The following is a 144,179-nucleotide window of genomic DNA, read 5'->3' on the forward strand; positions in this document are numbered from 1 at the left end:
TTTTGTGCTGTATCTACGTAGTTCCATTGATTTGGGTCTGTAATCTCTCTTATCAATTGAACACGGTTTGCCACGAACACATGGAACCTTCGTGCCTCATTGTTGATGTAAGCCAGCACTACTTGTGAGTCTGTCCAGAAGAGTTCTTGTTCAATTTTCATCTCGAGTTCTGCCTTCAGCATAATACTCATCCTGGCTGCGGTGACTGCGGCAGAGAGTTCCAATCTTGGGATGCTCGTGATCTTCGTAGGTGCAACTCTCGCTTTGGCCATTACAAGACTGCAATGAACCTCGTCCTTGTCGTTTTTGTATCTCAGATAGGAACATGAACCATATCCTGTGTTACTGGCATCTGAGAAATGGTGCAGTTCCACCCTAACAATTTTACCAAAGTTCTGAGGATGGTAACATCTGGGTATGGCAACTTCCCTTAACCTCTGTAAACCATTCTTCCACTCCTCCCACCGTGAACGCAAGTTCTCAGGAATAGGATCGTCCCATCCAATACCTCTACGACATAGCTCCTGCAGGATGCACTTGCCACTCAAGGTGAAGGGAGCTACAAACCCGAGCGGGTCATACAGAGATGCGACGACTGACAATAGACCACGGCGAGTTGGGGGGTGGTCCTTTGCGTCAATGTTGAAGCTGAATGTGTCATTTTCTGATGACCACTGAATGCCCAGTATGTGTCCTTCTGGTGTTGCGTCTGGATTAAGGTTGAGAGGATCAGTGGCTACTGCCCTTTCTGAGGGTGCCACACAGGAGAGGACCTCTTTTTGATTTGAGTTAAACTTGTGCAGACGTAGACCTGCAGTTTTGCACAGTTTTTGTGCTTCGACAATTAGTTCCTTAGCTTCCTTGATTGTTGGAACACTGGTTAGCCCATCGTCCACGTAGAAGTTCTTCTCCACAAATACTGAAGCTGTCGGGTGGTCAACTTTGTGTTGCTGTGCCAGATACTTGAGACCAAAATTGGCACATCCAGGGGAGGACGCAGCACCGAAAATGTGGACTGTCATTCTATACTCCTGCGGTTCTGTTTCTAACACTCCACCCTCCCACCAAAGGAACCTTAGGTAGTTGCGAACTTCTGGTGAGACGCTGAACTGGTAGAACATCCTCTCGATGTCACAGATCACAGCAACTGCTTCTCTTCTAAAGCGACAAAGGACTCCTACTAAAGAGTTAATTAGGTCGGGGCCTGTGAGTAAAGTGTCATTTAGGGAAATCCCCCGGAACTTTGCCGAGCAATCAAACACGACTCTTAATTTGCCTGGCTTCCTGGGGTTGTACACTCCGTGATGTGGAATATACCACACAGTTTCTCCATCCAATAATGGAGGAGCTGGCTCTGCATCACCTTTCTTGATAGTTTCTTCCATGAAGGCGGTGTAATGGTCGAAATACTGTTTGTTGGCCTTTAACTTCTTCTTTAGATGTTGCAGCCGAACAGTAGCCAGCTTCTTATTGTTAGGGAGAGCCGGCGGACAACTGCCCTTGAATGGAAGGGGAATCTCAAAATGTCCATCTCTTTTCTGCTTAATGTTATCACTAAGGAGCTGAATAAAATGAACGTCATCCTGTGAAACGTACTTGTCTTCATAGCTCCTCTCGTTGAAGTCCGATTCCAGAATTTTCAGCACATCGGTGGCCACTGGCACCTCTTTCACTGCAACACGATGCACAAAGCTCTCGTTTCCTTGTCTATCCAAGTGGGGATTGGCGGACCCTATAATGCTCCAGCCAAGCATTGTCCTTTGCGCGAAAGGTTCATTTTCACCACCTGTGATGACCTCCAAGGGAGCTAGTGCTGACGGGCAATCATAACCAATTAGCAGTCCAACCTCACAATCTTGGAGTGGATGTAACTTGTTTATAAGATGTTTCAGATGAGGCCACTGAAGCGCTGTACCTTTTGTAGGAATGTGAGCCTTGTCGATTGGAATGAAGTCTCGTGTGTAGGTCTGCTGTAGTTGGATGTAAGTGTCAGAGTTAAGTCCCCGAACTTGTAGACCATATGCACTCTTGCTTGCTATGACTGTGTTGACAGCTGTCATTGTGCTGAGTTTAAGTTGAACTGGCTGAGTGTTCACATTTAGTTCGGTGACCAAATCTTCCAAGATGAACGTTGAGTCGCTCTGTGTGTCGAGTAGAGCATAAGTGAGAATTTCTTTCTGGGGCTCTGTTGTTGATGACACAAGAACTGGAACAATGCTAGAGGTGGCAGAAACGTGCTGTGTCAATGCATGGGCCATTACCTTGTGAATTTCCTTGCTTCCATGGTCTCCTGTAGCTACAGGATCATTGCTTGCAGATCCGCCAGGGTTTGTGTTTCTTTCTAGGTGCAAGCAGGTTGGATGACGTCTACCACATGTACTGCAGGTGTGTCGCCTTTTACAGTCTTTGGTTGTGTGACCCTTTCTTAAGCACCCAAAACACAGGTGGTTTTCATGGATAAAGGCCTTCTTTTCATCTGTAGTCTTTGCTGCAAAGGTTGGACACTTAACAACACCATGTGTTTCGTCTTTACAAACTAAGCAAGGTGGCCTTGGTTTCACGTTTTCCAGAGTTCCTGAGTTGGAGTTTTTCAGAGTACCTGAGGTGGAGTTTTTCATTTGAGTGCTTGTGTTGAGCACCTTGGCTCTCTTTGAAAGCCTCTCGTCCGTGCCTTTAACGTTCATCAAAAGGGGGGAGGCAATAGGGTTACAAGCTATACGAGCTTCGGTCTGCATAAACTCTGTGAAATGCACAAAACTTGGATAGTCTCCAGATCTGTCTAGCTCTTCCACAACAATACGACTCCATCTGCGCACCATCCACTCAGGCAGCTTTTTAAGGAGCTTGTGATTTTCCTCGCAATCGTTTAGAATACCCAGGCCCTTAACATGAGGAATGGCCTCAACACAACCTTGAAGGAAATCTGCAAACTCTCTTAATGCAACGGGGTCATTTGCAGCTATCTTTGGCCACTTCATGAGCTTGTCTCTGAAGGCCCTTTGGACAATAAATGGGCTTCCGTACCTATCTTGTAAGACTGCCCAGGCACCTTGATATGCCTTCTCTGAATTTCGGTAGAAAAATCCTTCAACGGCTTTGCGTGCTTCACCAGCAAGATAACTCTTTAGATAGAGCATTTTTTCGCTAGCTGGGAGCGGCTTCTGGTCGATAAGAGCCATAAAGGATATCTTCCAGTCTATGAACCTCAAGGGATCACCAGTAAACGTGGTTGGTTCCGGGACAGGTAGACGGCTTAGGGTAAGTGAGCTTGCAATTGCCTGGGCTAGGCTGACCTCCTGAGCTACTGGCACCTCTGAGTGTGCAGGATGAGGCTGGAATGGCATTGCTTGTGGATTTAGTGGGGTTCTGAGTCCAGCATTGTGCCCACTATACTGAGTTTTTTGGTCAGTCTCCTCCTCAAAGCTTTCAGCACCCTCAAAATTGTTGTACGCTCTCACCCGAGCTGCTGCTACCTTCACTTCATTGTCCGCTTGTAGCTGTTGTAACCTTGTTTTTTCCTCTTCTAGCTTTAGTTTCATTTCAACCTCCTTTTGTTTGATTTCTGCTAGCATCTGTGTTTCCTTGAGTTTCCATTCACTCTCCAGTTTGTCGAGTCTTGCCTGTTGAAGGTGTATTTTTTGCATGGCTTTTGCCTGTTCTACCTTGGCGGCCAGTTCGGCTTCTGCATCTGCACGTTTGCTAGAGGACCTGGAGGTGGCGCTTGAGTGGTTGCCGGATCCTTGTGATGACTCTGAAATTACTGTTTCTGTTTTCGTATTTCCAAAGACTGACTCATACTCATCCTTATTTAGCGCCATTCTCACCCTCTCTTTCTCTAGTTGGTCATTGAAAGCCTCATCTATGTTCTCAAGTCGTTTACTGACAAGGTCACAAATCTCCGCTGTAAGAGTGTCACATGCATCCATTCTTTTGACAATATCAGGAGTAGTGGTATGGTTGCGTCGAATGGGCTCATAATTTTGATGCACTATAGCTTGTTTGGACTTAATGTTAGTTTGAATTTTATCAAGGTCCTCAGACAAGCAGAAAGCCTTCAATTTAACTCTGAATTCCTTTGCCGAATTTTTCCAAGAATCATACGCTTTGTTGAATGCCTTTTCATTCCTCTTTGCTTCCTGATCATGTAATTCTTGACCCTTTGTTGTTAAAATACGGTCACGGGAGCTTGACCTGACTTGTTGTGCTTCTGGGGTCTTGTCTATTTCCTCAGCAGGTAATGACATCTTGTAGGTCTGTTTGTACTTTAAGGCCTTAGAGTGTTTTATGTCTAGACTCAAATTTGGATGAGTGGTGGCTTTAACTTATCCTTAAAACTATATATTACCACTCACATCAGACATTTACACTTTGTGGACACATCAAAGGGGTTAAACAGAAACAGCTACTGAACGTCATAAACAACAATACTGCTGATAGTCTTGTGACAGACAATTTTGCTCCTCAGATATTGTTAGTTCAGGAATTAAATCTTATCAGATAACGTTGACCTTAGCCACACTCTTAGACTTTGTACTGGTCAACCTTATGGGTCTAGCATTTAGCGTATTTTGTGTTACACATCCAAAACCCTTCTTGGAATTATTTAGAATATGGCAGTTCTTGATTTCTCTAGAGGTCCAATGTCCCATGTAATGAATTAGCTGAGCACATAGTCCTTTAAAACCCGTTGACTTTAATGTAGTGCTCCTGTATGTGTATCTGTGATTGGATTTACCCACTTAGACAAAATCTCTCACTGCAGCTGTGGCATCCATATATTGGCGTGCAAACATCGGATGATCTTGTGTCCACTGGCTGATGAAGACGTCTGCATTGGTGGATGACTCCGCGATAAGTTTTCACTGTTGCAGCCCTTGGCTCCTTAATAAATGGCAGAGAGTCTCAAACGGGTGCAGTAATTTTTATTCGTCCAAATCAGCGTGAGCACCGTGAAAACTTACTCCGCTCACCAAGGGTGCAAATTTTAGATTTGCTGCTTTTCGGAATTAGCCGCTAGCTTGAAGGTCTCTGAAATGTCCCTGATCTTCGGAGATGAGAGAAGTCAGGCAAGTGCAAATCGAATTATTAGTTATACAGGTTCCTGGGTGCACAGCCTCCAACCCAGTCACATGAATTACCTCACTAAGAATATACTACCTCTAGCGGCCTCCAGTGGCCACTTACACAGGCAGTGGTCAGTAAAGGCTAGAACCAGGGTGATATTATGAAATGTACTAGTCGTTAGTCTACACTATAAACTGTGAGAGTGGGTAACAAACATTAGGCAGGTTATTTCAGCAAAGATCCACAGAGGTTGTGCAACCGTAATGAGTGTGCCAGATTATGGCGTGATAGAAGACCAAACCAGTGAGACCAGTGAGAAACTAGACTTACTCATTTAAATTTAAAGCATTTTTATTCATTTAAAGCAGCATTATGTTACTTTTGAAATTTTGCTCTCGGGGTCCCCCTACAGTTGGGAAACAGTATTGTCTTCTACTGTCGTAAAATCTGTCATGGTTACAGTAGGGAATACACACGTGCATTTGTTGACAAGCGATACCCCTGAACTCTGCCGAAGGAAGGAGTTCTCACATCTTGGGCAGACTGCCATCGTTGCGTGTGAAATGTCTTCATCCCAAGTACATTGGCATATATTTCAGCATGTCACATATGAATATAGTTTCATGGGCTTTATTTTTTTCAAACGTCAAAAGATCGCGTAGCTCATGTTAGCCTATTGGCTACTGTTTTACATAATGGATATGCTAATTCAATTCAATGTTTGTTGGTATAGATAATAGCCATTTCGTCAATATTATAAAGCTACGATAGATGAATCTGCACATTTTAAAAATCGATTTGCATTATAGCCTGAGGCAAGACACTTTCACCAGAAAAATAAAGAACAAACATGACTATCAGCCTGCAGACATAGGATAGTTAAAGGAGTAGTTAACTTAAAAAAAAAAAAAAACTTTGCTGATAATTTACTCACCCCCATGTCATCCAAGATGTCCATGTCTTTCTTTCTTCAGACAAAAAGAAATTAAGGTTTTTGATGAAAACATTCCAGGATTTTTCTCCATATAATGGACTTCAATGGGAACCAAAGTCTAAATGAGAGTTTCAAGACGATGATGAAAAATTTATCTTTCACGCTCTATGGCAGGCAGAGTGTACATACAGTATAATTACTTCAAGGTCTAAATGAGAGTTTCAGTGCAAACTGTTCAAAGGGCATCACAGAACAGAGCAAGGCGAGCATTTGAGCTTATAAAACTTAAACTTTTTTTTTTTTTTTTAAAATGACAGATCGTTTCGCTTGATAAGACCCTTATTCATCGTCTGGAATCGTTTAAAGTCCTTTGAACAGTTTGCACTGAAAGTGTCTTTTGGACCTTGAACCGTTTGGTTCCCATTGATGGTATGTAGGGCTTGGTTAGTGACCATCGGTTGTACACTTTAATGTATCATTATTAATTAAGGGAGGTGAGGAGGAGGAGTACAGGAGAACAAATAAAGATTTTATGGTCTGGAGCGACACACAACCATCACCTTAACATCTCAAACACGGTTGGAGATGGTTGTGGGTTTTAGGTGGAAGAGGACACAATCAATTCCATGGAGACGCTTTACAAGAAGGGTCAAAGCCGACCTTATATCTTAAAGGGTTAGTTCACCCAAAAATGAATGACTCTCCCTCATGTCGTTCCAAGCCCGTAAGAGCTCGTTCATCTTCAGAACACAGTTTAAGATATTTTAGATTTAGTCCAAGACCTTTCTGACAATGCAATGCTGAATAAAGTCGCAGTTTTTGTTATTTTTGGACCAAAATGTATTTTCGATGCTTCAAAACATTGTAACTAACCCACGGATGTCACATGGACTACTTTGATGATGTCTTTATTTCCTTTCTGGACAAGGACAGTATACCGTACATACATTTTCAATGGAGGGACAGAAAGCTCTCGGACTAAATCTAAAATATCTTAAACTGTGTTGCGAGTACTCAGGTTTCTTTAGACCTATCAAAGATCGAAATGAGAAATCGACACAATAAAACCCATCTCTAATGTCTACCAGACAGTGGTGGCCAGTGCTGTGTGGTGTGCTGGGGAGAGTGTGCCCGTACATGGAGACAGAGACCGAATCAACAAACTGATTAAGAAGGCTGTCTCTGTTGTACAGACTGAGATCAACACGATCCGGCAGGTGGCGGAGCGAAGAATACTCTCTAAGTGAAGATCAATAACGAACGATTCCTCACATCCACTCCAGTCCCTCGGGGTGATTACCAACAGCACCTTCAGTCACACACTGATCGCACCAAAGAGCAAATCTGAGCGCGGCAACAAGTCCTTTCCATCGGCGGCTATAAGATAGTTTAAAGTGCTATGAAAACATCATTTGCACATTCTTATCTTCATTTCTTAATTCTTCTTAATTTTTATATCACAAACTATCTTGTAACCAATCAGATCAACGTGCGGACGGGCTTCGCATATCATTAACAGCGAACTAGCAGGCGAGTCACAAGAGATGCCAAGCTATCTCGCTATATTTTTTTTTTTTGATACGAAAAATTGGTTAGATTTAGCAATATAGCGGGTGTATGATATATGATGTATATTATGATGTTATGACGAACTAAATGCCTTTCTCCACTGTTGTTTTGATTTGTTCGAATCGTTTCTAATGATTGTTAGAAGGCAGATGGAGATAGTGAAAGGGAACATAGTTTGTATAACATTAGCAACACATTGGCTGTGTCCGAAATCTCCACTCAAACCACTACCCCTATCCCCTATGTAGGGGGTAGGGAGTAGAGCACTATATAGTGAGCTCATCAGAATAATAGAAACACCACTTTCGGACACTACTCAATCGTCTCTCGGCGCCGTTGATTACGTCATCCCATGCTGTCACCCGTCTGTCTTTTTTACGATCAGCGCAATGCATGATGGTATGTAGGGCTTGGGTTAGTGACCATCGGTTGTACACTATTTTCAAAATGCATTCTGGGATACATTAAGTGGACTATATAGGGTATAATAATCATCACTATACATTCGGACATCACTACAAAATGGTGAGCTCACAATATAGCCCACTATATAGTGTATAGTGAGTAGTTTCGGACGCAGCCATTATTAGCTGTTTGATAAGCAAAAGGCTAATGAAATGAATTACTGTTATGTGCCCGATGTTGTAAAGATCGAAACCATTTTGCAGCGTTTGCCTCAGTAAATTGGCCGAGTGGATCTCTGAGCTGGTGTGAGTGAGTGGAGGCGGGGCTAAGGGCTTGGAGGTGGAGCTTCACAGAAAAAAAAATTTAAATATGTAATTTTGGTAATCAAAGATGTGTTTTAAGTAGCGCAGTTCCGTCCCAAGACGTCATATAGCTGACGTCTTGGGACGTCTTTTGACCATACGTCAACATCCGCCTTTTTAGGGTTCCCCTTAAACGTCGATTAGATGACATTATCGCACGTCATTATAGGCACGTCATCTTATACGGTAGGTGGCGGTAATACTCCTAAGCGGTGAGCAGCCGGTAACAAGAAGTAGTCGAAGAAGAACGTCGTCATCTCAGTTCTCGCGCATGCGCCCATAAGGGAGTAATGGAATAGTCGAATAAAGTCGTTATTTATGTTTTTTTCGCACAAAAAGTAGTCTCGTCGCTTGATAAACTTATAATTGAGCCACTGTAGGCACATGGAATATTTAAACATTTTCTTTAATGACTTTATGGGCCGTCAAGAGCCAGTCCCTTAGGCAGTCTATGGAGGAGAGATCCAGCTCTCAGATTTAATCAAAAATATCTTTATTTGTGTTCTGAAGATGAACGAAGGTCTTACGGGGTTGGTACAGCATGGGGGTAAGTAATTAATGACTTCATTTTCATTTTTGGGTGAACTAACCCTTTAAGTGTACCGCTAAGTGTTTGGCATTTTTCAAAGCTGGGTCACGTGAACTCAAGTGGCCAAGCCCGCAAGTGTGGGTATTTGGACAGGCCCAGACTTTCCCTATGAGTCAGATGACGTCCTCTTCCAGTGGGCATGAATAGGTTGCACTTTGGGCCAGACTCTGAGCCATGTCCCTGCTTTGCGAGCCTAGGCAAGCCCTAGAAAGAAATAATAAAAGGGAATGTGAACCACGTGCTATAGTCTATGTATTCCTTGTTAAACATTCAAACTAAACGGTCAGCGATTGGAAAACAGATGACAACACAGTGAGGACAAAAGCAGCTGGGAGTGATGGGAAGAGAAGCAGATTCTACTTCGACTTTGAGAAACAATAAGCATTGTCAAAAGTAGGGGGGGAAAACGCTGAAATGTGCAATGCTACTTTCATCTATCTGGAGTCTAGGTTTACTACAGTATGCACAAGGGGTTATTAAGAGGATACCAAAGTGAAAGCACCCCACACCCCCTCCTTTAAAGGTTCTCTTGTACACCAGCTTTTATTATATTATCCATCCAAATTACTCCTGCTCTACCAAGCATGTCTGAGCTACGTAACTCAAACTCGTTATTAAAAGTCTGCCGAGAGTCACCTGCCGCACAGAGAGTGCATAAGTTCGAGATTGTCACCGTGGAAACGTGAGATAGCAAGCACCTGTTCCTTCCCTGGAGAGGGGCGACCAAGCCCTATCCTCCAGGGAGAGAGAGACGAATCCTTGGAGTGTCATCGGCTGCCAGATTAAACTGAACACAAAGAGCCACATTTGATGCAGCCTTCAAGCTCTCGCTCAGCTCTGAAGAAAACAATGTCAACAATCCGTCAAACAGTTGGAAAGTTGTATGGTGTTGTTATTAATGCAAACATGCTATGCAAGTACACATATGTGGATTCTTTAACACATTGGAAGCACATGTTGCTGTTTGGTGGTAATATACTTTCAGGTGGAGTTATTTTTAAATGTGACTGAAAGAGATGAACTTTACCTTACTCTGGAAGGTGTTTGCCTGCATAGATCAAATGGCAATTGCAATGCCAAGGTCAATGGAGCAATTGCCATGTAACACACATACTGATACACTGCATTCCTTGAATGCAAAATGTGTAATGGACGGTTAACTTCATGGACCTGATCAGAGTTCACGTCACGACATCCAAACCAGGAATATGGTTAAAATTCAAATTACTGTAAAACTACAGACAAAAGCAAGGACTCAATAAATATTTCATGTTATTGAATACAAAATCTTTTTTTTTTTTGTGACAAGCTACATCCCAATGACATAATTCAAAGATAAATGAGAACAGAGAATTGTTCAAGTAAAATGATGAATGGGACTAAAATGTATATTTTTGTTGTTTGTGTGGGTCAGACATGTAGCTCGTATTACACTCTGCTACCAGTGTTATCAACTGAATTCACACTATCTGTAACACTAGGACGGTTTACATCGTTTCAGCTGTATTTCAAACATTAATGCGTCACATACTTTAACATATTAGGCTATCTTATTGTTTAATAACACCACCGCCTGCATGTTATGGACAGAAAAGCCAATGATTCCAACATATGAGAGCACAGCTTGTGTCTCAAGTCAATGTGCAATGGTGTTTTTAGTTCTGTAGTCCAACATATTAGGAAATGCAACATAATTGAATTTTTTTTTCCCATCAGAAATTCATTGAACCATGACAAGTGAGTGTTGTGTTAAAGACTGGAATGAGGTGGTTTCGAGGGGAGGGACATGGTGACGGTAAAAAAAAAATGAGATGAAAAATGTAATTAAATTTCAATGCCTTTGGGTTCTTTTGCTATAGAAGAGGATTAGGGCAAACCAATAATAAAAAAATAAAACCATCTCGAGATTAAAGTCATTAGGCCGTGTGTCCACCATTTTTAGCCAGCAAAACGCTAGACGCTCTGCTGAAGACGCCGTGCTTTGGGCGCTTGAGAGCATTTTGGGAACACAGCGTTTTTTCCGTTGAGACGTTTCGTTGCTATGACGCAGCAGTTGAATGTTGCGACATTTGGTCGGTGTGGTATTAGTCCCGCCCCTCCTCCACTGTGATTGGACGGCTGGGTAAAAAGTGACAGTGATGAGCGCTGCGTTTTATCCAAAGTTGAACATTTTTCAACTCCCAGCGACCAGTAAAAAACGCTGGGCGCTCGGCGCTTCAGCGTGAAAAAAACGCTCAGCGCTCATGGCATAAAACGCGGCGCTCCCATTGAAAACAATTGAAAACATACGCCAGGCGCGTGGAAAAACGCTTTGGTGGACACACGGCCTAAATAATGCGAGATTAAACTCGTTAAATTTCGAGAAAAAAAGTTAAAAATACAATTTTGAGAATAAACTCATTAAATATCTAGATTAAAGTCATTATAATGCAAGAAACTCGTTATATTTCGAGAAAAAAGTCGTAATACAATCTTGACAATAAACTCATTAAATATCCAGAACAAAGTCGCTGTGTTTCGATGAAAATCTCGTTAAATTTTAAGAAAAAAAGTCGAAATACAATTTTGAGAATAAACTCATTACATTTCGAGAATAAAGTCGTGTTTTGGATCGCTTGTTCAAGCTATATTTTAGACTTTCTTTCAGTAACAAAGAAATACTATCGACTTTATATGACAGAATAATAATTAGCATACGAACTTTAAAGAGAATTTGCAAGCGGCTAGGTCTTTTTAGAAGGAAAAATCAGTCTAATTTGCGATGTACTCGCAACATGAAATGGCAACCAGTAGACAAATGCAGGGTTATCGCTGGCTTCACCTACGCGCGATTCATCGTGGTTTTGAGAGGATACAATAAGATGCATAATTAAACTTGTTGATCCTCAAGGTGTGGAATTTCGACGAAGGAGACGCTTGAGAAGACGCCAGTACACTTGCACTTTGCAAAACTTTTGTGTTCTGAGAAAAATTTGCTCGCTAAATGTTCCCGTTCTGTGAAAACTATTTTACTGCTTTTGCGAGAGAACGCAAATATTCTCGGGGAACCCAAAAAGCATTGAAGTATATATATCTTTTTCTTTTTTTTTACATCAATAATTAATACATTAATAATTATTCAATTCTAATTTGTTCAATTTAATTAATAAACTTACTTGTAATCTGTTGACACAATTTTATTGCTTAGATATAGCATATTCATTTTTACAGTGTAGTTCTGTTTACATTTCAAACATTAATGCGTCACATACTTTAACATATTAGGCTATCTTATTGTTTACAAACCACCGCCTGCATGTTATGGACAGAAAAGGCAATGATTCCAACATATGAGAGCACAGCTTGTGTCTCAAGTCAATGTGCAATGGTGTTTTTGGTTCTATAGTCCAACACATTAGCAAATGCAACATAATTGAAATTTTTTCCCATCAAAAATTCATTGAACCATGACGAGTGTTTTGTTAAAGACTGGAATGAGGTGGTTTCGAGGGGCGGGACATTGTGACAGTAAAAAAAATGAGATAGTTTCAATGCAAAACTTTTGTGTTCTGAGAAAAATTTGCTCATTAAATGTTCCCCTTCTGTGAAAACCATTTCAGTGCTTTTGCGAGAGAACGCAAAGATTCACAGGGAACCCAAAAAGCATTGATGTATATATCTTTTTTTTTTTTTTTTTTTTACATCACCATGGCCAAGGGGTTTCATAGTTTTGTTATGTTGGCTGAATAAAAATTAGTTTCAGGGATGGCAAAATAATTACACTGATAAAAATGAAGAAAAGTTATGCAAACCTTTTTTTAATAACATGCCCAACAAGACCAGGGTATGTGCATTAAGAAGTCCATTTTAATTTCATGCTAACTAATGTGCAATTGCACATGTGCAATGTGCAACAAGCATAAACATCATAAATAACAAGCTAATAAATGCTGGCTATTAGTTCTGTTGCTGGAAATGATCAGGCATGATTACCGTTGCATGATGATGTTTGTCATTTCAATATTATGCGAGGATCCGCAGGCCTCTCAGAAACAGATGTTTTTGATTGTTATGCAAATCTTCAGCTTCAGCGCCTTGAGTAGATGTAAGGTCTTGATTTACATCCTCACAGCCTGAATATAGGATAATAAACCGTTTTGCAAATACTTTAAAACAGCCTTCAATGTGAGACTGGGTATATGTGATAGACCTATAATCAGTTTACCAGATAATGTAATCAAGTAGCTTTACGCACCTCTCTAAACTTAAAAAAATCACTGGACTGGAGAAAAAAAGATCAGTGCAAGACCTTTAATTCAACAGGGCATCCCGAGAAAAAAGTTGATCCATGTCCAGTCAACAAATGTAAATATAAAACCAAATAACTCATCATAAAAAAGTGGATATTGCCATAATTTTACATCAATGAAAAAAATACTTAAATACATGCATGGCAGTATTTTTTTACAGAAGAAATGAAGCTATAAAAATAACATTAAACAATTACAAGTTTGTTCAGACATTTCGCCGGTTACTCTGTAATCAGAATTTCAGATTTCATCAGAAAAAGACAAACCCATCCACACAGTCCCATCCATTGAATAAAAAAGGGAAATATGAATTGTAAATGTTCTGATTCATGCATCACTGGACAACATTGTAGCAACACACCAGCATATATGATTGAGCTGAAGGCGAGCAGGACAGGGTTGATCCTTGCAGAATCCAGTTACTGTCCTATCTGACAGAAACGAATGCATGTCACAGCAAACCTCTATGTATTCATGCAAAGCTAGAGTCAGATCATTGCGTGCCAGTGGCGCAAGCCAGTTTTCCAAGAATGTATCATCACACGTCGGAGTTGAGGCTGAGGTTGGCTAGCCGTGGGTCGGAGTTGATCTCGTATCGGTAATGGTATCCCTCCATGTGATCTCTGCACGCGTCTCGGATATTATAAATCCACTTCTTGATCCCTTTCCTGTTAAGGTAAAGGACCAGGAGGAAAATGACCCCAATGAGGGCAAGAACCATCCCCAAAAACACATATGAGGGCTCCAGAGCTCGATCCATATTTCCATTGTTTCTCCAGCATGGGAGATGCGGTTGTGCTAGGTGTGAAAGTGGTGTATTTTTCAGTTCTTTTGGGTAAGAACAGGACAAGTTTAATTTGTCCACCACAAAGTCATGTCTCTCTAACCAAATCAACATGTCCTCGATGTCGCAATCACAGCGCCAGGGGTTTCCTGAGAGACTGACTCGCAAATCAGGGATCAAACTGAGCTCCGTCAGGGTCACGTTTGACAGGAATTTTAACGCGTTGTCTCTTAAGTCCAACTCTTTAAGCGCAGGATTCACAAATGTATCATTCCCGAATGAGACGAGGGTGTTGTTCCTCAAATCCAAAACCGTTAAGTCCGACAAATCTGTGAATATGCCCTCTGGAAGGAACACCAGGTCATTATTGGACAAATCAAGATGGGAAACTTTAGATAGGCTGCGTTTGAAAAGATTTGCAAACACACCCACGTAGGAGTGATTGTATAAGGATTTGCTGAGGTTTAAAACCTCAATCTTGTTGTCTTGAGGTAAAGCCTCAACGTTAAACTCTAAAATCCTGCTGTCGCTGAGGTCAAGTAAACGCAGACTTGGCAAGTTTTTAAACACCATAGAGTCCAATTGCTCCATTTGGTTTCCAGACACATAAAGGTGTGTTAAATGTTCCAAAGGCTTGGGGAAAGATTCATTGTTCAGAATCCTTATATTGTTTCCACTGAGGTTCAGTGTGGTGATGTTTCCTGGAAGGGGTTGTGGGATGGAGCTCAAGTTTTGGCTAACACAGTTCACCACTGTGCTTTCGCACGAGCAATGGGCAGGACATGAAGATAAAGATGAGCAGGAACACGTCAGGACGAGTAAAACACAAAGAGTCAGGTTACACATATTCTTTTGTTTCCTCTGAAGTTGAAGCAAACGCAATAATCCAACATTGGTCATTTTGAAGTGATATAAATCAAACTGCGTGAAAGCAATTCTCTCCACAGAGATGAAAGGAAAGCGCTTCTCAAAATCTCACATTTTTCTTTGTTCTCTAATTCAGGATGAGCTTCCTTACTAGAAAGCAAAAGAGATGAGATGGGTTTAGTTCATGTGCGTCAAAGCCGCACGTTTCTTCAAGTTCCAAATGTGTTCCTCTTCTTTTCATGAGTTCCACCAAAAGTATAGTCCCCAATCCTACTTGCGATTCCTGTGCAAAACAATTCCGCTTTGTTATTAAATGTCTTGATGTGTTAAAAAGGGCACTGTAGATCCACAAACCTATAAACGTGTTTTCACCGCGTTTGTTGGGTTATTCTCGGGGCTCGTCATCTCAGCGTCCCGCAACGCTCGCGCTGCTCGCGGTAAATGATTCTCCCCCGCCGCTCCCTGAGTCCACACCGAACGCTATTCACCGGACTGTACCATTACACGCGTACGGGGGGCGTCGAGGACCACACACGTTACCAGCAGCAGAGTTGTGAAGTTTTCCAGCCAGGTGGTACATTCTTTTAGGGGGAATGTAGGCTACAAGTAAATAAAAACGTTCTTGGCATAAAACAATATAAACACGCCTCGAGCACATTCATTTAAAAACTAAATATAGTTATGATATAACAAAGACACTGCAGATACAAGTAATCATAACAGGCAAGGTGCTATGTATTTAAAGTCCCCATGAAATACAAGTTCCTGGTTAACCATTTTTGGTTCCCAGAACGTACATAAATTATTTTTTGCTATTGAGATGACTTCTGAGATGAATAAAGTTCCCCAATCAACCTAAATTCACCCAAATGACGTTTTGATATAATCAATAAAGACTGTAGCCACTATATTAAATAAGTCAGTATGACATCATAAACTCTTCAGTTTCAATGTTAGCCTAATAAAAAAATAAAATAAAAAAATAATGGTAGTCTAAAAGAAAAAAATATATAAGGATGTTTCATTTGAATAATTTTCCATTCTAATCACAATTATTAATACACATTAGTGCAAGAAAGAATTAAAGGGTTAGTTCACCACAAAATGAAAATTCTGTCAGTAATTACTCTCCCTCACGTTGTTTGATATCACAAATTAAGACATTTTTGATTAAATCTGAGAGCTGGATCACTCCTCCATAAGGGATCGAAACTGGCCAGCCCAGAAGTTATGAAATACATAGTTAAAATAGTCTGAGTGACTACAGTGGCTCAATCTTAAATTTATCAAGTGACGAGAATACATTTTGTGCACAAAAAACAAACAAAAATAATGACTTTATTCAACTATTCATTTCCTTCTCTGTTGGCCTCGAGATTTCACATAGCCTACACAAAGCTTAGGATGTACGCCACACGCATCACACACACGACCAGCTTAATTTGTGTTCCGAAAATGAGTGGGTTGGAACAACGTGAGGGTGAGTAATTAATTACTTACAGAATTTTAATTTTGGAGTGAACTAACCCTTTAAAGCAATTGAAAGATGTCATTCTTTTAAAAAAAAAAAAAAAAAAAATATATATATATATATATATATATATATATATATATATATATACCAATTATCTGGTTGACGCGATAGTCATGTGACTCGTGTGGAAGGTATGGCCCGTAAGCCTCGCCCACAGCGCCTACTACGCAAGAGAGGGGACTCCCTTTCCGACTCGCTGTCTAACCTAACAAGCAATGGATGCATACCATAAATGACTTGAGTGGCACCCATAGACTGTAAGGTGGCACCATTAAAATTTGTGTCACAAGCGCAAGACTGGTTTTATACTGGTAGTTTACATGTCGAACTGTCCAATCACAAATAACAATACAAGGCTGCAAGCTGAATTGCCCAATGGAATGTAAGGATACATATCGAACGGGCCAATCAGAATTCGTTTTACTCTAGCGTGCCTCCGCCTCTAGATCTTACTTAATCGACTAGTATCTTCTGCTGCAACATATTTACCGCTAAACACCAATCTTTCCTTTAAAGATGTTTCTCTGGATCTGTCGCATAGGGAAAAACACTAACATGGCCTTTTCTTTCATCTAGCGACAGGTGAGTGAGAGATATCAGCGCGTTGTGTTTTAATCTGGCAGTCTTTTAGCACATAGTTCAGCCCAATATGGTTCATAAAAATTATGATGATGTGTCAGAGACTCAGAACAGAGACACATCTCATATGTCCTGTCATTGATATTCTCGAACTGTCCGTGCTGTTAATTCTTTTCACCACATTATTAAAGCTGGATGAGTGTGTATGTTGACTGTCTCTGACTGACATTAACGTTGACAGTTAACTTACACGAGAGGTTGACAGTCTTCAAATGTAAACAAACGCTTTCAACGGACTTATTTTCTCAAATATGTGATTTTAATAGTTTAAAGTATTGGGTTTTGGATTTAGGGTCACAAAGTTATTAAATATGCAGAAACTGATGCAAGACTGAGGCCATATTTAGGTATTCGAAGGGTGTCAAACTACTTCTCTGCCAAGTGAAGCACTTCATAATGCTGGCCTGTTTCTTCAACTAGGTGCACTTTTTATTATTTTCATTAATTAGTTCACAGATTTAATTTATTTATTTTACTACCATTCTAATGCATATTTTGTATAGATTTTTATCTTTTTAATATAAGACCAGACCTAATCTTAAAGCATGACCAATATAATTAATAATAATTAGATAATCGCAACAGGGTCCACTGTTATATTTTAAGGTTTTTGTCTACATGGTCCAAAGTGTTCATTCATAATTGAAGAAAATCGCACATGTAACAATTTTACATAAATAAATCAGATAAATCAATATTTTTAAAATAATTTTCAAAGGGTGTTGTTTAGTCACAAATAAAGGCACAACAGAGGTGCTTTAGTGTGATGTAGGGGTTGCACAGACTTTTTTAGACTAGACTTTTAAAGACTGCTTTAAAGGTGGCGTAAGCGATTTCTGAGAAACTGTTGATATTTGAAAACACCAAAACAAACACACCCCTACCCAACGGGATCACACCCTGTTCTTGTTCGCTCCGCCCCCCAATTTACCTATGGCTAAGCCACACCCCCTCCACTCGGACACACAGTCAACATTCAGGGACAGGTGCTATGGCAGCTGTCACAGTAGGAGACATTTCACCGGAGGCAATTGGTGATTTTTGGAGACAGAAAGATTATATATCATCTCAAAGTCCCCTAAAGGGCCTTAACTATGCATTGGAGTGTTATATTAATAATTTCATTGTTGAGAAGGTCGATGAAAATCTTCAGCTCCAGGCAACGTTGTTGACTTAACTTAGTACAGATGTAGACATCCTTGTTTAATTTATCCAAGTTTAGTTGGTGTTGTGGTCTACCGCATAACTTAATCCAGAGCAGACACTTATCTCGGTTGAGATGTGGCTTGGGAAAGGGTAAAAAAAAATACACACCGTTGCCCAGCCTCTCGGGAACCTAGTGTCGAAATTGCATGTACCCCATACACATTGTTTGACCATTTTAGACTTAAAATGACAAAAAAATGAATGAAAACTGTTTAACTGCAAAGCATTTAAATGGACGTGAAAGCAGAGAATGTCCAAATGGATTGGGTTAGCTGCGCACTGTGATTGGTTCGTCGCGTTTAAGGGCGTGGCTTAGCAATAGGTCAATTCTCAAGTATGCATCCGAAATCGCAAACTCTCTTGAGTAGGTATTTATTTTGAATAAATTACTTCCCGAGTCATGACTATTAAACAGTATGTTATATTTAGAATGAGTGTGAGTAGTAGGAATGTAATCTGGACATACTACATTCACTATGTTGTCATCATTATCATGTGACTTATGAGCAGCAGTTACTTCGCTTGCCCAAAAATCCCATAGATGTGCGTTGGATAAGAAATATTTTAAGTCCATTTTTACGCTCCATTTCCATAAGTAGAAATCCGAAAGATAATAGAAAGGAAAACACTATAATACTCTCTCATTTACCGTCATCCTTCAGCAAATACGTATTTTTATTATTTTAACAAATCTTTAAGTATATCTTATAAAAAATGTAATCTTAGACACCTTGCAGTCACACATGATCAACAAACTTTAAACTAGGGCTGTCAAGCGATTAATCGCATCCAAAATAAAAGTTTGAATTTACATAATATATGTGGGTGCACTGTGTATAATTATTTTATCTATATAAATACACACACATGCTTGTATATATTTAAGAAATATTTTCATGTATATACTACTGTATATAGATTTATATTATATATAAATATAAATATTTTATGTATAAATCATATTTCATAATTTTTCTTAAATATACATGCATGTATTTGTATTAATATATATATGTATGTATATATATATATATACAAAATAAATATACACAGTGCACCCAGATATATTATGTAAACACAAACTTTTATTTTGGATGCGATTAATCGTTTGACAGCCCTACTTTAAACCCTTGGTGCGCTATATCCAGTCGCCCTCTGTGTCATATTCATTAATTTTTTTTTTACCATATGCTAAATTAGAACTGTAAACTTTGGCTTAGTTATATGAAAAAAAATAAAATTCTCTCTATATATATATATATATATATGTATGATTCCCACCCAGTGCGCTTAAACTTACTGAGTGCCCTTTTGGTTACAGTGTTCACTTCATTTTTTTTTTAAACAATTTCTTTATTTGTGGAAATTTACATAATCAAGAAGTTGCCGTCTAAAATGTAAGTCTGTTTATTTTACAGATTTGTTCTTTTTTTAAATCTTTTTTCTTTTTAAATTTTATTTCAATATAAATATCAATATTCAATATAAAATAGCCATATTTATCAGCCTGCTCTTTATGATATTCGCTTTAGCCATCAAACCTGTCCAAATCAGTCCAACTCTAGTTAAAATTACAAATAAATGCATACTCTCCGCAAGTTATGTTTGTTTACCATCTCAATATACTCAATATCGGGTGAATGCATGTTTTAAACAGTTAATTATTCAAGTAAGTTAATCTAAATTAGTGTGCATTGTAACACACACACACACACACACACAGACAGTAGCTCTCACATCATGTATAGATCATTCGTGCGAAACTGAAACATTCAGTAACGTAGAAACTTACTATCAATGTTGTCCTGTTATTTATCAAAAAATAGCTTAAAAATCTTAAAGTTCTGTCATATTTCTTTCTTTTTTTAAAGTACATAAAAGCCACAGTTTTACTATTAGTTAGAGAGACACTGCACAGACTTTTGGTTCTAGGATTAAAATACGCACACAATTGTTCTCAACTTCTCTTACTATTGCATTCAAATGAATGTAATCTTACTAGGTGCTACGTTGTATGCGTCTCATTTAGGACGAGCAGCAATCTGTAAGAAATATAACGACCCATATACAAAGTAACTGTTAAAAATAAGCTGTTATGTAAGAGCAATAGCACTGTGGGCATCGTTCTGAATGTGTCTCAGCTCGAGGTTCATGCTTCTCAAGCCAACATCAAACTTTAGCCTCTAGTTGTGGCAAAGCTTGTGAATTTTTAATTAAAAAGGTCATCAGCGATAAGTCAACGTCAACTTGTCTTTGATCACATCATGCCCATCAACCGAGGTCATTCAAACCCCGAGGATGATGTGCTGCTGACTTTGAGTTTTGGTTGTGGATATTAATCTGAAAGACGTTCTCTCTTTTCAGGCACCTTTTGCAATTATGGAGGCTTAAATGGTGAAGAGTTTTGGGGGGAAGGAGTCTTTCCCCTCAAAGTTGGTGGACTTTTTGGCTGGACAGTACGAAGAACTGAAGGATTTGCCTTTTGTAAAATACGACACACATTACAGGTTAACTTATTTTTGAGTCAACTGGAATATACAGTATTTGTATGGTTTTGTACAGATTTTTTTTAATTTATTTTCTTTGATGCAAATGATTGTTCCGGAGGTTTTGTCGAATGTGTTGCTGAGATGGTGGACTGAGATGAGGTAGATCTCTTCTCTCTGGGGCCGCTAGGGTGCCGTGGAACCTCAACACGCGCACAATTCTAGCGCCCTGAAATTCACAGCGAGGCTAAACGTATTCCCTGTTTTTTTTTCATTCTGTTTTCCTTAATTTATTGCTAGAAAGTGTGAGAAATCTAAGCTCAAGCTTGTGGGTGTTTTGGATAACTCTGGTGTTGTAACTCAGCTAAAATGAGTCAGCGAAGCCCGGACTGCACACCGAAGTGCCGTTCTGAAAGGCACGCTGATGAAGTGATCGCCGCTTTGACCAGCGGTTCGGAGGGTTGTCTGCGGGGCTTTCTCTCTGTCCACTGTCACAACGCAGCCACCCTGCGGGATGAGTTTGGGCGCACGGCTCTGCACCTCGCCGCCTCTCTGGGGAAACGGGACCTGCTTCAGTGGCTCCTGGACAGTAAACATGCCGACCTGCTGGCGAAGGACAAGGAGTCTGGGTGGACCGCATTACACCGCAGCGCCTTCTATGGGCAAATTCACTGCCTGATGACACTCATCAAGGTGAGAACTGGTTCATTAATATGAGTTTGTCATTAACCTATGCCAATATTAGAGAGATGGGTGACCAGTGGCCAGTATAATGTCAATATACAGGGGTTGGACAATGAAACTGAAACACTGGCCAATGTTGGAGGTTTCACATCTATATGCCTGGCGGCCAATCTTCAGAGTGAAGCATGGGTGGATCAGTGATGGTTTGAGCTCCAATATCATGACAATCCTGATTGTATTTGATGGACACGACACTGCCGAGGACTACCAAACCCTTCTGGAGGATCATGAGCACCTGATGCTCAAACCGTGTATCAGCATGATCATGATCATGATCATGCCAACACACACAGCAAGACTTGTGACAGAAGGGTTTGATGAAGATGAAAGTGACGTTGAACATCTCCCATGGTCTGACAGTCACCAGATCTGAATATTATTGAGGTGTTTTGGAGGAGCGAGTCCACCAGCATCATATAGTGACCTGGACACTGTTCTGGAAGAGGAACGGCTCATAAGCCCTCTGGTCACTGTGAAGGACTTCTATCTGTCAATTGGTGCTGTATTTGGATGCAAAATGAGGCCCTCACCATTCTAACAAATTATTGTGTTGTAAAACCAGGTAAACCAGGTTTCAGTTTCATTGTCCAACCCCTGTAGGCCTACATTTTAAAGGAATTGAATCAAATCAAGTCCAGTATATTTATATAGCGCTTTTCACAATATAGATTGCATCAAAGCAGCTTCACAGTATCAATCAAAACATAATAACAATGTTCGTTTCTTAGTGGAAAAACATCCATGTTTGGTAGAGCTGATCAAGGGTATTACTGATTAGTTCATTAATTTGAATATCCCCAACTGCATCAAGTGACCCAATGGTGTCCTAAAACTTCATCAGGTGACCCAATGGTGTCCTAAAACTCCATCAGGTGACCCAATGGTGTCCTAAAACTCCATCAGATGACCCAAAGGTGTCCTAAAACTCCATCAGGTGACCCAGTGGTGTCCTAAAACTCCATCAGGTGACCCAGTGGTGTCCTAAAACTCCATCAGGTTAGCCAATGGTATCCTAAAACTGCATCAGGGGACCCAACGGTGTCTGAAAAACCATCGGGTGACCCAATGGAGAAAAAAAAAACCTTGGGAGAACCCAGGCTCAGTCGGGGGCCAGTTCTCCTCTGGAGTTTAGGAACTAGAGGCCGGATTTACTGTAACTGTGAGGTAAAACTGTATATGAATGTCTCTAAACAGACTTTAAGCACGAACCTGTGATAAATGCTGATGGCGTTCACATGCGCATTAAGAATTGATTCTATAGTTATGTGCGTTTGAATATATGTGCGCAGGTTTGTAATTCCCCAAAGTTAAAGGTATATTGGTGAATAATGAAGTTAAAGGGATAGTTCACCCAGAAATGAGAATTCTGTCACCATTTGCTCACCCTCGTGTTGTTCCAAACCTGTATGATTTTCTTCTTCTGTTCAGCACAAAAGAAGATATTTAAAGGATGTTGGTAATCAAACATTTTCCTACTCTGTAAGTCAATGGGTGACACCATTGTTGGTAATCAAAAGTGATTACCACCATTCTTTAAAATTTCTTCTTTTTTGTTGAACAGAAGAAAGAAACTTGGAACAATATGAGGGTGTTAATGATGAAACAAAATGTACAAAAACCAAAAATGTACATTTTCATCCAAAGCTGCAATTGTGTTACACCAATAATCTCAAAAATGAGCAAACGATGCCTGATTAATTACCCTGGATGATAATAGTCAATCACAGTTGAAAACTTTGAAACAGATTTTGAAACCCATTGGACTGAGAGTCACCGGATCTGCTTTATCTTTTCCTCCCAATTCTATTGGTTTATTGGTTTGCATTGTTGTCTTTCATTGGTCTATGTACTGTATCTTTGTGTCCCAGCATGGTGGAGGACTGTCCATCCAGGATAAGGAGGGTCTTTCTGTCCTAGACCTCACCATGAAGGACCGCCCGGCTCATGTTGTGTTCCGAAACAGTGGTAATTAAAATGGGCGTCTTAATATGTACGATTGTACCATTGTTAATGTAGTACTTATAACAATAAAACCTTGAAATTAAAATAACATCCTCATATATATCCTCATATTGTTCTAAACTTGCATGATTCTTACTTAAAATCAAAGTTAGAATTTTTGAGAAATATGCATTTTTATATTTTTATGAAGTAAAAGCACACAGTAAACAGTGGTTGTCATGCTACAAAAATGATGACAAAACACCAGCACAGTATGCTGACGCATGACATCCTGTTATGAGACCTGGCAGAACCAATGGTGTTTGGTTTCATTGATGTCAAAACTGAATTGATGTGTTTCGCGTCATTTAAACTTGCATCTTCAAAAGTGGAAGTGTAAAGGATATTTGACAATCTCGTTTTACTCCCTAGTGGTCACTGACTACTTTCATTCAGTGGGGAAAAAACAGCAAGAATATTATTAAAATTGAAATATAGGGAATAATTTCAAATGCTGGTTTGGAATGACATGAGGAGAGAGATTTAAATCAATAAATCAAAACTTGTCACATGTCACATTTCCGGGTCCAGCACTCTATAAGATCCCAAAAGCAAATAACAAATAGTGCTAATATACACTGTGTGTAATACTACGGAAATAGCATGATGCTAACCTTTATCTCTATACAGAAATCATTGAATCATTAAAATATTGGTGTCTGGGATGCCGTGAGCATAAAGATGGTAGATTTAAAAAGCTAAGCTTAATGTGTGATTTGAAATGGATTGGAGGCTTGGACCTGGAAACAGTATTCAAGGCATTAAAACAAGTGGATAACTTGTGTCCTTGTTCTGATCTCATTTCAGACCCTACTGAAGTGTACACTTGGGGAAACAACACAAATTTTAGTCTCGGACATGGAAACCAGGAGAGCAGACACCATCCTGAGATCGTGGACCTGTTTTCACGGTCTGGGGTCTATGTGAAGCAGGTAAATGTCTTTTAGGGTTTTTTTTAGTTTATACTTTATTTGGATGGTCCACTAGAGTCCGTAAACATAGCGATAAATAAAACGAGATTATCGCTAATAGAAATCGATAAATAAACCATTAACACACCTCAGACTGCAGGAGAATCTGTTAAAGGTGCATTATGCAACATTTCATATTAAAAATAGCTGTTTTTCTAACCCATACATGGTTAAACAATCGCCCAATGGGCTGAACGAGCCCTTCTCTGATCACTGCGATTGCCTCTATAATCCTGTACAGTCAAATAAATAAGAGGGATTCGGGACGGACTTTGAGACTAGACGTGACGTCATTCGCATTCACGCTCACCTGGCTATGTGTGGTAGGATTGTGTATTCGCCGCCATTCTCCGTATCAGCGAAGTGATAACACAACTTTAGTCAACTTTCCACAAAAGTAGGAGATGGATTCAAAGATTCCACTTTTTTTGGAAATAGGCTCATTTTACCACTCCCCCAGAGTTAAACCGTTGGTCTCATTAACTGTCTGGTTACTGATATTCTTCTAAATATCAGAAAATCGGCTGAATACATTAGAAAACGGCAAAACCCAACGGTTTACCTCTGGGGGAGTGGTAAAATGAGCCTATTTCCAAAAAAGTGGAGTATCCCTTTAAGATAATTCGTAGAACCATCAAGATAATGGTTGACATGTCGTTGCAAAGTTTCTTCTAATTAGTAGAATGTCTAAAGTGAATCATCTAAATAAAGTGGTTTTTTTTTCATTTACTTTTTTCAATTTATTTTGCTGGTTTTCTTCTCCAAAAATTTTCATTAAAGTTGGATAAAAGTTAGATAAAAGTTAGATAAAAGTTAAATTAAAGTTATATTAAAGATAGACCTTTCTTCCCTACTGTGACGTATATACGAGTGAACCGCTTCTGTAAAAAGACACAATGTATGCTTGAAACTTCTTTTTGTCCATTGGCAAGTGATTTGATGATTTGATGATTTGATGATTGTGGTTTTCTATTGGTTGATCTCATGTGAGTGACAGGTTGCCCCGCCTTCACACCAAAAACGCATCATCAGAGAAGAGATGTCACTGCAAGAGGGAGAAGTTATTTTGATCAAAGATTTGAGGAGAGTGAGCTTTAAAAAATATTTAATGTGGACTGATGTATAATTAATTCTAAATACTGCAAAAAAACAACAACAACAAGATTATGATACGATGTGATCACTCTCAAACTTCTCTTATTACTTCTATTTAGATACATTTTTGCTGATGAGGCACATAATGCTGTGAAATCCTCATCTGCAATGCTATTCCTCAGGGTTTATTTATGCAAACTGGGTCTAAAGCTCCCCAGGGTTATGTGTAAAAACAGAGGACCTGCTAGTGTTGTCTTGATAACGGGCTTCTCAACAGGGAAAACAAAGATCTCCAAGAGTCCTTTCAAACCGTCTGAGGAGACTTAAACCTCTTTGCGTCTCTTTAAATTGTTCTCGAAAATGCCCTCGAGGATGAACACTATGTTCCTGCTGATGGAGAGAAGCTGTTTGTGTTGGAACTAGGGCATTTAGCAGATGTGTGTGAGCACTTAGGTGATGATTGTCACCGCTTTGGCATACTTGACCCTGACAGCTCAAGTCATGCCAACATCATGCTTTGAACGGTGTATAATCTTCCCTTTTTTCCGTGGTCATAGCGGGGACTCATTTGCATTTTTGATGGATAACCAACATGTGCTCATATGTGGATGGGAAATGTGATCCAGTAGTGTTGCATGATCCCATTGTCAGCCTTTCATTTGGTATTTTGGCATTTTTGAAAGGAGAAGAACAAGAAGGTTAAGGGTGCGATCAAAACGAATTTAGTTGGCCGAATCTGTCAACCATTTAGGATGATATGAAATGCTTCTGACCGATGTAAAGACACTTCAGCAACTCCTTTCATTTTTCATTGTTTAGTCGGTTGTGTGTGATTAATTTCCGAAGTGCAGGGCAGTCCTTTAATTTTACAGTGCTCATTGTGATGGAGGATCTTGTTTCCCGACCCTTTCATCAGCTCTCCAATGCCCCCCTAAGCACATTGTGACCTGCCACGCCGTTCTGCAGATGCTTTCAGTTAAATATTAAAATATTCAGTCCGGGATAACGGCAGCAGATTAAATAAGCGCTGTGTATGCGTGCGTACGGCAGCGAGGGAGAGCGGGTGCCAGTCAGTTCTTTAGGCGCAGAGTTTGGACACTTTACAGAACATCTCTTGCTTCAGTTTTGGCCTTGAGGAGTGTGTTAAATTAGTGATGATGTTGACCCTCGAAACCCCTGCCCCGCTCTAGTCGACTCCAACCAATCCAGAGCTGGCACGCTCTGTAGAGAAAGGGCAGAGCTGTCATGGCTAAAAGTCAAGCCCTTGTGATGAGCACAACACAGCAGGTTCATAGTCTTCCTTTCGCAGTTCTTAATCGACCCATAATCTCATCACTATTAATTTGTGTGTCATATTTACAGTGGCATCAAAAGTGTTTGGTACACTTGGCTAAAAAGATACCTTCAATTTTAGAGTTAATTTTAGTGTTTTTTACAATAATTTAAAATCTATTAATTTAATAATCTAATTGTCATTGTATGAAATGGTTCTGAGAAAAAAAAGCCTTGATATTTTATTTTTGCAGTGACATTTAACCAGCTTGTCTCAGTGGTTGTCTAAAACCGAAGATAGCAAATTAGTCAGTGACTTACTTTGCAGAAAGTGTGTTTGTGTGAATGAATTTACCTCGCAAGTAAAATGATTTCTGACTGACTATCTTGTCTAAGGATCTTGAGCAAATGTTTAATGACAACAATACTCAGTCATTCCACATACGTAACATTCAGAAGTTTGGGGTCAGTACTTTTTCCCCTCTAGAAATGAATACTTTTATTAAGTAGTGATACATTAAATTGATCAAAAGGGACTGTAAAAACATTTATAATGTTAGACAAGATTTTTATTTCAAACAACGTTCTTTTGAACTTTCTATTCATCAAAAATCCTGAAAAAAAGTATATCACGGTGAAAATATGAAGCAGCGCAATTGTTTTCAACACTGACAGTAATAAGAAATGTTTCTTGAGCATCAAATCACATTAGAGTGATTTCTGAAGGATCATGTGACACTGAAGACTAATGATGCTGAAAATACAGCTTTGATCACAGGAATAAATTCTATTTTTTTATTATATTACAATAGAAAGTATGTTTTTTTTTAAAACTAATAATTTCACTGTATTATTATTTGTACTGTATTTTTTTTTATTTAATATGATCATATGATCAGATGAAGGCATATTAGTGTACAGGATGTTGCATGCATGTTACTCATTCCTTGATGCCTTTTACATTCTTACTAAAAATCGACCAAGGTAATAAAATGAAAATAACTGAAGTGAAAGTTATTGGCCAAAACCCAAATTTCTGGAATTAATAGGCCAACAATGGCAATTGTCAAGTTGTTTGTTAATTCAAATCACATTTATTAGTATAGCGCTTTTCACATATTATTGCATATTATTTCAAAGCTACTTAAAGTCTACTTAAAGGAGTAGTTCACTTTTAAAAAGACATTTGCTGATAATTTATTCACCCCCATGTCATCCAAGATGTCCATGTCTTTCTGTCTTCAGTCGAAAAGGGGTTGAAAAAATGGAGAAAATAGAAAATTGAGATTTTTGATGAAAACATTCCAGAATTTTTCTCCATATAATGGACTTTATTGGGTAACAAACGGTTCAAGGTCCAAAAGACAGTTTCAGTGCAAACTGTTCAAAAACGATTCCAGATGATGACGATGAGTAAGGGTCTTATCAAGCGAAATCATCGCTCATTTAAAAAAAAATAATAATAACAAAGTTTAAGTTTTATAAGCTCAAATGGTCGCCTTGCTCTGTTACTGTGATGCACGTTCGTGACTCTCCTATTCGAACTCGTTTATCAAAATGAACAAATCTTTTTTCGTGTCATTTGGTTCATTCAGCGAATGAAATGAACTAGTTGACTTGGGAAAAGATTCGTTCATTTTGATGAACAAGGTCGAACAGGAGAGTCACGAACGTGCATCACGCACACAAGCACGTTATTTTCAGCAAAGGTTAGTGTAGAGTGTACAAAATGAATAAACTTCATTTGTTAATAAAAATGTATTCATTACTTCAATGAGCTCATAGTTTCTACCTTAAATGAATACATTGTTTAAATTAATACATTATTAATTATTATTTCTGAAATAGCCATAACTTAGACAGTTACCTCTGATAACAGATCACTCTAAATTGTTAAAGGAGTAGTTCACTTTTAAAAAAAATTTTTTGCTGATAATTTACTCACCCCCGTGTCATCCAAGATATCCATGTCATTTTTTTATCAGTTGAAAAGAAATTAAGGTTTTTGATGAAAACATTCCAGGATTTTCTCCATATAATGCACTTCAATGGGAACCAAACGGTTCAAGGTCCAAAAGACAGTTTCAGTGCAAACTGTTCAAAGGGTTTTAAACGATTTCAAACGATGAATAAGGGTCTTATCAAGCGAAATGATCACTCATTTAAAAAAAAAGTTTAAGTTTTATAAGCTCAAATAGTCGCCTTGCTCTGCTTGTGCTACACAAGTGTGGTTTTTGAGTTATATCAGAAAGAGGACCATGCCTGCCTGTGCAAACATGATCTTGGATGATGATGGCGGCAACATTGTTGTGTTTCTGTGTCTTTTGAGGTGGTGTTGTGCAAGTTCCACTCGGTCTTCCTGTCCCAGAAGGGTCAGGTGTACACATGCGGACACGGACAGGGCGGACGACTTGGACATGGCGATGAACAGACATATCTGGTAAGATGTTTTGGTGTGGGGTAATGCATGTACTCTGCACATCTGCTCTCTAACACTTGTGTCTATGTTCACATCAAAGGTTCCCCGAATGGTGGAGGGTCTTTTGTCCCATCACTGCTCACTGATTGCAGCGGCCCGAGATCACACCGTCGTTCTGACAGAGGAGGGGTACGTCTACACTTTTGGGCTCAACACCCATCATCAGCTGGGTCTGGCACCTCCTCCTGCTTCCAGCCAAGTTCCCAAACAGGTCGGTCAGCCTGAGGCCACATTTGCTAAGCATACTTGAGAATAAAAATCTTCTTACACAAGAACACACAAGAATATTTTGTATCCCGGCCAAAACTTAAGATTGTTCTTATCGTTTATTCCTAACACTGTTCTTAAGACAAAACTTAAGAAGAATTAACTTTCTTGAAAATTATTTGTATTGGTGTACTCACTCATTATATAAATTGTACATTTTAAACCAAAAAAAGTTACATAGTGTACCTTTAAGAAGATCTTTGTGAATCCGAACCCTTGTCTTTCACAAATTTAAAAAACTATAGCTAATTACATAAATGTAATTTTTTAATGTTATTTTCTATTGACCACAGGTCACATCCAAGTCCCTGAAAGGGAGGTCCGTGATTGGTGTTGCAGCCGGCAGGTTCCACACTGTTCTTTGGACCCGAGATGCGGTTTATACCATAGGATTAAATGGTGGCCAACTTGGTAAGAGGCTCAACTACCCAGATATATTTATCACAGAAAACAATCAGGCCTGCGTTTCTCAAGTTGATCGTGGCAATCTGCTAACGATGCTTTTAGGAAATGCATCCCAGATTGTTTAACTGATCTAAAATCTCTCAGGTGTATAGCAAATCCTCTCCATGCAATTTCACCAGAGCATCTGCATCATTTGCCTCTTCCCATATGAAAAGTTGTGGTCCGACCATTGTGATACTTTCAGGTTACCTGCTGGAGCCCAACGGAGAGAAGTGCGTGACTGTTCCTCGACAGGTGTCCGCTCTGCACCACAAGGATTTGACCATCACTATGGCGGCTGCGAGCAATGGGGCCACTGTGTGTGTGACGGAAAAGGGAGATGTGTACCTACTGGCAGATTACCAGTGCAAGAAACTGGCCTCCAAGTGAGTGGAGTTCAGAGACTAGATTTTGGCAATTATGTTGTCTTAGCGATCCAGATTTTGTACAGTTTTTAGAGCTTGAAATGTATTTCAATATTGAATTGAATTGTAGATCAATATATAGTTTGCAACAGGCACTTAACACAAGCTTTCCATCCACATATTTTTATGCAAATGATGAGGTACTACATGAAGAATAGTGCAGATGCATTAAAAATGTTGTATTTCAATTCAAATTCAAAATTCAGTTTGGTGGAAGTCCAACGCTGTCCTTGTTTTGTTCTCCAGACAGATGAACCTGAAAAAAGTGCTAGTGAGCGGTGGTAGTTTAGATCATCGTATTGATCCGCAGCTTCTGCATGATGGTGGAGGAGAGAAGCTGGTGATTCTGGCTCTCGATGAAACTGGAAGGGTGAGTGATGTATGACGCTGAACTGAACTTCAATATGCACATCAGAGATTCTAACAGGATAGAAATATTACCCAATAGTTAGGTTGGGTTAAAACTTCGGGTATTGGGTTAAAGCCTAAAAAAACCTGTTCTGATAATCAGCTGATGTGTTATCATTAGTGCTGTCAAACGATTAAAATGTAATCACGATTAATCGCATTGATGTCATATGGCTCGTTTCCACTGAGTGGTTCGGTATGGTACAGTTCGGTTCGGTACGCAATTATTTGCGTTTCCACTGTCAAAAGTTGTGCATGGTACCAAAAAGCCAAACCGTACCGTACCACTTTTTGGGTACCCTTCCGTTGGGGTACCTAGCACAGTGAAAGGGTACTAAAAGGTGGAGCTAGACTCACTGCAGAACGGTGAGTATCGTCACTCGCGCGTGCTACAAGGGCATTAGAAGCATACAGTTGAAATATAATTCTACTGTTATTCTGTCACGAAATGTAGTTTTAAGAGTTTTAAAGGCGAGAAAGTAGTTTTTTAAAGCTCAAATCTTTGGTTTATTTATAGATTTATGATAATTTGACTGAGATTCATTCCAATCGATCACTAGATGCTCGCGCTCGTGTCCACGCCTGGAACAGCCTTTCCTCGGCTAGTCGTTCTGATGTTTGCCGCTGACTCAGACGTCTCTGTTGTGGTTAAACATGAGATATAGTTCGTCTTGTATAAACCTAACAGGTGATCTTTGGTCTAGTGAATCTATAATTCGTTCCCTGGCCAATAGTTTTGGCAGAAGGCTACGTGAAGTTTCATATCTTTGAGTGCTGAATTTGTATATTCGACTGACTGAATTGTTTCTTGATGTTATTTAAGCTTTACTGTATATCTTTTTGTACCTTTTACTTATACTTTTATAATGGCTATTATTGATAAAACTGAAATAGTTTTAGATAGTTTTGTCTTTCTTTATTTTATTACAAGATCATCTGTAATGTTGTTTATTGCAACATTTGTACCAATGCCATATGCAATACATTAGCCTACATATTGCCTGAAATAAGTTTAATATTTTTAAATTTAAACGAAAAGTGGCAGGGTTGTGTTTTATATTTAGTTTAGTTATAAATATATAACGTTACATACATGCAGTGAATATAATCAGTAGGATGCGTTGCCTGAACCACATTTGTGTGCTTTAGAATGTTTAAAATGTAATGAAATGAAATCGAAAAGAAGCAGAGTGGTGTTTTATCACATATTTCGTTTTATTGTTGCCTAAAATGAACATACAGAGATAACAAGATCTGCTGTCTGTCATCCATTGTTGTTTACTTTGTCGCTTTCTTCGCGCGAAAATGACGTCGATCGCTTCTTTCCAGCAAACACCACGCCTATCAAGTAAGGGTACTGTTGGCGGTGGAAACGCAAGCCGGATCATGGTGTACCCGACCCGACCCGTACTGTACTGTACCGTACCCCTCAGTGGAAACGAGCCAATAGTTAACTTGCGATTAATCACACATTTATATCTATTGTAAATGTCTCTTGATTTATTTTATTTACATATAGCTACTGTGTTCAATTTCTAACTAACTCACTTGCCGCAAATAATCTCTCACACAATGTAACACTGTCTATCAATAAAAGGGTGAAAGAAATACTGACGAGGTCCTGATATTGACGGAGAATTCGCATCATCTGTGTGTGTGTGTGTTTGCTTGGCCATCATCAAGTGGTATTTCAGACTGGACGTGCTGCGATGATGATAGCTCAGTTCACAACGACAAAACACACAGATCACTTGGTCTTGTCAATGGGACAATTTGGCAACTTTTTAAAAGTAAACTTTCCATTCAGAATCTTATTGGCATCCATTTCGGCGTCTCGCGCTCATCATCCACTCAAAACGTAACTTTAACCTACTATTTGGCCGGCTAACACACCGAAACAAATGTGTGCGGCATTGTGCCTTTTTGTTTCGTTTCCGATCTAACTAGATCCACTTGCGCTTTGGTCGACGTAACAACAAAACGTCCTCGTGCGTCGCAAGCCATTGAAATAAATGGGTTTCATAGCGCCGCGCATGCCGCATCCTGTTGCAAAAGCATGTGAAAAAACTACAACGTTTGCTAGGCCAAAAAGACCGTTAATCGCGCGATAAAAAATTTGACGCCGTTAAATCGGGTTTGCGTCAACGCCGTTAATAATAACGCGTTTAACTGACAGCCCTAGTTATCATCATAAAAATATTTCTGCCTAAAAATGCTCAAGAGGGAGTTGTCACAGTGCCTGTTGCGATATTAGTTATTTTACTGAGGGAGAGAATCTATCATTCAAGACTCCGATGAAGATGCTGTTTGTATTCTCGGGGGGAACAACAAAAACAATGCTGATGTAAACACACCGTCAGTCTGAAAAAGTCTCACTCTCAATACAGCAACTAAAAGCAACTTTCCTAGATTTCTTCTGTAGCTGTTAAAGCTTGTTTCTAGAATTTGTTTTTGTACAAAGTATTTCTGTTAATTAGAATTTGACACATTTTTTGACATTCAATCTTTGGAAAAATCGTGTCTGATCTGGATGAAGAATAGATGTTTGTGTTCTACACAACAGCTAATGCCCTGTTTCCTAAAATAATCACCTAAAGTGCAAGAACAACAAAGGTCCTAAGACCAAGCCTTGTGGCACACCATATTTTGCAATAGTTCATTTACACAAATCGGTGGCAACAGTCGGACAGGGAAGACCTAAACCAAGCTAGTGGCTGTGCAGGCCAACACGATTCACTAGCCTGTGTAAAATATTTTTTTGATCTATAGTATCAAAATCAGCACTTTGTTCCAAGGTACTAGCATCAGATGAGATACGTTATTAGTTTGTCTCTCTGTCAAGTTCTTTGTAAAATGCTGTGAGCAATATTTGGCTACTAGAATGGTTGTTGAACCACTAAACCATTCCAGCTACTTATTAAGTGTCCAAATGTCCCCCCCCCCATATAATGTCTGCTTAACCAAGATGTTCAGTCTTGTGGGCCAATAAGTGCCTGATAAAAGATTATCAACTGCACCAGGCCAGTTAGTGGAATTGGATCCAAGTTTTTAGTAGTTTAATTCATTTTTCACCAGTTTCTTATCTATATATTTTTATTACAACAAAGTTCTATAATGAAAGCTTAATCTTGTTCCACCAGTTGGTTTGCCTAGCATGTACAGTGTTTAGCACAAGTGAACTCACCCATGCTAAAGTTGACTAAAAAGATGAATTAAAAAAATTATATTCATATTCATCTTAATGCCTGAATTAAAAAAAAAAAATGTTCAATTTAAAAAATTAGGAAAAATCCAACCTTTAAGGACACCAATTTTCTTTGTGAATGACTAATGTATCGTAAATAAATACATTTTCTTCAGAGATTGTCTTATTATTGGGAGATGAGAGGGTCTGTGGCTCTCTTACCATTGGAAAAAGTGTAATGGCTAACTTGTGGCCAACATATTATGGCATTGATGTCAGTGGTGTTCAGTAACAGTCAGTTACTGTTTACGTTACACACAGTTTCCTGTGGACTAGCCCATTCGTAATGTGAATAAGTGTCCCGGATAACCTTTTTGATTATTAAAGTTGTATTAAACCATTAAAACGGGGACAAAATTTTAAATGGAAAATGTAATGGTTGAACTTTTATGAAATTGTTGTTAAAACTGTAAAGTTAAAACTGCTTTTTGATTACTAAAGTTTTATTTAACCTGTAAAATGTCAAATTAAGATGGGGTGGGGAGAATCCAGAAAAATGAAAATGGGAAAAAAAGTAGACTGATTTCATAAGGACCTAGATATTTCCTTGGACTCGTTTGACTTGAGCCAGTAAGACACCTTTCGGTCACTTTATCAATCGCTTAAACAACCAATTCGCTTGTATTGTATTCATTTCATACATTTTCACAGTTTATTCTCTGATGTTCTTGCAGGTGTTTTGCTGGCGCTCCACGGGCACGTCAGTGAGGCAGTGTCGCTGGGCTTACGGACGACAGGTCTTCATGTCAGACATCGCCCTGAGTAAGAACAGCATGATGTTTGTTACTCAGGACGGAGAGGGATTCAGTGGACAGTGGCTGGGACAGTACAAGAAAGCCGTAGACAAAAAAGGTACTGGGGCCATCAGTTTAAAGGGATACCCCACTTTTTTTGGAAATAGGCTCATTTTACCACTCCCCCAGAGTTAAACAGTTGAGTTTTACCGTTTTCAAATCCATTCAGCCGATTTTCTGATATTTAGAAGAATATCTGTAACCAGACAGTTTCTGGTCTCATTGACTTCCATAGTAGGAAAAAAATATACTATGGAAGTCAATGAGACCAGAAACTGTCTGGTTACTGATATTCTTCTAAATATCATAAAACCGGCTGAATACATTGGAAAACTGTAAAACAAAACTGTTTAACTCTGAGGGAGTGGTCAAATGAGCCTATTTCCAAAAAAAAGAAAAAAAAAGAAAAGTGGAGTATCCATCTAGTAAAATAGAATTGAACTAGATATGCTCTGTTGTGTCAGATAACATGGAGGTGTCCGGCAACTCAGACGGAGGAGGGGTTTATGAACGAATCCGTCTGGAGAAGCTTCATTACGTCCACAGAGCCGTCAGCATCACCATGGATTCTAACGGACGAAACTTTGGAGTATTGCAAGCCGATCCCAAAACCAGGTGCAGATAATTATGACTACGGCCACAGATGTGTGTGACTAAGACATGTTTGGAATTTTTGATGTCACTAAATGGTTCCAGTTCCTCCTGACATCAAAGTTGTTTATCGTACAAAGTTGTTTGTACCAAATTTACAGTTTTTCAAGACAAACAACAACAGAACTATAAAACATTACACCAGTATCAATCATTTTACCGATAAATCTTGGCCGAAACACTGTATGGTTTTATTGGACACACACTTTCACTGCCAACAAAAGATAGGAGAGGCATTCTCTCCTCCCTTTTAAAAGTTGATAAACCTGTTTATTATGTTATCTTAAAGGAGTATTTCACTTAAAAAAAGCTTTTGCTGATTTAGGGCCGGTTCACATATCGCGTCTTTTGCGCGCTCAAGTTCGTTATTTCAAATGTAGGCGCGCGGTATGCGCGCTCATAATGGAAGCGACGCGGTCGCTGTGTGACGCGCTCGTTTTTTCCAGGCGCGTCCGCGCCGCATCGAGATAAAAACATCTCGACTTTTCAGAATGCCGCAAGCGCACCGTAGGTCACGTGACACGAACCAACCAATCAGCTTCCTCGCCATTTTTGTTACCTCTTCTTAAAATATAATCAAACTGGTCCTTGTCCACTCTGAAATAGGCTTTGAACCTCCCATTGTCCAGACGGAGTTCCTGAATCAGCTGGTGAAATTCCCCATGGTTCTTGCGTTTTTGTAGTATGGGTTGCACCCAAACACTGCGGCGTTTTTTTACTTTTCTGAGTAAATAAATCTTGTAACAGAGTTACAGCAAGGGTTTTTTCGAAATCCATTGCTGAAATTTCCTTCATGTAATGGAGAGCGCAGCTGATGGTTGCTTAGCAACGACAGACGCCTCCGGAGTGCAACCGCCCTAGCGCTTCTTTGGAAAAAGGAGAACGCGTGCGCCTAGCGTTTTCTACGCGTTTTTAGGCGCGATATGTGAACGGCCCCTTACTCACCCCCATGTCATCCAAGATGTCCATGTCTTTCTTTCTTCAGTCGAAGAGAAATGGTTTTTGATGAAAACATTCCAGGATTTTTCTCCATATAATGGACTTCAATGGGGACCAAACGGTTCAAGGTCCAAATGAGAGTTTCTGTGCAAACTGCCAACTGTTGAAAGGGCTTTAAATGATTCCAGACGATGAATAAGGATCTTATCAAGCGAAACGATCACTCATTTAAAAAACTAAAATTTTAAGTTTAAGTTTTATAAGCTCAAATGGTCGCTCTGTTCTGTTCTGTGATGCGCGTTTGTGACTCTCCTGTTCGAACTCGTTTATCAAAATGAACTAATCTTTTTTCGTGTCATCTGGTTCATTCAACGAACGAAATGAACGAGTTGACTCGGGCAAAGATTTGTTAATTTTAATGAATGAGTTTGAACAGGAGAGTCATGAATGCTAGATAAGACCCTTATTCATCGTCTGCAATCGTTTAAAGCCCTTTGAACAGTTTGCAGTTTGCACTGAAAGTCTTTTGGACCTTGAACTGTTTGGTTCCCATTGAAGTCCATTATATGGAGAACATCCTGGAATGTTTTCATCAAAAACCTTAATTTCTTTTCGACTGAAGAAAGAATGACATGGATATCTTGGGGGTGAGTAAATTATCAGCAAACTTTTTTTTTTAAAGTGAACTCCTTTAACTATGTGGTAATTCTATGGTTAGAAGAAAAAAAAAATCATAAACACTTTTTGTCATTCTGGTTGAAACACATCCTGATAGCAATCAGATAATGCAAGTGTTCTTCATATTTAAAAAATAAAAAATGCCAGAGGTGGAAAGTAACTAATTACAAATAATTAATTACCGTACTTGAGTACATTTTTTCTTTTTCTTGAGTATAATTAAATTGTGGTACTTTTAATTGAGTTGAATTAAAATAAATCACACCCTTTGGGATTTAATAACTGCACATGGCCATATTTTGATATTGCTTTTATCTAGTTTAATCATGCAGCCCTACATTCACTCTTCGTCTCCTTTCTTCAGCTTGTATGAAATTCCCACCACGTCTGGGTCCACATTCTCCCAGCACTTCCAGCGCCTCCTGTCCGAAGCCGACGAGACCGACAGCATCCATGACGTGACCCTGCAGGCGGGTGATCGCACCTTTGCAGCGCACAAATACATTCTGTCCATGCGCTCAGACTTCTTCCGGAAATGTCTGCTCCCCGAGGGCTGCAAAGAGGGGGATGGAGAGGTGAAGAAAGGGGAAGATGCGGTGGGCTGTGACCTGCTGGTTCTGGAGAAGATTCCTCCTGAGATGCTGGAGCACGCGCTTCACTTCATCTACACCGACTCCTGTGAGATGCTGGTGCATGGGAGCCGGCCCATCATGCCCCGCTCCAACCCGAGCTCTGATCCCGAACCGCAGCAGCAGCAGCTCATCCACAGTCTCCAGGCTTTGGGTCTGGAGAACCGTTCTGCTCTGGAGGTGTACCGCTCTCTGCCTGCGAAGACTGGTGAGGAAGCAGACAAGCCCAAGGGTAAAAGCACTAAGTCTGGGAAAAAAGCCAAGAACGGAAATATTGGTCAACCTGGACAAAACCCTGTGAAGATGCTGCAGGGAGTCGCCAAAAAACTGGGCTTGGGGAGTCTCTCCGCACGGTGAGACACTTCTTATCGCGTATTTTTAGCTTAAAGTTGTCAATCAAGGTGTCTCGCTCCAAAAATAGTCATTATTTTAACAAGCAGATAGTCAGCATATATGCAATCTTTATGAAGGATTGGTCAAAACAAGGTATCTTAAGTGAAAACATGTTGAAAAAAAAAATTTCACTGCTATATATATATAAATCTCGGGGCTGTCAACGTCAATTCAAAATTCTTAACGCATTAAAATAATCTGACGCAAAAACATTACTGAAACGTGAAATTGAATCAGCCTTCATAAAACAGTGTGGGCAAAGCGTAGAGTATGATAACTGTGCGAAATTACTTTTGTCTCTGAACAAGGATTTTTATTCAATTATATTAAAACTGACAGTAAAATCAAGTTGAGTTCCATATAACTCAGAAACTCATAATGAAATTACTTAACGGTGTTGCCTTGAATTGCTGATCATACCATTTTTTTACAGTGCATGAACCAATACAATGGCGCTTCCTTTTTCTATCAAGTTTGTCAGTATAAACGTTTTATGAATTCATGTGTAGAATTTTTTTAACTATACACATTGAGAAAATGTTAAAAATGGATAAAAACAGAGATAAACACATCATAATCAAGTTTAGGCTTTTAAAGTATCCACAAATTAATATTTGTGTCCATTTTCAAATTCAACTGCACAAATCACTAAATATTACAACCTTGTGTCATAAAGATAACATTGTGGATAGGAGCAATGTCGAATGTTCAATCGTTTTCAAGCACATTCAGGATAATGATTTGTTGATTTGTCGTGTTTGTATATGAAGAGTTCAGATGCAAAGTGCCATTTGAAATTTTCTTCTAGAATGATCATTTTTATCAAGCTTGTATATTTAAGTTCAGTGATTTCACTTAAATGGCAATGATAATTACCTATTAATTGTTATTTAAGTGAAATTACTGAACTTAAATATACAAGTTTGATAAAAATCATCATTAAAGAAGAACATTTCAAATGGCATTTAGAGGCTTTTGCATCTGAACTCTTCATATATATAAATATATATATATATATATAAATGAGGGGATATATTGGCTATTGCTGTAATCAATAAGTCATCAGTAACTGTATTTTATGTTTGACTAGGCTTGACGGAGTGAAGTTTGAAAATGGGAAGATCAATGTGGCGCAGAAGAAGACGGGCAACAAGCTACGACTCAACCAAAAAAAATGGTGTGTGTGTTGTTCCTTTGAGAAACATCAGTCGATGTCATACACTCTCTGATTGGCTGTGAATACAGATCGTCTCTTTGTGTGTCCTCAGCTTGTATCTCTGTGATGTCACACTGCGCTCTGAAGATGGGAAAGAGTTTCCCTGTCACAAATGCGTTTTGTGCGCTCGGCTGGGTGAGATCAAATGTTTTATCTCACACTCGTGTCTCAAAATGTTTCAATCCTATTCAGAAGTAGCATGGGAAGTTTGGCAGATTTTGATATGAATTGAACCTCTAAGAAACACATACAAAGAACACGCATGTAAGTCATAGCTAGCTGCCACGTCACAAATGGTGAATTTATTATTTTTTTCTTGATATTTCAAACTTTTCAGACCTTTTTTTTCCAAAATAATTTAATGGATTCTATCTTTTGAACTTTTGGCATGAAAACAAACTGAGGTATCTACCATTTTTTCATGATTTTTCATGTTTACTGCTATTTTAAAATAAAGGTCTGAACACGCCTTATGAGTATGAAAATATTCTTGTTTTATATTGATAAATTATGGCTCCTCTGTAATATATTTTGAAAATCAGTCACCAAATATGGAAACTAGAGATTGTAAGCTTTCAAATGATGTATAGTTTGTCAATATTATTTAAGGTATTTACTAAGATATTATTGTTTTAAAAATATAGTGGCAAACGTCCCACCTGTGGGACGGTGACAGTTAAATAATGTCTTTCATTAGACAGGAAAATCATAAACTAACCTCAGTATATGTCTGGCCTACACAGACTCGTTTTTGTCAAATAAATACACTACCGTTTATAAACTAAAGTTTTGAAATTAATACTTCAGCAAGGATGCATTAAATTTATCATTTGTAATAATACAAAATAATTATATTTCAAATAATCTTTGCTATTCATCAAAGAATCTTAAAAAAAGTAGCATTGTTTCTACAGAAATATGTTTTCAACATTGATAATAATAGTTATTGTTAATAATAAGTTTCTTGAGCAGCAAATCATCATATTAGAATGATTTCTGAAGGATCATGTGACACTGAAGACTGGAGTAATGATGACAGGATTAAATTACATTTTACAATATTCACATAGAAAACTGTTATTTTAAATTGTAATATTTTACAATTGTTCTTTATTTTTGGTTAAATAAATGCAGCCTTGGTGAGCAGAAGAGACTTCTTTTAACATTTTTTTAAAAATTTTTTTTAAATACAGTTTTAATGGTAGTGTATTTCTGTTTGCTCTGTCTAAACTCAAGTGACTTGTGTATGATTTCTGACTCGCAGTGATTTGATTCTTTCGTGGACGTTTCACATTAAAATTCTGTCATCATTAACACAGGTTTAATGACTCTTATGGAAGCAAAGAGATAGTGATAGTGGAGCGTCACTACTATCAAAGCTGATAAAAATGACTAGAAAACAGAAAACTACCTCGTAACCCGTTTATTTTTTTGTGAGAAACAGACTGGAATTGAAGTTCCTTAATTTTATTGTTGAAACTTGAAAGTCATTCAGCTTAGACAAAGTTTCTACACGTTTGAAACAACATGAACATAACTAAATGCTTCATATTTATTTATCATATTAATATAGATGCACTATTTAATTTTCAGAGTACTTCAACAGTATGTTGGGCAGCCCCTGGATAGAGGTACGATTGAGCAACATGAGGCGTCTTTAGTCTCTCTGAACTGGAGCTGTTTTTTTTTTTTAATGAAATCCCGTCTGCCCCCTTCAGGCCACCAGCTGCAGTGCGCTCGACATGGCCACCACCTCTGATGTCCTGCAGGTCATTCTGGAGTACATCTACACGGACGAGTCTCCCACTGTCAGAGGTTTCAGCCCAGATGCTGTGCTTTGCTGCCATATCCTGCTGTTTCCTCCTCTCTGCTGTTTAAGCCACATATCTCGTCTGTCTGTGTGTCTCAGAGTCTGTGAATGTGGAGTTCGTGTGCAACGTGCTTGTGGTGGCTGATCAGCTGTTGATCACTCGGCTGAAGGAGATCTGCGAGGTCGTCATCACTGAGAACCGTGAGTCTCTCTTTTAGTGTTAGGGAAAATTGTTCATGTCCAGAAATTTAGTTGTAAACGTAATAATGCATTACTGTTGTAGGCATTTAAGTACATTTATTTGGTTTCTGATATTATGGATTCAATGCAATATGTCGGGTGATATTCATCTGCGCTCACGTAACTCACGTAAAGTTGATAACTCCGCGAATGACTGCAATTGCAGATTTCAAACAGAGATGGCGACAAAGAGGGAAAACTCCGGACTGCAGCTTTAATTTCGATCGATGTTTTGTTAATCAAGTATCTGGATTTAAATAAATAAGAAGAAAACAAACAACGCTTGGTGTAATGAAGTGCGTAGCAAAACACAAGCCCACTCTCATGGTTTACTAGTTACTTGAAAAAAGTAATCGGATTACTTTTTTCAAGTAACTAGTAAAGCGTGAGAGTTGTGAGAGGCTTGTGTCATGTAGATAAAAAGTTCCATGAAAATACAAGACCGTGGATGGAGAGAAAACACAATTCTGGGAAAGTTTACAGATTAAACAATAGCTTCCAAGAACGACTGCCCCTTTAATTTTGAAGGGGCAGTTAACTATAACTATTAAGCTTTTTTTCTTTCATCTTTGGAAATTAACTATAACTATTAAAGGGATACTCCACTTTTTTTTGGAAATAGGCTCATTTTACAACTCCCTCAGAGTTAAACAGTTGAGTTTTACCGTTTTTTCGAATCCATTCAGCCGATTTTCTGATATTTAGAAGAATATCAGTAACCAGACAGTTTCTGGTCTCATTGACTTCCATATAGGGCTGTGAATCTTTGGGTAGACAGCGAATCGATTCGATTCACGATTCATAGGTTTTCGATTCGATTCATGAACGATTTGTGCAAATTTAGAACGATTCGATTCGATGCGATTCACATCCAAATTCGATGCGATTTGATTAATTCGATTCGATTCTTAATTTTTTGTATGCATTATAGTATTATTTCAATGCTTCACCCAATGGGTCTTTGTCTGGGTTTGAATTAGCCTACACAGCGGCCTTCGGGGGTCAGATAGTGGGGATTTTGTCCATTGTTAATGTTAGTTCATGTTTGTTTTTAATTTTAATGAATATATTATTATTAAAAAAAATTCAATGGCCTACAAATTAGCATTTGCAAGTAGCAAATATTTTGAAAAAGGCTTTTAAAGTATTGCATTAAATGACTACATGCACAAATTAATGGAGACGTTTTCATTAGTTTCATTTTGCGTCCTCTCAGTGCACTCGTTATCATCTTTTCACTGGATTTTGCTCGCGCTCGGTCCCATAGCTCTCATGCTTTCATAACGTTAACTACAGATTTTTGAGCAGTCCATGTTTGAGCTCGATCTCCAGCTGAGCTCTCTGTCGAGAAAGCAATAGTTTTGAGGCAAACCGCTCAAGCCTTTGATAAAGCTGCCATGCCATTGCGTGGGCACTATGAAATAAAACGCTTTTATTCATTTATTACATGGACTCTCCGTACACGCAAGGTGGTCTCTCGCTCGCTTTCCCTCTCTGCCGAGTGCGTGCAGCCGTGTGTGAACGCGCGATACGCGGTTTGGAGCACAACCTCTGTCTCGTATGCACGCTCGCTCTAGATTCCGGGAGATTTTAACTAATTTGCGGTAATACAAGCTGATCACGACATGAGTAGCTCAACAGGTAGAAAGATAAACTCATCTTTCAGGCATTTGACCGACCGGGCTTCAGCGTGAGAAATCAGGGGTGTGTGAGCGCCTGAAACCAATCAAATGCGGATGTCGTATGACGGCCAATGCGTGAGGGAGCTTGTACCAGGAACACTTTAAGGTTGTTTATATATTTTAAACCACTGAATCGCTATAAAATCGTGATTAATTCGATTCTTAGCCTTTTAAATCGATTATTCACGTAAATAAACGATTCACGATTCAAAATACATGTTTCAGGATCGATGCATATGCATCGCCAGGATTTATAATCGATGCATCGAGAAAACGAGTGAATCGTTACACCCCTACTTCCATAGTATATTTTTTTCCTACTATGGAAGTCAATGAGACTAAAAACTGTCTGGTTACTGATATTCTTCTAAATATCAGAAAATCGGCCGAATGGATTTGAAAACGGTAAAACTCAACTGTTTAACTCTGAGGGAGTGATAAATGAGCCTATTTTCAAAAAAATAGTGGAGTATCCCTTTAAGCTTTTATCTTTCACTTGACTTGATTATTGTTATTATTAAATCGCGTATAACATACTATACATAGTCCTGTCAAAGGACATCGAAATGAGGTGCTTTCGTCCAGTAAGCTTCTTCATTCCTGGGCACGTCCTGAAAATATCTAGTGTAATCTGTGAGTGTTGTATTGTGCGCAGTGACGCTGAAGAACGCAGCGGAGTTGCTGGAGTTCGCCACCGTGTTCAACGCTGATCAACTCAAACTCTCTTGTCTGCAGTTCATCGTCCTCAACATGGCGGCGCTGCTGGAGTCCAAGTAAGATCGAGAGTCTTAAAGCCCCAGAGATCTTTAACTACGGTTTAGATTTATCATGGTCGTGGCATAACTTGTGGGAGTGTGAGAATATTTTTCGTGGCCACAAGATCATTTTGTCGAGGTAATGACATCTTTACCGTACGTGAACTGAAGATGTCCCCACCTGGTATCCGTACTTTACAGCTTACATTTGTCAAGGTATCTTAAAGGGATAGTTCACTTTGAAATGAATTTTTGATATGTTTTAGCTTACCATGTTTTAGTATTTGTTTCCACAGTATTTTCAATTTTGATATTTTAGGTCAAACCGTTGTTGTCTGTCAGTCATATAATGGAGGTCTATGGTCACCACCTCAAAGAGCATGCACAGAGAAGTCCAAAATTAAACATGATTTAATAACTCGTAAATGTAAGTACACATTGATGGCCTAAGACACGAAACGAGCGGTTTGTGTGAGAAAACGAACAGTATTTATATCGTTTTTACCTCTTGTAACCACAGCCACGTCCAAGTGATTTGAGGCCTTCGGTCTGTGCAAGCACTGGAAAGCATCGGAAATGATCTCTTGCACAGTTCAAAAATCAACGTTGTCTGTTGATGTATATTGAAATCATCTTGCATTGCAATTTTCTGTATATCTAAATATGTTTAGATCTTCACAGTGAAGGGTAACGATGTGCCCGCGCCCTCAGAGTACTTGGATGTGGTTGTGGTTACAAGAGGTAAAAACGATATAAATACTGTTCGTTTTCTCACACAAACCGCTCGTTTCGTGTCTTAGGCCATCAATGTGTACTTACATTTACGAGTCATTAAATCATGTTTAATTTGGACTTCTCTGTGCATGCTCTTTGAGGTGGTGACCATAGACCTCCATTATATGACTGACAGACAAGAACGGTTTGACCTAAAAATATCAAAATTAAAAATACTTTGAAACAAAGACACCTACATCTTGGATGCCCCTGAGGTAAGCTAAAACATACCAAAAATTAATTTCAAAGTGAACTATTCCTTTAAACCAATTTCCTCAAACATGATAGCTTGCAAGTATGTTCTAGTTCACTCTTTGCATTATCTTTAAGCAATAAGGTACAAGAGGTCAAAATATAATACCGTCATATCGCCCAGCACTACTATTCAAATGTTTTGGGTCAGTACGATTTTTTTTTTTTTCATGTTTTTGAAGAAGTCTCTCATGCTCACCTGACTGCATTTATTTGATCAAATATTTTGAAATATTATAACAACTTAAAATAATCGTTTTCTATTTGAATATATTTTAAAGTGTAATTTATTTCTGCAATGCAAAGCATTATTACTCCCTTGTTCAGTGTCACATGATCCTTCAGAAATCATTCTAATATGATGATGATTTGCTGCCCGACTAATATTTCTGTTATAAATATGACTATTATCAATGTTGAAAACAGTTCCATGATGCATTTAATTTTTCATGATTCTTTGTTAAATAAAGCGTTTAAAAAAAACAGCATTTATTTGGAATATAAATCTTTTATTACATTATAAATGTCTTTTATCTTGCTTAATGATAGAATTAATTGATTTAACATAAAATCACACTGACCCCAAACTTTTGAACAGTACTGTAGTGAATGTTCATGTGTCTGTCAGGTCGCTGGATATCCTGAGCGACGACGTCCTCCGGGATCTAACGTCTGCCTACAGGAGGATGGTAAGTTTGAAATCATCGTTCTCATCGTTTTCATTAAAGCCTCCTGACAGCGATCTCCTCCTTCAGATCCCAGCCATGCAGAGACGGCTCATCACACCGTACGCCGACGCTCCTGATCTCAGCGCCTACGAGGACGGAGACTGGGACTCTGCTGTGGACTGTAAGAGCGGCTCTGACGCGGATCACTCCAGGTGTGACGTCTGCCCTGCTGAGACACTGTGATCTGGATATGAAGGACTGTCCATCTGTAAGAGTTCTCACTGTGTTTAACTTAGTGATATCCTGCTGAAGAAGGTCAAGATGAGGGCTAAGAGGAAACCTCGGCGCCGCTCTGACAGCTTTGGCGGATACAACCTGTCCGATGTCATTCAGAGCTCCCCTACTGACGTCACCCACAGCCCGCAAACTACAGGTCGGCTTGCTCACCGATTAAAGACACTTATTAGTCAAGTCTGCTTCATTTATATAGCGCTTTTAACAATATAGATTGTTTCAAAGCAGCTTTACAGTGATGATAGGAAATTAAAGTAACAGATCGTTTTGGCTGTACAGCAGCTCTAGAATAAAGTTTTGATTGATTAACTTCCGTTGCAAAGATCATTAGTTATTAACTTGTAACACGCTCTAACAGAAAACCCTTAAAGGAGGAGTTCACTTTTAAAAAAAACTTTTGCTGATAATTTACTCACCCCCATGTCATCCAAGATGTCCATGTCTTTCTTTCTTCAGTCGAAAAGAAATTAAGGTTTTTGATGAAAACATTCCTGGATTTTCTCCATGTAATGGATTTCAATGGGAACCAAACGGTTCAAGGTCCAAATGAGAGTTTCAGTGCAGCTTCAAAGGGCTTTAAACGACTCCAGACGATGAATAAGGGTCTTATCTAGCGAAACAAACTTTTTTTTTTTCTTTAACCCTTATGCTGCATTAGGGACATTTTTGGTCTTTTGCAGTTTAATTTCTTTGACCATTTTGGCTGTTTCAATGCAAATGGTATGAAATTTGGCAAAATTGTGACTTTTTCGATACATGTAAAAAATGTGATCCCATTTTGCAAAATATGTATAACACACACTGTGTAGATCAAATAGTAACACTCAGCACCATAAAGACCAAAAATGGCCCATTGAAACCCATTAAAACGTTGTTTAAATCTGAGGCTGTCAGTAATACATGAAACATGATTTTTGCACAAACATCCTTTCATTTTGAAGCAAAAGCATTATATTTGCATTATATAGTGTATTCCACCAGATGACGTCACTACATATTTATTCCCTATGGGTGGAAATGCACCTTATTTTAGGCAATAGGCAATGTTTAATAGGTGGCCATTTTTGGTCTCTAACGCGCTAAGTGGGATTTTTTGCAAAGTGGGACTGTGATAATCCAAATCTAAAGTTTTCTCTTTGCATTTAGTTTATTGAAAATAATTGAATTTTTGTGTTTTTTCCTCTTATACAAATCGATGGTTTCGCAAACAAAACTGGTAATTAAAGGGTTAAAATCCTGAAATTGAATACATTTTTGGTAGTTATGATGAGGACTGATGCTGGTTAAAAGATTTAACTTGGTAAAAGTGGAAAATAATAATAATATATAATATTTTAGGCAATGTTTAATATGTGGCCATTTTTGGTCCTTAATGCACTCAACGGTGTTAAAAATCTAATGCAGCACAAGGGTTAAATGACCGATCAAGTTTTATAAGCACAAATGCTCACCTTGCTCTGTTCTGTGATGAGCTCTCCTGTTCAAACTCGTTCATCAAAATGAACCAATCTTTTTTCGAGTCATGACTCGAAGGATCCTAGATAAGATCGCCTTTGAAGCTGCACTGAAACTGTCTTTTGGACCTTAAACCGTTTGGTTCCCATTGAAGTCCATTATATGAAGGAAATCCTGGAATGTTTTCATCAAAAACCTTAATTTCCTTTCTACTGAAGAAAGAAAGACATGGACATCTTGGATGACATGGGGGTGAGTAAATTATCAGCAAAAGTTTTTTTTTTTTTTAAAGTGAACTACTCCATTTAGGCCTATAACGCCTGCTAAAAAAGGCCTTTTTATGCTTAAGTACTTTTCTGTAAACCCCTTCCCAAAACATAATGGTTTCCAGAAATGTTTGTCAAAATTTGTCAAAGCCTACTAAAATCTTAATTTCTCAGGCTCTATAGCAGATAAAAACGTGATAAAAACATCAGAATGACGCAGGCGCATTTGCCGGGCTTAATGGTGACCACACACAGATGCGCTATCCGCTCTTAAAGCTAAACGCACACAGATGTGTGATCTGGATTTAATGGGTTAATGCACTCTGATCTGCTCGTAGGGGTGTAACAATATATCATGTCACAATATTTCGCGAAACAAATATGCAACAATACGTATCGTGGATAGTGACAATATGTGTATTGTGTGTAGTTCACCCAAAATGAAAATTACTGTGAAAATTAAAAAAAAAAATTACGTTTACAGAGTTTTAGTGTCAACTATAATATGGAATGTTGAATATAATATATAATAATGCAATGGGAGAATATTTGTACTCCTGATAATGTCAAATCTCTTGTGTTACCAGTAAAAAGTGACTACATTATTTTAAATATACATTTTTTGAATTGTAATCAACAGTGCATTTTTGGTTAACCTTTTTCTTTGTCTTGGTATCTCAATATGGATCAAATCGTGACATGAGGGGTATCATTACACCCCTACTAATTATATACTTGGGAATAGATTTTTTACTAGATTTCATACTTATACTTGGGAATTATTCAGATCCCTCTTTGGGCTCTTTTGAGCTGGGTCCAAAATACCCTCTTAACAGATAAATACCACTCACTCTGTCTTCCGAAAACAAATATTGATCATCTAAACGAGTGCTTCTCAACCAGGGCCCTCAGCAAACCTCTATATGATTCACAGGATTAATTACAATCATTTAAAATAAAGGAATAGTTCACTAAACATTTAAATTCTGTCATCATTTACTCACCCTCAACTTGTTTCAAACCTGTATGAATTTCTTTCTTCTGCCGAACACAAAAGATATTTTTGAGGAATGTCAGTAACCAGACAGTTGATGGACTGCATTGACTTCCATTGTTGGAAACTGTTTGTTGATCATCTTTTCTGTTCAGCAGAAGAATATTGGGTTGAATTGTTTAGAATCACAAAAATAATAGTCAGTTTAGCATTTCAACATATCTCTGGCTTTATCATAATTACAGCAGAACATACAGAGGAAATGTTATAGTTTACATCCGGGGGCCTCTGAATATAATGTTGAACCATCGAGGTCTTTAAGACAAAAAGGTTGAGAACCTCTGATCTAAATGGCTCTGCACACTGAAGATCATGTGATCACAAAGCATATGTAAATGATTCAGTCATTTTCCTGAATGCTCTTAGTTTGGACTGGATCTGGTTGACTGTTGTGTTTCCCCAGGTCTGTGTGTTTCGGTGAAGGCCAGTTCAGTGGAGTCTCTGCAGGAGCTCATCACGTCTGACTCGGAGGGCAGTTACATGGAGGTGGGAAGCCCTCGAGACCTGCCGTCCCCTGTCTTCCAGGACAGGCCAGATGCACAGGTACTCACAATGCACAATGCTCCATAGTATACACACATTTCATTCTTTAATATGAAAAAAACTAAATGTTGTTTTCAGTTTCACTAATATCATTAATATTATTTATTGGGTAACATTTAACCCAAAATGATTTCCAAAAATTGTGATTATTTTTGGTGTAATATACTGTAATATTTATAAATAGTTTAGTGGAATATAATAATTAGGACTAAATAATTTAATGGAATATATACTGTACTTTATACACTTATATATAGTTTAAGTATTTAGTTTTTTTGTTTGTTTCATTAGTAAAATTGAAAGATTTCTACATTCTATTTCGGATCATATCAGCTTTTTTTGTTATTTATATTCACTATAGTTAAAAATGTCAAGGTTGGAAGTCTGATATGCTCACTTGGCTGCATTTATTTGATCAAAAATACAGGAGAGTTGAGAGGAATATTGTGAAATATTATTACAATTTAAAATAACTGTTTTCTATGTGAATATATTGTACAATTTTATATATTCCTGTGATCAAAGCTGAATTTTCAGCATCATTAATCCAGTCTTCAGTGTCACATGATCCTTCAGAAATCACTTTAATATGATGATTTGCTGCTCAAGAAACTTTTCTGTTGAAAATGTTGAAAACTGTTTTCAGGTTGTTGTTTTTTTTTTTTTTTAGGATTCTTTGATGCACAGAAACTCTCTAACGTTGCTGTCAGACATATTTTGTAATAAAATAGCTGTGAAAGTACCAAAATTAAAGTAATTTTTCTCGGAACATTTTCCCTCCCACGAGAGCTCTCGTATATCATTAGACTGAATAAATGATGGCAGAACTTTCGTCGTTGTGTGAACTCTTCATTTAAGAAAAATTGTCTTTTGTAGGAGGAGAGACGTGGACCAGTGGGACTAAAGACACCTCCTGCCAACCCTGTTTTGAAAAATGGCCCCATTCCCACTAATTCTTCCACCCCTGAACCCATCCCGACAGCCAAAGCAAGGTGATTTAAATCTGTCACCGCAGGCAGTTGATCTTCTTCATTGGTGTCACTGTAATTCTGAATGCATGTTCGCCTCTCCAGACCAGCTCCTGTCCTGGACCTCAGGGCCATCATGGAGATGGAGGCCAACTCGCTGAACCTGGGTGCTACAGCCAAAGGTCCCAGCTCGTAAGTCACGTTAGTTCACAGAACACAGTTAAAGGGATAATTCCCTTAAGAATGAAAACTCTGACATCATTCACTCACCCTTAAGTTATTTCAAACCTGTTTGAATTTATTTCTTCTGCTGAACACAAAAGAAGACAGTTGATGATCCTATTGACTTCCATAGTAGGAGTCAATGGGGACCATCAACTATTTGGTTACCGACATTCTTCAAAATATATGCTTTTGTGTTCAGCAGAAGAAAGATATTCATAAATATCTGGAACAACTTGAGGGCGAGTAAATGATGACAGATTTTCGTTTTTAAGTGAACTATTGCTTTAAACTGTTAAGTGTCACCCCCTTTTTTAATATACATGACAATTCACATTTCAAACTTAAATGGTTGTAATTCAAGAATACTTTGGAATATAGACGATTGGTCTCGTTTTGGTTCTCGTTCTCGTCGAAGTGAAATAAATTAAGAAAGTGAAACAGAAAAACGTTATAGAAGTTTGAGTTTATGAAAATGTACAATATAAAACACTTAATTATTCATAGTTTATATTCTCAAAACCTGGCAGACTCTAAAACTGCAAAAAAAAAAAAAAAGTTGTGTTTTAAATTTTAGGTTTATATCTCAAAAAATGAGCTTTCAGTGAGATTTTGTTTGGGTGCAGTACCAAACTTTTTCACTAGGGTACAACCAGACTCCATTACTGCCTATATAAGGGCGCCTCCATTTCCATATGTGTTTTGAGTGATATGAACCATTATTTTCATACAATTTATGAAGTAGAGTTCCTATTTAGTAATATGAGAAGATAACAAGCATGTGTGTTATAGCTTGCTGCCACCTCACAAATGGTGAATCTATAATTTTTTTTCTTTATTTAAAAAAAAAAATTCAGACCTTTTTTTTTCTAAAATAATTGAATGGATGCTATCTTTTGAACACTTGGCAAGAAAACAAACTGAGGCTCCTCTGTAATATATTTTAAAAATCAATCACCAAATATGGAAACTAGAGATTGTACGCTTTCAAATGATATATAGTTTGTCAAGATTAGTTTAGGTTTAGTATAAGATATTACTGTTTTAATACAGCCTGTGAAACTTAACAGGTTAAGTGTCTATACTCTATTTTTTTATCTACTTCTGCTCTACTTAATTAATTTTTTTAAATACCAGATCGAGCAGCAGTAAAGCCGCGGTCACTCCCAGTAAGATGTCCCAGAAGCAGAGGAAGATGATGGCTCTGGCCTCCAGAGAGGGAAGCACGGAGATCATGTCTGCGAAATCACCACCGTCTGTTACTCCAGTGAAACCTGTGAAGACCTGGTGAGAGCCTGATCACTTTCTGCTTTCCTGATTCCATTACGTCTGAGGAATGGGTATACGGTCTCTTTGGGATTTCTAAATTTGGCTTGGCTTTCCTATCGAAATGCTCTCTACAGTCCTCATACATAATATGCCAAGTGAAGTCACCTTTATTTGTACAGCACTTTATACAATACAGATTGTTTCATAGCAGCCTCACAATAATAAACAGGAAAATAACAGATTCAGTGATGCAGGCTTCATCAAATATGAGACAAATTCAAATCATGCTGTAAAGACAATGTTTGAACGTTCCCAGAACGTTCCCTGCAGGTTATTTTTTAGATTTTATTTGTATAACCATGTAAATTAACTAAATGCTCGGACACCGGTCTCTCTCGCGCAGTCGCAGCTTGCGACGGTCTCTTTGCTTTAGTCCAGTCTGGCACCTCATAAACACACACACACACACACCAGAGAAAAAACTTTGCAGGTCCTATGGCGGAGAGAGAGTCTACTCGGATGGAAACCGCTTCAGTGAGCTCAATTAGGATATAGTAAAACGCCGCATGTTATTGTCAGAAACAGTAACTCGTTTGATTACTCGTTACTGAGAAAAATAACTCCGTTAGTAACGCCATTTATTTATAACTCCATTATTTCCATGTCATCCAAACCCTGGTGCGCATCAAACAAGCGGACCGAGACGCTGAAAAGATGGGTCTCGGACCTATCGAACTCTGGTGCGTTTCGACTAAAATGACACATGAACATGCGACTCTATAAAGGACAGAATGCTCAAGTACCTGTTTTTTCTCGTCATAGTCACGATGTTGCACGTCAGAGTTCGGTTCAGGCATCAGAATCGCGTCTCCTCACAGCAGATCTCGGTTTGTGTTCCTGACGCTGTTTTGACTTTTATAAGCTCTTCACGAGTTCTTAGCCGGTCAATCATATGTAGCCATGCACACACAGTGAGTGCATTCATCCCAGAACACAGTATTGTTCGTTGTGTAATATATGTAATCAAAGCCGACCAGGTTGTGAATGTATCCCTATGCCTTTAGGTTCGGTGATAAAATGCGGACCAAGACTACATTTTTTTTTATTTTTTTTTTGATCTGGACCAAGCGAACCGAACGAACACTGTTTGTAAACTAATAAATCTGATACTAATACATTTTAACATTTAACATGTTGTATAAATAGCATATTTATACCCAGATCAGTGATGCCTAATGCATTATATAGTGCATACACTATTGCTAACAATTTTATCTCATTGATCCATCAATTTTAAAAATAAAAGGTGGCAACATAAATGCACAATGTGTCGCCCTGTATAGGGAGAATTAGTCGAAAGGCCCTATCCTAAGCCTAAGGATGATTTTGGCAGAGCCCTTAAGTTTGTGTCATGTGGAAACGGTGATTGTCTAATGATGTTTGTCGTACCATTGTTTTCAGTTCCTCACTCACTTTGCGTCCTTGTGTTGTCAGGTCGACAGCAGTTCAGTCCCCGCCCTCTTCCCGTTCTTTCCGGGATCTTTTAGTGGAGGAGGAACAGCGTGGAAAACCCTCTGCAGTTTCCCCAGTGAAGGCCAGGAGTCCAGTGGCCACTGCAGGACCCCCGATGTGTGCCAAAAGAGTGACCTTTAAATGTGCCGAGAGCAGCGAGCCGGATAAACCCGCGAGGTGAGTGTGCACAATATCCAGTCACTACATGATGGATGCATATGCCACACTAAAGTGGAAACTGGTTCACAAAGGCAGAAGTCCAATGATGCTTTCACACTGGTGGTTTGGTTTGAAAAGGGGCACGGTTCGCGTGAACAATTGAGTTCAGATCAACTAGAACTGTGGCGTGACTCGGGTGCGCTCTTGTTTAGAAAGTAAAGAAACCTGTGCATGCTTTTTAGCTGATGACGTCTGCCAGCAAACGCAAGTGTCGTTTCACACAGCTGGGGATAAAAGTATGAAAATAATAAATAAACACAATAGAGCTGCACAATTAATCGTTATAAGATTGCGTTCTTATTCTGAAATGACATCGATTCGCCCGTGTCTGTTAAACCTTTGACAAAATCACATCGAAACATTCAGAGCATATGTCATGTGTCGGTATTAGGCCGGATTCACATATAGCGCCTAAAAACGCGTAGAAAACGCTGGGCGCGCCGCATTCTCCATTTTGCAAAGCGCCAGGGCGGTTGCGCTTCAGTTGGTTCGGTAACACTTTATAATAACTACACGCTAATAATCATTAGTTAAGCATGAGTAAACCATTACTTCATCATTCATAAAGCATTAATAGACATTAATAAGCAGTTCATAAATACAGCTATAAATGCTTTCTTCTTGATTTAAAAGCATATCTATAATTTGTTTAATAATTGTATTTTCATCCTTTATTAATGATCAATTTATCATTTCTAAATGAAGAATTGCATTTTTTATAAACCAGTTATTTAAGAGTTTTCAGTGGGTCATACGATTACTTAGAGCGAGTATGTAAATGATTAATAAACTATTTAAATGTACCTTCATACAGCTTATTATTCAGACATATAGTGATGGTTACTTAATGTGTTAATAAATGCTTTATTAACATGTATTAATGCTGTAATTAAGGGTTAATTTGGGTAGTTATAAAGCATTTAGTAGTGGTCAGTTAACTATTTTTGTGACCTAATCTAAAGTGAGGACTAGTCATGCCTTGTAAAGCATTTTTAAAGGCTGTTAAATATTTCTATGTTCTGTATCACTGCGTTGTGTTTGTTACATTTTACTGTTTAGAAGATTGACGAGTCTTTAAATCGCCTTTATAAATGCTTTACAAGGCATGAATAGTCCTCACTTTAGATTAGCTCACAAAAATAGTTAACTGACCACTACTAAATGCTTTATAACTACCTGTATTTACTACATTTACTTACACTTTCTAAGTGGTCTTATAAATGACTGACAACTCTTAAACAACTGGTTTGCAAATAATGTTATACTTCATTTAGAAATTATTAATTTATCATTAACAAAGTATGAAAATACAATCATTAAACGCATTATAGATATGCTTATAAATCAAGAAAAAAGCATGTATAGCTATATTTATAAACTGCATATTAATGTCTATTAATGTTTTATAAATGATTAATTAACTGTTTACTCATGCTTAACTAATGATTAATAGCGTGCAGTTATTATAACGTGTTACCGTTGGTTCTTGTCACATGACCTATTTTGTGCGTATGGTGCGCTTGCGGTATTCTGAAAAGTTGAGATGTTTTTATCTTGACGCGGCACGGGCGCGCATGGAAAAAACGAGCGCGTCGCACCGCTTCCATTATGAGCGCGCATACCGTGCGCCTACATTTGAAATAACGAACTTGAGCGCGCAAAAGACGCGATATGTGAACCGGCCCTTAAACAGTCTTTTTTGAAAATTGGTAACACCGAGATAAAGATAAAGACTGAGCGGCTGTAGATGTTTTCAGTGTGAATGCCGCGAAAAACAAACACAACACATATAAATAAAGTGGGAAAGAGCTTTGCGATCGACTGTACAACTAGATTTGACAAAAAAAATCGGAGGTATATTTTTACAGACTGCTATAGAAAGAGGAGCAAATGGACCGCTGCAATTCACAGTCAGCGAAAGGTGGATCTGCAGTTATCATTTTGTGTCAATATGCTGAATTTTAGCTATAAAACCATACCCATTAGAGCCCGACCGATAAAGGATTTTGAAGGCCGATACCGATACAAATATTTTTGTTTTTTAAAATCCGATATTCCGATATATCGGCCGATATTTTATTTATTTAAACTGGACATGATAGTCACAAATTTTGTCATGTTTATTTGAGTTAAGAGAACTGATTGGGGTGATCTTTTAATTGTTATTCAAACAATGTATGTATCGTGACCAACTCAACGAGTGTTGCCAACAGGGACGGTGTAGAGTGCCCTCTGGTGGACAAACTATACATTTCCAACACTCATAACATGGTTCAAGCGTGTTTCATCCGTTTTAATTTTATTGTTGAAATATTCATTTATGGGCCATTATAACTGCCGATACCGATAGTTTGGAAAATGCCTAATATCGGCCGATAAATATCGGTCTGCCGATCTATCGGTCTGGCTCTAATACCCATATGTTTTGAATTGATATATTAACAACTCATCAATTAAATATTTATCATTGCATATTCTGCATTATTGGATGTTTTTTTTAATAAACACTGACCAAAAAAAAACTAAAGTTTTAGGGCTGGATGATATATAGGCTATAAAACACTGATATAAGTGATCACCCGGATTTAGACCTACATATATTGTATTTATATAAAGCGTTCCCAGGAAAATTTGCTTTATGTTTAGGTCTATATTTATTTTATTTCCCCAGTGTTGAAATCAGGCAAACATAAATGTCAGGCAACACGATTCCTGGCTGCATGTCGATATCCATGGATCACTGGATCTTTAGTAAGCTGTAACACTATATTGAGTCCAACATTTAGTTTAAATTGATAAAATTGTTCGGTTTAGTCGCATTTTCGCAGTTTCCCCTATTAAATCCAGCAGATCTTTTGCCACTCAGTCAGGCTGAGGGGGGTTGTTCCGGCGGGAAAGTGATGTCAATGCATTCCCTCTATTTTGTTTGGGAAATAAAAACAGATTTTTACGGTTTAGAGATTAAAATTCAGAGACTAACTAACATTAACAAATACATCAACTAATTTCTCATGTGCTTTAAAGGAGAACCCCGGCACAAAATGAACCTTTGGTCTAATAACACATTGGCACCTAGTGAACCGATTAAATATTTATCATTGCATATTCTGCATTATTGGATGTTTTTTTTAATAAACACTGACCAAAAAAACTGTATAGTTTGTCTCTGAGATTTGTTTTCATGATAATCGAATGTAAAGTGTTTTATCTCTAAAAACTGTTTAGCGTATAACGCTAGTATATAGGGCATAGAGTAATTAAAAATAAAAATCGCTGGTTAATACCACTAACAAGGCTCAAAATAGCCCCACACTAACACAGTAACATAATGAGGCTCCACACATGCAAACCGAAGCATTGAGAACTTTGTAAGTGTACAGACCGTTTAATAAGAAGATACTTTATAAAGACAGTCCACTTCGTGTATACAGGCAGGAGCCATCTTTGGAAAACAGTCTCGACCAGCCAAACCATGCCCTATATACTAGCCTAGCTTTATACGCTAAACAGTTTTTAGAGATAAAACTCTTTACATTCGATTATCATGAAAGCAAATCTCAGAGAACGGTCGACTAGGTACCAAAGTGTTATTAGACCAAAGGTTCATTTTGCGCCAGAGGTCTCCTTTAATGAAGAGTGTTGCGATCTTGATTGAATGATGTATGGTTGCACATGAGGTTATTGAAGTGGCATTTACCCACCCCTAAACGTGACCGTAAACTAAATAAACTGTTATTGATCGCTTTACCTTCCAGCTAGGTACACAAGATTATTCCACACCAGACTCCTTAAACCATTTCTTAATGATCATTGGATTTTAGCACAGGGATATTGATCATCTGTTGCTCAGCTAACGCCACAATTCTCCAAGCACAAAAATAGAAACACTCAAATATCTTTTTGTTGTTGTGACTGTAAAAAAATATCCGTTAAATTTACGGGAAAACTCCAGCAGCTGTGGTTACCAGAGTTTTCCTGTTAAAAGTACGGCAGCAACATTTTAGGTTTTACAGACTTTGACCGTATTAAATTTTACAGCAATAAACGGTATGTCATTATTTGATATAATGTTAATTTACTGACATTTTCAAGTATTAATATCTGTTTTGTTCAATTGCAATACACCGACAGCCATCAATCACAGCAGTAATGAGACTCAAATGATCAATCAAAGCTCATCATTATCAGCTCTTCCACAAGAAAGTTCATACTACTATATAGAAGCTGCACAGTGTCATTCACACAAACATTAAACACCATCATGGTAACATGTTGAAATTTAAAAAATGAAATAAGAATTAATTTAACAACGTTAAATGTAACATAAAACCCTAATGAACATAACTGATAAGAAAAAAACTATGAAAATTATGAATAAACAGTTAAATTGCATTAAATGTGAAGTGTCGCGCAGGGAATTGTGGGAAAGTCAATTTACATTTTTTCACTGTAAATTATACAATGACTTCTTCTTTTTCACTTCCAAAAACTGTAAATTTACCAGTATTTTACCGTAAAATTACATTAAATGTACCATTATATATATTACAGTTATTTACCGTATATAGTAAGGAAACTTTCTGTTAACCAATTAACAGTTTTTCACTGTAGCATTTTTGCAGTCTTTTACTGTTAAAATCACGATCATTTTTTACAGTGATGTGTTCTCGGATTGCTTTCTCTGTGAAGCACACATGCAGTGCTTCCTTATGATATGGCCAAAATAAGATGTCTTTTGCTTGAAACAGGCACTCTCCAGTTTCACATCACACCTTGTGTGTGAGATTAGGTGTTATTCTGATTCTTGTTCACTTGTTTGTTCCATTAGATGGCGCTGTAATGCTTCTTTATAACGAGGCCTGTGAGTGATCGGTCATGTGACTGATGCTGTAGTCAGTGGGGACTGAAGCCACATCTTACAGTACATCTATTGGTGTGATGTTCTTGGGTTACTAAGATTTTTTCCCGCATGATTTCAACCGATGGAGAATGCGTTCGAATATTCATTTGGAAATTATTGAAATGGAAACTAGAGTGACCGTATCTTGGCTCCGGTTGCTTTTTCGCGGTGGCGTCTGGTCAGTACACTGTGTTTATTATGCAAACCCCGTGTCATCTGAAGTTCAGATGATTCAGACTGTTATTTAAACCCTCCTAATGCATAAAAAAACCCCGGTATATTTGCATTCCTGGGTCAGCTTGGACCCGGTGGACCGAAAGCTTATTAAAGTCACAGCTTAATGTTTTCAAAACCATATTTTATCTAATCAGTAACTTATCATTAATGAGTGAATGCACATAGGTTTTAAAGTTGTGCGTGTTACCATGTTTTTTTTTTTTCTCAATTTACCCCCTTTTGTTAATAAAAGAAATTGAGAAATTCTTTTTCATTAACATTTTTTCAAGAATTACAGAAAACATGCAAAAAAAATCCATTTATTAGAAATTGTATTATATTATGTTGTTTTATGTTATATTGTATTATATTATGAATATATCGTTAGATGGCATTTATAAGAGCATGTAATATTAGAATTACTAGTATTAGCTCCATAGACTTCAACGAATTTAATTAATGAATTTAATTAAATTAGTTGAATTATAAGAAACTTTCAATTAGAATTTTTTAAGAAACTTATAACTCTATAAGTCTAAATTTATGAAACCAACATATTCTAACACCATTACAACATCAAATTACTCTGAAATGTATTCTCCAAACAAATATTCATTTTACTTGGATAAACTTTTATTATGTCAACATTAATACATTATTTCATTTATTTTTTTTAGAATTATTGTGTATGATGTGCGTGTCAGTGTAGGAAAAAAACGCTAAATGTCATTTTAGACAAATCTAATGTAATAATTTTTTTTTTTTTTTAAAACATAATTTCTTGTGTAAAGTCACAATTCACTTTTGAGTCAAAACGGACCTGAAAGCAAAAGTTAGTTTAAATCGTTATATCTCTTAAGTTTGTTTTTGTTTTGTTTTTTTTTTGTGGGGGGAAAAAAAAGAAAGGAAAAGAAAAAATTGCATTTTGACGGTTTTAACACACTTAAAAAAAATCTTTGTACTAAAAACTATGGATTTTTAAAAACATTCCTCTTCCGGGTCCAATTGGACCCGAATACATCAGGACGTCCGTCTGTTTGTCTATATGTGATGTGCGAGAGGTCTGGTGTTTTCTGGGACACTCTCGTGTGGTCCTCCGTCATGTGTCAGCACTGATCTGACCTGAGCCTGCAGATGTGTGAGTGTGGTGCGGCGTCTCGGTGACATCAGCTGCCCGCTGGGTCTGTGTTTACGAGCGCTCCAGCAGAGCTCTGAATATTTATCAGCAGCCCGTCTGTGATTGTAATCTATATTGATAAGGGCAAACTTTGTCACAAACACACTCATCCCTGGGGCTGGACGTCACCTGTGTTTACGAGCGCGATGAGAAGGCCGGACAGGAGTCGCTGCTCTCGGGTGGAAACGGGTTGTTTTACCTTTGTTGGTTTTGTGTTGTGTACAGTGTTGGTGAGTTACTAGTGCTGTCAAATAAATGAATCACATTTAACATAAAAGTTAGTCAAGTCAAACATTGTTCTGTAGGCATTGTGGAAGAATGTAAATGAATAGAGTATAGAACAATTCTACATAAAACAGTAGTGGACTGGATTTAAAGGGATAGTTCACTTTGAAATGAATTTTTGATATGTTTTAGCTTACCTCAAGGGCATCCAAGATGTAGATGTCTTCGTTTTAAAGTATTTTCAATTTTGATATTTTTATTTTTACAAACCGTTCTTGTCTGTCAGTCATATAATGGAGGTCTATGGTCACCACCTCAAAGAGCATGCACAGAGAAGTCCAAATTAAACATGTTTTAATGACTCGTAAATGTAAGTACACATTGATGACCTAAGACACGAAACGAGCGGTTTGTGTGTGAAAACGAACAGTATTTATATCGTTTTTACCTCTTGTAACCACAGCCACGTCCAAGTGATCTGAGGGCGTGGGCGCTTCGGTCTGCTCAAGCGTCGTAAGTGATCTCTCGCGTGTGTACGTCACTCATTGTTTACACAGAGATTTCCGAAGTGTAGTGAATTCGCAAGACGATTACGATATATCAACAGACAATATTGAATTTATTTCACAACCATATTTAGATCACTTCCAGCACTTGCGCAGACCGAACCGCCCGCGCCCTCAGATCACTTGGACGTGGCTGTGGTTACAATAAGTAAAAACGATATAAATACTGTTCGTTTTCTCACACAAACCGCTCGTTTCGTGTCTTAGGCCATTAATGTGTACTTACATTTACGAGTCATTAAATCATGTTTAATCTGGACTTCTCTGTGCATGCTCTTTGAGGTGGTGACCATAGACCTCCATTATATGACTGACAGACAAGAACGGTTTGACCTAAAAATATCAAAATTTAAACTACTGCAGAAACAAAGACACCTACATCTTGGATGTTTCATATCTATCCTTCTTTTGTTCAACTAGTTGAATTCATGGAGTAAATAAGGCTGTCAAAACGATTAATCGGGATTAAACGCATACATCAAATGTTTAAATAGCCTAATATGTGTGTGTATATAAAGTGTGTGTGCGCAATATAAGTGTGAGAGCCGTTGTCATAACGATCCTGTTTTCTGGCGTTTGTGCCTCAGCTTTTCCAGACACTGTTTGCAGATTCATTGAGAAACGGTGCAAAAAGAAGCAGGTTAAACACCAATTGAAGCATTCGAAGCAACTTCAGAGGAAGTGACTCTGCATTGAACCTTGTTCTCTCTTGTGTTTTTTCTTCTTCCCATCAGCCCTTGGGTGCTGAGAGCAGCTGGAAGCCCTCCGTCCACCTCTACATTTGCCTCCATCGTGGAGGAGGAGAGAAAACAGGAGGCGGCCCTGATCCGCAGCCGCGAGAAGCCGCTAGCACTCATACAGGTAACGGGATTCTGCTTTATGTGCATGTGACTTAAAGGAGTAGTTCACTTTTAAAAAAACTTTTGCTGATAATTTACTCACCCCCATGTCATCCAAGATGTCCATGTCTTTCTTTCTTCAGTCGAAAAGAAATGAAGGTTTTTGATGAAAACATTCCAGGATTTTCTCCATATAATGGACTTCAATGGGAACCAAACGGTTCAAGGTCCAAATGAGAGTTTCAGTGCAGCTTCAAAGGGCTTTAAACGACACCAGGCGATGAATAAGGGTCTTATCAAGGACTCTTCGAGTCATGACTTGAAAAAAGATTTGTTCATTTTGATGAACGAGTTCGAACAGGAGAGTCACAAATGCGCATCACAGAACAGAGCAAGGCGACCATTTGAGCTTATAAAACTTTAACTTTTTAATTTAGTTTTTAAATGAGCGATCGTTTCGCTTGATAAGACCCTTATTCATCGTCTGTTGTCGTTTAAAGCCCTTTGAACAGTTTGCAGTTTGCACTGAAACTGTCTTGGACCTTGAACCGTTTGGTTTCCATTGAAGTCCATTATATGGAGAAAATCCTGGAATGTTTTCATCAAAAACCTTATTTTCTTTTCGACTGAAGAAAGAAAGACATGGACATCTTGGATGACATGGGGGTGAGTAAACTATCAGCAAAAGTGAACTACTCCATTAGTTAGTTCAGGTTGTCAAATGGTAAAACTGCAAGGAAACAGCGTGATATAAATGGTTCAAAAACCAAGCTTTTCTACTCATGAATGATAATGATTAAGATATGTACACTCATGTACTATAAAGGAAATATTTTACAATTAGCTTTACACCGCTTGATCTTGTTTATTTAAATCTCAATTTTGGATTAAATTGTTCTAAAATTGTAAAACTATGAAAAAGACACCGTTGAGTGACTGCAAAGACTACAGTGTTGCAAAAATATATCTATTTCAAGTAAATGCCTTTGAAGTCCTGAGAAAAATGTACTTGTTTTCTACATAAATATGAAGCAGCACAACTGATTTCGACGTTTATAATAATAACAAATGTTTGTTGAGCATCAAATTGTCAAATTAGAGTGAATTAGAGTGATGTCTCATTTATAAAGCGTGCGTACGCACAAAACGGGGCTGGAAACGTACGTACGCCAGTTTCCACACAAAGGTTGTGATGTATAAAAAACAAACTTGACGGGAGAATGTGCGCACCTTTAAGCAAACTTTGAGCCGTGCGTACGCACATTCTGGAGACAACGGGAACTGGCGACACCGATGGTGAGCTGGAGTTAAATGTGTCACTTTTAGACCGAATATCTAAAGAAAATTAAAGACTATAGTCTACAGAAAGATAATAGAGTACAAATATAATTTGCCTATCACTTGAAGCCAATATCCATCCCTTCTTAAATATCCGAGCCAACGAGCACGTTGGGCCGTTTAGTGAAACTGACGCTCATATAGCCTATAATCTAACGGCAGATGAAGTAAAACCGTAAATCTTCATGAGTCCTAATAAATACAGTGCATGTTCTCAAATAAATTATTTAAACTATGTTTTACTTCTGATATAAACATTTAGATTAAATATGCCATTCTCATGAATGGAGTTAAACTACATGAAATCCAGTGTTGTAGTACTCGAGACTCGGACTCGTCTCGGACTCGGTCTCGAGACCATATTTTAATGGTCTTGGTCTTGTCATGGACTCGTGTCCATTTGGACTCGGAATCGACTCGTACTCGAACATTTGTTTTTTTAGGACTCGGAATTATTCCCGAGTCCACTCGAGTTCAATTAAAAATATTTTTCATGATTATTAACACTTTCCCCGCCAAACACGGAATTTTCCGTGTTTAATGAAAAAACGCATCTGCGCCAAACACGGAATTTTCCGGGTATCCGTGTTTTAGGTGGTATACGGTAAGGAAGACCTGCGCGCATGTCCTGAATGATTGCGCAACTCTTTGTTTAGAGAAACAGATCGCAATCGTCTCAAACAGTGGAGTAGTGAGAATGCATCAGACAGACAATGCAGAGGTATATGGCTGAAGTACTGGAGGTTAATGGACTCGGAGTCCGATCACTCTTTATTTGATAATTCTGAATCTGATCGGGACGAAGTAGTCAGTGAGAGAGATGCACATGTTCATGCTAGCCATGGACGTGCCGCAGATAGATCGTATAATATTATGACACTATAATATGTATGTGTGTGTGCAGGCATTTATGTGTGGCTGTCTAAATATGAAGGTGTAATTGTCAAATTATTTCTCTGTGCACATTTACCACATTGTAATATGTATTTGTGTGTGTGTGTGTGTGTGTGTCTAGGCCTGTTTATTGTAATTCCAATTATTCATTATTCACAGGTAACGTTAGAACACAGAGAGGCAGAGGCAGAAGTTTTATTGCAAAAGTTACATTTCCCTTACATCCTGGGAAATTTGATATATTTTACATTTATTTTATGTTTTTAATTTATTTTGGAAAGTTTTATATATGAAGGAAACAACATCTGAATGTATTCTGCTTTTAAATGCACTTGTTTGATAAAAACACCTTTTTCTCAGTTTTTTGTCCAAAATGTTGTGTTTTTGACAAAACCTACCTCTGTTCAAGAGGCAATAAAAAAAGAACAGATGAAGATAAAATAAAAACGTTTTTTTTGCCTAAAAGCAGAGGCTCAGATCTTTATTTTTATATACATCATCTTCATATATTCATGGAAGAAAATATTCAGCGGGGGCATTCAAATTTAGCGAAAATCGTCAAAAACCCTGGCGGTGGCTGGCAACTTTTTTTTAAAACGCTGGCGGGGAAAGAGTTAATGTATGTTAATAAAATATTTCTTTAAATTGATTGACACGCCCAGTGATTGGTGATTTTCTAGTGCGCAACAAATTGTAATAAAATTACTTTTAACACCACCTATTATGTGGCCTTTTTACCCTAAACTGATCATATTTTTTAAACTCTAAGTAAATTCAGTAAAAAAAAAAAAAGGATTTCTCGAAGTAAATAAAAGTAAATTAGGTAATCAACCCTCACTGGTCTCGGTCTCGACTCGGACTCGACCGTCTCTAGTCTCGGACTCGACTCTCTATGGACTCGGTCTTGACTCGGACTCGACTCTCTCTGGTCTCGGTGTCGACTCGGACTCGAGTGAGGTGGTCTCCACTACAACACTGATGAAATCATTACAAAAAATATATATTCAATAAATAGAAATATATATTTGTTGTGGATGCAATGCGTTTGAACACTTTCCCTCTGGCATGCATGTTTTTAATTAGAGATAATTGCTAATCATGATAATAGCAGATATAATGCACAATCATATCTATCGGCTTCCATTAAAATATAAATTAATTAAAATTACTATTTGGCCAGTGGAATAGATTGAGAAAACTTTCTCTGAAATGTATTTTAAACTATTTGATTTATCCATTCAAAAACAAGGCAATGACATAGGCAACTAAAAAATAATAATAATAATAATGTATTGTGACACGGCGGTCTGTATTTCATATTTTCCTAACGTCTTGTACCTTAACATGGTATCACGTGGATTAATAATCATATGCAAATGATATGCAGATGAGGATATGCATATTTAAATTAGGCATTATAATCTCCATATATGGTTATTTCGGGGAGGAGACGCACGTGCGCACAATCTCCCGCTGACTGGGATTTATAAAGTGAATTCTGCGCAGGTTCTGGCGTACGAACGGTTTTATAAATCGGAATATTTTTGGGCGTACGCCATTTTTGGCTTTCAGGCGCACGTACGCTTTTAGCAAGGGTCCAACGCACAGTTTTATAAATGAGACCCCTGGTGACGTAATGATGCTTTGATCAGCTTCTGAGAACTTTTTCAATTTTGATTTTCTTTAATTCTGTTCTCATTTTGACTAGATCGAAGAACGAGCCATTCAGGACCTGTTGCTCCATTACAAGGCCGTTAATAACCCAGAGGAGCTGATATTGGTGGAAAGAGCGCCACAAGGTCCAATCGCCACCCCCACCTGGAACAAACGCTGATGCTAACACCGCGTTACCGTAACACCCATCACATCACGCTTACGTTGTTCTCTTAGACTGCTTGCTTTTTCTTTCTGTCCGCTTTTTTCGTTCAGTTAGCCGTTTTCTCTTGGACAGACTAGAACGTGAAGTTTAATCTATTGTTCTCAGCTCTGAAGAGTCGCCGCATGTGCCAAAGGATGTTTATATCTCCTCTTCTTTATTGATGATCGTGTGTGTGTGTGTGTCTTAGGCGCATAAAACTCACCCGTTGTGACAAGATGAAGAAAATCCAATCAGCCGTGAAAAGCAATAAAGGCTTTATTAGGCTGCTCGCGAGCTGTTGTTTTAGAAGAGGAGGAACTTGTGCACGACGAAAGGAGCTGAGATTTACAAATATCCATTTTATATTTTGCTTCCTCTTGCAATCCACATTAATAACATTCTCATTTGGGGCTGGGTGTAATTATAGTTTAATATGTTATTATCAGAAAAAAAAGATTATTGTTCTTTCTTTGAATACCTCTCAGTCATTTTTTGCTTCATGTTAAGAGAAGATATTTGCAGTGGCATGCAATAAAGAGGTGAATGTGAGCATCAGCGATGTTGTTTTGTCTTCATGCACGTCTAAAGGGATAGTTCAACCACATGTGTGAGAGTCTCAGATCTCCATTGGTACTGTGGTCTAGCTTTGACTTTTGTTTGAAGGTTATTGATGTGTGTAATGAATGACAGGGATGAATCCAACCAGATACCAAGATATTTATATTCCTTGACATACTCCAGAACCATACCGTTCATGCAGGTGATTGTAGGTGGAGTCTCTGTAACCTGTTTTCGGCTAAAAAGGATACATTTTGTCTTACTGGCGTTAATACGGAGGTGGAGACTGTCAAAGAACTGCTCTATATAGGTGAAGCTAAGTTTAAGACTGGAAGCCACAGAATTGGGAGAGGAACCAACTGAGTACAAAATGGCATCATCTGCGTAAAGATGAATCCGAGAGGTACCAACAGCTCTGGCTATATCATTGATGTAGATAGAAAAAAGGAATGGAGCCTTGAGGCACACCTTTAGAGACAGTAAGTGGGTCTGACATTATGTTGTCAACCTTCAATTGCTGGACACGGTTGGTGAGATAATTAGCAAACCAGTCACAGCTAGAGGAGGACAAACCAATACTCGAAAGCTTATGGAAGAGGATCCTATGGTCGACAGAGTCAAAGGCCTTGGCGAGGTCTATAAAGGTGTTTTTTTATGTTAACAATCAAGTTAGCCAAACCTTTAACCTAGAAATTGCTAGGAACAATATTTGCCCTTGATTCATTGACTTGTACTCTTTTCTTTAGGGGTCCAAGAAACCAAGATGCTGAACCCTATATTATTTCCTGTTTTGCCAGTTAGTATTTTTCTGCTCTAAAAGGTCATATATGCAATATTGTTTATCCCTGGGATGTTTTTTTCCATTTGAAATTTTCTAAATCTTCCTTGGCCATTGGTTCGATTTGCACCAAACTTGGCCTGTATCCCAATTTCCTCAAGACCAAAAGTTTCAAGAATTCTGATTCAATAATGTGTTGTGAAGACACAATCATATTAAATGGTCTGACGCCTTTGATTTTGACTACTCGACCTGGATCTGCTCTATGCAATGTCCAAACTTGATGAATGTGATACACATTGACAAACTGTACCAATATCTGCCAATAGGGGGTGCTAAAACTGAAAACCTGTCATAACTTCACAAATTAAAATGAAATTTGATGTGTATTTGAATTTATTGAAACTATGGCCCCCTTTTTGAGGGGGTCCCAATAACACATACAAACTACAATACAAAATATAACACATTTAAAGCAAACAAACAAATATAAAAATAATAAAATCTCATATGATCACACATAAACAGACAAACATCTCACTCCCCTATTCTCTCACCTACAGTCTCTAACTGTATTACTCAAACAGGAGCAATGTACTGTACAAACAAGAGGACATACAGTGCAAACATAAAAATCCTGCACCCAGAGAGATGGCAGATAAATATAACAAATAAATAAATAAATTGAACAGGATGATAAGCTTTGAGATTTAAAAACATGAGCAGGTCGTTTTCAGATGAGAAAATAGATTAGGAAAGATGTAATCGGTCTGAGACGAGGAGGGAGATTGTTCCAGTCAGATCGAGCTTTGTCCATTCTCAAAAACAGATGCTGCGTCTGTCGAAGGGGATAGGAGGATGTAAAGCTGTTTTAAATAAGGAGGGCCATTAAAATGAACTCATTTAATTAAGAAACTGGAACCAGTGGGATATTATCCGGAGAGTATAAATTAGGGGTCAGATTTACTAACGGCTCGCTCCAACACAAATCATTTGCCGTTAAAATACAGTCAGGATTTACTAATGACACGTGCGGCTGACATTATTACACATGCATTTGTAGGAATTTCTCTTTCAGGCAACATTTATGGGAGAAGAGTGTCTGAATGAAACACATGCAAGGTGATTTACTAAGGTTTGCGCCCAAAAGATGCAGCAGATGCTAATTGGCGTGGCTCTTGGTAGATTGTGTTGGTCATTATGGAAATGACCCAAATGAAATGAAACTTTCCACTCCCATTGTGGATTTGCCCTGCTTAGTAAATCCGTCCCAAAGTGTGTTCGGTCAGCGCCGCTTCAAGCCGAACACACCCAAAGATGTTCAGCTCATATGAAAATGAGTCATTAAAGGAGCTCCTGTCCACCTCGGCCTGTTTTAGCAGACCGCTGTTGACTCGATTGTTTTTACAGTCATCGGGGTCAGAGAACAACGTGTCTCCAGTGACGTTACTTCAGTTATGTCACCTCTCTTTCATTTGTCAAATTTGCACTCATGCAGTCATCTCAAGCCCGTCCTAATGAATTTGATGTTTGGTGTGATTTGATTTAGGAGACAGTCCTTTCCTTACGAACAAACCTCTCTCTTTGCATATGTTACAATCATCAGGGAATTAAAAAGGCAGCCGTTAACAGAGTGCATCAGATGACCCTTCATAAATAAGAGCATGATGGTTAAGGGTCCTAATGTGCAGTAATGACCGCGACGCTTCAGTTCAAGCTTCTGCCAGACGTGCAGTGAGAGGAATGATAATCACTTACTTGTCTGAATTAGTCAGAGAGGAGATGTGATGCCCAGGAGAGTGGAAAGAAGCATGCAACCGTGTTTCAAAAGCTGTCTTAATACAGCGTTGTAAAACAGCAATATACATCAATTCAACTTAAATATTAGTTTATTCAGCATGGATGCATTAACCCTCGGGGCTGAAAAATAAAAATTATTTATTTATTTTTTTTATTTCAGGGATGTAATTGTACTATATTTTAGTTTGATAATGTTTTTTATTTAATATTGTGTATTTTTAGGGGATTTTGTGGTACTTAATTATTTTTTATGCAGTGGTCAATCCTGGGAAAACCCAGACAACTTCCGGCAAATTTAGATTTGCTCTGCAAGTTAGTCTGGCAAAGAGCGTGCGCTGTTACACTACTTGAAATATCGAGGCCCACAGGGAAGGAAGTGAATAGTTGAATAAAATTGGTATTTTTTTGCGCACAAAAAGTAGATTAAGCCACTGTAGTCACTCGGACTATTTTAACAATGTCTTTAAAGGAGAACTATGGTGCAAAATGAACCTTTGGTCTAATTACACATTGTTACCTAGTCAACCGTTATCTGAGATTTGTTTTCATGATTGCCGAATGTAAATAGTTTTATCTCTAAAAACAGTTTAGCCTATAACACTAGTATAATGCTAGTGTATGGGGCATAGAGTAATAACAAATAAAAATCGCTTGTTATTACCACTAACAAGGCTCAAAATAGCCCCACACTAACACGGTAGCATAATAAGTTCAAACTGAAGCATTGAGAACTTTGTCAGTGTCCATACAGTTTAATAAGCAGATATTTTATACACACAGTCAACTTCGCGAATACAAGAAGAAGCCATCTTTGAAAAATAGTCTCTACTAGTCGATCTACGAGCGCCGATCCAAGTGCAAATTCAACTGTGTGTTCTGGGATATAGCGTATAATGGAGTTGGAATCAAGTGAACCCTCTCACGCTTTGTATATGAGGCTGGCTTCAACCTGGCCTAATGCCAGAAATGTATAAAATACTAGAAACCTGGACTTGAGTAAAAGTACAAGTTCTCTATCAAAAAAGTGACTTGAGTAGAAGTTGAAGTGCTCTTTAAGTACCGCACTTAAGTAGAAGCAGGGACGTGCACAGGGGGGTTGCTCAGGTTGCCCGGGCAGCTGCCCATATGCCCTTCTCGACTCAGGTTGCCCTTCCGAGGAAAAAAAAAATCGTACAATGGATGTAGAATTTCACGTAGGCCTAGACAAAAAATAATATAAAGATCGCAAAGCCTCATTCACTTCCAAAAAAAAAAAGTGAAAGTCAAACTGTTTCCACGAGACCATAGACCACTGCACGCGACCGGTGCGGTAAGGCACCGCAAATTACTCAGGCCGCGCCTCCATCTCGTGTCGCGCGCTAATTAATGTGTACGAAGTCCATGACAAAATGAAGCGAAACTATCCTTCTCGTCACGAAAAGAGGAAGAAGAAAAACATGAGAGTGAATTGCGGGAACAGCAGTCAGGTAAACTTGTGTTCTCTCCTCTCTAGTGTCAGCAAAGTTTGATGGTTTGTCTGGGCAGGCAGTGCATCTCTTGCATCACTTTTTGCCTGACAAAAGTGAGAGTAAAATACCATTATTTATTACGTTTTGTTTTTGATAAACGACAAAGTGCAACAACAGTGTTTGTTTACTGTAGCTCGGAAAACATAACCGCGTCGCGTGTGTTGCGTTCATATGCGCGTGCACGAAATGAAACTCGCATTTTTCAAGCAGAAATGTGGAGACCAGAGAAATACCGTACAATACGTGAATGATGGCACTCCCAATCAAAGTACACATTATAAAGACACTGATTATCTAGTCTCAGTGTAGTTAAAAACTCTAAACAACTGCACTAATTATGCAAGGTAAACCAATGTATTGGCAATTTGACATTGATTGACTATTGATTTATAGGCTATATTGAATTTAAAATGATGATTAGATGGACTTTCTGGTCAATATGAATGCAAATCCCTCCGTAAATAACCATAAATCAAGATTTGCTTCAACATGCATAAAAATAAAATAAAAATCATAGGCTACTGATTCCGAAAATACCCTGGCTATAGAGAGAACCAAAGTTAATCCCAAAAGCCAAAGTTCAGGGTTGTACTTTATTATTTTCTTCTTGTTCATGTTTACGTTAATATTCACTTAACATTCTATAAAAATGCTTTATTCAGTAAATATTGTTTGTTTGAACCTCATTATGTTCTATATTGTTGTACTTATTCTTTGACTGTTTTGTTTAAAGGAGGGAGGATTGTATTGGGCGGTATTGAGCGGCAATGGCAAATGGTTTACATGGCTCACGGCATCACAGATCAGGTAGCGGGCCCCTTAGCAGAATTTTGCTTAGGGCCCCAGGGGGAGGTCAGGATTGGCAAAAAAGAATTGTATTTTTTCCCAAAATCTAAGCGTTTTTTATTTTTTACATTCAATCCAGATTATTTCTTTTCAAATAAAAAAATACATAAATAATAATTTAAAAAAACAATAAACAATGAGGAACTCTTTTGCTCATTTGTCTCATCTCTGACATTTTGCAATCTTTATAAATAATTATAAGACCATAAGATGAGGCATTGCGTTTGGACATAAACACGGCCAGATAAGGCAATTTGGAAGGGGACAAATTCAACTGAATATATTCCTTCATATAGCCCGTGAGGGGGAGGGGGTGCCCTTTTTTCAGGTCAGAGCAACTGCCCCTCAAAATTCCTGTGCACGTCCCTGAGTAGAAGTACTAAAGTATTCAACATTTTTTGTACTTATTGCAAGTAGTTTATTTTAAAATTCACTACTTAAGTACTAAAAGTAAAAGTACAAGTATTGTGTCATGTAATTATTAAAGAAAGCAGTCAAAAGTTTGAACTAGCAATCAAATAAGGGGCTTTGGTGGGATACAAATTTGCTTTGGCGGCCGCCAAAAAAATGTCATTGCACAACATGACATCATGACTTTTGCGTAAACATACACGCCATTTTCGAGTCAGGTGGCGTGTTATCTCTACGCATTTTGAGCTATCCGCGTGTATGCGTGTATGTCTACGCCATTAATAACCGAGTCATTCCGCGTGTCTGTACACGCAGTCAAATCTCGAAGTCATAAATGCCATTAACCCCAGTGACGGTTAAGTTTAGGGATGGGGTTGAGGTAAGTCATATCTTTTTTTTACCTAGGATGGTAAGGGAACAGTCATAAATGCCATTAACCCCAGTGACGGTTACGTTTAGGGACGGGGTTGAGGTAAGTCATATATTTATATAACGTTAAGTCAACGGCGTTCATAAACACGCTGAAAGGCGATTATGCGTCTTGATAGCACAGCAAAAATGGAAATACGAATTGGCGTGTCATACACACGCTACTTCATGAGATCAGTCTGCATTGCAGACCCCATCATTAGTTTTCAATGTGTGTGTCAATCAATACCATTACCCTATAAAACTGGCATGTGATTTAGGCAGCATGAAAGCCAACTTGCAACGAATGCTCCGTAAAATTTTTATAATTATAATGAGTAACTAGAAGAACATTAAAAAAATATCGAAGTAAAAGTATTAAATTCATTGAAAATATCTACTGAAGTAAAAGTAGAAGTATGAGAAAAAAACAATACTCTAGTAGAGTACAAATACAGCATTTTAGTACTTAAAGGGTTAGTTCACCCAAAAATGAAAATTCTGTCAGTATTTACTCACCCTCATGTTGTTCCAAACTTCTATGTGTTTATTTGTTCTGCTGAACACAAAGGAAGATATTTGGAAGAATGTTTTAATCAAACAGATCTCAATCCCCATTGATTACCATATGTATTTTTTCCTACTATGGTAGTCAATGGGGACTGAGATCTGTTTGATTACAACATTCTTACAAATATCTTCCTTTGTGTTCAGCAGAACAAATAAACACATAGAGGTTTGGAACAACTTGAAGGCGAGTAAATACTGACAGAATTTTCTATTTTGGGTGAACTAACCCTTTAAGTACAGTACTTAAGTAGTTGTACTTCGTTACTACATCTCTGCCTAATGCAGACGGCGGGGTCGGAGTGTCATCGGTCACAGAGCTCCTGTGGATTTGCCTGGCCGATGGGGGGGAAATCTCACCATGTGTGCTGCTATTTCGGAGCATGGTGTCCTAACCCGTACCCCTTACAGGGCCATACAACGCCCAGCGTCTGCTTGACTTTTTAGAGACTCTCTACAGGGCTCTCATCCCTGATGGTGAGAGGAGTCTGTTTAGAGAGGATTTGCCAAAGTATGTGCTCATTTGTGATAATATGAGTTTCAATCGATCACACGTCATAAGGCAATGGTTTGTGACCCACCCAAGGATGCTTAATTCCTCCCACCTTATTCACCATTCCTTAAAGCTGCAGTCCGTAGCTTTCTTGGGTTAAAAATTATCCAAAATAAAATTGAGCATTCAACAGTCTCTGCTTGCCTTAGCTCGATTCAAAGCGGTAAGCTTGTAATAATGTTTTTAACTCCAGTGGGACTGGTGGATTTCAGCAGGAGATTCGAGCATGTCTTTGTCATTAAGTCACATCTGTACATATAAAGAAGAGTCTTGGCTAGTAGGCTATGAGTGTGAGGATGCTGGAGGTGGAGATTTATAGCCTTTTCTCACAGCACTTGATATAATTAAACTTATCAATTTGATGGCGGATCGAGAAAGATTCAAACGACAATCACCAGTGACAACTAGAGATTCACCCGCTGTAAAATGCAGAAGACTTCGGAGTGGCTTCAGAAAAAAAGAGACTCCAACCGGCCCATGCGAAAACAAGGATAATATCGGAAGTGCATTATCTAGTTGCGCAATGCTGACGTTGAACATTAACAATTTGAGAACAAAGTATAATTTGCATGATATGGCATCATATACTGACGCATTTGACATTGAGTCTACTTCCGACGCACACGGCACCCTTTAGCGTGAATATGAGACGCAGATATAAATGGGCCAGAAGGCGCCTCCTAGTGGTCTAACTCTAACACTACCCCAGACCTAAACCTATCCATACTCTGTGCGAGTTATATTGATGCTAAAGGGTGCCATGTGCGTCGGATTTAGACGCAATGTCAACTGTTTGACGCCCTAGGATGAGAATGCGTTGGATATGATAAGCGATTGTTAGATTTAATCAGCGTGATTTACTGCAATGATTGTTTTCCCTTAGTTGGTCAGAACAAAAGTGGATGTTACTTGTTCAGGTGACGTTTTAGGGTGAAAATTATCATGTTGCTCATATTTCCAAAAAGTATAATCTGTGATTCTGAATGCTAGTATCCACACCGGCGGCGACTGACAGACACACACTCTCCTCAAACATTGTGTTCATCCGCGCTGTGCCGTGCCGAGGCACAACTCTCGTAAAGTGGATAACTCCGCGAATGACTGCAATTGCAGATTTCAAACAGAGATGGCGACAAAGAGGAAAAATTGCGGACTGCAGCTTTAAACCAATTGAGGATTTCTTTTCAGCATGGAGGTGGAAGGAGTACGATCGTCATCCACACACACACACATGACCCTGCTGGCTGCAATGGATGCAGCATGTGATGACATCACAGTCGACGCCTGCAGAGGATGGATAAGGCATTACAAAAGATTCTTTCCACATTGCATTGCAAGGGAAAATATCCGATGTGGTGTGGATGAGAATATGTGGGCCGACAGACAGGATCGTCTGGATGTAGAGACCGCACTAGGACAAGTTGTGCCTTAAGGGTGTTTCCCTTGTTTCTTTCTAATTTAGTTTTTTTTTTCTTCTTTTTTTTATTTTTTTATTATTAATGCAATGTTAAGAAACAGAACAAGACAAGACATACAAGCAGTAAACAACCTATCAATACAAGGAGACATTATGATACCAAATACATTAAGAGAGGAGATATGAAAAGAAATAACATTATTTTTAGGGTTGGGTATCGTTCGAATTTGAACGATTCTGATTCCGATTCCTTGTTTCGATTCCGGTTCCTAACGATTCTCGATTCCGATTCTTTTAAGAGGCAGGGTCAAAAAAGTTTAGCTAACCTTGCTAACCAACGGCCTTTCTGAAGGAAATAATCCTTTCTGAAGGAAATACTCCTTTTGTCACAAATTTAGCATTTTGCCGAGATTTCGTTATTTTTAGAAAAGTGAAGCCACACTTTGCACCGCCGACGTAAGCTACTCATGTTCGACTCGCGCGGTTATGCCAACACTTCCGGTAGACACTTCTTCTTTGGTGTTGTTCAGCGTTTTCTTCTTCCGCTCGGCGGACTGTGAATATCGAAACTAGGAATCGAAATTTTAACTTTTGAACGATTCCGGGAAAAATGAAAAGTTAGTCCCGGTTCCAAACGATACTCGATTCTCGATACCCAACCCTAATTATTTTACATTAGTCTTAAAGAAAAAAAGAGAGAAGGAAAAAGAGATGAGGGCATGCAAGAAAAAAATTAAAACATTAAGGAAGAATATTAAACATGGTACAAATTCTTTTTCTTACTGTACAATATTTAGTTTTCTTCTTTCTAGAGGTAGCACGAAGCTGTGAAAAACAAAATCCTGTCCAGTCTCTTTTAATCAATAACCCACATACAGTAATATGTAAATTCAATACAGTAACTGTCATCCAAACTGTAGCCTAAGTTTACATCAGGAAGTACTGCCTTACATTAATAACATGCCTAAACATTTTGACGACCTTGTTTGTGAACTCAATGACTTCTCATTTTGATGACACTGACATGATCATTGGCATGAATATATAATTTTGAAAGATGCACTAAGGATTTTAGTAGCTTTACAGCTTTATATCTATTGTATATTGCAGTGTGTACAATTTTAAACGCGCCAAAAGCGACTGAGAAAACTGCAAGACGAGACTGTTCATTTTACGTCACATAATGATTAATCCATCATATCTAATAGTTTATAGCTGTGTAATGTTTCTCATTAGCCTGCTGCCTAGCAACCACATCCACTCTGAACGTGGCTCGTCCAATCACAATTTAGAGACGGAACTGAGTCACAAACGAATCATGTCATGATTCCAGTTTAATGGATAATTTGTTGAAAATCCAGGATGTGCATCAACAAACTCTGGTTATGGAAAATCCTGCAGGATGATGTAAATGACATGCTCTGGTAGTCGTTTTAAAGGAAGAGACATTTGATGTAGAGCTCCACAAAGACAAACCCATGCCATCATCAACAAAAACGCCATTTGCTCCGTGTACTTTATGAAAGCATTACAGTCTTGGACAAGCGAATGGAAAATAAATATTTAGATCCCATAATGTTCTTAGTGTTGAATTGATTTATACTGTATAATGCTCATATTTGTTTGCTCTGAGGTTTTATCATGCAAGATAAATGAAATCCCTCCTATCCTAGAAACATGTCAGTTTTGCTGAAGACAAAAGAAGATATTTTCTTCTATATACCAAACAGTTGATAGACCCCTTTGTCATAGACCCCAAGTCAATGGGGTTCACTGTTTAGTTTGCGACATTCTTCAAAATGTGTTCAGCAAGAAGAAGCAGGTTTATTTCACTCATGTCAACAATTGCACATCACTTCCCCCCTCTGACACTAGTTACTGTGTATTTTCCAAGAGAGGTCGTTCGAGTTTTAAAGTGGGTTCTGTGAGTTGGACTCTTGTTTGATCTTATGGAGCATCAGTGTGGATTGGCAGATTCTTGTTGGCGAACTGCACTGATTAATTGAGGCTACGAGTGCAGTGTGTTCTGAGCATGCCCAGAACGTGCTTACCCTGTCAGTGACATCACTGATCTCCCACGCTTTTGAGCTCATGGGGGTTTCGCCAAATGCCGCTCGGGATCTCAGATCGGATTCATTACGTAAGCAGGTTAGTGTGTAGTGAGAAAGACACTTCTGAGAAAATGAGCATGTGTTGCTGCCTGCATGGGCCAGGATTGGCCTTTCCCCAACAGGCCCTGAGAATATGACGACCTTTCCTTGTCTTAAAATACTGGATGAAATATTAAATGCTATCCCCTGGTTTCATATAGGTTTAAGCTAGTCTCAGACTTAAATCCATATCTGAGCTTGTGTAAGCAAATGCACTGATATCTTAAAATACATTTCTCATTAATGCAATTATCTAATCAACCAATCACACGGCAGTTGCTTCAATGCATTTAGGCGTGTGGTCCTGGTCAAGACAATCTCCTGAACTCCAAACTGAATGTCAGAATGGGAAAGAAAGGTGATTTAAGCAATTTTGAGCGTGGGATGGTTGTTGGTGCCAGATCTGAGTATTTCACAATCTGCTCACTTACTGGGATTTTTTACGCACAACCATTTCTAGGGTTTACAAAGAATGGTGTGAAAAGGGAAAAACATCCAGTATGCAGCAGTCCTGTGGGCGAAAATGCCTTGTTGATGCGAGAGGTCAGAGGAGAATGGGCCGACTGATTCAAGCTGATAGAAGAACAACTTTGACTGAAATAACCACTCGTTACAACCGAGGTATGCAGCAAAGCATTTGTGAAGCCACAACACACACAACCTTGAGGCGGATGGGCTACAACAGCAGAAGACCCCACCGGGTACCACTCATCTCCACTACAAATAGGAAAAAGAGGCGACAATTTGCAAGAGCTCACCAAAATTGGACAGTTGAAGACTGGAAAAATGTTGCCTGGTCTGATGAGTCTCGATTTCTGTTGAGACGTTCAGATGGTAGAGTCCGAATTTGGCGTAAACAGAATGAGAACATGGATCCATCATGCCGTGTTCCCACTGTGCAGGCTGGTGGTGGTGGTGTAATGGTGTGGGGATGTTTTCTTGGCACACTTTAGGCCCCTTAGTGCCAATCGGGCATCGTTTAAATGCCACGGCCTACCTGAGCATTGTTTCTGACCATGTCCATCCCTTTATGGCCACCATGTCCCCATCCTCTGATGGCTATTTCCAGCAGGATAATGCACCATGTCACAAAGCTCGAATCATTTCAAATTGGTTTCTTGAACATGACAATGAGTTGACTGTACTAAAATGGCCCCCACAGTCACCAGATCTCAACCCAATAGAGCATCTTTGGGATGTGGTGGAACGGGAGCTTCGTGCCCTGGATGTGCATCCCACAAATCTCCATCAACTGCAAGATGATATCCTATCAATATTAGAGTTGTTCCGATTCCGATACTAGTATCAGAAATGCTGCCGATACCAAAAAAAAATTATGCATTAAATTTAAAAAATACATAACATTGAAAAAAAAATGACTGACACTATTTACACAATTAACACTTTTAGTAGTTCATGGATCAGGCCTAGTGGTGCTCCTCCAGTTTCTTAGTTTAGCTATTATTATATTATATTATGTTAAGCTTTTTGTTATTTCCTTTATTTTGTGTATAAAACACTGGTGATTTATGATAGCGGTGTCTTTTGCACTCAATGTTCTTCTCAAGGTTTTTGTTCTGCTTTTCTTCTGTCTGGAAGTGTAGCCTTCATATAAAGCATGTGCCCAGATATTTGCCTGAATGTTTTGACTGAATGCATATTTACTAAATACAATTGGCTCACTGTAGTACATGGAGACTGCAGAGAAATAAACATTACAGTTAGAATGCGTTATTTGTCCTCGGGTTTTCTATTGGTAACTATAGTAACTTTTGCTTAGTTTGTTTTAGCAGAATACCAGAGTGAAAGTCATTATATAATTTCCATTCCCTGCTGAGTTTATTTATTCTAGTCATGTCAGGTCCTTAAAGTGGTGTAAAATAATTGTACTTAACATACAGAGTCAACTATACGTGAGACATTCACTGTGCTCCAAAAAGAACAGTATGGAAATAATAAAAAAAAGGTGTCAACTTCAATTTATTGTTTGACATCATCATACTGATTTACAGTAATAATGAATTTTGTATAGTGAGACAAAACCAACTAATAAAAACAATTAATCAGATACTATTATTCTCAGATGATTGTGCTGGTATTTTCCCTCCAAAACGTCACTTCCTGCAGAATGGCGAAAGGAAAGGAGCTTCCCAACGAGCATTTGTAGTTAAATACATTTTTACATTAGAAAATGACTTATTTCACTAAAGTAGACCCTTTTTCGTCAGCTGGACTCGTGTGGAGCACTTTGAAGCTCCCCAAATATTGATTTTGGAGCATGAAATATGGTTGAGCATCATTCACTTGCATTCGAGACAAATCCTGGAGTGTTTTCCTCTTACAGTAAAGTTTCTATAGTTTCTCTTCAGCTGAAGAAAGTCAGTCACCCATCTTGGAAGGCCTTGAGGTGAGTAAATAATCAGGAACTATTCCTTTAATGAACTAAGTAAAAACGTAATTTTAACGGTAAAAGACTGTAAAATTGCTTCAGAGCAAAACTGTTAATTGGTTAACAGAAAGTTTCCGTACTATATACGGTAAATAACTGTGATATAATTTTACTGTAAAATATCGTTAAATTTACAGTTTTTGAAAGTGAAAAAGAACAACTCCTTGTATAATTTACAGTGAAAAACCGTAAATTGACATTCCCACAATTCCCTGCATCACACTTCGCATTTGATGTATTTTTGTTGAAATAACTTTGTTTCGTCATAATTTTCTTTTTTTTTTCTTCAGTTATGTACATTAGGGTATTTTTAATGGTATTCACCACAGTTGCTGTTTGTTTAACCGTAAAAATAACGTTTTTATTTTTTACAGTGTGAACTAGTTAATTTCAATAACAATAGTGAACAATGCATTTATGAGACTGAAACATCATCAAAGGTTTGAGTGATCAGTAAAAACACATTTGAGCATATTCAAATACCATAGACATGGTGCTTATTTATTTATAATTCGGTTTCTGCAGGGGTGTTAAGTAACGAATTACAAATACTCACGTTACTGTAATTAAGTAGGTTTTTTTTTCAAAAATTGTACTTTTTTGAGTAAGTTTAAAATTGTGTAATTTTACTTTTACTTGAGTATATTTTAAGTGATGTATATCGGTACTTTTTCTCCGCTATTTTTCTTCTGTTTGTGGCCGTTACTCGTTACTTGTTTTAATTTTATTTTTATCCATCAACGTGATTGGATCGAGTAATCGGTCTCGTGACTGTCATCAATTCAAATTAAGCATAGAAAACTTTAACCGCCTATTCCTGCTGTTACTCGTGACTGCTGTGGAAGTTCATTCATCACGCATCAATTTAATCCAGATATCAGCGTCTTCCTCTAATATGCTAAGGTACATTTCACATTTCTGCTTAATATGATATTTATATAGACTGGCCTGTCTACATGGCCTATTTGGTCTGAGGTTGGGGGAATTGCGAGACGAGTTCATAATGCGGTGAATTCCCGCTCCCATTTACTTCACGTTCACAATCACATTTTAGAGAGACGCGCGTCACGATCTGTGCACTGCCGCGTTTAGCTCGCCATGCCGCCAGATTCAGAATCAGTGCATGTCGTTAAACTGCATATGTTAATAAGAAATTAGCACAGCTCGTTAATAAACAACGTTTTTTGATTGATCCATTATACGACCCGTCTTCATTTGGCAAGTGCAGCTTCCGCAAGACTTCCGCAAAAACATTGTTAATGTTGAACTTTTTTTTTGTGTGTGGATGCTGCTGATAAAACAGCTTCGCCGAGACTTCAGAGACAAAGTGTATTTGTTTGTTTCTTTTGTAAAAGTTTCCTGGATATAACTTCCCTATTTAATGCACAATTTTCCTTACAAATTATATTATCAGCATTACAATGTGAGTAAATGTAGCCGTGTAAAATGTAAGGGATGATGCCACCCTTCTAGAACAATGTGCATTTACGTTTAAATTGTAACATATTTAATAGCATGGAATTAAAGTGTGTAATTAGTGTTAGCTCACTATCTTAGCCTTTTTCAGTGCATTAGTTGAGGTAATATGATAATATTAGTGATTCTCATTTATCAAAACACTAACATTGGTACCGTTTTGGAGAGAAATTGGGTATTTTTTTAATCTCTCTATTTAACCCATCTCTTGGTGTGTGATGCTGAACTATCATATGAGTTTCTAAAGGTTTTTGAATTCTTTGCACAGTTATGAATATTGATATTTTATGTGCAACAATAGCATGCTCAGGCCCAGTGGTTTTTCACCTAATTTTAAATGCTTTTCCCCTCCAAATAATATGATTTAAATGGTGATGAGTGTACTGATTTGATGCATTTTAAAAAGATTGATGATGGATATTCTTCAATCTCTCTTACAAAGAACAAAATAGAATGTGAATTACAGTATGTGCAATTTTTTTTAAATGTATAAATTGTAGTGCACAGTGTTTATTTTAAGGGGTAGAATACGCACCTCAGTACTCACTACTCACTACTCTTGAGTACTTTTAAATAAGCTACTTTTTTACTCTTACTCAAGTAGTTTTTTGGACAAGTACTTTTTACTCTACTCACACTACATTTTTTGGAATGTAATGGTACTTTTACTTGAGTATGTTTTTTTCAGTACTCACTGGGTTTCTGTAATACTAGTGTGGGTTTCTGAAGAAAAATTAAGCTCCATTTAACTTGATTGTAAACATAATGCACTGAAACTCATGTTTGTTTGATTTACCCGTTGATGATGACTGAGATCAGGTTTCTTTAAATCTTTATAGGTACAGATTTAGTCTTTTTTTTCTTTTCTGAGAGTGTAAGCAAACTCTTGCCGTGTCAACAGCAGTGGATGTCTGACAGCTCGTAGTGATCATTTCAGATAATGAGTTCAACAGAAAACACCTTTGGTCACTTAGTTTGATTTGTGAAGTTGTCAGCTGCGATCTTTTTTTGTTGTTGTTGTTTATTAGGTCAGCGGAGTGACTCAGAGATGTGGCTTGTCCCAGTAAATGAAGTGTTTACTGCTGCAGAGACACAATTCTTGTCTGGACTGATCAGACTTCTGACCCGGTCAGGACTGAGTCACTTACTGAAAACTGCAGCGCTTGTGGGCAAGCGGTTGGGACCGTGTGAGGGTTTTTGGACGTGTATCATTGCAATTCTGTGATATGGCCTACTTTTTAGGGGTGTAACGACACCCTCATGTCACGATTCGATACATGTCACGATACTGAACTCACGATATGGTTTTATTGTGATACTCCAAGACATATAGAGGGTTAACAAAAAATGTACTGTTGATTAAAATGCTGGTATTTGGTATTACTGTAATATCATTGGTATAAATTTGGTATTACATTCGGGGTGTAAATGAATAGGCTTGGACTTGATGGTGGAAACCCAATGCACAGGAAAATGATGGCATCCGAAAAAAGATATTAATGATTCTTAAACTGAAAATACAGAATTATTTTAGATGAATATGCTATTATGTAGCCACTTTTTACTAGAAATACTCAGTAATATGGGATTTCCATCTTTTCTTTAGTATGGAAAGAAAACAGTTCACACAGAATTTGGATGGATGGATACAGAAAGACAGACAGATATAGATAGATAGATAGATAGATAGATAGATAGATAGATAGATAGATAGATAGATAGATAGATAGATAGATAGATAGATAGATAGATAGATAGATAGATAGAGAGATAGAGAGATAGAGAGATAGATGAGCACAGATATGAATGTGGGTGAGTGGTCCGGAATAGGTTGTGATTGTACAGTAGTGTACTGGTCATGCTCGCAGGGTTTAGCCTGTGTTAACCTAAATGGGATCAGAGCGATTTAAAGGGCTGGGTGAGTGCAGTGACGCAGGGCTTTGTGTCCGCGGAGGAATCCTGACTGACAGCTGCCCCACTCTGACATGAGCTGGAGACTCAGACCTCAGGTTCAGCTTCAGGTCATCAGTCCTGGACATGACACCCGCTGGTGTTCATAGAGCCCAACGCTTATGAATGCTAAAGAGTAATTTATTGTTCAAGACGCTTTTCAATCACGTCCCTAGAGGGCAATAAAAGACACCAAACGTCCTTGTTGGTCTGACCCTTCATTTGCTTTGCCAGACTTTCTTCCAGAACTATTTAATCTTCTCAGGTGCAGATGTGTTATTGATGAACGGCTTTATTGCATTTTCAGCTGCATTGCTGGTCTTATTGCACTTTCAAACAAGCTGTCTGTCTGTCCCCAATTGTGTGATGTGCACTATGGAAGTCAATGGGGACCATCAACTGTTTTAACATTCTTCAATATATATATATATATATATATTTTATTTTTTGTGTGTGTGTGTGTGTGTGTGTTCAGGAGAAGAAAAATTCATACAGGTTTGGAACAACTTGAGGGCGAGTAAATGATGACAGAGTTAAACATTTTGGGTGAACAAGTTTTAAATAGTTTTTAAAAAGTATCATTTAAGATATATTACTAAATTTCATCCTTTAATCCTTTCTAAGATAATGGAAGTAATTGTGAAATTATGAGATTACTTATTTATTAGGCTATAGTGTGTGTCTGTGTGTTAAATCAGGGGCTTTCAGTCTTTAGAATGAACCACAAATAAATATGACCATCCTCGTGCAAGGGATCCCATCCTAAAATTTAAAAGGCATCTATATTTCTATCCAAAGACCCAATTTATATTGAGGAAAAAATATGGGTCTAAAAATATTTCGTTTCTATTATAACACTATTCTGTAAAATTAATTATTTGAATGTTGTCTATTTTATTTATCGATTTTCTCTAAACGTATAGTCCCCAGCACTCCCACGCGATCCCCCGGCGGTCCCCGGACCTCAGTCTTGAAAACCCTTGCGCTAACTGTCTAAATGTGCGTTTGAGCGCACAGCTGTGGAGAGACGCGTCTCATTGGGTTGCTGCTGTGACAGTGGTGTGTGTGTGATAGGCGTGACCTGAGGCGCACAGAAAGCCTCAGCACTGCTGTCATACTACACACACTCTCAAACGCTTTGTGGACGCATGACGCGGCTCTTCACATCACAAGGACAGACCTCAGTCGAGTCTCGAGCGCATTATGCGTCTCCTCTGTGATGCACCTCAACTCTCCTGATAACACCTCCAGATCGCTCGAACACACTCCCCCGAGTCCTCCTCACACAGACCCGACGATGGCTGAAGAGGACAGGGCTCCAGACGCAAACACGGACAGCTCGAACTTTAGCGTGTTAAGCTGGGAGCAGGTCCAGCGCCTGGACCTCATCCTGACGGAGAGCATCCCGATCCACGGCCGAGGAAACTTCCCCACGCTGCAGATGAAGCCGCGCGAGATCGTGACTGCGGTGCGGGGGCGCATGCGGGAGCAGGGCATCCATGTGCGGGACACGCGACTCAACGGGTCCGCCGCCAGCCACGTCCTGCTCGGGGACAGCGGGCTCGGCTACAAGGACCTCGACCTCATTTTCTGCGTGGACCTGAAGGGAGAGACGGAGTTTCAGATCGTCAAGAACATAGTGCTGGACTGTCTGTTGGACTTTTTACCTGATGGGGTCAACAAAGAGAAAATCACACCGTTGACCCTGAAGGTGAGTGTTCAGATTCACGAGAGAGAAGGAAACGTTTATGTTTTAGGTGAAGCTATAATCTAATTTAGTTGTCAGTTAAGCATTTTTTTTAAAGTAGCCTACATTAATGAGCTCATAATCCCTGCATGCAAAATGTTTTGAGTGCGTGTGTCTGGAATTTTGTTGTTTGAGTAGTATAACAAATAAATAATCTTTAAAACACTAAAAATATAAAGAATCACATTCATTCCTTTATATTTGCACTCTTAAAAGTAGTTTTCCGCAGTGATAGAAGAACCATTTTCGGTTCCCTAAAGAACCTTTCAGTGATCATTTCTTTAAAAGAACCATTTGTTTGTATTTTAGTGTGAAGAAGTTATAATCTAAAGAAGAACAGTGGATTTTTTGGTGCAACCATGGTGCCAATAAAGAAGCTTGACTTTGCTTCACGTGTTTTGTTTGTGATTTTATTTATTCAGTGTATAATTTAAGATCATCTGCATGGATCCCTTTAGTCTCCAGTGACATTCAGTAGAAATGCAATTCGAGTAGTTTACTGTAGGTGAAATGTTGGTTTTCTGTCGGTAAGAGGATTGCTCTAAAGCAGGTTAAAGCCAATCGAGCATTCTCAGCCTCTTAGATCTCCTGCGACAGGAAAGGAAGGAGAACCGATACGGCGAACGGACGTGCATTTGAATGTATTTGATGCAATAACAATAAAACAATGACCTCATTTTGTGCAGGAGGCGTATGTGCAGAAGATGGTGAAAGTGTGCAACGATTCGGACCGCTGGAGTCTCATCTCTCTCTCCAACAACCGGGGCAAAAACGTAGAGCTCAAGTTCGTGGACTCTTTGCGCCGGCAGTTCGAGTTCAGCGTCGACTCTTTCCAGATCAAGCTGGACTCTCTGCTTCTCTTCTACGAGTGCTCCGAGAACCCCATGGCCAAAACGTTTCACCCCACCATCATCGGCGAGAGCGTGTACGGAGACTTCGGCGCCGCGTTGGACCACTTGCGCAACAAGGTGATCTGCACGAGGAACCCCGAGGAGATCCGAGGAGGAGGCCTGCTGAAGTACTGCCATCTTCTGGTGAGGGGTTTTCGCGCCGCCTCCGAGTCGGAGATGAAGTCTCTCCAGCGCTACATGTGCTCCCGCTTCTTCATCGACTTCTCGGACATCAGCGAACAGCAGCGCAAGCTGGAGTCTTACCTCCAGAACCACTTTGTGGGCTTGGAGGACCGCAAGTACGATTACCTGACGACTCTGCACGGGGTGGTGAACGAGAGCACGGTGTGTCTGATGGGGCACGAGCGGCGACAGGCCTTGGGCCTGATCGCCATGCTGGCGGTGCGCGTGCTGGCCGAGCAGAACGTCATACCCAACGTGGCCAATGTCACTTGCTATTACCAACCTGCCCCTTATGTAGCGGACGGTAACTTTAGCAATTATTACATCGCCCAAGTGCAGCCGGTCTTTGCCTGCCATCAGCAAACCTACTCCACGTGGCTACCGTGCAACTGAGAGATTGCGTTGTCGTAAAGGAGATGAAGTTGTTTCGCAATTGCCTCACTTGAAGGGGACATGAACCGGGCTCAGTGTAAAACAGCTCCGGTGGGTTTTTTGATTCATGCGCTGTTTTCTGAAATAAGATGGCCATTGCTAACACCAGTTTGGAGGGCAACTTCTGCTTAATTTGTGAGGCTAACATGCATTCCTGAAAACATTTAATCTCAGCATCAGGAGGGAACCGCGAGGTGTCGGTGCACCCTTCAGTCCAAACGGCGACCGACGTATCGCAAAGAAGTAGATTCCACTTTGTACAAACCAAAGATTTAAAGATTGTATTTTTATACCCAGACTATCCTGTCTATATTTGTACACGTGAATGCATTCAAAGTGCCTAATGTCAATGCAGTACGCTGAGGTGAGCAAAGCAACCTCGCAATCTCGAAACACACGACAAAGGGACTGTGAATGTACAACCAATGCGAGTGTCGTTTTTCTGCGCAGTGTTCCTCGTGATTGATCTCTTAATTTATTGTTTCTGACCAGCATCCAGAAACGCGATGCTCTAGGACTAGGTAGATGCAAAAAGGTGAGCGTTGAGGGACGGTAGAAAACAAAGGAAAGACTTGTTTCGCGCCAAGAGCGAAGTTCGTTTCCTAACCTATCTAGGAGAACGGTGTTTGCAGAGGCAGCTTTGATGGTGGGACAGTATTTGCTGTAACATCCAAGCAGGGAATTCGACAGCTCTTGCTGAAGCGCTGGGACTAAACCGGCCTCCCTTCTGAACGTGACCCCGCATTCACCCCCCTGTTAACAGAGTGTTAACCTGCGCTTGATTAATAGCGCTGCGGAAGGAAGTAGGCGGAGCGGTGGCATATATGTTTAGACTTGACAAAGAGACTTGAGAGGAAAGCGAGAGAGCAGCGAGGACACAGACGAGGGAGAGAGAGAGAGGGAGGGCTGGAGAGATGGGTGCAGCTGGTGAAGGGGTTTATCTCCCTCGACAAATGTCTTCTAATCAATAGAGCTTATTTCATTACTATGAGCAATTTGGCTGAACAGACAAGTGTTTAGCACAGATCGTTGAATCCATCTTCAATGGAATGCAAACTTTGCAGTTGAGTTTCAAGTGCTCACATCAATCAAATGTTGCACTATTTGGCATTATCAAGATTCAACGAGAAATAACTTAAAAACAATTTATGAAAGAGATTTTAAAGGGGTCGTATCATACTTTTCCACTACAATTTCACTTTTTCCTTTCCAAACTAGTCCCGTTTTGATTTTTCATCACCGTTTTCCAACCTTTAGAGGATTAGGACCCTAATAGAAACCCGTCAAGGTTTTGGTTATTTTTGGCTTTTTTTTAATGGCACATTCTTTGCGAGTATTGGCTCACACAGTAGACATCATTGATGTGTAAATTATTGTCTGTTGTCGGAAAGTTGTGGATGTTTAGTTTCAATAAATGTTGTTTTTTGGACTGGGAAGGAAGTTTTGATTCCTAAAAGTATTTGTCCGCTGAATCCCTTTGACCTGAAGCATTCTCTAAGATTTTAAGGTAATATTTCAACAACACATTTGCATGTTCACGGTTCTCTGATGTTAGTTTCTCGTCAATGACGTGCAGGTAATTTAATAGATCCTTAAAGTGCTTTATTTTAAAATTATTTATGTTTTTATGATTACATTTTCATAACCTAGAGAACCTCATGCAGTTCATATAGTACATGTGTTTGAGTTATTCATGTTCTGTTCTAAAAATCAGTTTTATACTGAGTCAGGCCTGATTAATCTTTTCCTGGTTAAATAAATAAATACATCAAGATATTTTACCTCAACAGATGAAGCAAAATACATGACATGATATGACCCATTTAAAAACATCAATGGATGCATTTGTAAAGCTTTTAAGATATGGTCGTTAAAGTGATTGATGTCAGTCAGTAGAATATGAATTAACATTTGTTTTTAACCGATGGGGTCTGTGCTGATCGGGAGGGCCGTATGGTGCACCTGTGCGTGTTCACACATCTCATCTCTTTTAGTTTTTTACACGTTTGCATCTCCAGTTTGTGGTTCTCACTCGCCCTCCAGTTTGTCTTAACATTTTGACAGTATCCTGTGGATTGTGCTGGCAGCGGGATGTTTGACTCGCTTTGTGAAGTTTGGGGTTCCTTTCTTGCCATTCTTCGGATGATGCCAAACGCTTAGTGGTCAAATGTCTTATGAAAAAAAAAAACATTTATTTTTAGGACAAACACACAATATGCTTGTTTTTCTATTTGTATCAGTGAATTGTCATTCTGCTTTGAATTCTTCATTCAAGCTGCTAAATGTCATTTTTTTTAACTGCTTATTTTGTGTAAAATGTTTGTGTTCAATTCTTTGAAGATTTGAAATGTTTTTCTTCAATAAAAAAAAAAATTGCACCAATTGCAGAATGTCATTTTGTCACATTTAACTGTATATTGTACATTTTCTCAAGCAACACAGTCATTTCATTGTGCTCATCTATTTAAGTTGTCAGTTTACCCACCTTTGTTCAATATGTAAATCTAACCTGACAAAAATGTCAGAAAATCTGAACACCTCTCTGCTTTTGGACCAAGTTCCCAGCATATAAAATATAAGGGTCTATCATAAATCTACACCAAGAGAGCTTTATCTGTTAGGCAAATGTGCTTTATAATGGATTTGCAATTTGCATGCACCCATAGATTGTGCCAAATCAACCAAAACTGCCTAGCATCTAATAAAATTTCAAAACAAAAGAGTTATGAGATGTGAAAAAGCAATTTAACCTTCAAATGGTCTTCGTTTCCTGTTTACACTGGGCTTCGTGGTCTATACGACCCCAACAATTGATTGGAGTAATTGTACAAAAAATAAACATTTTGAATCATACAAATAATATATCATATTTTATGCTCTAGTACTAGGTCTTCATTTCTGTGTAAAAATTTTCAGATTTATGCCGGATTGTTTTTTTTTTTTTTGGCACATGAAGAAAATATATTACATTTTTTTCACATTTCCCATTCATTTCACCCCGAAGACCAGAAGTGTAATTTTTTTTTTTTTACATACCCTCAGAACAACTGAATCAAGCCCAGTTTGGTCCCACTTTATATTAAAGTGGCTTTAAGTACTATGTACTTACATTGAAAAATGAGTACAATGTACTTGTGCTCATGTTGTATTGTAAAACACTTTTTGCTGCTATTGAGGTGTGGTTTGGGTTAGGGACTGGTGTGGTGGTATGGGTGAGTTTAAGGGATGGGTCAGCTGTGTAATTACAGATGTAATTACATAAATTAGTTACAGCTGTACTTACATGCTGGTATTTTAAAAATATAAGTACAATGTAAAAACATGTATGTACACAATAAGTCAATGAAATTGAAAGTACATAGTACTTAAAGCCACTTAATATAAAGTGGGACCCCCAGTTTTTCTGTGTGTATAGATTGATAATGTATGAAAAGTCACAAAATCTTATTCCACTGAGATGAAGGGAACCTTTTTTTTATTAAGCAAAAGTCGAGTCGATTGGGTTCGTAGACCCATGACCATATTGAGGGCTACCATAAATGTATTTATTTATATATACACTATATGGCCAAAAGTATTGGGACACCCCTCCAAATCAATTAATTAACAACCATGGCCACAGTTGTATAAAATCAAGCACCTAGGCATGTAGACTGCTTCTACAAACATTTGTGAAAGAATACTGTTGCTCACTGTTGCTCTCAAGAGCTCAGTGAATTCAAGTGTGGTACCGTGATAGGTTTCCTAAGTACTAAATATTACACGGTCAACTTTTAGTGGTATTATAACAAAGTGGAAGCAATTGGGACCAACAACAACTCGGCCACGTAAAATCAGACAGCGGGATCAGCATATGCTGCGCCGAAGTGGCCAACTTTCTGCTGAGTCAACAGCTACAGACCTCCAAACTTTGTGCAGCCTTCAGATTAGCTCAAGAACAGTGCGTAGAGAGCATCATGGAATGGGTTTCCATGGCCGAGCAGCTTCATCCAAGCCTTACATCGCCAAGTGTAATGCAAAGTGTCGGATGCAGTGGTGTAAAGCCACCGCCACTGGACTCTAGAGCAGTGGAGACGTGTTCTCTGGAGTGACGAATCACACTTCTCTGTCTGACAATCCGATGGACGAGTCTGGGTTTGGCAGGACTGCATTGTGCCAAGTGTTAAGTTTGGTGGAGGGGGGATTATGGTGTGGGGTTGTTTTTCAGGGGTTGGGCTTGGCCACTTGGTTCCAATGAAAGGAACTCCTAATGCTTCAGCTAGCTAGTTCAAACACATTTTGGACAATTTCATGCTCATCTTTGTGGGAACAGTTTGGGGATGGCCTTTTTCTGTTCCAAAATGACTGTCTACCAATGCACAAAGCAAGATCAATGAAGACATGGATGAGCAAGATTGGTGTGGAGGAACTTGACAGGCCCGCACAGAGTCCTGATCTCAACCCGATAGAATATATTTGGGATGAATTAGAGCGGAGAAAAACAAACACTTCTAAACCTTGTGGAAAGCCTTCCCAGAAGAGTTGAAGCTGTTGTATATGCAAAGGGTGGGCCAACTCAATATTAAACCCTATGGATTAAGAATGGGCCAGACATCCCAAAACTTTTGGCAATATAGTGTATATTAGAGGCGGAGTTGATTATTATATGCACCACCATAATTTGGATTTCATATTGACACCAGACTCTTGATAAGGTGCATGTATTACCACTATAAGTTTCCAATAACTGTGGTTTATATTGGGTGTGTTGTACTGTGCAAACTACGCCCCTGTTGTCAAGTGAAGCATCGACTATAGGGACTCACGACAACCCTCATGAAAAAAAGCCAGCGAGAAGAACAGTAGTTCTCAGAACAGAGTTTTTACCTCTGAATTAAACGTTTTGAGCACAAACCTCAAACAGGTCAATCGAAAGGTTGTTTAGGGTGAACTGCGTCAGAACTACCACAATAACTTTGTGACTTCCATTGCTTTTACAGCAGGTCAGGCATTCGACAGCAGCCACACTCAGTGAGCAATAAACATATATCTTAGTGAGATGACATTTGTGTAAAGCCACAGTCTGCTGGACATAGATATGACATCAGCAGTCACCCGGGGCAACCAGACCTTTAGACGGGTCAACCTTTAGTGCATGCTAAGAATAGAGCAGCTATCACTGAGTATTTCTACTTGATGTTCGATGAACAATTATTTTGTCAAATATGACGTCATAGCTTTTGTGTTATGTACAGGGCACTAAAAACACAAGCTCTATTCCTTGCCTGCAGATGATCTCTTTATATAGGCAGAAACTCTCTTAATGGTCACCCGTTTTGGTGTAATAGTATTTGGTGAAATAGAGCAGGATAATTTGCGCTTTTTTTGTGTGCTATTTTTTACTAATTTAATTGGCTATCTTAATGGAAAGATTCTGGAAAAAAAATATTTAGGCTCATAAGTATTTAAAATGCGTATAAAAATTCCATCCATTTGGATTACACAGTTTTAACATAAATAAACTAATAAACTTCAAATGATGCATAATGATACATAAATGAAATAGGTAATATTTCAAACTCCAAAAATGTTGTGGCATAGTTTGTTATTAACTATTACATTTTTATTTATATAAATAATCATATTTTAGAAATGCATTTTTTTGAATAGCTAAGAATCAGAATTTGACGTTTATTTACAAGTGCACCGAAGAAAATGAAAAAATAAAATAAATGTCTTCAATTTTTTTTTAAGTACAATAATAAACTTGGATGCTTAAGTCAAGTGCAACTTAAATAAAAAATTTTTGAATGAATGAAAAATGAATAAAATTAATGTTGTATAAATTAAATAAATTTGAATTAAATAAATTATCATGAATTTGGTTTTACAGTGTACAAGTGTATTGTCCCATAAAACAAAGCACCAAAGCAATAGAGAAACCAAAGTACCAAACGAACAACAACATGTAACCGGCAAAGAAGTCACTGTCTGGTTGAAGTTTGTCCCTCTGCAGCTACGGTAGCTCCCTGACGTCACACAGCTAGCTGTGAGTGGCTTAACAACTCATTTAAGCCACTTCCTATAAAGCAGTCTGCACTGTTGTGCTTAGGAATTCGCTCGTGTTTGGATACATTTTTTGTCTGTTACTTCGGTATGTGGTTCTCCTGCAACGAAGGTATGTTAAATGTTTATATGTTGTAGTAAACTTGCTATTCATTGTATCTAATACTGGGCTATTGGGCAATAGGTGTTTTACTGATTGCCAGACGCTTCCGGGTAATCGTGCTGTGTATTACGGAAGGTATTTGCACATTTTACTGTTAATCATAATGTGAGTGTCATTGTTGGGACGAATTTTAATGAGCACATTTGCGCACAGGTCTTGGGCAAAGAACCTGCTGGGTAGCTGTACCGCATTTAAGCACAACATCAAGAAGGTTTATGTTTATTGCGTTGCAAGAAGATCCAGTGTGAAAAGCTTTTAAAATGAGTCTGATTGTGTTATCCTGACATAATTCGTGGCTGTGTTTTCTTGTTAAGTTTTAATATAAATGTATTTAATGAATATGCTGTGTGTAACAACTGTCCTGTAGGATTGTGAAGATTGGCGCAAAGGGCTGTTTTCCCACTGTGTCAATTCATTTGTCAACGTTGAGGTAAAAGAAAATTATATTGTTTTGCAATGTTGCATATTTGTGCATGTGTGAATTGAGCATTAATTTTAATGATTTTGTGTCTGCAGGCAGATTGCTCCTGCTGCTTTGCCTTGCCTAAATTACGTTAGATCTTTTCTTTTTTTTTTTATTGTGTTTCTTTCGTAGCCTCCGTCTAACGAACTGTCCGACTGATGTGGTATTGGCTGTTTTGCTAGTGATAGTTTTACATTCTCAATCTACTCTGCTAGTGATAACTCACTTATTCTTTTATTTCTTCTTTTCCAGAGTTTTATAATAACTGCTCACGAGAGAGGTTCCTGGTCCCGTCCTCGCGCATTGCACCATGTATTGTAGTGGTAAATTGCACTTCACAATATTGATTTGATCATTGGCTTGTAGTGGTTGTGCCTGTGTGTGTGTGTGTGAATGCATGTGATCGTGGGCACCAGATTCCAGAGCACGGGCGGTGAGCATCACGCGTGTCCCGGACAGGTAATCTGCCTTGGATCAGTATTTTCTGTTTAAATTGCTTATCACATTGCCTCATTTAACAGCCAATACCAGGTCTAGTCTTTCGTGCTAGTGCTGTGTCTCTAGTATGACGGTGTCTCTCTTTTAGTCATAACATTGTATAATGAAATTATTGTTTCTTTTCTACTGAAAGCACGTCTCTGTTTATTTCTTTCTTAGTGTATTTCTACGAACCTGCTTGCCTTAGATTAGGTTTGTAGCAGCTAAGGTACTGAGTATATCCTGGTGTGAGAGGCACCAGGTGGCGTAGTCCAGAACCTTTAATCCATAGCTCTGGTCACATGTATACAATTATGTACATGAATAAACTTGCAAGTATCCAGGTAATATATCCAGGTATCTATACAGGTAAGGGTTTTTGCTCACTGCACCACAGTAGCACGTTTGTTCGACTTTGTGAACAAGCAACATTCTGGAGTCTGGCCGCTGCTCTTAAAGGCAATGAGTATATGTGATATGTCCAGAGGGAATAAATTACAGTATGGAATGTGAATGAACGAGTGTGCACCCGCTTTTTCAATAGCGGCATCAGCAGGTAAGGGACGGGTGCAAGGTGGTTGTATATGTGTGTGTGTGTGTGTGTGTACATTTATAAGCACCATTGCTTCTTCACATCACCTCCCCCCTCTATCCAATCCGCACACTGTTAGGGAATCTGGACAGGTCGTTGACCACAAGGTTCTTCCTCACGGGGCAATGTCGGATCTGGAGGGTGTAGGGCTGGAGAGCCAGAAACCATTGGGTAACTTGGGCATTGTGGTGTGAATCCATTCTCACTCCTTTTCCACCAAAGCATTTTGAGAGCCGGTTCGGAGCCGGTGCCTGCGCGCGAACCAGTTCTTTGTGTTTCGACAGCCAAAGAACCGGTTCTCTTTGCTGGACTAGAACCGTTCTTTTACCACGTCATGCTTACGTCGGGGGCTGGGGCGGGTTTATATGTGTCCTAAACATCTTTTCTGACCATAATAAACGATCGCAAAGCCAAGAGAAACAGAAACACGATGGAGTCCGCCTTTGTAATTGTTATGCTTGAAGTTAACGCAAGTGTTTCTATTTTTGTAATTTTTTCATTGAAGACATTATAAGCAAAGAAGAAAAGTCACAATATAGAACAAATAAATGGAAAGAAAAAAAAGACACAATTACAGGGGTACATAACTTATCAGAAAAAATGACATATCAAACGAAAAGATTAAAAGACTTACATATTTCAATTGTTTTTAAAGCTTTCTTGGTACACGAGTTAGAGATACAACGAAAGTAATGTTGTATTTGCAAGCGTTTCTAGCTAAGACGTATGGCGACGTACACAGTGACGTAACAACGTCATTCCCTGGGCGCTCTAGTCAGTGGAAAAACAAATAGGTTCTGAATCGGTTCGCAAGTTGAACCAACTCCGAACCAACTTTGAACCAGCACCAGTTCTGAACCAGTTCTTTTTTTGGTGGAAAAGGGGTATGTGTGAATCCAGTTTAGTGCCTTATGATTGGCCTCAAGGTCGAATTACCGTACCAGGCTTCAAGGGACCAGAGACGCTACTTTTCGATGGTTGAGTACCTGGTCTAAACGGACACAAGCTTCCTGCCCAGGAACACCACAGGCTTCTCAGCACCGGAAACTCCTTGTACCAGAACCGCTCCAATCCCCTTGTCAGAGGAATCTACTTGAACCAGGAATCACTGGTTAAAGGAAGGCTTTGTAACACTCGGTTCAGAACAAATCATGACTTTCAAAGTGTTGAATGCCCTTTCGCAGGCCTCGGTCCACTCCATCGGGTCCTTTCCTGCTTTTGTTAATAAGTCCGTTAGCGGTGCTGCAATCGTACCAAAGTCCATGTAAGTATGACCAAAGTATGATTCAGCAGAAGATTTACGAAGGACCGAACCTTCTTCTTCATCCTAGGCCTAGAACTGTGCCGGATTGCTTCCACCTCGCAAAGCTGTGGTCGCAGTTTGCCATTTCCCAGTTGATATGCCAGCCCGTTCTCATCCTTTAACGTCATATAGAACGCTATATGACAAAACGGCGCTATACTACGCACATGGCACCCGTTATCGTTAATATAACACGCGAACCCAAGACGTTATAAATCCTTTAGCGTGAATATGACACGCAGACCCTACCCCACACCTAAACTTAGCCCTCACAGCACGTGTTATATTAACGATAACGGGTGCCATGTGCGTAGTATAGCGCCCTTTGTCATTTCACGAGTTCACACTTACATATACTGTAATTTTGAGTGAGTAAGATTCAATGCGTATTTGGCGTGCTGTCCGGAGGGAGGGCTCCGAGCTCGGAATTCTGCCCGAACCCAGAGTACTCCCCCCGTATGTAAGTGATATTTTAGAAAGAGGAGTGTGGAGAAGTAGGTGTGTGGAGAAGGGGTGGAGGAGGGATGCTGCAAACTGCCAATGGATCGAGGTAAGACTGCTGAGTCTATTTGTACCCTCTTATCATTGGCTGCTGATTGCTGATTGCTATCCACTCGTGTCTATTATCTGAACGTGCTCCTCCCGAACTTAGTTAATAAAACTTCATATAGGGTTCTGTATGACGTTAAAGGATGAGAATGCGTTGGATATCCAAGGTTGTTGGTCTCACGCTTCTCTCGCACTTTATGACATTTAAGGACAGGCCTGCTGCTCGGATGTATCTGCCTGTTGTGGCTGTAGATGACCATGAATAAATGTGGTCCATTAGCCGCTGGAAGGTGCCTTGCTGACCAAAGGGTAGGACAGTAAACTGGTATAGTCCAACGGGTGGTTGGAGGGAAGGAGTTCCAATCGACCAGTACCCCATACACAGGTCCGATGTTGGGATCTACTGGGCCTGTCCAATCCTCTCCAACAGGTCTTCAATCTTTGGCATAGGGTAGGTCCAACTAAACTTCAACTGGCCATTTAGCTTGTGGAAGTGGAAACAGACACGCAGCGATCTGTCCTTATTTGCCACAATCACGAGCGGGAAAATGTACCACAAATGTATACACTGGTAAATTGTTTCTTAAAATGGAAAGTGGATTTTACCATGTCTGAGCATTGGGTATACGTTTCATTTTTTAACATAAGCAACAAGTCCTAGAGTGGTGTATATAAGCTCAATATTACCGTACCACCTCAGAGAAACTTAAAAGCATGACATGGTGAGAGGACAGAGAAATAGAGATGAGGGGGTCAAGGAGGAGAAAAACCAAAAAACCATTTAAAGCTGGCATGATGGGGTGAGCGGATAGAGAAATGGAGAACAGAAAAATCTGGAATTAAGACGTCCTCGCCTGTAGCATTATTCTATAAATGTATAAGAATAATAAATAATATATCTCTTGGCAAAATATCTGGTGTATGATTTTCAAATCTACACATAATTTGCAAGGACATCTAAAAAAGCGTAACCAAAAAAAAAAAAACTATATATATATGAAAATATCCCCTAAGAGAGTTTTTCTTTTCAGATTGACTCCATCTACCACTCAATTGGGTTTTTTACCCTCTTCCAGTTCTCTGCAAGGGATTCTGGGATTGCCTTTTATCTGAAGGACGCATGCAATGTTGCCTCTGAATTTGGCCAAAATTAGTAATCTTTAAAATTTTGAACAGTCTTCACAACAAAAAGTGCCTGATGATGCCTGAATTCTCTCTGATAGGTTTTGGATCAGAGCTACAGACTTCTGAACTTCTTTAAGATCATGAGCAGCCACGTGTGAGTCTTTAGAGAGAGCTCATGAAATCACACGCCATTTGATGAGTTTGTTTTGGAAATCTGAGCCCAGCAGAAACTCTGGTAGTCTTGGAGTGAGATGAACTATCTCTTTGTTCTTGCTAGTTCGGTAGGTATACAGAGTACCGTCAAATACATTCTCTCCGTCGCCTAATGCGTTTTCCAATCATGGACTGGAGAGCTGCCAGCTATTCCATGGGACCTTTTCCCTTTCGTTTCCGTGAGGCATTTTTTCCAGATGAAGAGATTTATGGAATTGGAGAAACGCTGAAGGAAAGTGACATTGTTTCCCAGAGCAAAGCCCCCTTGCCTGTGTTAGTGCCGAGGAATTACCTCGACTTCCAACAGACTCACTGCCCGCTGCCGACGTCATTAATTCACCATTCAGCCTTGTCATAACAAACTCACTGAATAATACATACAGAGGTGCGGAAAACACATTCTTAAAGCACATACACACATGTACAAATACACAGAAATCTGCTCTTACGCTCACAACGGCTGCATTTATTTAATAAAATTACAGTAAAAACAGTAATATTGTGAAATATAATATAACAGTATTCTATTATAATTTATTTAAAATCTAATTTATTCTGATAGCAAAGCTGAAATTTCAGCACCATTGCTCAATTATTGTCAATGTTGAAAACAGTTGTGCTGATTCATATTTTTGTGGAAACCATTATACTTTTTTTGTAGGATTCTTTGCTTAATAGAAGCAATAAATGTTTATTTGCAACAGAAATCTTACTTATTTTATTGTTAGCATTTCATCAGCACAATGGCTTTACTGTGTGTGCGACTGTATGACTTCAGTTTCCTGTTGGCCAGCAAGATCAAAACATACTTTTTTGTTTTATTTCACCCTAAATAGTTATCATTATGAAAATGTTTTTTACTATTATTATTGTTAGTATTTTAGCTTTCAGCTTTCAAACAATGGCATTTAAAGAAAAGCTCTAATTTCCATAATATAAATATTTGCTTAGAAGTGACAATGTCAAGACAAAGGATGTTTATTGAAATAGCACAAGCACATTTTATTCACAATGGTGTTTCAAAGTGCTCTACATATAGGCATGATACAGAGAAAGAAAAATGAACTAAGTCAATTTCTACATCCATCCAGTCTCCAAAACGCTTGTTAAGAAAATAAAAACGAATGAAATAAAATGCTGAAATTGCAGTGTCTTATAATCTGTAACAAGGTCTCATCCCAAAAAGTCATATAACTGACGTCTTGGGACGTCTTTTGACCATACGTCAATATCCGCCTTTTTAGGGCCCCCTTAAACGTCGGTAGATGGCGATCCCGGGCCGTCATACAACTGACGCTTTACCTTTAATGTCAGTTAGGTGACGGGTTAGGTTTAGGGTTAGGTTTAGGTCTGGGGTAGAGTTAAGATCCCATAACCTCATCTACCGACGTTTAAGGGGGCCCTAAAAAGGCGAATATTGACGTATAGTCAAAAGACGTCCCAAAACGTCAGTTATATGACGTCTTGGGATGAGACCGGGTTGTAATCTGAGACTGATGATAATGCCAGGTCCCTGGGGCTGTAATCGCTTGATGACACAGCTAAGTAAGTAGATTTAGTTGTCAATTGCATAGTTATGATAAACAATTTTGGAGATGTCCGTTATTTGGTCTAGTAGTATTAAACAGGAAAGGTCCTAGGATTGAACCCTGGTGGGCTCCATTTTCAGCAGTGTCACACACAACTTGAAAGGCATGTGGGAGGCACATGGTTATAAATATAAACTACTGTGGAACGAGAAAATAAATGCTATGGATATAAGTAGAAATGAAGGCAAGATAAGCTTTTGAGAGGTGTGGTGCTGCTAGAAGACTAAAGATGTGTGTCTCAGGCCTGCTATAAGTGTCTTCTCATTGTTGTGCTTGTGCATGTAACTCTGTTCAGGGTTTTAAACAGACTCGGGGGAGTCTAGAAGAGAGGGAGAAGGTGATCCCTTTGTCTGTGGGATTACACTCATTAGAATTAGCAGGTTTGCATTTAGTCACTACCTGCTGCAGAGATAATCTCCGCAGGGCAATGGGAAAGTAGGGTAAACCCACAGACAGATGAGGCATGGAGCTGACAGAAAGCCAATGGAATCTGTCATTAGGGCTCCGGGGAAATATTTCATTTCTCAGAGACTTTTGGAGAGCAAAAGAAAAAATCTTTCATTTTAAGATGTAATAGAATAGGAAATGTTCTTGCTATTTTAAGATAAAAGTCTTCTTTCTGCTAAGAAAACATATCGTAACTTTCAAGTCTCCCACCCAGAAAGTCTATTTATTAAAACGGCTCATTCAGAAACCCTCAGATTTCTGGCATCAGACCATGAAACATGATCACATGACCTCTATGTTTTTTCAGAAACTCGGCCCACCCAGTGATGGTTAGATGAAGTAATACGGAGGAAAGTAGAATAGATAATATTACAGTTTTTCTAACATTTCTCACATCCCTATTTACATTTGCACAATAGTTAATGCAGTTCTCAAAACAATTAGTACAAACTGCAAAACCTAGTTGATAACCTGCAAAAGTGTGTCACTTGCTCATTCCTCAAAAGCAAGTATTCATGTCAATGAAAGTGTCAGTGTCATCAAAATGAAAAGTGCTGACACCATTGTTTATGAACAAGATAGTCAAATGGCTTTGTCGTGTTTTTATTATGACAGTTTACTCTGTAAATGCTTTCCAATGTAAAAAAAGTCAGATCTTGGTGACACTATACCTGAAAATGCTCAAGACAGCACTATATACACTCATCTAAAGGATTATTAGGATTGCCATAATAATACTGTGTTTGACCCCCTTTTGCCTTAATTCTACGTGGCATTGATTCAACAAGGTGCTGAAAGCATTCTTTAGAAATGTTGGTCTATATTGATAGGATATCATCTTGCGGTTGATGGAGATTTGTGGGATGCACATCCAGGGCACGAAGCTCCCGTTCCACCACATCCCAAAGATGCTCTATTGGGTTGAGATCTGGTGACTGTGGGGGCCATTTTAGTACAGTCAACTCATTGTCATGTTCAAGAAACCGATTCGAGCTTTGTGACATGGTGCATTATCCTGCTGGAAGTAGCCATCAGTGGATGGGGACATGGTGGCCATAAAGGGATGGACATGGTCAGAGACAATGCTCCGGTAGGCCGTGGCATTTAACCGATGCCCAATTGGCACTAAGGGGCCTAAAGTGTGCCAAGAAAACATCCCCCACACCATTACACCACCACCACCAGCCTGCACAGTGGTTACAAAGCATGTTCCCATTCTGTTTACGCCAAATTCTGACTCTACCATCTGAATGTCTCAACAGAAATCGAGACTCATCAGACCAGGCAACATTTTTCCAGTCTTCAACTGTCCAATTTTGGTGAGCTCTTGCAAACTGTAGCCTCTTTTTCCTATTTGTAGTGGAGATGAGTGGTACCCGGTGGGGTCTTCTGCTGTTGTAGCCCATCCGCCTCAAGGTTGTGTGTGTTGTGGCTTCACAAATGCTTTGCTGCATACCTCGGTTGTAACGAGTGGTTATTTCAGTCAAAGTTGCTCTTCTATCAGCTTGAATCAGTCGGCCCATTCTCCTCTGACCTCTCGCATCAACAAGGCATTTTCGCCCACAGGACTGCCGCATACTGGATGTTTTTCCCTTTTCACACCATTCTTTGTAAACCCTAGAAATGGTTGTGTGTGAAAATCCCAGTAACTGAGCAGATTGTGAAATACTCAGACACCAACAACCATGCCACGCTCAAAATTGCTTAAATCACCTTTCTTTCCCATTCTGACATTCAGTTTGGAGTTCAGGAGATTGTCTTGACCAGGACCACACCCCTAAATGCATTGAAGCAACTGCCATGTGATTGGTTGATTAGATAATTGCATTAATGAGAAATTGAACAGGTGTTCATAATACAGTTTTTTACAGTCGCTAGGACTCATTTCTCAATACTTAGGTCACTTTTTTCAAAACTCTTAACACAGTTCTCCTAACCAACTTTCAGCTCAGCACAGCAGTTCATTTCAAATTCAGAACGCACTAAAACTACCAAAACAATTCATTCATGTCTCAAATCAACACATTCTTCCAGAACACTAGCAAACACACTTTGTCACCCACAAAACAATGACCTAAAACACTAACAACATTATACAATCTCTGTTTATAATTCACTGCAATAGAGGTTACTGGAATGAATCAGACATGATGCGCAATGCTTCAATATATTTAATGTCTTTTATTTTTATTTTTTTGCACTGAGTAATTCCAAAATACAACAATTCGTATACACACCATCCACTGATACAGATACAATAGTAATGCTAATCTACTCGGTCTTCTCCATTTGGCCACAGGTTCTCATCCACATCACATTTTATGTCATCTCGGGCAATACACCTAGGAAAGAATCTTCTGGCATGCATGATCCATCCCTGGTAATCTTCTGCTGATATATACTGACATCCATCATTCATTGCGTCCAGGAGGGACATTTGATCGTGTGGATGGTGGTCATAAACCTTCCGCCTCCATAAGAAAAATAATTCCTCTATGGGGTTGAGGAATGGAGAGTAAGGTGGGAGGAAAATTGACACCATTCTGGGATGGGCTGCAAACCACTCGGTGACTGCACGGGAGAGGTGAAATGCCACATTGTCCCATACAATTATAAATGTTGGCGGATTTCTTCTCTCCCTGTCCTCACCTAGCACAACCTTGCATAGAGATCATGCAGGAACGCAAGGAGACGTTCAGTGTTGTATGGCCCAATTAGTGGTTTGTGTAACAGCAGTCCATCCAACCCGGTCTCATCCCAAGACGTCATATAACTGACGTTTTGGGACGTCTTTTGACCATACGTCAATATTCGCCTTTTTAGGGCCCCCTTAAACGTCGGTAGATGAGGTTATGGGATCCTAACTCTACCCCAGACCTAAACCTAACCCTAAACCTAACCCGTCACCTAACTGACGTTAAAGGTAAAGCGTCAGTTGTATGACGGCCCGGGATCGCCATCTACCGACGTTTAAGGGGTCCCTAAAAAGGCGGATATTGACGTACGGTCAAAAAACGTCCCAAGACGTCAGTTATATGACTTTTTGGGATGAGACTGTGTTAGTCCATCAGTGGATATAGCTGAGCACATTGTGATGTTGGCACCCCTCTGTCCCAGGACATCCACTGTGGCTCTCTTCCCAATCACGTTCCTTCCTCGTAGCGTGTTTTGGCCAGGTTGAAACCCGTCTCATCCACAAAGATGAAAATGTGGGGTGTTTGCCTGCCTTCAATGTCCATGACTCTCTAAAATAAATCCACAAGGCAACATAAGCTGTTACAGTAGTAAACATTGTTTTGTTCAAAAACAGTTCAGTATTTTATTGTGGTCTTACCTGGATATATTGGTTCCTGTGTTGCTTGACATGTTCCTCTCAAAAGGCACAGTGTACAACTATTTCATCCTTACCTGATGTTTTTTTCAGGACTCTAGAAATAGTTGTTATGCTTACACTGCGAATATTTGCAAAAGTGAAATTGTCTACCAAGACCCTGTCTCGAATCTCAGTGAGTTTTATGCCTTTGTTTCTGATGCCCATATCAACAATGGCAATTTCCTGCACATCGTTGAGCATCCTTCCTCTCCCACCTGTGTGAGGTAACTGTTGAGTCCTAAGCAGAAATGCAAAAGCAATTACACACAAGTCTATTTACTTCTGTAATGTGCAACTCAGTCAAATGCCCTTGCAGAATACAAGTTACCTGTTGGTTTGCCGGAAAACTCTAACAATAAATGCCACTGTTGAGCGTTGCAGATTTGACTGCACTCTCTGACCAGCCTTTCCTACCCTATTTCACGACCAATTCGTACGAGTGATTAAAAAGTGGCTAATTCGTACGACCTCACTCGTACGAATTCATACGATTTGTCTAAACCAACGTGATGGTTAGTTTTAGGGGCGGGGTCAGGGGTAGGTCATTCGTACGAATTCATACGAATTGGCCAATTCGTAAAATATGTACGATTTATCAAAATCGTTCTAATTTGTACGAGTGAGGTCGTATGAATTGTTACGAATTAGCCACCTCGTAAAATTCGTACGAATTCCCGTGAGATCGGGTTGGCCTTTCTCATTGAGAGACCATGATTTACTACATGATCAATTACAGTAGCTCTGATCTCATCTGAGACTACAGCCCTTGGTCTTCCTCTTATTCTTCTTCCACCACGCATACGTATTCCTCCCAGCCCCTCTTCTTCCTCTTTCAGCCACTTTTCTGTTTCTGGCTGGGTCCATGTTTACATCACAATACAAAACTCTTCAGCAGTTGTCTCCTTTTGTAATGAAATTGAAAGGGTAACACCTGTGTAGATGTTCAGCTGTGGTTAGTCCAATTGTCCACTTATTTTTATAGCATTTACTGTAATTTTAAGATGTAAAATACTACTGTAGAAATGTAGCAAATTATTATGTCATTGTTTTGAACATAAGTTTAACAGTTTTGAAAACAGCATGTGCACACTGGCCTGTCGGTACACAGAGTTTTGGCGGTTGTTGTGTCGAAGTGAGAAAAGAATTAATGTAATTTGAAAGATGTAGTCATTGAATGCATTTCGTGCCAAAGCACTGATAATTGATCCACAGTTTAGCCCACATATACTTCTGTTGTTCTCACTGTGTGAAGAGTTGAAAAAGTGACCTAAGTATTGAGAAATGTGTCCCAGCGACTGTAAAAAACTGTAATTTAGGATAAACAGATTAACAGATCAAACAGATTTTGACAACTAGTTCAACATTTGTGTATGTGATGACTCAAGCAATGAAATGAGGACTATTAGTTTTATATGGAATGACTATTCAGTAGGGCTTGGTAATAAATATCGATTTCTCGATATTAATCGATTCTCATTTTTACAAACCGATATCGATTCTTAAATCTCAAGAATCGATTAGTCATCCTGTTTCATTTGAATGAATGAGACATTGTATCGCGGCTGCGCACATCCAACAAATCGCACTAATCTTTGTCCTGCTTTGTTACTATTGATATGAAACAAAGTCTCAATTTTCAAATTACGTCCATTTTCTTTAGAAATTCAAAAACATAAATAGCGTTTTGCCGTTAATAGCAGTTACAGGGCAAAATAAACATGAATGAGCATCTGAAAGTGTGTTAAAAGATCGAGTACAACTTATCCAAATCCGTATCATGTCACATTGATTCGCTCAATCAGCGTTTCAACCGTGGAAAGACGTCAATTAAACCGCTTCAATGTCATGTATCGTCATATTTACCTCAGAAAACCCACATAAACTCGTTAGTCCACACTCGTTAGTGTTCTTCAATATTTAATGCATATTTGAATAAATCTGGCAAGTTTTTATGACAGCCACCATTTAAATGTTTATATTTCATATAATCTTCTTATTATAAAAATAAATAAAAGTGTAATTTAAGTGTTTGTATAGCTACAAAACAGTTAATTATTACCTTCATATTAGGTTAATGAAGCCTAGTAGGCTACAACTAGACTATATATATATAGACCATAGTTTACAGCATTTAAGAGATTTGATTTCCTTGAGAAAAATTGCCATTTATTGTAACTGATATCCAAAATAATCGATATTGAATCGAATCGAATCGTAATCGAAATCGAATCGAATTGCAAGCTTGTGAATCGAAATCGAATCGAATTGTGAAATTTGTCTCAATACCCAGCCCTACTATTCAGCATTCACAAGTATAGTTAATTTTGACTGACATGACATAAGCAAATAATGCAAATTGCAAAAATAGCAGAAGAACCAGTGATGAGAGTAAAGTGTGGTCAAGTGTGCTAATGCTAGTGCTGTTCCTGTATGCGTCATTTAACAGATCTCTTTTCATTTTAGTCTGATCTGAACCCCAAAAACACACTTAACTTCACAACGAATAAATAATGAAATGAATGAATGATGATGGATGAATGGATGGATGATGATAATGAATCAATGAATGTATGAATCATGACAATGGTGATAATAAAGACAGAAATAATGAATGAATTAAGGAAAAAAGACAGACTAAATTAATTAATTAAATAAATGATCAAATGGATGAATGAAATGAAACAAATGGTAAGTTTGATCTCTTTGAATGATAAAACCACACCTCAGCAACTACAGTGAGTAATCATTTTTTCACTGTGAAAAAGTGCTAGGCAATTCTGCGTAGACGTTTAAGGCTCTGTTCAAATCCCCAGCCCTAATTATGAGCATGAGTGAAATGATGCTTGCTTTAGCACTAATGAGAATGAGAATGAAACCCTTTGTGGATTAGAAGTCTTCCTCTTTCCCTCTTTATCAACAGCCATCGATCAGACATAGCGAAGTCCAGACAGTCGCTGCTTTAATAAGGTCATTTCTGCATGTGGAGGAAGAACATGGTCCATCTCACTCTCTGAGAGGTTTGCACAGACACAGAGTGAGTCACTCCACTAAATGTCATCTAGGTTTATATCCGTTCTTGAATGTAGAGAAGAACGGAGTAGAGGAGTGGTGTTGGGTGTAACCAAATGTTTACAATAGGCGTATGTGACTTCTGCAATGAGCTTTAGACAGCAGCATCAAACTAACATGACACACTCCTTCACACCTCAGTATCACGAAAACTAACGTTTTTTACACGTAAACGTTTTTAGAAAATGTTATGAATTGAGTAAATGCATTTTGTTTTTAAAAGAATCTGGTTCTGAATAAGTAAATTTAGTGCTGGATAAATGGATTGCAATTTAACAAAAAACATTAAGGAAGAATATTTTAAAAATATAATTTGTTAGTCAAATGTTAGTGAAATGCTTTTATAAAACTTTTGGATTTTCCAAATATCTTAAAGTTTGGTATGGTTTTATTGTAGTATTGACCCAATATTCAGATTGTTTTTAAATGCTATATTCATAAATGATTGCATTTAGTTCACTCTATATGGTATTTTGAAGGAAATTATTCTTCCTTGGTTGTGTTGTAGTACTCGAGACCGGTCTCGAGCCCACTTTTTGATGGTCTCAGTCTTAGACGTTGAGGACTTTTTCAAGACCAGACAAGACCATAACTGTGAAAATATCACTAATTTGCCAGTATATTGACTATTTTTTTGTTAACATCCTTGCTTTTATTGTATGTAAAACATACTGATTCAAATCCAAGCAATGGACGTGACTCATTGGGTATTGCTAATTATGTTGTTTTTTTTTTAACGCTGCCTGTCAGCCATGTATTCATGTTCATGTATTGTTAATAAAAGTCAGAGAAAAGTGAAGACTTGTTTTACATTCTGTCCTAAATGATGGAAGTCACCAAGGAGTATTGAATAAAGATGGTTTATTTCAGCTTTGAGTGTTAAATATCTCTGTTTTTATGGGAATGTGGATCTTTCATATCAATCTGAGAAGATTTCAGATCAATCTCTTTTGATCATGTTTCACATTTTATTGTGTCATGTAGTGTGGGGCGCTGGTCTTGGTCTTGGCTCAGTCACACCCTCCCTCGGTCTTGTCTTGGTCTAGGCCCCTAAAAGTGTTGGTCTTGTCTCGGTCTCGCCATCCCTTGGTCTTAGTCTTGGCCCCTAAAAGTCTTGGTTTTGTCTCGGTCTCGGCCCCTAAAAGTCTTGGTCTTGTCTCGGTCTCGGCCCCTAAAAGGTCTTGTCTCGGTCTCGGCTCCTAAAAGTCTTGGTCTTGTCTCGGCCCCTAAAAGTCTTGGTCTTGTCTCGGTCTCGCCCCCTAAAAGTCTTGGTCTTGTCTCGGTCTGGGTCCCTAAAAGTCTTGGTCTTGTCTCGGTCTCGGCCCCTAAAAGTCTTGGTCTTGTCTCGGTCTTGGCCCCTAAAAGTCTTGGTCTTGTCTCGGTCTTGGCCCCTAAAAGTCTTGGTCTTGTCTCGGTCTCGGTCCCTAAAAGTCTTGGTCTTGTCTCGGTCTTGGCCCCTAAAAGTCTTGGTCTTGTCTCGGTCTCTGTCCCTAAAAGTCTTGGTCTTGTCTCGGTCTCAGTCCCTAAAAGTCTTGGTCTTGTCCCCTAAAAGTCTTGGTCTTGTCTCGGTCTCGGTCCCTAAAAGTCTTGGTCTTGTCTCGGTCTCGGCCCCTAAAAGTCTTGGTCTTGTCTCGGTCTCGGCCTCCCTTGGTCTTGTCTTGGTCTTGGCCCCTAAAAGTCTTGGTCTTGTCTCGGTCTTGGTCCCTAAAAGTCTTGGTCTTGTCTCGGTCTTGGCCCCTAAAAGTCTTGGTCTTGTCTTGGTCTCGGCCCCTAAAAGTCTTGGTCTTGTCTCGGTCTCGGCCTCCCTTGGTCCTGGTCTTGTCTTGGTCTTGGCCCCTAAAAGTCTTGGTCTTGTCTCGGTCTTGGTCCCTAGAAGTCTTGGTCTTGTCTCGGTCTCAGCCCCTAAAAGTCTTGGTCTTGTCTCGGTCTCGGTCCCTAAAAGTCTTGGACTTGTCTCAGTCTCTGCCCCTAAAAGTCTTGGTCTTGTCTCGGTCTCGGCCCCTAAAAGTCTTGGTCTTGTCTCGGTCTTGGTCCCTAGAAGTCTTGGTCTTGTTTCGGTCTCAGCCCCTAAAAGTCTTGGTCTTGTCTCGGTCCCTAAAAGTCTTGGTCTTGTCTCGGTCTCGGCCCCTGAAAGTCTTGGTCTTGTCTCGGTCTCGGCCCCTAAAAGTCTTGGCCTTGTCTCAGTCTCTGCCCCTAAAAGTCTTGGTCTTGTCTCGGTCTCGGCCCCTAAAAGTTTTGGTCTTGTCTCGATCTCGGCCCCTGAAAAGTCTTGGTCTTGTCTCGGTCTCGCTCGGTCTTGGTCTTGTCTTGGTCTCGGTTTAGGTGGTCTTGACTACAACACTATTCCTTGGTACATTTGTAGTTTCTAAAAAGGTTCTTTTTAAGAAATGTCAGTTAAATTGTCCACAATATACTGTTAATATGAAGGTATTTTCCACATTGTCTTTTTCATGGGTGTTTTATCTGTATTTTGAATTGTACTGTGCTTTGGGTTGTGTTTTAGAGTTAAAGAACATGCCGGTGAAAATGAATAATGTCCTGACAGAAAATTACCAGTGCCATTATATAAGTCCAGCTAGAAAAAAAAAACTAATCTTAAGCTCAAAGCCTCAGAGAAAAACACACAATTAAAAGTGACAAATGAATGATTTGATTTGTGTTGATCATTTCTACACACTCGCCTTTCTCTTTCCTACGGAGATTTTCAATGAATATTCAATGAATCACCTGTAACTGTCTCCACATTATTGTAAGTGTGGAGTCCCGTAGAAGGACACATTCAATAGTTCTGCTAAACCCATCTGGGTTTGGAAAGAGGCAGCGAATGTGTCTCTTTATATGAGGCAGTACAAGGAATACCTAGAAAATGTCTTTTTGTGTGTGTGTGAATATGTGAACAAAAAAAGAACAAAGGTTTTAAGAAGAAAACAAATTGGTTTTATGCTCAAGTTCCAAATATTTTTATTATCTCCTTCCAAATATTTCTGCTTTTCCTTTTACAGTTTGGATCTGTCCGTATCTTTAAACATGCGCATAATAAAAGCATTCTTCCCACTAACCTTTACAAACATATGGGCACGAATCCAAAACATAGTGAGCTTCCTACATAGGCTGTATTTTAAGGAATCATAGCAACACTCCTAACAGAAAGGCTGTTCTAAAGTCTAAAATTATGGCATCTTCTCAACCCGGTCTCAACCCAAGACGTCATATAACTGACGTTTTGGGACGTCTTTTGACCATACGTCAATATTCGCCTTTTTAGGGCCCCCTTAAACGTCGGTAGATGAGGTTATGGGATCCTAACTCTACCCCAGACCTAAACCTAACCCTAAACCTAACCCGTCACCTAACTGACGTTAAAGGTAAAGCGTCAGTTGTATGACGGCCCGGGATCGCCATCTAACGACGTTTAAGGGGGCCCTAAAAAGGCGGATATTGACGTATGGTCAAAAGACGTCCCAAGACGTCAGTTATATGACGTCTTGGGATGAGACTGTGTTAATCTTCTAAGATACTTTACAGATAATGCATTAAATCCAACCAAGATGGCGGACGAGGCAAGAAAGATCTTTTCCTTACTTCAAAAATACTTGAAATAAGCTATTTTATTGCCAATTTGTGTTCTATTTGTGTTTTACAGCATTAGCAACAATGACGCCAAACTCTGTGAGTCAAGTAAGTGAGTTTCTGCTCATGCAGAGCATTTATTAACAGTTTGTTATGTTGCACTCTTAAATATTAAAGATATACTTCACCTCTAGAATGATGAATGTGTATTTAAAATGGGTCATTTATGTAGAATAAATGTGAAATTATTTTTGAATTTGGAGTTTTCTAGACTGAGAAAAGCTTTGGCTTATTTGGATGAAAGACAACAACTCCCAGAATGCACTTGCTTCGCTGCCCAAGGAGGCCACGCCTACCGGTAACAGAGCTAGTGAGTCTCCGTGATGAGTCTGCCCGAAAATGTGTTTCGAGATCGCCCAAAATGTCCGGGATTCGGCTTTTGCGTTCTACAGTCGCCATTCATCATGTTTACTGTGGCGAGCGGGACGAGTGAGGGCCGCGGGAGAATGGCAGATTCACCAATAAGAATAAATTCAGTTAGACTGAAACAAAAGCTGTGCATGTAAACAATGAATGGCGACTGCAGAAAGCAAAAGCTGAATCCCGGACATCGACGGCCGGACATGTCCGGGAAAAAGAGGATGGTAACCCCTACTACTCAGCTTTCTCCACCGAACAAGAGCCTACTAGCTTAGCTTTCAAAAAAAGATGGCCGACACTATGTGTTTCATTCTGTGAGTGAGATCGCCCTCTATGGGCGGGTTGAGAACATGCGGGACAGACCCGACTACTGACTGTAGTCTTTAGCCTCTGGTCAAAAAATCCTCCGATGATGCAAAATGAATTTTTACTTAATCTGAGTATTTTTTCCAGACAAAAAATACATAAATCTCTCGACCCTCGGGGGATATGAGGGTGGAAAGCATGGTATTTCGAAAATACTACAGGTTTTCTACTAATACAAAGTTTAATGCTAAATCTGGAAGGTTCATTAAGGGGGTTTTCCCAGTGATGCCATTAAAGAAGCATTTTTTGTTCCCAAAGAAAATTTCAATGGATAATTCTTAAACTAATCATTTTTAATAACATTTATAATCTGAAGAACCTTTTTTTACTCTAAAGAACCTTCTGTGCTGAAAGGTTTAGTGGACAGCAAAGCATATCGCTTGTGTTGTAAATACATTATTGCACAGGAGGAAGTTACTGGTGACATCAAAAACACTTGAGAAATAAAATGACACTTAATAACCGTTACCCACTCACTTCCGACACAGAATGTAACAGTGAGACATTCAGGCTTAAAGTGTTAGAGATCTGAGACGATGAAGCTCAGAAGAGGAAGTTTGACTAATACTGATTACAAACTAATACTCAGTTGAAGATGTAGAGCACCACCTGCAGCAAAGCTCATTTAGATACTGTAGGCATACACAAAATAACAACTAAATGGACTTGAAATTCATTATTGTATTTTATGGTAGGAAGCAAATGACCGAGTAATACAAGAGACATACAACTACTAATCTATATATGAGATCACTTGATTTCACCATGCAGTTGACCAATTACACTGTATTACACAACATTGAGAATGCTTTAATCTTGATCATTGAATGTGTATCATACTTGACACAGCTTAATAATGATGACCTTGACCTGCTGCAGTTAGAAATACATCAGTTGCATCTATGAACGTACATCAATCACATATTGGATAACTAAAAAAATGATGTTCTGAAATAAATAAATAAATGAAACTTTATAAATAAAAATTAATTAGACATATAAAAACATAAAAATGACAATAATTTTAATAATAAAACTATACTGGTATTTTAAAATACCAAACATACTGTATATGCTACTGTATGCACAAATCAAACATACAGTAGATAAGCTAATTGTAGAAATTAAACGAATATTTGACTAGACAGTATAGATAAAGTGCAGTGGAACCTCTTTTATTTAGTCAAACAAGGAAGTTCACACACACACACACACACACACACACACATTTAGTATAAACATTTGATATCCCTTTTATATTTTGACACCATCATGGCCAAACAATGCATTAAACACGCACGCAAGTTGATCAGTCCTCGGAGGTTAATTTTTGGCAAAAACTAAAACATCTCTCTGTTTGTTAACAGTTCAGGAGAGTTGATTTGAGCTGGCTTATATCATGTTTCATTATAGGAAACATATGTTATATTAAAGCTTTCCCTGGCAAATTCTCTCCTTCCACACCTGAATAAATTTCTTTTACTTTCCTGAGTGTTGAAGCGAATACAGTTGCTCATTTGTACTTGTACCAGTGATATGGACGTTGTTTATGATCTATGCACAAGAGCCTAGAGCCACTATTTGCGGGCTGGATGTTTGAGAAGCAGACTCTGTATTACTGTTAAACGCTTGACTGTCAGTTTTGTCGACATAGCTGTTTCTGTGGAGCTTCGTAATTGATTGTTTGACAGCTGTTTTTTTTTCTTCTTCTTCCAAACTGAGAAACTAGCATGCAATTCCTCACACAGGACCAGCTGGAGTGGTTCACAAATAAAACTCCAATCCAGATAAAAAGTCTCTATACGCCAACACATCAGCTCAGCAGAATTCCAGCTCACATTGACATATTCATATAGACATTTTTAGATGATCTATAAAAATGTACAATGAAGTTCCTCAATTCATCATTTCAGTCTGCCGTGATTATTTAAAAAAGTTATTTAAACAGGAGAGAGAACCTCACTGAGAATAAAGTCTCTTTTATAAAAGAATAAATAAAAATGATTTTAGGCTCAATTTCAGTTGGATAGAATTCCATTCTGAAGATACAACATTTTTAATAGCAATAACAAATACTTCTAAATAATGTATTAATCTTAGCTAGTGTTAATCAAACAGAGAATCCAAAAATTCTCGTGACAGGAGCATCTGTCTAAAAAACAATCTTAACCATTCTATTTCATCAGGGACGATCTTAAAACAGGGCTTTAATTGTAAAACACAGAACTTGTCCTTTAATGTTGCATGAATGTCATATAAAGATATGGTAGCTTTTAAAAGTTTAGCTACATCTCTAACAGACCTGTGGTTCTCAAACATTTGTAGATGCTTCAACAGTAAAACCAAATTGTTTTGTGGATGCATAACTGAAATGAGACAACAGAAACTAATCACTAAATAAAGCTAACACAACCAGTTTATTCATTGCATGAGTTATGAGTTGATTAATGCGTCAGTTCACGTAGTGTTGATGCTTTTTGTAAACTGTTCTAGTTGTGTGCCATCGGTGTACCATAGTTTGAGAACCACTGATCTATATACGCTTATAGTTTCAGTTACACAGCTTGTAGGCTTCACTAAGGCTCTTCTGTGTGTAATTTTCCATGTGCTCCTGGGAAAATCCCAGCCATCTCCGTCTGGATAAGACTCCCAGCTATACTTATCTCATGTCTATAGTAGCAATTATCACCTGCCATCATTACTAGGCGGCAAACCCTCCACACAGATGCCCACAGCTGTGAACAGGTGAATAAATCTCAGTGAGTGACAAATGCTCGGGATGACAGGTTATTGAGATGCTTGTGATTCCTCCGCTCTTGTAGTCCTCATAATCGTTTAATCTGGCCAAGAATGCTACCAATATATGTATCTGAGGAGCTATTGAATTTAAAGGGGTGATGAACTGAGAAATCAAATTTTCCTTGAGCTTTTGACATCTAAGAGGTCATCATATTATAAGAATATCCTGTAAGTTTCAGAACTGAAAACGTCATTGTTAGTCCAATAAAAGCTTTTATTGACACAGCCTCTAAAAACGACTCGTTTTTAAAAGTGGGGAACTATGACGACAAAGAGGATAAAACACCACCCCCACAGAAGATGATCAACGCCTGCTTCACCACGGCATGTTTAGCCCCGCCCACCGATTCGCGCATTACACACATAAGTATCATACATGTACATGCTTACCTCGTGATGACAAACTGGATCGCTATGGAGCAATACAGAATATTGTGCAGTGCCTGGTTGTGCAAGACAGTCGCTGCATAAGCTTCCTGTGGATTCCAATAGGACTGCACGGATAAACTTTATTTTTAATGACGTTCCAGCTGATGAGGTAAAACATCGTCGTCTGTTCGCTTCATTTCACTGAGGATTGTTTTGTCAACAAGACTGGATTTGCAGACCGATTAAGAGTAAAGAACGGTGCTGTGCCGTCTATATCGGATCTGACAGGAATATTGTGCAACACACCCCAGATAGCAAACTGACATTGAATCAACGTGGAAATATGACATTGAAACAATGTTGATCCGACATTGTTTTGCTCATCGAATTAACGTTGAACCAACATCAGGCGCGTCATTCTTTTAAAACTAACGGAAAATCAACTTGAAATCAACGCATTGTTTCAACGTTATGAAAGCAAACCAATTTTCGATTTTCATTTAGCTTTGAAGAATGCCGCGTCTGACGTTGGTTCAACGTTAATTCGATGAGCAAAATCAACGTTGTTTCAATGTCATGAGAGACGTCGTTTCCACGTTGATTCAATGTCAGTTTGCTGTCTGGGACGGACTCTGGGTCGAACATGTATGGGGCGAAATCGGTTGCCATTTGACAACATAGGACGTTTTCCCCCATGTAATAATAATAATAATAATAATAATTTGTTACATTTATATAGCGCTTTTCTGGACACTCAAAGCGCTTCACATAGAAGGGGGGGGATCTCCTCAACCACAACCAATGTGCAGCATCCACCTGGATGATGCGACGGCAGCCATATTGCGCCAGAACGCTCACCACACACCAGCTTACTGGTGGAGAGGAGACAGTGATGAAGCCAATTGGTGTATACGTACACCGACGGGTGAGTGAAACTCATTATAATGCAAAACTGTTCTCCACTCGCAGCAGTGGGTGTTTACTTCCAAGTCTTCGGTGCGACACGCCCATAAAAACCGACCGTTTTTTAGGTAGGCTCACAACCAGGGTACGAAATAGCCTATTACTTGTTCATTTTTATGTTTTTGAATGCAAAAACCAAGCGAACGTTAGAAGTTGACCTCAGACAACAATATAATAACATTTAAAAAGCCAGTTCATGACCCCTTTAACGCATATGAAACGAGGCTGTGAGGGATAGACTAGGGCCGTTACATAGTCAACGCGAGCTACGCGAGAAAGCAACGCGAGTGACGCGAGCGACGCGCTCCCTTTCACAGTCCTTACAACGGCACACACTGTGCAAAGGTCCTAGATCACGTAATTTTCGCAACACATAATTTTAAACAACAGTACAATCGATTGAACTTACTGCAATTTTTTTTTCACACCCTCAATATCATTCCTGTCAAAAATTAAATATTCTGCTACCCTGAACCAGACAGCAACATAGTGTCGGCCCACATCTGGTACGCATTGAATTCATATGTATCAGGTGTGGCCCTGATCTGGGCCGACACTATGTTGGTGTCTGGGGACTAAGATATATGGAGAAAACTTGTCGATGAGTGTCAATTTAAATATAATTTATTTTTTATTTTTTTGCACTTAATATGTTTTTCAGATAATTTGTTCTTCAGGTCTTCAATTATCAGTATGCATGACTATACTTTTTGAAATGTTATGCATAGTGAAAGACAGTACACTTTAGAGTAGGAAAAAGTTACGATTTTTTCCGATTTATTGAAATTAATGTAATGTTTAACCACTTTTTAATCGCATGTTAATTGCAATAACTCAAATGGGTAACGCTTTAGATTACAGCCTGGAAAGTACTACTGTGTAATGAAGCAACGCATTCTCACCCCAAGGCGTCACCTTTTGACTATGCTTCAATATTCGACGCTTTAGGCGCCCTTCAGCATCAGTTAAATGACGTGATCCTACGGCGTCATCTAGCTGACGCTAAAGGGTGCCTAAAGCGTCAGATATTGAAGGATGGTCAAAATGCTTCCCAAGGCGTCAGTTAGAATGGGCTGAATTAAGAGGAAATTACAGTGTAACGTTCTGTAAGTCTACCTATAAAGTACTTACATGTAAGTATAAGGGGACAATATGAAAAATTTGGGGAATAAAGGGGTAACAACCATGATAATTAAAAAAATATATATTTATACTCTAGGTATTATTGAACTAAGGGGCACTTATAGAGTGCCGAAGTTACGACGTCACTCTGTAGGCCAAAACGTGGACTACGGTTCCCTCGTTCTAAAACCTATGGGATTTTTGAATGGGTTTTTGCTAAATCGCCTGAAATAAGGTCTGTGGTGGACAAAGCCTCTAAATATTTTCATGTTTTGATCTATGACATAAAACACAGTTATAACCTGCTTGTGTTATTTTTAAATTTATTGTGTCTGATTGTGTTTTTTAAAATCTTTATATAGGCTTCAAAATGTTTAAATTTTGGATTAACTTGTAAAGATTATCTTGCTAGACAAAACGTGTAAGGGTCACAACCCTTTGTTAAACACAGATCTTATTTTTGGCGATTTTCCAAAAGTCTATGGGGAAAATGCATTGCTTTTCGACCGAGGGAACCCATGCGCCGCTAGCTTCCGAGTTGTCCTGCAAAGTGACGTCATCGTTTCTCTATTCTACTATTGAGATACAACAATCTTACATTTGGGAGCAATTTAGCGAGAACATTCACTGCGAACCTTTTTGTAGCAATTGTGTATCAATAAGAATGGGTGTAGAATTGTGTAGAGATAAGATTGTGTATGCATTTTTTTGTACTTACCCAGTAATTACGTGGAACAAGAGTGTAACAAACACCCCTTTAATTTACAGCCTGCAATGTCACACTTACCCTGTAACTACATGGAACAAGAGTATCTTTCTCCAATATTTAAGCAAAAGTTGCAATAGTTTTCGTTTTCAGTGCACTTTTGTCAAAAAGATTACTTTATAAATGCATGTACCCTGTAATTAAAAAAAAAGCCTATACAGTATGGTTCACCATTATTTCAAAAACGTATGTTCTTGCTAAATTGCCCCCAAATGTAAGATTGATATATCATAAATAGTAGAATAAGTACCCCTTATTCTATAATACTTACAGTATCAATATATATTTTTTAATTATCCTGGTTGTTTACAATTTGTAAGTACATTATAGGTACACTATAATTACAGAAGGTTACACTGTAAAATTGCTTTAATTACGCACTACTTTCCGGGCTGTGATCTAAAGCGTTACCCTCAAATGCATTATAGTTTAAATGTATAGCAAATTAACTTTAACATGCTTTTTTGGCCTTAATCGTCTTAGGACTTTACAACAACTTTACATGCAATTTCATAATATTAAAGAGCACATTTAATACAAAGCACACTTCTTTTTCACAAGGGTATCAATGGAAACACATGCATAATTGTGTAGTTTCAGCATCTACCAGACAAAAAAAAAAATCATTCAAATAATGGTGATCAGAGCATGTCTAAAAGTACTGATTATTTCCCAGATGTAACTTGACAAACTTTGGCAAATTTAGTGTGTTTAGTTCTTCCTGCTGATTGTTACCTTGTAAACATGGCAAAAAGACTGATAAAACACTTGTGTGGCTTTCCTCCTGCAAGTTTTGTTGGGCCAGCCAATCAGATTAGAGCTTGCCACAGTGAAAAAGTACATTCCAGAAGCGTGAGAATAAGAGGGTCAGGAAATGGGCTCTGGGAGGTCCACTAGCAGCTGTCGGAGACTGATACTAAATGTGACAAGACAGGCCAGGAACATGAGCGGATGGTCTGGTCAGTTTTTGGCCTTTTGCAGCAGGTTATGTATTTATCTTGGCTAAAGGTGAGCATATTAAAATGAGTTGCTGCTGGAGTCATCTACACTGATATACCTGACTAAATGAAAGAGCTCAGCTCTATTGAGAGCATGTGTGAGGTTGTTTGTTTGTGTGTGTGTGTGTGTGTGTGTGTGTGTGATGCTGGGAGAGAAAGTGAGAAAGGAATGAGATCTGAAGCAAATTATTTCCTAAAGCTTTGCATGATTGTGTAGCCAAAGATATAAAAAACTATTTCATCATCTTTTAAAGACCTTTGAGTTTCATCCACATATCTCTCTATGCCAGATGGAGGGCTGAAGCTCTGGGTGGATGAACACTGATCTTACTTATCTGCCCTTACTCAACAAGAGGATTTACGCAGCCTGTTAGCATTGACAGTGTTACACTGCATTCATGTTAGGGGCATCACAAAAGGAACCCGTTGTGTAAAAGAAATACACTTCATACCTTTAAAGGGTACATATCATGCTTTTAAATCATTCATTTTTTCATACAAATCATACATTTGTTGTCTATATAAAGCATAATTGCAACGCTTGTGTCTGAATTCCTCATTATTATAGCTCCACAGGCCCCTTTTCTACCCCTTTTCTGATGTGCGTCTGTGAGCGACCCGTTTTGAAGCTGCCCCTTTAAATAAAAAGGAGATGCGTCACACCCCGCCTGTTTTCCGGGTCGATGAGTTCGCACTCGGTTCAACTCCACCCCGTTCTGACATTCTTGTAGTTTGATTATAGATACACTATAGCTTCAAAGAACATTTTTATTCACACGTTAACAAAATGTCAACAACGGTAGACCTGTCCATCAAGCCTTACATATTTGAGCCAGAGCGAGCGAGTTGAAAAAGATGACGATGAACCTGCAGAACAACCTCTTCATATGGATGTATTGGTTTGTGAGTTAACTGTATTGTGTTATAAGTGAAAGTCGACTATTTCTCTTGTTAAAACAAGCACACTGACAAGATAAATGACTACGGTCTAATCTTACCACTAAAAATCTGGATTGATAATGTAATGCGTTTAGAAAAGCATCAGAAAACACGGCAGCTAAATGACCATTGACCATAAAAACAAAGAAAGACAAAGGTGCTGCTAAATCATGACCACCATGTGTTTTAAGAAAGTAAAGTACTTTATTTTTATTACAGTTTTTTTTATTCGCTTTGGTACTAATTTCACAAGAAAGGTGCACATTTTCAAAACTCTTAGTACAAAAATCCAAACTGATCACTCTTGTAACGCAGCTAGTCATTCTTTCAAAACCTGATGTAATGCTTTCAGTCACTTGCACATGTTTTCAGTCCACATAATCATTATTTCAAACACAAGATTATTGTAATATGTAATGAGAACATTTGGTTTAATCACTGAAACACAACAATATGATCTTCTTTCAGTTTTTAACAATCAGTTCATCCAACAGCAAACAATGCAAGATACATGTTTCAAATCAGCCTATGCTACAGTACTATAAAAGACAGATTACACAGTTTTACTGTAACATTAGGCAATACTTACAGTACCCAACATTTACATAATCTATAACTTCCAAATCCATCATATATGTAATCAAGTGAAGCATCAATGAAGACCTCTACAATCATTTACAGTATATAGTGGCCAATTGTGGTTACCACTATGTGAAATCAATTAGCTAATTGTAATTTAAATATTCATACAAACACACATTTTATGTCTGTATATAGTTCTCAAAATCCATATACTGTATATTGCTGAAATGAAAATCTATAGGTTTACCAAATGATTAATTGATTAACCATTAAGAGCTGTTGGATTAAATATTAGACAAAAGTATTAAACTGAACAAAAAGAGATGCAAATCAAAAGTTTGAAAGTAAGAGCTTTATAAAAAGGCAGTTGAATGAAACAATAATGTAGATAAAACACTTATTTTGTGTTGAGAAAAGGATACTTTGTGATTGTGTGAATCGTACTAATATAGTTGAAAACATGATGAAATGTTTGAAAAAGTGCACTTTTGATGATCTGTTGTGATATTAGCACTAAGAGTTTTGAAAATGTAGCTACACCTTACTTGTGAAAATAGTACCAAAGCGAATAAAAAAAAAACTGTAACGATATTTACAGCTTATCGAACTGCTCTTTTTGTCGTCTCCAAAAATAGAAGGAATTTACCCCTCATTCAGACGAAGTCGATTGGCAAACCCTTCTTTATAATGGCGGATGTTGTTGAAGTGGGAATCCTTGAAGTGCTTCAGGTCACTACATCCAACAACCGAACATTTTGACTTGCCCTCTCGTAACTTCTGCATCATTAAGCTCGGACTACAAAATCGGAGTGAGAAATAAAAATGGCGGAAGTGTTGGGCCGGTAGTCGGTGTCCTCATTTGCCAGTTCCGCTGCGAATACTGTCACGTAATTGTTCAAAATACGTCATAGAGAACAGAAAAATCTGAACAGGTTGAAAAATATGACCAAAACAGAATATAAAGATATAAACGAAGCACCTGAAGAGAATAATTTCATATTTTCTGTACTTATCAACACTCCAAATATACAACAAAATGCATTTAAGGCCTAAAAAAGTGTAATTTGTATGATATGTCCCTTTCAAAAGAGTAGAAAGGACCCCTAACCTGTCCTTCAAAATCTGTCCTTCAAATCTGATTGGTTGATTGGACTTTTGTTCCAGGATCAACCAGGTGGTTTATTGAGCCCGTTCTCATCCCAAGGCGTCACATACGGCGCTTTTGCCAAAGCGTAGACTTCCGTTGCACATGACACCCTTTATAATATTGACGAAGTGGCTATTATCTACCAACAAACATTGAATTGAATTAGCATATCTATTATGTAAAACAGTAGCCAATAGGCTAACGTTACTAGATGCTGGCTTGTAAACGTGAGCTACGCGATCTTTTGACGTTTGAAAAAAATAAAGCCCATGAAACTATATTCATATGACATTCAGAAATATATGCCAATGTACTTGGGATGAAGACATTTCACGAGCAGCGATGGCAGTCTGCCCAAGATGTGAGAACTCCTTCCTTCTGCAGAGTTTGGGGTATCGCTTGTCAACAAATGCACTTGTGTATTTCCTGGTGTAACCAACAGATTTTACGACAGTAGAAGACAATACTGTTTTCCAACTGTAGGGGGACCCCGAGAGCATTTCTAAAGTAACATAATGCTGCTTTAATGGTAATAAAATTGCCAGTTATTCATTAATTTAATGTCTCAGAATATGAATTTCTTGTTTGCAGTTTCACCATAGTACTAACACAAAATATCACTGTTGGAACCATTGCTGCTCATCCCCGAATGTGCCGAAGTAATACCGTAAACTGTGAGTCTGTGGGGATTGAGAAGAGGAGGCAAAATCCATAGTCAAAGATTTTTGTCTCATTTGGTTTAATTTTTTTGTTGAGCAAATCACCATTAAGCACTTTTTGTGTATGATCAAACCAATGTATATATGCCAATACATTTGTGGTTATACAAATGTATTATAAACCAATGCATTTGCGTTACAACCAATTGAATGCACATTCACACAATGTATTATTTTCCTCTCATGTTGCTGTTTCAACGTGTCATCCTGGAATATGGCCATGATCTGTCTCCTACATAATTGTTTAGGAAATGAAAAGCGACACACTCCATCAATTAGGGTTAGAAGAACTGTTGCCAAACATATAACATGCTAGAAACATAATAATCACTACAATAATGATCCAATCATAGATTCTTATTTAAATCCTATTTAAATGCAAACAGCAACTTTCTTTTTGTCCGGGCCGTAACCATTCACATCACGATTTAGCAATGCAGGTAATTGCGAAAATGTATTATTTGAATTTGTTTCCCAGTTAGCCTTGCCAGTTAAACTTCTTATTAGCATGCAATAATAAGCTTGTGGATAGTGATCCTGCCTAAGAAAAAAAAAAAAGTGATTTTCACACATCGCCCACTCCTATGCTGAAGACTGGAGTAATGAAGCTGAAAATTCAGATTTGCATCACAGGAATAAATTCACAGTAAAAAAAAAATAGTGATGGTTTAACTTAAAAAAGTAAGTAACCTGGTTGCCTTAATATTTTAAGTTCATTGAACTGGAAAAAGTGAGTTAATACAATGAAGGAGAATGATTTAATCATCAGAAACTCAAAATTATATGTTATCTGAACTAAATAAATTATTCAAGTTGATTTGACAAAAGAAAAAATGTTGTGATTACTAAACTGTCAAATAATATTGTTGGTTTAACTTAAAAAAGTAAGTAACCTGGGTTGCCTTAAAATTTAAAGTGGATTGAACTGGAAAAAGTGAGTTAATACAATGAAGGAGATTCATTTTATCATCAGAAACTCAAAATAATAAGTTATCTCAACTAAATAAATTATTATAAAGTTGATTTGACAAAAGAAAATATGTTGTGATAACAAATCTTGAAAATATTTTTTACAGTGTTGTATTTTAAATAATATTTCTAAATATTACTGTTTTCCTGTGTTCATCGGCCAAATAAATGCAGCCTTGGTGAGCAGAAAAGACTTCTTTCAAAAACATTTTTTTTAATCTAACTGACCCCAGACTTCTACATTGTTGTGCCAATACTTAAATATTGTTTTTGCATGATAAAAAAAAAAAAATAATAAATTGTGTTCTCCTTGAGTAGTATTAGTGACATAGTACTAGTAGTACAATGTACAATGTAAAGTGAACGCAACTTTACATGTCTTTACATTGACACTAAAACCAATTGACACCTGCACGGATTTCTGTTTTCACTCTCCTGAGTCGCATTTTCACAGAATGAGAAAAGCCAAAAAAGGATCATGAAGGCTTGAATTTGACATCTTTGCATTGATTTATGTGTGGGAGAGCACTTAGTGTACGCGCGAACGGCACACAGCTACATGTATTTGCCTGCCCTAAAAACAGGCAAACGGCTCGGCCAAGGAATCATCAAACATTTGGATCCACTCGTGGCTGGATACAGGAGGGGTGCAGTCAGGGATTTGAAGGAAAAAACTTGCATAGTCAAGCTCAGAGCCTGAGGTGTTCTAGCCAGCTGGTTCAACAAGATATCAGAGCTGTAAGGATGACAAAAAGCTGTTTTTCCCCGCCTACAGAACTGTAGAGAGCTTTGCTATGTGATAAGTAGAGACAGGGACGGTGCTGTTTGGGATAGCACAACTGATTTCTGAATGGATGAATGATCTGTGGGCAAAACTCTTCTTGTTGAACGACGTTCGACGTTTTCTTTAAAGCGGGTCTATTGGGGCTGGCGAGACTAAGGGCCGGTTGCATAAAATGCTTCTTAAATGTTAATTTTTTAAAGTCACCTACATAAAAAAAGTATATTGGTCTAATTTGAATAGGAAAAGTAAGAAATATTACTTCTTAACTATACTGCTTATTGGTCAAACTAGTTCTCAAGACTAAGGTTAAGCAACGAGCAGTAAAATAGGAAAACATATTCTGGTACCTAGCCGGCCGCTCTCTGAGATTTGTTTTTATTATAATTGACTGTAAAGAGTTTTAACTCTAAAAACTGTTTAGTATATGGGCATAGAGTAATGAAAAATGAAAATCACTAGTTAATACCACTAACAAGGCTCAACATAGCCTCACACTAACACAGTAACATAATGAGGGTCCCTACATGCTAACCAAGCATTGAAAAATGAAAACTGTGTAAGTGTATACAGAGAGTTTAAAGGGGTGGTTGATTATGATTTCACTTTTCTAACTTTAGTTAGTGTGTAATGTTGCTGTTTGAGCATAAACAACACCTGCAAAGTTACAACGCTCAAAGTTCAAAGCAAAGGGAGATATTTGCTTTGATTTTGCTTTATTTGCTTAGAAATAGTTTTTTTAAGGACTACAACCAGGGGCGGACTGGAACCTAATGTAAAAGTGACCCTGGACTTTCTGGCCCACAACACCCCACCACATAATATTTTGGCTCATTAATGTGCAGAATAGTTTTTTTTAACACCACTTACAGCATACAAAAATAACACAATAGAAAAATAAATGCTATTTAAACATTTATTTTAAGGTCATATTTGTAAAACAAAGGGGAAAAAAGCATAAATACAACATTATTAATATAAAATTACCAAGACAGCAAATCAGCTAGTCAGGGGTTATCATCTTGGTGCAGTGTAAGATACACTAGCAGTGCTGCACTCAGCTGTACAACACAAGATTGAAAATATTTATATTTTTGAAATTATATTTGGCAGACTTTTATGAAGAGGAGAAGGAGATGGCTTGTGTGTGTCTGTGTGTGTACATTTGAATGAGCTTGTGTATATATGAGATTAATGATTCCTTTGAATTCTCTAAATACTTCTGTATATATGTTAGTGTAAAGAAAAGTACAAAGCAAATAAAGACAAATAATATTAATACTCATAAAACCCTGCCCAGAAAGTCACATGGATAAAAAGGTGCAAACTTATTAAACTTTTAAATGTGTAAGTTGGTCCTATATGTAGCTACTAAATCTAAAGGTTAGTGGCTAATTTAAATTTCTCTCAAACACTATATTTTAATTAAAGTTCCTGTCATGATAAAAACTATTTTACTGCACTCAGGGGGGTCCCCTGAGTCTGTGGTACCAAGCGCCATCCCATAATTCCACCGTCCACAAACCCACTATTTTTATAATGGCATAAATGCTACGTGGGATGTCCATGACCCTCTATCAGAATCCAGAGTTTCAAGAAGATCAGAGCAACTCAAAATTTCGACCCAAAAAAAAACCGACAGTGGTACCCCTTTCGGTTTTTTTTTTGGTGCGAAAAAATAATTTTCTCCAATCTTCTTCAAACTCTGGATTCTGATAGCGGGCCATGAGACTTAGACCTGAGTGCAAAAATGGAGGCTCTAGACCCTTCCAGAGCTGAGATATTGAGATATTTATCATGGCATAAATGTTGCGTGGGATCTCAGTATATCAGCTCTGGAAGGGTCTAGTGACTCCATTTTTGCAGTTTTATTCCATATTTGTCCATTGTGAAAAAAAAACACGAAAGGGGTACCACTGTCGTTTTTTTTTTCGGGCCGAATATTTGAGTTTCGATATCTCAGCTCTGGAAGGGGCTAGAGCCTCCATTTTTGCACTCAGGTCTAAGTCTCATGGCCCTCTATCGGAATCCAGAGTTTTGAGAAGATTGGAGAAACTTAATTTTTCGCCCGAAAAAAAAAAAACGAAAGGGGTACCACTGTCGTTTTTTTTTTTCGGGCCGAATTTTTGAGTTTCGATATCTCAGCTCTGGAAGGGGCTAGAGCCTCCATTTTTGCACTCAGGTCTAAGTCTCATGGCCCTCTATCATAATCCAGAGTTTTGGGAAGATTGGAGAAACTTAATTTTTCGCCCCAAAAAAAAAAACGTAAGGGGTACCACTGTCGTTTTTTTTTCGGGCCGAATTTTTGAGTTTCGATATCTCAGCTCTGGAAGGGGCTAGAGCCTCCATTTTTGCACTCAGGTCTAAGTCTCATGGCCCTCTATCAGAATTTGGGAAGATTGGAGAAACTTAATTTTTCGCCCAAAAAAAAAACGTAAGGGGTACCACTGTCGTTTTTTTTTTCGGGCCGAATTTTTGAGTTTCGATATCTCAGCTCTGGAAGGGGCTAGAGCCTACATTTTTGCACTCAGGTCTAAGTCTCATGGCCCTCTATCAGAATTTGGGAAGATTGGAGAAACTTTTATTTTTCGCCCAAAAAAAAACAAAACGTAAGGGGTACCACTGTCGTTTTTTTTTTCGGGCCGAATTTTTGAGTTTCGATATCTCAGCTCTGGAAGGGGCTAGAGCCTCCATTTTTGCACTCAGGTCTAAGTCTCATGGCCCTTTATCAGAATTTGGGAAGATTGGAGAAACTTAATTTTTCGCCCCCCAAAAAAAACGTAAGGGGTACCACTGTCGTTTTTTTTTCGGGCCGAATTTTTGAGTTTCGATATCTCAGCTCTGGAAGGGGCTAGAGCCTCCATTTTTGCACTCAGGTCTAAGTCTCATGGCCCTCTATCAGAATTTGGGAAGATTGGAGAAACTCAATTTTTCGCCCAAAAAAAAAACGTAAGGGGTACCACTGTCGTTTTTTTTTCGGGCCGAATTTTTGAGTTTCGATATCTCAGCTCTGGAAGGGGCTAGAGCCTCCATTTTTGCACTCAGGTCTAAGTCTCATGGCCCTCTATCAGAATTTGGGAAGATTGGAGAAACTTAATTTTTCGCCCCAAAAAAAAACGTAAGGGGTACCACTGTCGTTTTTTTTTTCGGGCCGAATTTTTGAGTTTCGATATCTCAGCTCTGGAAAGGGCTAGAGCCTCCATTTTTGCACTCAGGTCTAAGTCTCATGGCCCTCTATCATAATCCAGAGGTTTGGGAAGATTGGAGAAACTTAATTTGTCGCCCCAAAAAAAAAACGTAAGGGGTACCACTGTCGTTTTTTTTTCGGGCCGAATTTTTGAGTTTCGATATCTCAGCTCTGGAAGGGGCTAGAGCCTCCATTTTTGCACTCAGGTCTAAGTCTCATGGCCCTCTATCAGAATTTGGGAAGATTGGAGAAACTTAATTTTTCGCTCAAAAAAAAAAAACGTAAGGGGTACCACTGTCGTTTTTTTTTTCGGGCCGAATTTTTGAGTTTCGATATCTCAGCTCTGGAAGGGGCTAGAGCCTCCATTTTTGCACTCAGGTCTAAGTCTCATGGCCCTCTATCAGAATTTGGGAAGATTGGAGAAACTTTTATTTTTCGCCCAAAAAAAAAAAAACGTAAGGGGTACCACTGTCGTTTTTTTTTCGGGCCGAATTTTTGAGTTTCGATATCTCAGCTCTGGAAGGGGCTAGAGCCTCCATTTTTGCACTCAGGTCTAAGTCTCATGGCCCTCTATCAGAATTCGGGAAGATTGGAGAAACTTTTATTTTTCGCCCCAAAAAAAAAAAAACGTAAGGGGTACCACTGTCGTTTTTTTTTTCGGGCCGAATTTTTGAGTTTCGATATCTCAGCTCTGGAAGGGGCTAGAGCCTCCATTTTTGCACTCAGGTCTAAGTCTCATGGCCCTCTATCAGAATTTGGGAAGATTGGAGAAACTTAATTTTTCGCCCAAAAAAAAAACGTAAGGGGTACCACTGTCGTTTTTTTTCGGGCCGAATTTTTGAGTTTCGATATCTCAGCTCTGGAAGGGGCTAGAGCCTCCATTTTTGCACTCAGGTCTAAGTCTCATGGCCCTCTATCAGAATTTGGGAAGATTGGAGAAACTTAATTTTTCGCCCAAAAAAAAACGTGAGGGGTACCACTGTCGTTTTTTTTTTTCGGGCCGAATTTTTGAGTTTCGATATCTCAGCTCTGGAAGGGGCTAGAGCCTCCATTTTTGCACTCAGGTCTAAGTCTCATGGCCCTCTATCAGAATTTGGGAAGATTGGAGAAACTTAATTTTTCGCCCAAAAAAAAAAACGTAAGGGGTACCACTGTCGTTTTTTTTTTCGGGCCGAATTTTTGAGTTTCGATATCTCAGCTCTGGAAGGGGCTAGAGCCTACATTTTTGCACTCAGGTCTAAGTCTCATGGCCCTCTATCAGAATTTGGGAAGATTGGAGAAACTTTTATTTTTCGCCCAAAAAAAAACAAAACGTAAGGGGTACCACTGTCGTTTTTTTTTTCGGGCCGAATTTTTGAGTTTCGATATCTCAGATCTGGAAGGGGCTAGAGCCTCCATTTTTGCACTCAGGTCTGAGTCTCATGGCCCTCTATCAGAATTTGGGAAGATTGGAGAAACTTAATTTTTCGCCCAAAAAAAAAACGTAAGGGGAACTGTCGTTTTTTTTTCGGGCCGAATTTTTGAGTTTCGATATCTCAGCTCTGGAAGGGGCTAGAGCCTCCATTTTTGCACTCAGTTCTAAGTCTCATGGCCCTCTATCATAATCCAGAGTTTTGGGAAGATTGGAGAAACTTAATTTTTCGCCCCAAAAAAAAAACGTAAGCGGTACCACTGTCGTTTTTTTTTCGGGCCGAATTTTTGAGTTTCGATATCTCAGCTCTGGAAGGGGCTAGAGCCTCCATTTTTGCACTCAGGTCTAAGTCTCATGGCCCTCTATCAGAATTTGGGAAGATTGGAGAAACTTAATTTTTCGCCCCAAAAAAAAACGTAAGGGGTACCACTGTCGTTTTTTTTTTCGGGCCGAATTTTTGAGTTTCGATATCTCAGCTCTGGAAGGGGCTAGAGCCTCCATTTTTGCACTCAGGTCTAAGTCTCATGGCCCTCTATCAGAATTTGGGAAGATTGGAGAAACTCAATTTTTCGCCCAAAAAAAAAACGTAAGGGGTACCACTGTCGTTTTTTTTTTCGGGCCGAATTTTTGAGTTTCGATATCTCAGCTCTGGAAGGGGCTAGAGCCTCAATTTTTGCACTCAGGTCTAAGTCTCATGGCCCTCTATCAGAATTTGGGAAGATTGGAGAAACTTAATTTTTCGCCCAAAAAAAAAAACGTAAGGGGTACCACTGTCGTTTTTTTTTTCGGGCCGAATTTTTGAGTTTCGATATCTCAGCTCTGGAAAGGGCTAGAGCCTCCATTTTTGCACTCAGGTCTAAGTCTCATGGCCCTCTATCATAATCTAGAGGTTTGGGAAGATTGGAGAAACTTAATTTTTCGCCCAAAAAAAAAAACGTAAGGGGTACCACTGTCGTTTTTTTTTCGGGCCGAATTTTTGAGTTTCGATATCTCAGCTCTGGAAGGGGCTAGAGCCTCCATTTTTGCACTCAGGTCTAAGTCTCATGGCCCTCTATCAGAATTTGGGAAGATTGGAGAAACTTAATTTTTCGCCCCCCAAAAAAAACGTAAGGGGTACCACTGTCGTTTTTTTTTTCGGGCCGAATTTTTGAGTTTCGATATCTCAGCTCTGGAAGGGGCTAGAGCCTCCATTTTTGCACTCAGGTCTAAGTCTCATGGCCCTCTATCAGAATTTGGGAAGATTGGAGAAACTTAATTTTTCGCCCAAAAAAAAAAAAAAACGTAAGGGGTACCACTGTCGTTTTTTTTTTTCGGGCCGAATTTTTGAGTTTCGATATCTCAGCTCTGGAAGGGGCTAGAGCCTCCATTTTTGCACTCAGGTCTAAGTCTCATGGCCCTCTATCATAATCCAGAGTTTTGGGAAGATTGGAGAAACTTAATTTTTCGCCCCAAAAAAAAAACGTAAGGGGTACCACTGTCGTTTTTTTTTCGGGCCGAATTTTTGAGTTTCGATATCTCAGCTCTGGAAGGGGCTAGAGCCTCCATTTTTGCACTCAGGTCTAAGTCTCACTGCCCTCTATCAGAATTTGGGAAGATTGGAGAAACTTTTATTTTTCGCCCAAAAAAAAAAAAAACGTAAGGGGTACCACTGTCGGTTTTTTTTCGGGCCGAATTTTTGAGTTTCGATATCTCAGCTCTGGAAGGGGCTAGAGCCTCCATTTTTGCACTCAGGTCTGAGTCGCATGGCCCTCTATCAGAATTTGGGAAGATTGGAGAAACTTAATTTTTCGCCCAAAAAAAAAACGTAAGGGGTACCACTGTCGTTTTTTTTTTTCGGGCCGAATTTTTGAGTTTCGATATCTCAGCTCTGGAAGGGGCTAGAGCCTCTATTTTTGCACTCAGGTCTAAGTCTCATGGCCCTCTATCAGAATTTGGGAACATTGGAGAAACTTAATTTTTCGCCCAAAAAAAAACGTAAGGGGTACCACTGTCGTTTTTTTTTTTCGGGCCGAATTTTTGAGTTTCGATATCTCAGCTCTGGAAGGGGCTAGAGCCTCCATTTTTGCACTCAGGTCTAAGTCTCATGGCCCTCTATCATAATCCAGAGTTTTGGGAAGATTGGAGAAACTTAATTTTTCGCCCCAAAAAAAAAACGTAAGGGGTACCACTGTCGTTTTTTTTTTCGGGCCGAATTTTTGAGTTTTGATATCTCAGCTCTGGAAAGGGCTAGAGCCTCCATTTTTGCACTCAGGTCTAAGTCTCATGGTCCTCTATCATAATCCAGAGTTTTGGGAAGATTGGAGAAACTTAATTTTTCACCCCCAAAAAAAAACGTAAGGGGTACCACTGTCGTTTTTTTTTCGGGCCGAATTTTTGAGTTTCGATATCTCAGCTCTGGAAGGGGCTAGAGCCTCCATTTTTGCACTCAGGTCTAAGTCTCATGGCCCTCTATCAGAATTTGGGAAGATTGGAGAAACTTTTATTTTTCGCCCAAAAAAAAAAAAACGTAAGGGGTACCACTGTCGGTTTTTTTTCGGGCCGAATTTTTGAGTTTCGATATCTCAGCTCTGGAAGGGGCTAGAGCCTCCATTTTTGCACTCAGGTCTGAGTCGCATGGCCCTCTATCAGAATTTGGGAAGATTGGAGAAACTTAATTTTTCGCCCAAAAAAAAAACGTAAGGGGTACCACTGTCGTTTTTTTTTCGGGCCGAATTTTTGAGTTTCGATATCTCAGCTCTGGAAGGGGCTAGAGCCTCCATTTTTGCACTCAGGTCTAAGTCTCATGGCCCTCTATCAGAATTTGGGAAGATTGGAGAAACTTAATTTTTCGCCCAAAAAAAAAACGTAAGGGGTACCACTGTCGTTTTTTTTTTTCGGGCCGAATTTTTGAGTTTCGATATCTCAGCTCTGGAAGGGGCTAGAGCCTCCATTTTTGCACTCAGGTCTAAGTCTCATGGCCCTCTATCACAATCCAGAGTTTTGGGAAGATTGGAGAAACTTAATTTTTCGCCCCAAAAAAAAAAACGTAAGGGGTACCACTGTCGTTTTTTTTTCGGGCCGAATTTTTGAGTTTCGATATCTCAGCTCTGGAAGGGGCTAGAGCCTCCATTTTTGCACTCAGGTCTAAGTCTCATGGCCCTCTATCAGAATTTGGGAAGATTGGAGAAACTTAATTTTTCGCCCCCAAAAAAAAACGTAAGGGGTACCACTGTTGTTGTTTTTTTCGGGCCGAATTTTTGAGTTTCGATATCTCAGCTCTGGAAGGGGCTAGAGCCTCCATTTTTGCACTCAGGTCTAAGTCTCATGGCCCTCTATCAGAATTTGGGAAGATTGGAGAAACTTAATTTTTCACCCCAAAAAAAAACGTAAGGGGTACCACTGTCGTTTTTTTTTTTCGGGCCGAATTTTTGAGTTTCGATATCTCAGCTCTGGAAGGGGCTAGAGCCTCCATTTTTGCACTCAGGTCTAAGTCTCATGGCCCTCTATCAGAATTTGGGAAGATTGGAGAAACTTTATTTTTCGCCCAAAAAAAAAACAAAACGTAAGGGGTACCACTGTTGTTGTTTTTTTCGGGCCGAATTTTTGAGTTTCGATATCTCAGCTCTGGAAGGGGCTAGAGCCTCCATTTTTGCACTCAGGTCTAAGTCTCATGGCCCTCTATCAGAATTTGGGAAGATTGGAGAAACTTAATTTTTCACCCCAAAAAAAAACGTAAGGGGTACCACTGTCGTTTTTTTTTTTCGGGCCGAATTTTTGAGTTTCGATATCTCAGCTCTGGAAGGGGCTAGAGCCTCCATTTTTGCACTCAGGTCTAAGTCTCATGGCCCTCTATCAGAATTTGGGAAGATTGGAGAAACTTAATTTTTCACCCCAAAAAAAAACGTAAGGGGTACCACTGTCGTTTTTTTTTTTCGGGCCGAATTTTTGAGTTTCGATATCTCAGCTCTGGAAGGGGCTAGAGCCTCCATTTTTGCACTCAGGTCTAAGTCTCATGGCCCTCTATCAGAATTTGGGAAGATTGGAGAAACTTTATTTTTCGCCCAAAAAAAAAACAAAACGTAAGGGGTACCACTGTCGTTTTTTTTTCGGGCCGAATTTTTGAGTTTCGATATCTCAGCTCTGGAAGGGGCTGGAGCCTCCATTTTTGCACTCAGGTCTAAGTCTCATGGCCCTCTATCAGAATTTGGGAAGATTGGAGAAACTTAATTTTTCACCCCAAAAAAAAACGTAAGGGGTACCACTGTCGTTTTTTTTTTCGGGCCGAATTTTTGAGTTTCGATATCTCAGCTCTGGAAGGGGCTAGAGCCTCCATTTTTGCACTCAGGTCTAAGTCTCATGGCCCTCTATCATAATCCAGAGTTTTGGGAAGATTGGAGAAACGTAATTTTTCGCCCCCAAAAAAAAACGTAAGGGGTACCACTGTCGTTTTTTTTTTCGGGCCGAATTTTTGAGTTTCGATATCTCAGCTCTGGAAGGGGCTAGAGCCTCCATTTTTGCACTCAGGTCTAAGTCTCATGGCCCTCTATCAGAATTTGGGAAGATTGGAGAAACTTAATTTTTCGCCCCCAAAAAAAAACGTAAGGGGTACCACTGTTGGTTTTTTTTTCGGGCCGAATTTTTGAGTTTCGATATCTCAGCTCTGGAAGGGGCTAGAGCCTCCATTTTTTAACTCAGGTCTAAGTCTCATGGCCCTCTATCAGAATTTGGGAAGATTGGAGAAACTTAATTTTTCGCCCCCCCAAAAAAACGTAAGGGGTACCACTGTCGTTTTTTTTTTCGGGCCGAATTTTTGAGTTTCGATATCTCAGCTCTGGAAGGGGCTAGAGCCTCCATTTTTGCACTCAGGTCTAAGTCTCATGGCCCTCTATCAGAATTTAGGAAGATTGGAGAAACTTTTATTTTTCGCCCAAAAAAAAAAAACGTAAGGGGTACCACTGTCGTTTTTTTTTTCGGGCCGAATTTTTGAGTTTCGATATCTCAGCTCTGGAAGGGGCTAGAGCCTCCATTTTTGCACTCAGGTCTAAGTCTCATGGCCCTCTATCATAATCCAGAGTTTTGGGAAGATTGGAGAAACGTAATTTTTCGCCCCCAAAAAAAACGTAAGGGGTACCACTGTCGTTTTTTTTTCGGGCCGAATTTTTGAGTTTCGATATCTCAGCTCTGGAAGGGGCTAGAGCCTCCATTTTTGCACTCAGGTCTAAGTCTCATGGCCCTCTATCAGAATTTGGGAAGATTGGAGAAACTTAATTTTTCGCCCAAAAAAAAAAAACGTAAGGGGTACCACTGTCGTTTTTTTTTCGGGCCGAATTTTTGAGTTTCGATATCTCAGCTCTGGAAGGGGCTAGAGCCTCCATTTTTGCACTCAGGTCTAAGTCTCATGGCCCTCTATCTGAATTTGGGAAGATTGGAGAAACTTAATTTTTCGCCCAAAAAAAAAACGTAAGGGGTACCACTGTCGTTTTTTTTTTCGGGCCGAATTTTTGAGTTTCGATATCTCAGCTCTGGAAGGGGCTAGAGCCTCCATTTTTGCACTCAGGTCTAAGTCTCATGGCCCTCTATCATAATCCAGAGTTTTGGGAAGATTGGAGAAACTTAATTTTTCGCCCCCAAAAAAAAAACGTAAGGGGTACCACTGTCGGTTTTTTTTCGGGCCGAATTTTTGAGTTTCGATATCTCAGCTCTGGAAGGGGCTAGAGCCTCCATTTTTGCACTCAGGTCTAAGTCTCACTGCCCTCTATCAGAATTTGGGAAGATTGGAGAAACTTTTATTTTTCGCCCAAAAAAAAAAAAAACCGTAAGGGGTACCACTGTCGGTTTTTTTTCGGACCGAATTTTTGAGTTTCGATATCTCAGCTCTGGAAGGGGCTAGAGCCTCCATTTTTGCACTCAGGTCTGAGTCGCATGGCCCTCTATCAGAATTTGGGAAGATTGGAGAAACTTAATTTTTCGCCCAAAAAAAAAACGTAAGGGGTACCACTGTCGTTTTTTTTTCGGGCCGAATTTTTGAGTTTCGATATCTCAGCTCTGGAAGGGGCTAGAGCCTCTATTTTTGCACTCAGGTCTAAGTCTCATGGCCCTCTATCAGAATTTGGGAACATTGGAGAAACTTAATTTTTCGCCCCAAAAAAAACGTAAGGGGTACCACTGTCGTTTTTTTTTTTCGGGGAGAATTTTTGAGTTTTGATATCTCAGCTCTGGAAGGGGCTAGAGCCTCCATTTTTGCACTCAGGTCTAAGTCTCATGGCCCTCTATCATAATCCAGAGTTTTGGGAAGATTGGAGAAACTTAATTTTTCGCCCCAAAAAAAAACGTAAGGGGTACCACTGTCGTTTTTTTTTCGGGCCGAATTTTTGAGTTTCGATATCTCAGCTCTGGAAGGGGCTAGAGCCTCCATTTTTGCACTCAGGTCTAAGTCTCATGGCCCTCTATCATAATCCAGAGTTTTGGGAAGATTTGAGAAACTTAATTTTTCGCCCCCCAAAAAAAACGTAAGGGGTTCCACTGTCGTTTTTTTTTTCGGGCCGAATTTTTGAGTTTCGATATCTCAGCTCTGGAAGGGGCTAGAGCCTCCATTTTTGCACTCAGGTCTTAGTCTCATGGCCCTCTATCAGAATTTGGGAAGATTGGAGAAACGTAATTTTTCGCCCCCAAAAAAAAACGTAAGGGGTACCAATGTTGTTTTTTTTTTCGGGCCGAATTTTTGAGTTTCGATATCTCAGCTCTGGAAGGGGCTAGAGCCTCCATTTTTGCACTCAGGTCTAAGTCTCATGGCCCTCTATCAGAATTTGGGAAGATTGGAGAAACTTTATTTTTCGCCCAAAAAAAAAAAAAAAAAACGTAAGGGGTACCACTGTCGTTTTTTTTTCGGGCCGAATTTTTGAGTTTCGATATCTCAGCTCTGGAAGGGGCTGGAGCCTCCATTTTTGCACTCAGGTCTAAGTCTCATGGCCCTCTATCAGAATTTGGGAAGATTGGAGAAACTTAATTTTTCGCCCAAAAAAAAACGTAAGGGGTACCACTGTCGTTTTTTTTTTTCGGGCCGAATTTTTGAGTTTCGATATCTCAGCTCTGGAAGGGGCTAGAGCCTCCATTTTTGCACTCAGGTCTAAGTCTCATGGCCCTCTATCATAATCCAGAGTTTTGGGAAGATTGGAGAAACTTAATTTTTCGCCCCAAAAAAAAAACGTAAGGGGTACCACTGTCGTTTTTTTTTCGGGCCGAATTTTTGAGTTTCGATATCTCAGCTCTGGAAGGGGCTAGAGCCTCCATTTTTGCACTCAGGTCTAAGTCTCATGGCCCTCTATCATAATCCAGAGTTTTGGGAAGATTGGAGAAACTTAATTTTTCGCCCCCAAAAAAAAACGTAAGGGGTACCACTGTCGTTTTTTTTTCGGGCCGAATTTTTGAGTTTCGATATCTCAGCTCTGGAAGGGGCTAGAGCCTCCATTTTTGCACTCAGGTCTAAGTCTCATGGCCCTCTATCAGAATTTGGGAAGATTGGAGAAACTTTTATTTTTCGCCCAAAAAAAAAAAAACGTAAGGGGTACCACTGTCGGTTTTTTTTCGGGCCGAATTTTTGAGTTTCGATATCTCAGCTCTGGAAGGGGCTAGAGCCTCCATTTTTGCACTCAGGTCTGAGTCGCATGGCCCTCTATCAGAATTTGGGAAGATTGGAGAAACTTAATTTTTCGCCCAAAAAAAAAAACGTAAGGGGTACCACTGTCGTTTTTTTTTCGGGCCGAATTTTTGAGTTTCGATATCTCAGCTCTGGAAGGGGCTAGAGCCTCCATTTTTGCTCTCAGGTCTAAGTCTCATGGCCCTCTATCAGAATTTGGGAAGATTGGAGAAACTTAATTTTTCGCCCAAAAAAAAACGTAAGGGGTACCACTGTCGTTTTTTTTTTTCGGGCCGAATTTTTGAGTTTCGATATCTCAGCTCTGGAAGGGGCTAGAGCCTCCATTTTTGCACTCAGGTCTAAGTCTCATGGCCCTCTATCACAATCCAGAGTTTTGGGAAGATTGGAGAAACTTAATTTTTCGCCCCAAAAAAAAAAACGTAAGGGGTACCACTGTCGTTTTTTTTTCGGGCCGAATTTTTGAGTTTCGATATCTCAGCTCTGGAAGGGGCTAGAGCCTCCATTTTTGCACTCAGGTCTAAGTCTCATGGCCCTCTATCATAATCCAGAGTTTTGGGAAGATTGGAGAAACTTAATTTTTCGCCCCAAAAAAAAAACGTAAGGGGTACCACTGTTGTTGTTTTTTTCGGGCCGAATTTTTGAGTTTCGATATCTCAGCTCTGGAAGGGGCTAGAGCCTCCATTTTTGCACTCAGGTCTAAGTCTCATGGCCCTCTATCAGAATTTGGGAAGATTGGAGAAACTTAATTTTTCGCCCCAAAAAAAAAACGTAAGGGGTACCACTGTTGTTGTTTTTTTCGGGCCGAATTTTTGAGTTTCGATATCTCAGCTCTGGAAGGGGCTAGAGCCTCCATTTTTGCACTCAGGTCTAAGTCTCATGGCCCTCTATCAGAATTTGGGAAGATTGGAGAAACTTTATTTTTCGCCCAAAAAAAAAACAAAACGTAAGGGGTACCACTGTCGTTTTTTTTTCGGGCCGAATTTTTGAGTTTCGATATCTCAGCTCTGGAAGGGGCTGGAGCCTCCATTTTTGCACTCAGGTCTAAGTCTCATGGCCCTCTATCAGAATTTGGGAAGATTGGAGAAACTTAATTTTTCACCCCCAAAAAAAACGTAAGGGGTACCACTGTCGTTTTTTTTTCGGGCCGAATTTTTGAGTTTCGATATCTCAGCTCTGGAAGGGGCTAGAGCCTCCATTTTTGCACTCAGGTCTAAGTCTCATGGCCCTCTATCATAATCCAGAGTTTTGGGAAGATTGGAGAAACTTAATTTTTCGCCCCCCAAAAAAAACGTAAGGGGTACCACTGTCGTTTTTTTTTTCGGGCCGAATTTTTGAGTTTCGATATCTCAGCTCTGGAAGGGGCTAGAGCCTCCATTTTTGCACTCAGGTCTAAGTCTCATGGCCCTCTATCAGAATTTGGGAAGATTGGAGAAACTTAATTTTTCGCCCCCCAAAAAAAACGTAAGGGGTACCACTGTTGGTTTTTTTTTCGGGCCGAATTTTTGAGTTTCGATATCTCAGCTCTGGAAGGGGCTAGAGCCTCCATTTTTGCACTCAGGTCTAAGTCTCATGGCCCTCTATCAGAATTTGGGAAGATTGGAGAAACTTTATTTTTCGCCCCCCAAAAAAAACGTAAGGGGTACCACTTTAGTTTTTTTTTTCGGGCCGAATTTTTGAGTTTCGATATCTCAGCTCTGGAAGGGGCTAGAGCCTCCATTTTTGCACTCAGGTCTAAGTCTCATGGCCCTCTATCAGAATTTGGGAAGATTGGAGAAACTTTTATTTTTCGCCCAAAAAAAAAAAACGTAAGGGGTACCACTGTCGTTTTTTTTTCGGGCCGAATTTTTGAGTTTCGATATCTCAGCTCTGGAAGGGGCTAGAGCCTCCATTTTTGCACTCAGGTCTAAGTCTCATGGCCCTCTATCTGAATTTGGGAAGATTGGAGAAACTTAATTTTTCGCCCAAAAAAAAAACGTAAGGGGTACCACTGTCGTTTTTTTTTTCGGGCCGAATTTTTGAGTTTCGATATCTCAGCTCTGGAAGGGGCTAGAGCCTCCATTTTTGCACTCAGGTCTAAGTCTCATGGCCCTCTATCATAATCCAGAGTTTTGGGAAGATTGGAGAAACTTAATTTTTCGCCCCCCAAAAAAAACGTAAGGGGTACCACTGTCGTTTTTTTTTCGGGCCGAATTTTTGAGTTTCGATATCTCAGCTCTGGAAGGGGCTAGAGCCTCCATTTTTGCACTCAGGTCTAAGTCTCACTGCCCTCTATCAGAATTTGGGAAGATTGGAGAAACTTTTATTTTTCGCCCAAAAAAAACAAAACCGTAAGGGGTACCACTGTCGGTTTTTTTTCGGACCGAATTTTTGAGTTTCGATATCTCAGCTCTGGAAGGGGCTAGAGCCTCCATTTTTGCACTCAGGTCTGAGTCGCATGGCCCTCTATCAGAATTTGGGAAGATTGGAGAAACTTAATTTTTCGCCCAAAAAAAAAACGTAAGGGGTACCACTGTCGTTTTTTTTTCGGGCCGAATTTTTGAGTTTCGATATCTCAGCTCTGGAAGGGGCTAGAGCCTCTATTTTTGCACTCAGGTCTAAGTCTCATGGCCCTCTATCAGAATTTGGGAACATTGGAGAAACTTAATTTTTCGCCCAAAAAAAAACGTAAGGGGTACCACTGTCGTTTTTTTTTTCGGGGAGAATTTTTGAGTTTCGATATCTCAGCTCTGGAAGGGGCTAGAGCCTCCATTTTTGCACTCAGGTCTAAGTCTCATGGCCCTCTATCATAATCCAGAGTTTTGGGAAGATTGGAGAAACTTAATTTTTCGCCCAAAAAAAAAACGTAAGGGGTACCACTGTCGTTTTTTTTTTCGGGCCGAATTTTTGAGTTTCGATATCTCAGCTCTGGAAGGGGCTAGAGCCTCCATTTTTGCACTCAGGTCTAAGTCTCATGGCCCTCTATCATAATCCAGAGTTTTGGGAAGATTGGAGAAACTTAATTTTTCGCCCCCCAAAAAAAACGTAAGGGGTTCCACTGTCGTTTTTTTTTTCGGGCCGAATTTTTGAGTTTCGATATCTCAGCTCTGGAAGGGGCTAGAGCCTCCATTTTTGCACTCAGGTCTAAGTCTCATGGCCCTCTATCAGAATTTGGGAAGATTGGAGAAACTTAATTTTTCGCCCCCCAAAAAAAACGTAAAGGGTACCAATGTTGGTTTTTTTTTCGGGCCGAATTTTTGAGTTTCGATATCTCAGCTCTGGAAGGGGCTAGAGCCTCCATTTTTGCACTCAGGTCTAAGTCTCATGGCCCTCTATCAGAATTTGGGAAGATTGGAGAAACTTTATTTTTCGCCCAAAAAAAAAAAAAACGTAAGGGGTACCACTGTCGTTTTTTTTTCGGGCCGAATTTTTGAGTTTCGATATCTCAGCTCTGGAAGGGGCTGGAGCCTCCATTTTTGCACTCAGGTCTAAGTCTCATGGTCCTCTATCAGAATTTTTGAAGATTGGAGAAACTTAATTTTTCTCCCCAAAAAAAAACGTAAGGGGTACCACATTGTTTTTTTTTTCGGGCCGAATTTTTGAGTTTCGATATCTCAGCTCTGGAAGGGGCTAGAGCCTCCATTTTTGCACTCAGGTCTAAGTCTCATGGCCCTCTATCATAATCCAGAGTTTTGGGAAGATTGGAGAAACTTAATTTTTCGCCCCAAAAAAAAAACGTAAGGGGTACCACTGTCGTTTTTTTTTCGGGCCGAATTTTTGAGTTTCGATATCTCAGCTCTGGAAGGGGCTAGAGCCTCCATTTTTGCACTCAGGTCTAAGTCTCATGGCCCTCTATCAGAATTTGGGAAGATTGGAGAAACTTAATTTTTCGCCCCAAAAAAAAACGTAAGGGGTACCACTGTCGTTTTTTTTTTCGGGCCGAATTTTTGAGTTTCGATATCTCAGCTCTGGAAGGGGCTAGAGCCTCCATTTTTGCACTCAGGTCTAAGTCTCATGGCCCTCTATCATAATCCAGAGTTTTGGGAAGATTGGAGAAACTTAATTTTTCGCCCCAAAAAAAAAACGTAAGGGGTACCACTGTCGTTTTTTTTTCGGGCCGAATTTTTGAGTTTCGATATCTCAGCTCTGGAAGGGGCTAGAGCCTCCATTTTTGCACTCAGGTCTAAGTCTCATGGCCCTCTATCAGAATTTGGGAAGATTGGAGAAACTTAATTTTTCGCCCCAAAAAAAAAACGTAAGGGGTACCACTGTCGTTTTTTTTTTCGGGCCGAATTTTTGAGTTTCGATATCTCAGCTCTGGAAGGGGCTAGAGCCTCCATTTTTGCACTCAGGTCTAAGTCTCATGGCCCTCTATCAGAATTTGGGAAGATTGGAGAAACTTTATTTTTCGCCCAAAAAAAAAAAAAACGTAAGGGGTACCACTGTCGTTTTTTTTTTCGGGCCGAATTTTTGAGTTTCGATATCTCAGCTCTGGAAGGGGCTAGAGCCTCCATTTTTGCACTCAGGTCTAAGTCTCATGGCCCTCTATCATAATCCAGAGTTTTGGGAAGATTGGAGAAACTTAATTTTTCGCCCCCCAAAAAAAAACGTAAGGGGTACCACTGTCGTTTTTTTTTCGGGCCGAATTTTTGAGTTTCGATATCTCAGCTCTGGAAGGGGCTAGAGCCTCCATTTTTGCACTCAGGTCTAAGTCTCATGGCCCTCTATCAGAATTTGGGAAGATTGGAGAAACTTAATTTTTCGCCCCAAAAAAAAATGTAAGGGGTACCACTGTCGTTTTTTTTTTCGGGCCGAATTTTTGAGTTTCGATATCTCAGCTCTGGAAGGGGCTAGAGCCTCCATTTTTGCACTCAGGTCTAAGTCTCATGGCCCTCTATCATAATCCAGAGTTTTGGGAAGATTGGAGAAACTTAATTTTTCGCCCCAAAAAAAAAACGTAAGGGGTACCACTGTCGTTTTTTTTTCGGGCCGAATTTTTGAGTTTCGATATCTCAGCTCTGGAAGGGGCTAGAGCCTCCATTTTTGCACTCAGGTCTAAGTCTCATGGCCCTCTATCAGAATTTGGGAAGATTGGAGAAACTTAATTTTTCGCCCCAAAAAAAAAACGTAAGGGGTACCACTGTCGTTTTTTTTTTCGGGCCGAATTTTTGAGTTTCGATATCTCAGCTCTGGAAGGGGCTAGAGCCTCCATTTTTGCACTCAGGTCTAAGTCTCATGGCCCTCTATCAGAATTTGGGAAGATTGGAGAAACTTTATTTTTCGCCCAAAAAAAAAAAAAACGTAAGGGGTACCACTGTCGTTTTTTTTTCGGGCCGAATTTTTGAGTTTCGATATCTCAGCTCTGGAAGGGGCTAGAGCCTCCATTTTTGCACTCAGGTCTAAGTCTCATGGCCCTCTATCATAATCCAGAGTTTTGGGAAGATTGGAGAAACTTAATTTTTCGCCCCCCAAAAAAAAAACGTAAGGGGTACCACTGTCGGTTTTTTTTTTCGGGCCGAATTTTTGAGTTTCGATATCTCAGCTCTGGAAGGGGCTAGAGCCTCCATTTTTGCACTCAGGTCTAAGTCTCATGGCCCTCTATCATAATCCAGAGTTTTGGGAAGATTGGAGAAACTTAATTTTTCGCCCCAAAAAAAAAACGTAAGGGGTACCACTGTCGTTTTTTTTTCGGGCCGAATTTTTGAGTTTCGATATCTCAGCTCTGGAAGGGGCTAGAGCCTCCATTTTTGCACTCAGGTCTAAGTCTCATGGCCCTCTATCAGAATTTGGGAAGATTGGAGAAACTTAATTTTTCGCCCCAAAAAAAAAACGTAAGGGGTACCACTGTCGTTTTTTTTTTTCGGGCCGAATTTTTGAGTTTCGATATCTCAGCTCTGGAAGGGGCTAGAGCCTCCATTTTTGCACTCAGGTCTAAGTCTCATGGCCCTCTGTCAGAATTTGGGAAGATTGGAGAAGCTTAATTTTTCGCCCAAATAAAAAAACGTAAGGGGTACCACTGTCGTTTTTTTTTCGGGCCGAATTTTTGAGTTTCGATATCTCAGCTCTGGAAGGGGCTAGAGCCTCCATTTTTGCACTCAGGTCTAAGTCTCATGGCCCTCTATCAGAATTTGGGAAGATTGGAGAAACTTAATTTTTCGCCCAAAAAAAAAAACGTAAGGGGTACCACTGTCGTTTTTTTTTCAGGCCGAATTTTTGAGTTTCGATATCTCAGCTCTGGAAGGGGCTAGAGCTTCCATTTTTGCACTCAGGTCTAAGTCTCATGGCCCTCTATGAGAATTTGGGAAGATTGGAGAAACTTAATTTTTCGCCCAAAAAAAAAAACGTAAGGGGTACCACTGTCGTTTTTTTTTTCGGGCCGAATTTTTGAGTTTCGATATCTCAGCTCTGGAAGGGGCTAGAGCCTCCATTTTTGCACTCAGTTCTAAGTCTCATGGCCCTCTATCAGAATTTGGGAAGATTGGAGAAACTTTTATTTTTCGCCCAAAAAAAAAAAAAACGTAAGGGGTACCACTGTCGTTTTTTTTTTCGGGCCGAATTTTTGAGTTTCGATATCTCAGCTCTGGAAGGGGCTAGAGCCTCCATTTTTGCACTCAGGTCTGAGTCTCATGGCCCTCTATCAGAATTTGGGAAGATTGGAGAAACTTAATTTTTCGCCCAAAAAAAAAACGTAAGGGGTACCACTGTCGTTTTTTTTTTCGGGCCGAATTTTTGAGTTTCGATATCTCAGCTCTGGAAGGGGCTAGAGCCTCCATTTTTGCACTCAGGTCTAAGTCTCATGGCCCTTTATCAGAATTTGGGAAGATTGGAGAAACTTAATTTTTCGCCCACCAAAAAAAACGTAAGGGGTACCACTGTCGTTTTTTTTTCGGGCCGAATTTTTGAGTTTCGATATCTCAGCTCTGGAAGGGGCTAGAGCCTCCATTTTTGCACTCAGGTCTAAGTCTCATGGCCCTCTATCAGAATTTGGGAAGATTGGAGAAACTCAATTTTTCGCCCCAAAAAAAAAACGTAAGGGGTACCACTGTCGTTTTTTTTTTTCGGGCCGAATTTTTGAGTTTCGATATCTCAGCTCTGGAAGGGGCTAGAGCCTCCATTTTTGCACTCAGGTCTAAGTCTCATGGCCCTCTATCAGAATTTGGGAAGATTAGAGAAACTTAATTTTTCGCCCAAAAAAACAACGTAAGGGGTACCACTGTCGTTTTTTTTTTCGTGCCAAATTTTTGAGTTTCGATATCTCAGCTCTGGAAGGGGCTAGAGCCTCCATTTTTGCACTCAGGTCTAAGTCTCATGGCCCTCTATCAGAATTTGGGAAGATTGGAGAAACTTTTATTTTTCGCCCAAAAAAAAAAAAAAAACGTAAGGGGTACCACTGTCGTTTTTTTTTCGGGCCGAATTTTTGAGTTTCGATATCTCAGCTCTGGAAGGGGCTAGAGCCTCCATTTTTGCACTCAGGTCTAAGTCTCATGGCCCTCTATCAGAATTTTGGAAGGTTGGAGAAACTCAATTTTTCGCCCAAAAAAAAAAACGTAAGGGGTACCACTGTCGTTTTTTTTTCGGGCCGAATTTTTGAGTTTCGATATCTCAGCTCTGGAAGGGGCTAGAGCCTCCATTTTTGCACTCAGGTCTAAGTCTCATGGCCCTCTATCAGAATTTGGGAAGATTGGAGAAACTTAATTTTTCGCCCCAAAAAAAAACGTAAGGGGTACCACTGTCGTTTTTTTTTTCGGGCCGAATTTTTGAGTTTCGATATCTCAGCTCTGGAAGGGGCTAGAGCCTCCATTTTTGCACTCAGGTCTAAGTCTCATGGCCCTCTATCATAATCCAGAGTTTTGGGAAGATTGGAGAAACTTAATTTTTCGCCCCAAAAAAAAAACGTAAGGGGTACCACTGTCGTTTTTTTTTCGGGCCGAATTTTTGAGTTTCGATATCTCAGCTCTGGAAGGGGCTAGAGCCTCCATTTTTGCACTCAGGTCTAAGTCTCATGGCCCTCTATCAGAATTTGGGAAGATTGGAGAAACTTAATTTTTCGCCCCAAAAAAAAAACGTAAGGGGTACCACTGTCGTTTTTTTTTTCGGGCCGAATTTTTGAGTTTCGATATCTCAGCTCTGGAAGGGGCTAGAGCCTCCATTTTTGCACTCAGGTCTAAGTCTCATGGCCCTCTATCAGAATTTGGGAAGATTGGAGAAACTTTATTTTTCGCCCAAAAAAAAAAAAACGTAAGGGGTACCACTGTCGTTTTTTTTTTCGGGCCGAATTTTTGAGTTTCGATATCTCAGCTCTGGAAGGGGCTAGAGCCTCCATTTTTGCACTCAGGTCTAAGTCTCATGGCCCTCTATCATAATCCAGAGTTTTGGGAAGATTGGAGAAACTTAATTTTTCGCCCCCCCAAAAAAAACGTAAGGGGTACCACTGTCGTTTTTTTTTCGGGCCGAATTTTTGAGTTTCGATATCTCAGCTCTGGAAGGGGCTAGAGCCTCCATTTTTGCACTCAGGTCTAAGTCTCATGGCCCTCTATCAGAATTTGGGAAGATTGGAGAAACTTAATTTTTCGCCCCAAAAAAAAACGTAAGGGGTACCACTGTCGTTATTTTTTTTCGGGCCGAATTTTTGAGTTTCGATATCTCAGCTCTGGAAGGGGCTAGAGCCTCCATTTTTGCACTCAGGTCTAAGTCTCATGGCCCTCTATCATAATCCAGAGTTTTGGGAAGATTGGAGAAACTTAATTTTTCGCCCCAAAAAAAAAACGTAAGGGGTACCACTGTCGTTTTTTTTTCGGGCCGAATTTTTTAGTTTCGATATCTCAGCTCTGGAAGGGGCTAGAGCCTCCATTTTTGCACTCAGGTCTAAGTCTCATGGCCCTCTATCAGAATTTGGGAAGATTGGAGAAACTTAATTTTTCGCCCCAAAAAAAAAACGTAAGGGGTACCACTGTCGTTTTTTTTTTCGGGCCGAATTTTTGAGTTTCGATATCTCAGCTCTGGAAGGGGCTAGAGCCTCCATTTTTGCACTCAGGTCTAAGTCTCATGGCCCTCTATCAGAATTTGGGAAGATTGGAGAAACTTTATTTTTCGCCCAAAAAAAAAAAAACGTAAGGGGTACCACTGTCGTTTTTTTTTCGGGCCGAATTTTTGAGTTTCGATATCTCAGCTCTGGAAGGGGCTAGAGCCTCCATTTTTGCACTCAGGTCTAAGTCTCATGGCCCTCTATCATAATCCAGAGTTTTGGGAAGATTGGAGAAACTTAATTTTTCGCCCCCCAAAAAAAAAACGTAAGGGGTACCACTGTCGTTTTTTTTTCGGGCCGAATTTTTGAGTTTCGATATCTCAGCTCTGGAAGGGGCTAGAGCCTCCATTTTTGCACTCAGGTCTAAGTCTCATGGCCCTCTCTCAGAATTTGGGAAGATTGGAGAAACTTAATTTTTCGCCCCAAAAAAAAACGTAAGGGGTACCACTGTCGGTTTTTTTTTTCGGGCCGAATTTTTGAGTTTCGATATCTCAGCTCTGGAAGGGGCTAGAGCCTCCATTTTTGCACTCAGGTCTAAGTCTCATGGCCCTCTATCATAATCCAGAGTTTTGGGAAGATTGGAGAAACTTAATTTTTCGCCCCAAAAAAAAAACGTAAGGGGTACCACTGTCGTTTTTTTTTCGGGCCGAATTTTTGAGTTTCGATATCTCAGCTCTGGAAGGGGCTAGAGCCTCCATTTTTGCACTCAGGTCTAAGTCTCATGGCCCTCTATCAGAATTTGGGAAGATTGGAGAAACTTAATTTTTCGCCCCAAAAAAAAAACGTAAGGGGTACCACTGTCGTTTTTTTTTTTCGGGCCGAATTTTTGAGTTTCGATATCTCAGCTCTGGAAGGGGCTAGAGCCTCCATTTTTGCACTCAGGTCTAAGTCTCATGGCCCTCTGTCAGAATTTGGGAAGATTGGAGAAGCTTAATTTTTCGCCCAAATAAAAAAACGTAAGGGGTACCACTGTCGTTTTTTTTTCGGGCCGAATTTTTGAGTTTCGATATCTCAGCTCTGGAAGGGGCTAGAGCCTCCATTTTTGCACTCAGGTCTAAGTCTCATGGCCCTCTATCAGAATTTGAGAAGATTGGAGAAACTTAATTTTTCGCCCAAAAAAAAAAACGTAAGGGGTACCACTGTCGTTTTTTTTTCAGGCCGAATTTTTGAGTTTCGATATCTCAGCTCTGGAAGGGGCTAGAGCTTCCATTTTTGCACTCAGGTCTAAGTCTCATGGCCCTCTATGAGAATTTGGGAAGATTGGAGAAACTTAATTTTTCGCCCAAAAAAAAAAACGTAAGGGGTACCACTGTCGTTTTTTTTTTCGGGCCGAATTTTTGAGTTTCGATATCTCAGCTCTGGAAGGGGCTAGAGCCTCCATTTTTGCACTCAGTTCTAAGTCTCATGGCCCTCTATCAGAATTTGGGAAGATTGGAGAAACTTTTATTTTTCGCCCAAAAAAAAAAAAACGTAAGGGGTACCACTGTCGTTTTTTTTTTCGGGCCGAATTTTTGAGTTTCGATATCTCA

At 39.1% G+C, this 144,179-nt stretch overlaps 3 protein-coding genes, 1 long non-coding RNA gene and 1 pseudogene across 5 annotated transcripts; 3 read left to right on the top strand and 2 right to left on the bottom strand.

Annotated features, from left to right (window-relative positions):
- Positions 1–13,199: 13,199 nt before the first annotated feature.
- Positions 13,200–15,362, bottom strand: tpbg (trophoblast glycoprotein). Of its 2 annotated transcripts, none has more exons than XM_039651340.2 (2): positions 15,236–15,362; positions 13,200–15,146 (listed from the first exon to the last, which is right to left on the bottom strand). In XM_039651340.2, the coding sequence occupies exon 2, from the start codon at positions 14,894–14,896 to the stop codon at positions 13,751–13,753; it is 1,146 nt and encodes a 381-aa protein (XP_039507274.2). In that variant the 5' UTR covers positions 14,897–15,146; positions 15,236–15,362; the 3' UTR covers positions 13,200–13,750. The 2 variants fall into 2 exon arrangements, with proteins under 2 accessions (XP_039507274.2, XP_039507273.2); XM_039651339.2 differs by having other exon boundaries at positions 15,218–15,346.
- Positions 15,363–16,842: 1,480 nt separating this feature from the next.
- On the top strand, positions 16,843–65,496 carry ibtk (inhibitor of Bruton agammaglobulinemia tyrosine kinase). Its single transcript, XM_039651250.2, has 28 exons — positions 16,843–16,979; positions 20,607–21,421; positions 23,341–23,437; positions 24,281–24,405; positions 29,141–29,251; positions 29,331–29,501; positions 29,851–29,968; positions 30,207–30,387; positions 30,673–30,796; positions 34,753–34,930; positions 35,337–35,487; positions 37,505–38,122; positions 39,253–39,339; positions 39,431–39,513; positions 40,972–41,009; positions 41,097–41,193; positions 41,288–41,389; positions 43,766–43,883; positions 45,520–45,580; positions 45,647–45,771; positions 45,856–45,992; positions 49,032–49,171; positions 50,048–50,163; positions 50,245–50,331; positions 51,499–51,648; positions 53,125–53,319; positions 61,180–61,306; positions 65,225–65,496. The coding sequence occupies exons 2-28, from the start codon at positions 21,098–21,100 to the stop codon at positions 65,348–65,350; spliced, it is 3,987 nt and encodes a 1,328-aa protein (XP_039507184.2). The 5' UTR covers positions 16,843–16,979; positions 20,607–21,097; the 3' UTR covers positions 65,351–65,496.
- A 17,807-nt stretch (positions 65,497–83,303) lies between these two features.
- Positions 83,304–87,665, top strand: tent5aa (terminal nucleotidyltransferase 5Aa). The gene is made up of 2 exons (XM_039651350.2): positions 83,304–83,956; positions 84,679–87,665. The coding sequence occupies exons 1-2, from the start codon at positions 83,465–83,467 to the stop codon at positions 85,456–85,458; spliced, it is 1,272 nt and encodes a 423-aa protein (XP_039507284.2). The 5' UTR covers positions 83,304–83,464; the 3' UTR covers positions 85,459–87,665.
- Positions 87,666–91,874: 4,209 nt separating this feature from the next.
- On the top strand, positions 91,875–92,910 carry LOC148976918 (uncharacterized). Its single transcript, XR_016145850.1, has 3 exons — positions 91,875–91,916; positions 92,073–92,135; positions 92,421–92,910. It is a non-coding gene; the product is annotated as an uncharacterized LOC148976918 (long non-coding RNA).
- Positions 92,911–100,919: 8,009 nt separating this feature from the next.
- LOC148976919 (uncharacterized) lies at positions 100,920–102,045 on the bottom strand (annotated as a pseudogene).
- Positions 102,046–144,179: the final 42,134 nt, after the last annotated feature.

Source organism: Pimephales promelas, chromosome 12 (genome assembly GCF_988280905.1).
Source record: "Pimephales promelas chromosome 12, fPimPro1.hap1.1, whole genome shotgun sequence".
NCBI lineage: Eukaryota > Metazoa > Chordata > Actinopteri > Cypriniformes > Leuciscidae > Pimephales > Pimephales promelas.

What these genes read in the sequence shown, in the direction of transcription:
- tpbg (XM_039651340.2), bottom strand. Translation starts at nt 14,896, where the DNA reads ATGACCAATGTTGGATTATTGCGTTTGCTTCAACTTCAGAGGAAACAA.
- ibtk (XM_039651250.2), top strand. Translation starts at nt 21,098, where the DNA reads ATGAGTCAGCGAAGCCCGGACTGCACACCGAAGTGCCGTTCTGAAAGG. An exon ending in CCACAGCCCGCAAACTACAG is followed by an intron (nt 45,993 to 49,031) that starts GTCGGCTTGCTC and finishes GTGTTTCCCCAG; the next exon opens with GTCTGTGTGTTTCGGTGAAG. An exon ending in ATCCCGACAGCCAAAGCAAG is followed by an intron (nt 50,164 to 50,244) that starts GTGATTTAAATC and finishes TCGCCTCTCCAG; the next exon opens with ACCAGCTCCTGTCCTGGACC.
- tent5aa (XM_039651350.2), top strand. Translation starts at nt 83,465, where the DNA reads ATGCACCTCAACTCTCCTGATAACACCTCCAGATCGCTCGAACACACT. An exon ending in TCACACCGTTGACCCTGAAG is followed by an intron (nt 83,957 to 84,678) that starts GTGAGTGTTCAG and finishes CATTTTGTGCAG; the next exon opens with GAGGCGTATGTGCAGAAGAT.